This window comes from Rhinolophus ferrumequinum, chromosome 23 (genome assembly GCF_004115265.2).
Source record: "Rhinolophus ferrumequinum isolate MPI-CBG mRhiFer1 chromosome 23, mRhiFer1_v1.p, whole genome shotgun sequence".
Lineage (NCBI taxonomy): Eukaryota > Metazoa > Chordata > Mammalia > Chiroptera > Rhinolophidae > Rhinolophus > Rhinolophus ferrumequinum.
In genome coordinates, this window is record NC_046306.1 from 27937949 (window position 1) to 28082127 (window position 144179).

A 144179-nucleotide genomic window follows, 5' to 3' on the forward strand; every position below is an offset into this window, starting at 1 on the left:
TTGAAAAGGGTGGAAACTGTATTTACCTCACCACCTAAAAAAGCTCATTGTAGAAGCTTGGTCAATACCTTTAGTTTTGCTTCTCATTGACATTTTAGCTTCTGGCAAGTTATAAAATATTTGCATTTCTATTTAATCATCTGTCAAATAGAGTCATCATCCTGCCTTGGAGACCCTACAGAATAAATAATAATAATAACAACCACAACAACTCATTATGACTATTGCTTGGTAATGTCCTAATTGCTAGCCCATGTGACAGACACCCCAACACTTACTCCTAACATTACTGATAACCCATGTTTGGCTCTATTTTTTTTGTATTCCAAAGCACATACCTATTAATTATGATCGCTGTGTATTGTCTGTCTCCCCTGACTAGAACTTCCGTTCGACAAGGGCAAGTGAGGTTTTCTCAGTGGAGTATCCGAAGTACTTTGAAGGGATTTGACATATAAAGGCATTCAAATTAATATTGGGTAAATGAATGACCACCCAACAGTCCTGCAGGTCGATACACACACATCAGACACACTCTCAAACACACTCATGCAAACAGTGTGTTAATTATAAATGATTCTTATCTATCCGTTCAACTAGGTCTAGCAGAATGTGTATTTGGAATAGCTTGGTAGCCTGCTTATCGTAACTTTGTATGCTGATAACACTAAAACCACATTTCTCTTAAATTATTCCTAGATTCTGAGTTTTCATAGTCATACTGACCATCTCAGAGTTATTTCATATTAGAAAGATAATACTCTAAAAATACGTGCATAGTTAGCGAACTCATGTAAACACATATTTCAGTAGTTCTAATTGTACTACCTTTGTAGTAGAAATACAAAATAGGTTACTAACCAACCTCATCAAGAACTAAAATAAATCCCTTTATGTTAAGAGTGTGTGAGTATGTGTGCATATGAGAGTTTGTGAGAGGTGTGTGTGTGTGTGAGAGTGCGGGTTTGTGAGTATATGTTTGTGTGAGCGAGTATATGTGCATGAGAATGTGTGTGGTGAAGGCTACATGTTACCTATAGGTGGTGAAGTCACCTTGTTACTGTTGCTGATCTCTGTCAGGTCAGATTGTACATATTCTTGGGCCCTAAAACATCCCAGAACTTAATCATTGCCTCTTCTATCCTAGGGAGGATCATTCTGAAATACAGATTCACCAAGAACATGTCCAAATATTATGCAAATCTAGCCAAGAATCAAGTCCAAATCTTTGGACTTATATGAACAGCTGTGAGGGAAAGCAAATGGAGCACATGCATCTACACCAGAGAACTGCGTCATTGTAAGTAATGATGATTTTAAGTCTTTATTGTGAAGCCTTAACTTCTCCCAGTTGATCAAAAGCAAGGGGATGTGGAAGAGGTTTGCTAACCTTGGCAATGTCTTAGAGCCTAGTCTGACCTCCAGATTCTGGATTGCTTTGACAAATAGCGGAATACATAGTAATGATTAGCAAAGTTATATATATATGTTATTTTATATATAATATTATATATAATTAATTAGTTAATTAATTTCTCAGAGCCAGATAACAGAATCATCTGAAGGAGATTAAATATCAGAATAGAGCAGGGTAAAAAGAATCATGAAGGAAAATCACCTTTGACTCAAATATGGTAACATCTAACATCAAAGAGGATTCTTGCAGGGTGAAAAATTGTTTAGTCACTACAATGATTATTGTCAAAAGCAAACCATCTGCTCTTTCTCTATAGTAGTTTTTGTCTACTAGCAAATGAAAGAGGGTCCCTGGGCTCTTGGAATCATTCGAGCTATTTTATAGAACTACTCACTGCACTGTGGGCCAGAGGAAATGGGTTTGCAAACAAATGGTCATTCACAACTATCATTGAATTCCTAGTAAAGAAATCTGAATATTTTGGTTTCTTTGATGAGCTTATACTTTTGCTTTTTGCCACTTACCAACATATTTCCAGAATTTGGGGAATAAATGAGTTTGGTTTTAAAGTTTGTAAAATGTTTCGTGAACGTCAGAGGGAAAATCAATCTGGTAGAATATTGTTACAAAGTGATTTATTAGTAATATTTAACCAGAGTAAACAAATCTGTTGCCCTTGGATAAAATTTTAATTAGTGAGGTCTTAATTGAAGGCTTAATAGTGGCTGTCACTGAATTTATAGTCATGTTAAGTATATGGCAGCCTATGATATTATGCAAAAGAGAGTGTTTTGTATATTCAGGTTTTTCCATATTTCCCTCATTGAGGTTCAAAGGATTGGTACACGTGCCATGTTACTACAAAGACTGTAACTTGCTTTTGTTTTCCATTTCTTAATGGCTTCTGCTGGTTTGACTAATGGTACTTGTTAAATAGAACATGAAATACATGTGACATCTTTTCTGCGCAGTCCTTCATCTCCCTGTACTATACAATTTTAAAATGACATTTATGATTTTTTTCCACTTTCAAATAATATATGCTTTTTTGATGGAAAACATGTAAATTTATAACAAGTATAAAAAAAGTAAAACACTGAATGTATTGCTAAAAAATTAGTACTGGTAATATTTTAGTGTTTCTTTCCTCTTCTACTATTACATTTTATACAATTTATACCATTTTGTGTTTTTTTTTTTATTTCATTATGAGTTCTTCCTAAATATATTTTGTAATATTCTTTCAGAATGGATAATTAATAGCACGAATGACCAAATCTTTCTATATTTTAACAATATTATTTGTGAAAAACATACTATGGCGCCTAAAAAGTAAAGCGTCATTTGTTATTGAGCACTACTATGGAAATATTAAGTGCCCTTTAAATGCCTCTTAGCTTCATGATTCTCCAGCACTCATGTGACAGTGGTTTAGAACTATCATGTAGATATTGGGAGTAATTTTTGAAAGTTGGACTTCAGACTGGGAAGCTTACTGGAAACAAAACCATTAAGAAAAACACAAAAATCCATGGATCTCCTGGAGAAAAGTTATGCATTTTAGGTTTCCTAAATTAATGTTAGGCCTGAAGGAAGGCTTGAGAATGACAAACTCCTGCAGACTGTTTTTGGTACTACAATGTTGAATGAAATAGAAAATATTCCAAATATCTGGAACACATACTTACATCACAGTTTATGGCTTAGTAACATTTAGAAAGAAGAGATGATATTTTCTGAATTTCTCTCTGATAATCATTTGCATTTTCCTTCTGATTTAATATGCTTTGGTGGGAGGGTGGGAGAATTACTAGTAGTTTTACAGTCTGTTGAAATTTTTGAAGTAGTCTGAAAACCTTTGAGCATACAATACCCTCACCTTTCAAGATGTTATGTAACTCTTGTTTATTTTAGGGGGGAGCCCAGAAAAATAACCTTTAACCAAACAGCAACACAACATTCTTAGACCAAATTGTTCTCTTTGCTATTTCTGAATAAGTCAAAGTAACACATGGTTAGTGGGATATTTTAGCTGCTGAGGCAGCATTCTCTTTGTATCCAGGACTTGGAGATTGTTGGATTTTCTGACTCTATCCTGACCGCTCAATCCCCTAGGTTGATATCCTAGAGTCTGAAATGCACGTTTCAGTTACATGGGACAATTAAAAATGTACTGACACAGTTGAGGGGTGCATTCATTCCTCTTATTTAGGGTCATGAAAAAAGACACTAGTTATGAGTTCCTGCTTGAAAATATTAGGGTTCATATGGTGAAATTTTCAGACCTGGGAGACACTTGAGTCGTCTGTCCTGTCCAAAGCAATCTTTATTTTCCACAGGAGGGTCTTCGTTTGCTTAGGACCATAAGTTTCAGTTCGCCTAGGACAGTCCCCGTTTATGCCTCTTGTCCCTGTGTAATTACAACAGCACCTCCGGTTACTCTCAAGACTTTCTGGTTTAAATGATACATTATATAGCTGCCTTGCTAATGAGCGAATTGAACTTCAAGACTTGAAAGAGCTGCACATGTTTGTTTTTTGTTTGTTTGTTTGTTTTAACTAGACCAAGCTAAGTTTATGGCAAAGTGGAGATGAACCCTTCTCACTTCCAAACCAGGGTTCAATTTATTCTACTGATGTTATTTATGGTTTCAGATGAGTCAGTCAAGGCAAAAAAGTCCTAGATTTTTGACTAAGCAGTACGTGCTTAGTGATGCTTCGTAATGCTCTCACTCTGAGAACCTCCGACATACGCATTATTAAAGCGACTTTTTCACATTGTAAAGGTACAGACATGAGTGTGCCCCCTTCCTCAGCTGTAAATGTCCGCTTTTTCATCCCAATATATAATTCATTTTGCACATGCCAGAATTTTCTCATAGTAAAAACTAGGGAGGTGGAATGGAAAATTAATTTAAAATATGGAATTCATGAAAGAAGGTAAGGTGAAATGGGGATGTGTTGGTCATTTTTGACATGGGGGCATAGGAGCCTCCACTGTTTGAGAGCAAAACTGGAGGCTATCCATGTAGAAGGGTGACAATTGGTTCTTTATTTATGATCTAGAACCTTGCCACTCAAAGGGTATTCATGATTCATTAGCATAATCTGGAGATTGCTGGAAACCCAGAGTTAGGAGATGCCAGGGTTCCGGCGAGAGCTTCTTAACTTGCTCCTGGTTAATTTCCAATACCGACTGATTGCGGAAGAAACGGAGTCACTGAATTGGAGGCAGCATCTAAAGTTTATCTCGATGTGGAGCAAGCATAAAAAGAAAGTCTTAATTGCGAAGTTTTTTTTTCCCATTGAGATATGAGCCTCAGAAAGTCTCAGCTTTCAAACTAATATGAAGGAAGTTTAAAGTTTATGATAAATTGATCTGAACCAGTTCTGTGTTCTAAACACTGAATAAAGACCTGAGCCAGAAATCTTCTGGGTAGGGAAGACCTACTCTCTTTCATGTGGAGAAATATGTGACGAGAAACAGACGGGAAGTCAACATCAGGTAAGAAAATAGACGAAGGTTGATGACTTGAAAATCATAAGGAAAACATCATGTCAGTCAGGGAAAATTTTGTCTCAATAATTGCTTAAGCCAAAGTTAGAGGAATCTAGTTGGTAAGAATGAAGTTATGTATTGATAAGCACTATTGAAATCACATTCACCTGGAAATTCTGAAGGTGAAGTTACTAAGAATTTCTGGTAGTGTTATTTCAAGTACTTTGACTTTTCCAGGAATAACTGGATCCAAATGATAAGGCAGTGGCATTGGATTCTGATTCCCTGCTTTTCTTTAACAACAACAAAAATTGGAAAACTGTTTTCCTGTGAAATACATCTTAAAAACAGAGTCCTATGTGAGTCAAGTAAAATCACCTTTGCAACTGTAGCAATGATGAGTCACTGTTTTAAATTACTTGTCAACTCTCAAAACCCTGCGGTTGCTATGAATGACATCGCCTTTCCTGGAGCATGCCTGGAAGATAGTCAGCCCCAAAGAGCACCATTTTTTCTCTGCCTTTTAAGAGTCAGAGCATGCAAAATGCACTTTTCCTTTGTGCACCTGCAGTTTTGAGTCAACAAAAATTGCCAACCCAGGGTGATAAGCTCCATGTAAATAATTAATGACATGGAACTAATTACTCCTGCATCAGGCCACCTGCATCCTCACAGCTCAAGAGCCCCAGGTGTGAAAATTGCAGGGACAACTAATTGTGAGCGGCATTTCATCACATAAACCCTGTAGAGGAGGTCCTGGCTGTTTCCTGCTCACGGTTTTTTTTTTTTTTTTTTTAGGGTTAAGCAGGCCAAGCACTGGTGGGACTGGCTGAATTAGTAACTATCTCAGAAGGCAAACCAGACAACACAGTGACTCTAGAAAACCCAGCCTTTAGAGGCCACCAGGAGGTAACAGGGATTAGGTTTAATTAAAGGAAAATATGCCTTGAAGGATATGGTTGGAAATTGTTCCTTGAGGCATGTGAAACCTCCTGATGCAAACCCTAGATGAGAATGCTATACTTAAGGGTTGTGAGAGCTCTATTTCATTATTCAAATAGATTCAATCAGAGGACTTCAGGATCCGGACATCTTTTTTTTAAAAAACAAACAAACATTTTTTTTTTTACTAGTTTCAGCTGCACAAAACAATGTAATAGACATTTATCATTTATATCCCTCACACAGTGACAACCCCCCACCCCCCATCCACTACCCCTCTGACATCGCACACAGCCATTACATTTCCTCTGTCTCTATTCCTATAGCAAACACAGAGAGTCAGCCAGAATGGGGAAACACAGAAACATGTCCCAAATAAAAGAACAGAAGAAACCTCCAGAATTGGAACCAAATGAAACAGAGATAACCAACCTATCAGAGACAGAGTTCAGAACACTGATGATAAGAATGTTTAAGGAGCTTAGTGACAACATAAAGAAGGATAGAGAAATCGTAATGAACAACCAGTTAGAACTAAAGAACACAATAACTGAAATAAAGAACACACTTGAAGGAATTACCAGCAGGTTAGATGAAGCAGAGGATCGAATCAGCGACTTAGAAGACAAGTTAGCAGAGGTCACCCAAACGGAACAACAAAAAGAAAAAAGAATAAAAACCAATGAAGGGGGTTTAAGAGACCTCTGGGATAACATCAAGCACAACAACATGCACGTCATAGGAATACCAGAAGGTGAAGAGAGGCAGCAAGGGATCAAGAACATATTGGAAGTAATAATGACCGAAAACTTCCCTAACCTGGTGAAGGAAACCGACATACAAGCCCAGGAAGTGCAGAGAGTTCCAACCAGGATAAACCCAAACAGGTCCACACCAAGACACATTATAGTTAAACTGGGAAAGGTTAAAGACAGAGAGAATCCTAAAAGCAGCAAGAGAAAGACAGCGGGTTACATACAAGGGAACTCCTGTAAGACTATCAACTGACCTTTCTACGGACAACTGGATTAAGAATGTGTACATCTTTTAATGGGGATCTTTGTTTTGGTGCATTGGTGCCATGTGTATGTGTGTGTGTGTGTGTGTGTGTGTGTGTGTGTGTGTCTGTCTGTGTGCATGATGTAGGATTCCCAACCAAGATCTTAAAATCTTATTTAAAAGAAATTTAAAGCAAAGAACTGTATGGGGTATGCTGTCTTAAACAACAGTAGACATTCTTGGGCTGATCTGTAGAATATTCATTATTATTTTGTGTTGACTTTGGAATGATTATAAAAAGAAAAAAATGTAATTAAAGTTACTACCTCTAACAACTTCAAATTCACTGTTTGATTTGCTTGGTGCAAAGCACAGTCTGAAGATCCAGCTCCTCATTTAATGATAGTTTATTACCATTTATTATCCATCTCATGGTTTGAAGATGAGTTGAGGAAAAGAATATTTATGAAGTGATAGAATTAAGAATTCTAAAGGTACTTGGAAAAAATGACAGCTGAGTTTGTCCAACTGTATATTTTCCCTTTTACACACACACTCACACACAAACTCACACACACACACAGTTTTATATGAATTAGATCATAGAATACCTATTGTTTTCATCTTGAGCGTTTAAAATGAAGGAAAAAAACAAACTTTTTTTTGGCTTAACTCCCTCATCCATTTCTGTTACCACTTCTACCTGCAGTTGAGGTTAACAAGGTACAACTTTCTCTCTGCTCATTATTATATTAAATTTTATATTTAAATAAATATACAGTGGTCTTTAATCATTTTTTAAAATTAATAGACTTTTTTGAGCAGTTTTATATTCATGTAACATCGAGTAGAAAGTGCAGAGATCCCATAATCCCCCTCAGCTGCCCTCCTTAGTTTCCCATGTTGTCAGCATCTTGTTTTAGTGTAGTACATTTGTTACAATTGATGAACCAATATCAATACATTATTATGCATTATTGTTATGTTATTAATGAAAATCCATAGTTAGGGTCCTCCCTTGTGTTGTACATTCTATGGAGTTTGACACATATATAATGATATGTATCCACCATACCAGTATCATGCAGAAGAGTCTCACTGCCCTTAGTTTTTAATAGTTTTTTCTACAAAAATGGAATATATGTTACAGTCAATGGACTGGGTAGATCTACCCCATTCCTTTGGGGTAGTTTTCCATGGTGTGACTATGTCACAACTCAACATTTCTCACAATTCTCGCAATTCAAAATTTCTCCTTATTGAGAATTCATATTACCCCCTTGTGTATATTATACTTTCACACCTATAGGATTAACTCCTAAGAGTGTGGCTTGAAAGGTTAAAGGCTCTGTGCATTATTACATTAATAAACATTGCCATAGGGCTTTGAAGATAGCTGCATCAAGTGACATTTCCAAGAGTGATATGCAAGTCCTTTTTTTTTGCCCCAGTCGCCATGAGTAGCAGGTATTTTTCAACCCTTGGTATTTTTAAACACTTGGCATTCTTTGTTTGAGAAGGACTCTTAACACTGGTTACTTATGTGGGCTTTGAATTCTGATTGGGTTACAGTTCTATCTACCACTTTCTGCTGAGCAACCTCAGGCTGTTCACGTCATCTCACAGTGCTTCGTTTACCTCCCCTGTAAAATATGGCTGGTAACGATTTTACTACATCATAGGGTTGCTTGGGTGATTAGACAAGATAACACATACGACAGGCTTAGCTTGTGCCTGGCCTAGACTAAGCATTCATTTGATGATAGTTGTTTTATTATTAGGATGTTACAGATTGATCATCAGACCTTTGGGCAATATCCAGGAATAATGCTTCACTATATTCCTGGGATAAGATGTGGATTTCTACCAAATTTGATGTTAATTAGGTGAGAAACAAAACAATGCAAGCCTTCCCTTAATGCCAAACCACGGAATACAGTGCCCAAAATGTTCCTCTGTAAATGTGCAAAAAACCGAAATACATTAAATTAATCTAGGTTGTTATAGAACCTTGTTCAACATAAGCACAAACCTTTTGTCTAAGTTGAAGCTACCATCTTGGCTTATCAGATTTCTTTAAGTATTATTTCTGCCTTTTCCATATTTAAAAATAAAAGAGAAGTTGTTACTATTGAATTCTTAAGTAACCTATTTCTCTCAGGTTTTATTTTAAATCCTTTGTTAGGCACACTGTGCCTCAGGGCATGTCATTACATGTGCCCTGTGATTCTCTGGGGCTAAGACCATATCGCTAACTCTCACCTTTATTCCTGCTGTTTTTGCTACTCACTCATCAAAAATTATTCCTTAACAGAAGCTAGGAGCATCCTTTGGGGAGAGAGAGGGAGGGGAAAGGGATAAGGGAAGAGATGGGACTGGTGTTTGATACTTGTCTTTGAAATGGAAGCATTATCTTCTAAGACTCTCCCAGCCAATGGCAGTCAGGTGACAGGTCACGTGTTCCATACTCAACCCAGTGGAAATGGTCCCTCCCTCAGATGACAATTTTCATGATAGTTTAAGAAGTTGTGAACACCCTGATATTGTGGTGCCTGGTGTCACACTGGGCAGTGTCTAGTTATGACAGAAAGCTGGTTTTATTGGATAAAGACCTTGAAGAATCTTGAGGGTTTTTGCTTTTGTCTGGGAGCTTTTGTTTTATACTGAAGCAGGAAATATGGCTTATGAACTGGATGACCTCCTAGTAAACATGCCCCGCTACGACAGCCCTTATTTATGAACCAAAAGTCATGGCATGTTGTTTGACAAAGGAGTTTTCATGAAGTGCTGCTGTGAGTAATGCCAAACATTGAAATTTCCAAGACCTTTTCATATTTTTATGGAATTGTTGAACAGAATATTCTAATTAAAATTGGCATTGACTTGAAAAATCAATCAAGTTCATTTCTGAACAGTAAAGTTGAAAACTAGTTGTTTTCTTAAAAAGCAAATTCTAGTCAATTCTTATATGATTCCATACCAAAAAACGAATTTATGTCCTATTCATTTAAAATTATTAATTCAGTAACATCCGTTGAATGCCCATGTATATGAAAAGTGAACAACAGGAAGGCCTGATCTAACTCCCCTCTAAGGTTGCCATCCGGAATGGGAAATATAACACTTGCCAATCAATAATTTCAGTGCATATAAGGCTGTGAACAAGTAGAACTCACCCTAAGTGAGTGTGTGAAGAAGGAAATACTTCGGCTTAGGTCACTAACAGTGTCATATGGGCAGAAAAAGGGGGACTAGGCTTTGAATGACATCATCGGTGAGAGGAAGGCTTCCTAAGAAGCAGCGAGGTATAGCTGAGAGTGTGAGAGAATGAATAGTTTGGTTTGGATCCCAGATGTGTGGAGCCAGTCTTAATTTTTCAAATATTACTTTTTGTTGTCTTTTCATCCAAATAAATTTGTGAATCCATAAAGAGAAAAAACTTCTTGTCATGCCATGCATTGCCACACTGACAAGTCTGTTCACCCAAATCCAAGAAAAATGGTGGCAGTAACTCTCAAATTGTGGAGAGACTGTAATGTTGAGGGTCTTAAACAACAATTTGGAAAAAAAAAAAAATGGACTTCCTTTCTGGATCCTAGGGAATTATTAAAGGTTTTGAGTGGGCAGAGTGGTAGAATTGCCAAAGATGAGACAGTCCCTAAGAGATTCAGAGGAAAAACAAGGACTCTTACCAATTATTTATAGGGAAGGGACAATGAAATAGGAGAAACCAGAGAGAACTCTAAATTTTTGAATTGTTGAGGGTGATTGAAATGTAATATAGTAATTAATGCTTCAGCTATACAGTGCGTGGATATAGCTTGAATCTCATTTTCCTCACTTCCTAAGAGTGTAACTTTGGAAAGCTTCTTTGTCTTTTAAAATAGGAATCCTAATAGAAACCACATTATAGAGTTGCCTAAACAAATATAAAAAATTTTAGTTATATTATAATTAGGAAAATATTTCAGGCAGGAAAACCTAGACATTCTCACTGAACTGCCCAAGTCTCTTCATTTGTTAGAATCAATATAACAGAGGAAGAAATCAAATTAGCATGAAAGAGGGGGTTGGATTTGCCTTGTTTTCCCATTTGTAAATTGCCCGTGGAATGCCATGGCTGATTTCTAGAAGTTCCAGTAGTGAAGGATAGAGAGACACAATGAAAGGAAAGGAATGGTAGGGTGGGATATCCTGAACCAAGGCAGAGAACTAGTATCAGGAAAATAATGTGTCGTGGGGGAATGGGAAGTCAGCAGCAGGAAGCCTGGACCACGTGTGTACTCATTACACTGCTTATTTTGGAAAAGATGTGGAAAATTGCATTCAGAGTTCGAAAATGACGGTCCCAGCTATGATTCACTAAAGAAGTCACTCTCGGCCTCATTGACCTTGGCATTTTTCAGAGGTCATGTTTACACATAATTCATAAAGTTATAACATGCGGTTGAAAGTTTCTCTGGCATATTTAGAAATGTCAGGGAGGGCAGTTCTCACCATTTTACTCGGCCTGCTTTCAGTTTCTGCCTATGTTTTACTTCAGTGCGTATTTATTGTGCTTAGAGCAAAGAAGGGCTCTAGTTTTATGTACTATGAACCACAAACTAGAGCCCTCTGGAGATTTAGTTCCTATTGTGTCTGCTACCTGTTATTTCACCTGGCCAGTTTTAAATAATGAAGAAATAGCTATACTGAGGACTCGGAGAGCATCGTTCATCTGGCCCCTCACCCTGGTCTTCTTCGTTTTCTGGGTCATAACTGAGATGAAGGTTTTTCACATGCTTTGAAGAAAAGTCATCAGGTTGGGTGTATTGTGGAACCCCACCTGGCTGCTTCTTTGCCATTATGATTGACAGTATGAAAGGGAGGTGACTTGTGCAAATGGCCTGTCTTATTCCTAGGCAGTTCCAGTTGCTAATATGTTCTTCCATAAAATCTGCATCTATCTAATATTGGTTTGTTGCTCCTGGAGCTAAGCAGAATAAATCTATCCCATCTTTTGCATTAATAGAGATTAATTATCATGTTCCCATATCTCTCCTTGTATTTTTTCTTTTTTCTTTTACAAGGTAAATTTCCCTAGTCCCTTCAGTAATTTCTCATGGGACATGGTCAGTACTGTTTTATATTTCCTCTTTCTAATATTTGAAGTCTCTGTCCATAATTAACAGTATAGTACTATGTCTCCAGCATAACTTACCTTCATAGGTATACTAGGCTTTCACAAAGTTAAACAACTAATTTTTAAAAGTAGTTTCTCTCTGAAAAAGAACACACTGACTTGTGGAGCTCATAATGTCAATTATTTGACCATTTTGAGGGTTTGCCACCCTGCTTTCCAAAGAGGTTTCTGGTGATCAAGTCAGATTTGGACATAGTTCATATTTTTTTTAAAAAGGAGTGTCTAGCTTTGGGGTAGATAGAATTGTTTCTCATCCTATTAATTCCTTTATAGCAATATCAGAGTGAGCTCCTTCATTCATTTGTACATTAATCATTTACAGAGTGCCTGACACACATTAGGGCAGTAGACGTAAAGATGGATAACGTTCCTTGGAATTGGTCGCAGTTGGCTTTGCTCTTCCATTGATAAAGCTCATTATGCCTTTCGGAGGGTTTTCATATACACTACAGTGTTTGAACCATGGATCCTGGAATCTGGAGGAGCAGAGAAGCCAGGGGTCTCACCCTCAGCTGAGAGCTGAGGTACCTGAAACCAAAGTGGTAAAATCATTTGACCTTTGTCTCACCCTGTTCTCCAGACTCTGCAAACAAATAAATATAAGATCACCAAAGCCAACTCGGGATTGAATAACATTGTCTTTGCTTTGCAACCAAAAGTGATTGTGAGAAGGTTAAAAATTACAAATGAGTTATTTTTCATATTTTTGCGTGGAGTATGTTACTCTCCATAGATCTCAGAGATGATTTCTGGTGTTTACTGGAAAGGGACAACATCAGGGAAATGTTTAGAGGCCATTATTAAACTTCCTGATGCCTCTGAGATAATAACATATATTTATTGTGATTTAGCAACAATTTATCTGTAGGACATTTCTCTAGCCACCTCAACTATGGAAACGAAGACAAAAACCCAGAGGGAATCATAAAAATTCTTTGAGCAGCCAAACAGATGTTACAAGTTCTGTAATTGAGTTTTAACAAGAGGATTCTGCAAGTTCAAGAAATAGCTAATGTTGTTTGTACATTATCCTTAAGATGGCAGGGAAGAATTTAATAATTTTAGAAAGATGGTTAACAGATATACTTTTAATGATGGTGGAAATCTTCAGTTATGTGGAAAAATTACTAATGTGGAATGAAACTGGATGCATGAGATATTACTATGATCTGCTGAGTGAACACAAAGAAAGTTGGATTTGAAGTGGAAGACAATTTTGAAAGAGACAGCAATTAATACGGAGGGTTTTTTTTTGTGTGTGTAATATTGTTAAGTAGAAGGATATTTGAAATTAAACCTGAGACTGTTCCTCAACCCTTTGAAGCTGTGTGATTTAGGCTTGCAGCTATGTGATGTATGTCTTTTACCTCCATTTCATTACCATCTTTGGAATCCATCATTGAACACATTATTTAGCAGAATAGGACAATTTCTTTTCAAAACAAACGCCACTAAAATGCAAAAAGATTCCCAAATGTCACTAATTTTACATGACATCGCATTACAATAAAATTCCAGAACTATAAAGTAACTTGGTTAAACTTGAGAGTTTATTGTATAGGAGAATTTGGACTGTGATGAAGTTATCTTAAGTGTAATACTGTTATCCACCTGGATTGAGCCTGACTTCCCACGAGCTTTGGCACTGAGGTAGGGGGTCTTGAGTTAATTAGTCACTTTCTTGCCAGAGGCCAGGGATTAAATCATGTTTCCTAGAAACTTAGAATTATATAGATCTGTTTTCAAAGTTCTTATACCTCTCAACAGTGTCACCCATCTGCGAAGTTGCATGGTATTTTTCCACCAGCATTTGAGTATCTGGGTGTAAAAGGAGAGAAAGCATATGGTTGGATTGATCTATGATTTGGAGGTGCAGGTAAAGACAAGGCTCTAGGAATTAACAGGTAAAGGAGCAGTTGAAAGGACAAACCAGAATTGCTAGGCATCTTAGGAAAGAAAGTTGGGAGGAGGCCTCTTAGAATGGAGGAAAAGGGAAGCTGCTAGGACTAGAGGAATTAGTGAGTGGGGGAGCGAAAGTCTGAGGAGGATGGAAGAATGTCATCAGAAGGAAGGGTATTTGGAACTCAAATTTCAGAAGTGGAACACCCTGAATGCAGGATATGGCCATGGAAGTCGATTAGAAAAGGCAGTAGAAATTTTAGTCATTGGGTTTAGGCAGACAGCATCATAGGTATCTGATAATGGTACCTATGGCCTGGAAGGAAGACTGGATGTCTTCCTGAATGTTGCCAATTGGTAAGAGCTATGGTGATTTAAAAGGAGTGTGATCTAATTACCAAAATCTTCAGTGGATGGAGAGAATATTCTAGGAACAATAGGTATGACCCTATGGACAGACAGGGAGTGATGGCGTTAAGTGTCCTAAGGCTTTGTAGAGAAGGAGTTTTGCAGGAGGTTGGGAGGCAGTGGGGAGCAAGGAGAATGCTGATGTTGAACTTGGTCCGTGAGTGGTGGGAGACTGAACAGTCTTCTCCTTAGAAAAGCTGCAAAGGGGAATGGAGTGAACTTGTGGAAGGACAGGTTTTGCTTCGCAGGGGACACACATGTAATCTCCAGTTTCCTTAATTCATATGACTCTTAAGATCTGTTTTCCACAATGAGACTTTTCACCGTCATCTGTGAGAGAGTGGCCAATGCTACAACCTCCAAACGAAGAGAACCGGTGACTTGGTTTTAACACCTTGTTGTGAAAATCAGCAGTCTGAATCAGCAAGCCTCATCCTTCCCCCGTAATGTTCCACAGCTGTGTATCCTCCAGTTAATTATATGTTGGGTAATAAGGATTGCTTTTATCTGTACTAAATTTTAGTTTTAAGCTTTATTAAATGGGCTTTCATTTTGGCACTTGAGGGAAAAGGGCAGTGAAGAGGCCTATTAAATTTTCTCTTGGGTTTTTATATATCTTCCTTCCTTCCAAAAAGAACAATAAGAATTTGCTTCCTTTCTTCCCCTGTAACATCCTCTTCATGTACTTTGACCCAGATGCCCCCACGTGTGCCACTGACTAGTTCTTGAGCTTCTCTGTGCCTCAGTTTCCTCTTTTGTAAATTGGTGATAATAATATTATCTACCTAAGAGGATTGTTAGGAGGTAGAAGTGAGGTAACATTTTCGAAGCAATAAGAATAGTGTCTGGCAATAATAAGCCCAATGAAAAGTTTTTATTAAATAAAAATACTGTGTGTGTGTGTGAGTGTGGTAATCCTTTAGTAGTAAAACTTGCTAGGAACTTGGCCACAAAAAACAACAGCATAAAGCTATTGCCTAGTGTTGTCATCTTTTAAAGATGAAAGTCCTTTTTCCTGTAGCTCCCCCATTGTGGTTCTACAGACTGGTATCTCTCTAGTAGAATCTTGTGAATAGACACATCTATCCACTTGTGAAGTGTCAACTTCATAACTTCCTCTGTCTCTATCACCACGGCCACTTATCTCTCTGCTGTCTCACACTTGTTCCAGCCAAAGATTAGGAATTGCCATCAAAGTCTTAGTGGGGATTAGAAAGCCGTCTTCTGCTTTGGTGTGCTATACCAAACTCTCTGAAGGCGAGTGGTTGGGCCCCTTACGGGTCTGAGCTGAACTTAATTGTCAACCCACTTCCTAACCAACCCTCTAACTCAATTAGCACTTATTTGACTGTCTAAATCTTTGGCTTGAAGCACCCTGCCAGTTTGGGTGGGAGCTTTTGGTATTAAAGACAACCTTTTCCTGGGAACTCAGCCCGGACAAACCAATTCATTTCACACTTCTTTCCAACCGCTTCCAAATGGGAAGCGAATCTTCATCCGAGTTCAGCTATTGGGATTGCAGCCAGCAAGTTGATAGGCCCCGTCAACCCATCTCTTAGGTTACCTGGTCTTTTCCTACTTATAATAGTTTTTGAATAACACCTTTGCTCTGAATCACCATTTAATTGGGAGGCTTCCCATGCTCGCTGGCAGTGCCTTTGGGAAGAGCAACATTTTTGAAGATGATATTTGTGTTCCTCTCCATGTCATTTTATAACCTGAGTGTCAAAGATGGTTAAGCAGACAAGGACAGCCTTCGGTTTCGTACTAACATTTTATGACTGGTGAATTCAGTGACCTTCTAGTTGGGCTTTGATCTTAGTTATTTTAAATATCATAGGGTCTGATTCACAAGGCAGTAAGGGCAGGTCATTATTCCTGGCATGATTAGTCTAGGTTAGAAATTAGCTTTGATGCCCCCGGCACTATGCTCTAATACTTTCTGAAATGGAACACCTGTGTAATGGCTGCACAAATCATTGGGTTAAATCAGTCTCTAATTTAATGAGCTCTGACTTCACATTTGTGTGGTGATCTTTAAGAGTTAAATGTGTATTCATAGTTTTGAATTTGCCATGTTGTACAATTATATGCATGCTCAACTTGTATAACTTTTGCTACTGATTTGTGTAAGAAAACTTTGCATAGATAAGCATCTGTAGAATGAAAATCAGCCTTCACTTTAAAGGAACAAAATAGACATCCATAGTAATTTCTTTACACATCAATCTAATTGTCAAAATATAAAGAGCAGCAACAGAGTGTCCTCATGATTATCCTCAGAAACTTTGGATGAATTCACAAGTGAATATGAAATTTTAGTATCTATACCAGTGGTTCGAAACTCTACATGGCCAATTGCTATTTAGTAAGTTACTCTTTCCTTTTGTGGTCTCTGACCATCACATCACCCTGGAAACTTCCCACACTGCAGGGTAATTCTTTAAAAATTGACTTAAATCCATCCCTCATCGGCCCCCCCCCCATGAGACTCAGAGTAAACGCTGCTGTTATATGTAGATATGGTCTGTTCAAACATTTCAAACCAGTGAACGCTCTTAGACTCACGTGAGTTCTTCCTGGAGTGGGTGGATAGTGTCTACTTCCCTAATAATATTTTAGGACACAGTTACTTTTCACTCTCCAAATCTTTGAAACAGCTAGGGATTTTGTCACTGAGCTTCCTCACTGAAAAAGGAAAGGATTGCTACTGGCTGCCCAACTCTTCCTTGCTCAGAATTCTAGGAAATCAGGCTTGTTGGCAGGGGAAGGTGGAATGCTGAAAGAATGTTTTGGCGGGTGTGGTGCCTGGAATTAGGCAGCTGCTCAAACAACTACCTGGGTAAATCCAGAGACAGAGAGTAGACTAGTGGTTGCCAGGGCGGAGGAGGAGGACTGAGAGTGATGAAAATGTTTTTCTCTGGGAGTGATAAAATGTTCTAAAATTAGGTAGTAGTGATGGATGCACAACTCTGTGAATATACTATAAACCATTGACTTGTACTCTTAACAAACAAAATAACTACCTGGGGAAACCTTCTTATGCTCATAAAATTGCACTTCTTGCCCTTCCCTTTGCTTCCTTATCTCCTCTCCTCTTACTATATAACTTTCCTGTCTCTTATTTGTTTTTCCTTCCCTTCCTCCTTTCCCTTTCCTTCCTTCTCCTTCCTTCCTTCCTTCCTTCCTTCCTTCCTTCCTTCCCTTCTTTCTTCTTCGTCTTCTTCTTCTTCTTCTTCTTCTTCTCTTCTTCTTCTTCTTCTTCTTCTTCTTCTTCTTCCTCCTCCTCCTCCTCCTCCTCCTCTTCTTCTTCTTCGTCTTCTTCTTCTCTATTTCCTTCATGCCTTTCCCATGTTCCTTTGAGAACTGACACATGTGAATTGCTGACTGTATTCAAATGTCTTCATGTTTCTTTTCTGATTTTAAAGATATTTTGAATTATTATTGTTCATGTTTCTTTAAACATATCCCCTAGCCTTCAAAGGTCAATAATTTTTTGTAGCAACTTAATGTATCTCAAAAGAGGAAACCCATACCTCTGCTGTGAATGCTCATCTGCATTTGAGCAATGCTACTCAGTTAGTTCACCTGGAAATCCCTGTCTGTGGCTGATAACCTTTTAGGGGCTAAGTGTTTGCCATCAGATGTCATAATAAATTCATTGGCGATTTATGCAGATTTTATTTTACATAGATAGCAGCGATGACATCTTTCATGCCACATGTTCTGGAAACTTGACAATCTGTCCTGTTATTGGGAGGTGAAGTCTACATCATATCCCTGTTCCTTGAACCAGGGGGGCCATTGTATCGTCTCAATAAATAAAGTAAAATGAAAGTAAACACTATGTGACTTCTGAGGCTAGGTTATAAAAATGTGTTGCTTCGGAACTTCTGGGATGTTCATGCTGGCAAACCCAAGCAGGCCATAGTGAGGCCATATGGGGCGGAACCATGGCCACTAGCCCCAGCTGAACTCGCAGCCAGCATCCAGCAGAAACCGGGCCAGCCCCAGGAGTCAGCCATCTCAGAGATGGCTCCTTCAGCCCCCAGTTGAGTTACATGGAGGCAGAGATGAGCATTTCTGACACATTATCTCAAGTTGTGTACTCAGGAGCAAAATGAATAATCGATCGTTGTCTTAAGTTACTAAATTTTAGGGTGGCTTGTCACGCGGGAAATAGATAACTCATATATATACATATGTGTGTGTGTGTGTGTGTGTGTGTGTGTGTGTATGAAATTTATTTTGGTTTAGCCAGAGTTAGAAAACACTTAATGATCAAATAGTACGAGTACAACCCTGTCATTTTAAAACCAGGACCATCCACAAAGAATAGTCACTGTCTCAGCTTTTCTGAAGCATTTACTTTCTCCCAGGGCCATACTTTTGAATGCAAAAACTTCTAGAACTCTGCCCAGGATTATTTTAATTTTCTAATAACTTATCACATTAGGAAATGAGGCACTACTCTTCCCAGGCCTATGTCAGTCTCCTAGAAGCAACACTTCACATCAGGAATGAGTGAAGCAAGTGTGATTTCCAAGCTCAATCACAACCATCATCTGGGCAAAGATAGCTTTGCAAAGGGAGCCGGAAGTGCCTTACATCAGACCTGATGTAAAAAGGGAGTGAGTCTTCAGGGAGGGGTAAGATTGAGGCTAGCAGGATGGAAGTGCTTTTGAGAGCTGGCCCCCCGAGAACTTGGATAGCGACTAAGTCCAGAGAAATGTGGTCTGTTAAGAACCACGTCGACAGTCCTTGGTAGCCCAGGGATCCAACCTGCTGGGTTTGAGTCTAGTGTTAGGAATCTTTGGGCAAAGGCAGTGCTCAATGCCAGGCATTATAAGCAAAGTCCATCCATGGAGACGTAAGGCCCTCCCAGTGCGTGCACAATCCAGCCGTTCCTGGAGAGGAGCCAGCCGAGGTCAAGCAGCCTGTCTGAGCTGTGGTTCAGAGCAGAACTCTCAATCTGAAGGGGAACTGGATCACCAGCCAGTGAGAAAGCCAAACAGAACTGGCTTTCCCCAAGGGGGCTAATTTGTGTTATTATTGTTGGTCTGTGTATTGCGTAATATTGTTCAGAATATTTTTTCAGACTCTAAAAAGTAAAATGGAAAAATATGTCAGTCCATAACACTGTCAGCTATTTTCCAAGATGTTTGCCTTGACTGTCATTCTTTTTTACTTTTCGACTGATTTCAACACAAGCTTTCAATCACTCATTTGTTCGTTCCTGCAAATTGCATAGGACCCATCTTAATTATAGATCCACATAAACGTTAGAGAGGTCATCCCCTTAGGTAAATGGGCCCTTCTGCCAGTTTGCAGGGATAGGCTGTGTGTGTGGGGGCAGCAGGCTGGAGACAGGTTAGCAGCAAAGAGAATTACCTGGTGATTCTATGGCAGAAGTGGCACAGGAAGGGGCCAGAGAACACCAGACAAATGCTGATACAGCCGTAAGAATAATTTGGGGTTGTTTGGTCCTCCTGTCGAGGAAAATAAAAAATGAAGATAGAAGTTCATGTATGTATTTTATTTATTGCTGTATCTCCAGAAACTAGGGCAATATTCAAAAATATTTACTGGAAGAAATGAACACACACAAACCCTGCGGCTCCCCCAGCACGTCTCTGGGAAAAACCCAGGGCATTGGCCCTAAGTTTTCAATCCTTGCAAACATTTTACAAAGTTAGTTTTGCTCTTTAAAATTATTAATGGTGGATAGGGGGGCAAAAGCTCTCTCTTTGTCAGAAATTCTTGTCAGTATTAGGGAAAAAGAAATTCTTTTGCCCATCTTCTAATTAATTAATTGATCTTCCCGTTGCAGTGGGATGAAGACTATGCATTGTACGGCATAAAATCAAACAAAATGTCCCCAGCTCCCTCCCTGCCTGTCCCATAAAGCTCCTTTTATTTTCTGCTTAAAGTAATACAGGTTATAATCAGGCACTATAAGTTTGGGATCCTTAGCCTTCTGTTGGGGAGGCTTCTTCCTCTTGTTTCAAAAAGTAGAGACCTGCCCCCCCTGGGCCCCCCCCCTTAAATAAAGAAAAACAGAAGTTAATTCACCGGAGAGATCTGTGGACATGGCCAGGTTACAGCTTCCCGGGGGCAAGGAAACCTGACTCTCGCTTTAATAAGCAGATGGTTGACCTTGGTGACATCCACTTACCACTTTTCCTTTCTCATTTGAGGCCCAGGGAGGTGGGTTTCCTCTCTTCTCTAACAGATATATTATGACATTCCAAGCATACACATTTTCAGGACAGAGAACAAGGTACTACAATGAAGCAGAGCCTTCCGTGTTTCAGGTTCTTTCACATGTCATATTCACAGATCACCTTTGTGAATGAAAATGGTCCTGTTCTTGTAGTTCCATGTTCCAGGAATAAGAGTGTCTATTTGTCAAGCTCACTTGATCCCCCCAGGAAGATTCTGATGTGTGAGTTAGTCTTGTGCCCCACGCCACCTTCCCTCGGAAGACCTTGGATTTCAGCCCCATTCGATGCCGTCCTCACAAGTTGGAGCCCCACTGCCCACAGCATAAACAGTGTAAACAGTGAATTCACCTTTTAACGGGCTTTCCCTCTCTCCTGATTTTATTCTCCTGGGATCATTCCTGTGTCCGATGGGGTCACCTCTCAAATAAGCTACTCACACACCCACCCTTACCCCAGGCTGTATTTTTGGGAGAATTCAAACTAAGATGAAATATTACATGCGAGGGAGCAGACAATATTGCAACTTTCACATGAAACACACAGACAGGGGTGTGCTGGTTATCAGCTGTCCCAAAGAAAAAACCCCTGGTTGGTAGCGTTTGCTGATTTCCGTGGAGTAAAATCCTCGCACTGTGGCCAATTTCAAGCTACCCACATGGCATCACTGCACTCAGAGTGGGATGAGGTGCGCACCGTCAGCTCTGCAGATGCCAGCTGGCTTCAGCACATCATCCTCAGAGCCCAGATCGATCTAATTCACTAAACTGACCATCAAGAAATAGCACTGAGGAGAGTAGATACTGTTAATGTTTGGTTTTCTGTTAGATGCCCTAACGTTGAATTGCGTCTTGCTTTCTTTATTTTAAGCATTAAAACATGCGTATTTTACCCAAATACCCATATTCAGAATGTAAGTCACTGATATTTGGAAGTGCCTTTGTGTAATCATGTTGCATGAGAAGCAGTTGCCATCTCTCCAGAGGGTAACAGGTGACACCCTCACGTTGGAATAATTTGAGAAGAGTTTAATTTGCAAGAGCTATTTACAAAGGCACAGGCAGGGAGTAGAGAAGGCAGGATTTGTGCAGCACCCCTCGGTCTGTGTTGCTAACCCCAGGCCTGAAGGGGCAGAGGAAAAGTGTAGTTATTGGAACTGAGCACAGAGAAGGCTGTGCAGAAAGGACGAGCTGACAGGAGTTGAGAGTTTGCAAAAAACATAGCCAACCCACAATCACTGGCCAGGAGGCTGCACACATAATTATTCCAGAAGCTCTCTCCTCCTTCCTTCCCATCTCCTACTTGGGCAACCCATTAGCAAAACCACTGCTGCCCTTGAGAAGCTTGCAGTCTGGTTCTGGTAGGGTCTGTGCACTCATTTGAGCCTCAGAAGATTCATTATGTTGGCACAAGAACACATTTTCACAAAATTAATGAATCAAGGCCATAATGAATTAGATTACAATAAAGTTAGATTGCAGTATGAAATAAATACTAATATAGCACTTGGACTGTTTGAAATGATCAAGAGAAGTGGAATCAAATGCAATGCCGATCTGTTTGCTGGGGAAGTTGTACTTTAACTAATGAAAGTACCACAATCGAAGTTGGGAGAGTGGAAATTTACAAGGCAAGTATGCCAGGGAACATTCTGAAGGAAATCCAAGGGAAAGGTGTCTAGACAATATTAAGGAGTGGCTGGACAACGTCGTCAGCTGGTGACACAAATAACTATCTGTAAAGTTAGCGGCTCAAAATGGTTGCCATAGATACTCCTGGAATGGAACAATAGGGTTTCTAGCAATGCTTTCTTTCCAACGTATTAAAATGTTTGAAGGAGATCTCTTTGATTTTATTTTTTAATTCTTGACTACTGACCTGTCCATGTGGAAAGCCCCAGGTTTTAGAATATGGGCCTGGGAGCAGTATTCTGCCCTGACCTAGATTTTGACCTCATTTTCCTTTTCTATCTTTGGTCAACAGGTTTCAGAACAGAGTCTAAGACTTGGATTTAATCTTCAACATTGCTTTCCATTAGTGAGAATTTGGGGGTAGGACGAGGTGGAGTAAAGGTTGCTTTTAGTAAGATTTTTTTTGGAAAGATATTCAAAGAAATGAACTAGGGTTGGCGATTCTTAACTTGGAGTCATTGGATTTCTGGCAGCTGAAATTTCTATTTGAGCTTTGGTCAGTGTTGCTTATAGGACATAGGACATTCTGCAGCTTGAACGATGCATGTCGGTCTGTTATACTGCAGAGCCCCTCCTTGCTGGGACCACAGCTTTAGTAGCACATTTTTCTGTCAGGGCACTCGGAATGTGGTTTAAGCTCATCTTTGTAACAAAGAAGGAAGGGAGAGGATGGTGATGTGCTGAACAAAAGAGCAAGAAGAGAGTTTATTAGGATGCTTTTGATTATCATTAAGAGACGACCCAACCTTAACTGGCTTTAACCATATGGAACTGTATTGGTTTTCACATCTGGAAAGTCCATAAGCTTCGAGCCTGGTTTATTCAGGGTTCAAACGCCTCTTTGCAGTGAGTCTCTCATTTCAGCCCTCTTCCGTGTGTTGTTTTTGTACTCGTGGTATCGAAAGAGCTCTCATGGCACCACATCCACAGCCTGCATCACCCAGAGCATACGAGTCACAGTTCCAGAATCCTCAGGGAATTTCCAGAAGTCACTCGGATTAGATTGACTTAAGTCACACCCACCCCCAGGTCAATCCTGTGGTCGGAGCAATAGAGAGAGAGTGCTCTTCTCCACCCTCAGTCTGTGCCACTGGAACCACAGTCACACCAAGGGAGGCGTGGACTGGATGATACATCATCATGGCGCACCCATTGCAGAGTGAATGTGGGAGGAAGAAAAAAGAAGGGCCCAAGGAGAGTATGACAATAACAAGGCTAATTCTGCAGCTGGCTCAGGCAGTACAAAACCTATCTGAATCAGAGACAGTATCACTGAAATACGTGAAAGTGGTTGTATGAAACAATGAGAAAAATTTTAGTCCTGTCACCCACAAACAGCGTGGTTTTGGATGGGTTTGTTTATTTTCCTGTCTCAGTTTTGTCAACTGTAGTATATGGATGAAAATGACTCTTGTGCAGGGTTGTATTGTGTTTCTAAAGTCCCTACTGTGGCATCTTGCTTAAAATAGGCACATAATATATGGTAGACTTAATGGCAAAGTGATAACAATAATTTATGTCTATTATACTTAGTTCATTTTATAGACTCCCAAGGTGGCAGTAACTATATTTTAGTCTTGTTTTAATAATTATAAAAGCTAGTGTCTCAAAAGATTTGAATAAGTGGGGGAGAAAAATTAATAATAGAATTAATAATAACTATATTTTATTTAATATTATGTAACACATAATTATCTATCCATAGTAATTTATTGCTAATTTTATATTTTATATAATTCCAAGGTGCTAATTTGAAGGACAGCACGCCCTTAAATATTTACATTTAATAATGGTAGCTTATATGATTTGTCTTTTTACTACAAAACTCCATGTCATAGTCATTGCAACAGGCCAATAAATAAACAGCGCTGTGATGATGGTTGGGATTCACTATTGTTATTTGTTAGTAGTTATTACTAAAGGTTAACTTTTAGTATGTTATTTATTTGTTTATAATGCTGTATAATTTCCCCCTTTTGGTATTCAGCACCTAATGTGCACAACGATAAAATTTCAAGAAACCAAGGTACAGGTGGCCATAGCTGGATTCAGGGGTTGAGGGTCCACTGATGGCCACGTGTTGTGGGTTCTTTCAGTTACATCCTCGACGGCTTATCTTCAGCAATCTTATCTCATAAGCTGCTTTTCTAAATTCTGGTCTCAGTGAGATGAAAGCTGTACATCATGGTAGCATTTGGTGTGTTTATGTTTTGAATTGTCATGCCTTGCAACACTCAAAACTGTAACATATTTCTCACATTACACACTTCTGTATTCACTGTGGCTTGTTGATTGAGTAATCAATATCTGGTACTTTATTGTTTAATTCCTATGTCAGTCTTGTTTTTAGTTTCAATTTTTCTTTCAAAAACATTTTTTCTTAAATCATAATCAGTGGTTAATTTCAGTCTTATGATCCATGTAATTTTTTTCCTCTAATTTTTCTTAAGGATTTCTTCCACGATTTCTCTGGGTTCTCTTCCAACTTTCAACTATTTTAATACATCCGGAAACATTTAAAGCTTTGCTTAAATCTCAGAAACACATATGATTTTTGGATTGAGTAAATAAATTATTAGATACTCATAGGATTCTTAAAGAAATTTTATGTGCTATATTAAATTTCAAGTGGGAAACACAGGTTTGTTATGAGACAACATTAGAAATTCGAATTTACTTTTAAAGAGTAAGTAAATAAATATTCAGAAATGCATACAATGCTTATTAAATAGCACTACCTTTCACTTTTAAGCATTGACATTTATCAATTAACAGACTTGTTTTATCAATCACTATATGCCTGGATATCCTTTTGCTGGCATCTTCATGTGCTTCTCAGTCTTACTGAATCTTGAGCACACACGTATACATATACAGCTGTTCTTTTATGTTATAGATGAGATGAAAAACGATTTGCATTTAGAGATGCACGATTACATATATTCATTTTTTTCTTGGAATTTGATCACCAATTAAATGACACTTTGGCGCTTTTTGACACCAAGAAGTAATAAAATGGGCTATCAAAGGATAGTAAGTTCTTTGCAATGAGTACATTTTAGAGTGAGGTATGCCTTACAAAATATCAAAAATTAATTCTAAGATGAAACCATTAAAAGAAGGAAAAAAGTCCTAGTGCTGATGAGATGGTGGTTTCAGAAAGCATAAGGGCTATAAACATGACTAACCACAAATTATTTACAACCAGATACGAGGGAATAGCAGGAAAGACATTCCTTGATCATAGTCTTCTAACTCATGGAGGAGGACGAGTCTTTTCCCTAAAAAAAAAATCTGTGAAATCTCCCCAGAGACTCTACTTTGAATATCATGTATTTGATGAAGAATGCTTTTTTTACTTTCTAATTTATTTAGTAAAATTGGAACAATATAATATAAAGAGTAAATAAAATTAAAGTAATAAAATAATTGAAATAAAATTATCTTTGTATAGCATATTATAATTATTAGATGATGTATAATTTCATATACTTGAAACCAGAATTACCTTGTTTAATCAATTGGGGTACATCTTAGAATGTTTTATACTTAGAGCATATAAGTGCCATTTTATGACTCTTGGCATTTGGCATCAGACCTCATACTACTCTAGTGTTTCATGGGAAAATAAATTATGGTTTACAAGCTTGCCCTGTTGAGTACCATTTTAAGGAACGTAATGTGCCTTGGGTAACAGGATTGTATTTATTCACTCTCATCTACTGCTATCAGATGTGTGTTGGCCAATTTATAAATATTAAAAAGTTCTGTCTCTAGGGGCTTGACATAAACTACTTAAATAGTAAGTTTGTGGAAATCTTATGTTGTCTCTTCCATTTGCCAATGAATTGAATAGAAAGATTACTGAAGGGTCCTGAGTTCTTTGCTGTTCGACTGTGGACAAGTTGCTTTGCGTCTCAGAATCTCAGTCACTTCATCTGTAAAATGAGAGGGTCAAAGCAGATTGTCTTTAAAATGTCGTTCTATTTCAAATTTTAATCTCACAGGCTGAATTAACAAAGTAGAAGTTACTCATTGGTAGCTCATTAGTATGGGATAGGTAACTAACATGGGACCCGGCTGTGTACCTCTTGTCTCAATCCAATGCATGGAGTGTCGTTCACTTGGTTCGTGGGTAATTGCTGGACATGAAGCAGCACAGCTCAGGTGAACCTACATGCAATTAGAAAACAGGGAGCTCTAGGTTCTTTTTGGAGCTTTCTCCAAGTGGAATGATATTTCCCAGGTCTCTCTGTGAGCCAATAATAATAAGAACAGGAAACCCATTTAACTTTGAACTCCCCATTCTCAGAAAACCTTCACTCCTAGCACAAGAATAAGCACTTTACATATTTGACTGAAATTTTACAAATGCCCTTAGAGTGTTAGGACTTTAATGTCAACCTTAGCTTTCATATATATATATATATATATATATATATATATATATATATATATATATATATATATATATATATAAAGCGAATTAAAGATTATGATGGATACAGAATTTTCGACAATTCACAAGCTTGGTATTAACCTTACTCTCTAACTTGGCTGTTGCTTCTCTGTTATTCTTTTTCTTTAAATAGACTTTGTTGAAGTACTTTACCTAGAGTAAAATGCACAGATCTGAACTGTACTGTTTGACGCACTTTGACAAATGTGTACACACATGTAATAATCGCCCGGGTTAAGATTAGAGTATTTGCTTTACCAGAGAGTTCTCGTGTGACCCCTCCCAGTCAGCTCCCCAAACCCACCTCTAGAAGCGACCCTGATCTGATTTCTGTCACTAAAGATTAGTCTTTTTCTGTTCCTGAACTTCATATAAATGGACTCATGTAGTATATTATTTTATCAGTTTGGCTCATTTCACAAGCATAGTGTTTTTGAGATTCGTTGATAGTATTGCATATATCAATAGTTCATTCTTTTTTGTGATAAATAGAATTGTATGGGTTTATTACTGTTTATTCCCTCACTTTTGATCAACATTTGGATTGTTTCTAGGTCTTGGTTTTTATGAATAAAATCTCTATGAATATGTAAATCCAAACCTTTTTGTAGACCTATGCTTTCGTTTCTTCTGGGCAAAAACCTAGGAGGGGAGTTGCTGGATCACATGACAAGTGTTAAGTTTAACATTATAAGAAACTGCCAGTTTTTCAGTGCTATTATATTTTACATTCTGACCAGCAATATATGAGAGTTCCAGTTGCTCTACATTCTCATCAACCTTATTTTACTCATTATCATGAGTGTGAAGTGGGGTGTGAACTAGTATCTCAGAGTAGTTTCAATTTGCATTTCCTTAATGGGTGAATGGTGAATGGTGTTGATGATGTTTCCATGTGCTTATTTGATTGTTGTATCAAAAGACTCAAGTCTTTTGCCCCTTAAAAAAGCAAAAAACAAAAAACAAACAAACAAAAAAACTCAGCTGTTTGCCTTATTATTAAGTAACATGCAATTTTTATATATTCTGGATATAAGTCTATGTTAGGCAGAATGTCCCCCCCCCACACACACACAAAGGTATCTATGCCCTACTCCCTGGATTCTATGCATGTTTCATTATATCAAAAAAGGGATTTTGCAGACGGAATTAAGATTAGGGACCTAAAAATGAGAAGATTACATTATTTGGGTGGGCCCATTGTCATCAAAGGAGCCTGTAAAAGCAGAGAACTTTCTCCGCCTGGAGGCAGAAGAGATGAGGCCAAGGGAAGAGCCAGAGAGATTTGAAGCATGAGAGCATGTGACATCCCATTGCTGGCTTCAAGATCGAGGGGACAAAGTGACAAAGAGTAGAGGCAGCCTTAAGGAGCTGAAAGAGGCTCCTGGCTGACATCCAGCAAGGAAATGAGGACTTCAGTTTAAAAGTCTCAAGGAACTAAATGCTGCCAACAACCTGAATGAGTTGGAAGTAGATTTTCCCCAAGAGCCTCTAGTAAGAGCCCATGATAGCTGACACCTTGATCTTGGCCTTGTGAGACCCAGAGCAAAGGAACGAGAAGGCCCACCTGGACTTTCAACCTACAGAGCTGTGAGATAATAAATTTGTATTGTTTTAAGTCACTAAGTTTGTGGTAATTTGTTAAAGTGTCAGTAGAAAACTAATGCAAGATTCAAGTCCTTTGTCGGATAAACGCATTGTGAATATTTTCTTGCAATCCTTGGTTTGGCTTTTCATTTACTTAACTCTGTCTTTTGATGAGTAGCAGTTTTAAATTCAGGTGAAGTCCAATTTATCTTTTTTTTTTTTTTTCATCCTTGTGGTCCTTATTTTGTTCTTGGGAACTTCTCTCTTATATCAGGTCCTCTCTTCCAATGGATTTTGGACTTTTTCAAAGTTGTGAAGGTTTGTTGTACAGCTTCCAGTATTGCTCAAGAACAATTAAAATGTATCAGATCACTGGTTAACCAGGGATCCTAAATATCACACCCATATTTATGGACCAAGGTCTCCCTATATACAGAATCGCTCATCCTTATTTCATTAAGTTGATTCTGATCCATTTTTTCCCAAATCATTATCTTCCCATATAATTTTATAATAGGCTGTTTTAATTCTAACAGAAGGTAAACTATAAACTATCTTGAATACTTATTTCCTTAGCTCCCATGTACTGAGCCTTGTAATGTGGCAGGTACTCTACTAGGAACATGATGTATCACTAATCTTCATAATAACTGTGCAACGTAAGCATTATTGACACAACTTTTAAAAATAGTATTGTAGATTAGTATTTAAAGAAAAAGAAACATTCTGAAAAATCTATTGACATTTTCCATCTCTGATCCCATTAGGATGTTAACCTGTGTACCATGTTTCCCCGAAGGGAAGACCTAGCCAGAAAATCAGCTCTAATATGTCTTTTGGAGCAAAAATTAATATAAGACCCAGTACTATATTATAGTATAGTATAGTATAGTATAGTATAGTATAGTATAGTATAGTATAGTATAGTATATACCAGGTCTTATAGTAAAATAAGACCAGGTCTTATATTAATTTCTGCTCCAAAAGGCGCATTAGAGCTGATTGCCTGGCTAGGTCTTATTTTCGGGGAAACGCGGCAGGTACATAAATTTCTCTTCAGAGTAGAACATCACCAGTTTTTACTCTTTAAGTAATATAATTATGATAACATTTTTCTGGATTCTAAGATATTTCTGTTTAAATATTCTCACAAGAGCTACAGGAAAAAATTAAATGAGGCAGACGAGTATAATAACATGATCTTAAAGTTTAAAAATCAGAAGACCAGCAAATGCATTTTTGTTTCCTGGCATCTCTTTTATAAGACAAGGTATTATTCTCTTGAGCCATACATGGAAAAGGAAGGGAATTTTTACCACCTAGAAATTGTACCTCTCTTGGTAAATTCCTTATTTTGGCAGGTTTAGGAATTCATAAACTATGTACTCTGGCTGTTGCGGTTGTTGTATATCTGTGCCACCTGGATCAAAGATGGCTCAGACTCTCACCTGCATTGGGCAAACACTGCTACATGAAACTCAATCCACTGTAATTCATTCTCTTGAAATCTTTATAAAGAAGTTGCAAGGGAAATGCATGGATAATTACTGTTTATGCTCAACGACCAAATTTACCCCTTTCATTGGGTTTGCAGGAGATGGTAATAGCTTCTTTTGTGGCCCTGCCATTCATCAGAAGACGGCTCTTTCAAGCCGAAGGCTGGTTTAATTCTCTCTCACTGAATAGCATTTCAGCAAGGTTGCCAGGGGAATTTTATTTTTGTTATTTTTTCAGTAAAAGTATTACACCCAAATGTTTTTTTTAAAAAAATCAAACTATACAGAACGGCACAAAATGAAAAATAGCAATTACATCCACTCTCTGGATCCCCTAACCCATAGTCATTATTAACTATTTCTTGTGTACTTCTAGGGGAAGAGGATGCACACACATACTCATATGCATGTCCTTTAAAAATATACAAATGGTTCCTTATTCTGTCAGTACTTTATATTTTTTCCCTATAAAAATGTAATGTACTACTCTCCCTCCCCAGCCAATAATATATCTAGGACATCTTTTCTACTAGGTTGAACCATATGAAATTGATTTTTCTGGTGGTTTGACCTAATATCTCAGGATATAGATGAGGCTTATTCTTTGGACCAGTAATGTGGTGATGTTTATTGTTTTTAATTGAATTATATTTGACATACAATATTACATTAGTTTCAAGTATACAGCATAGTAATCTGATAATTTTATACATTTCATAAGTTGTCTCTTATACAACAGATATACAGAAATGTATCTAGTCAGTCCTACTTACTGGACATTCAGTTTGCCTATAATTTTTTTCCTGATTATATACAATGCTAAAGTGAACACACACCACACACACACACACACACACACACACATAAGGTCTGACAATTATGTTCGGGAACTTGTTGCAACGATGTTGCTAACCTTTTTGATATCAGAGGGATTATTCATTATGAATTTCTATCAACAGGACAAGCACTATTTGGAAGTGCTGAAAAGGCTGTGTGAAAAAGTTAGATGACCCGAAGTTTCTGCCAACAATTCGTGGCTCTGGCATCATGACAATGCACCAGTTTACACGCAGTGTCTGTTAGGGAGTTTTCAGCCAGTAAACAAATAACTGTATTGGAACACTCTCCCTACTTACCTGATCTGGCCCCCAGTGACTTCTTTCTTTACCCGAAGATAAAGGAAATATGGAAAGGCAGATATTTTGATGACATTCAAGATATCAAGGGTAATAGGATGACAGCTCTGATGGCCATTCCAGTAAAAGAGTTCCAAAATTGCTTTGAAGGGTAGACTAGGTGCTGGCGTTGGTGCATAACTTCCCAAGGGGAATACTTCGAAGGTGACCATAGTGATATTCAGCAATGAGGGGGGTAGCACTTTTTCTAGGATGAGTTCACGAACTTAATTGTCTTACATCATATGAGTATACACACACATTTCTTGGGATACCATGTTTCCCCAAAAATAAGACCTAGCCAGATAATCAGCTCTAATGTGTCTTTTGGAGCAAAAATTAATATAAGACCCGGTCTTATTTTACTATAAGACCGGGTCTAATATAATATAATATAATATAATATAATATAATATAATACCGAGTCTTATATTAATTTTTGCTCTAAAAGACGCATTAGAGTTGATTGTACAGCTAGGTCTTATTTTTGGGGAAACAGGGTACTTTTGTGACTTTATCTGTTTGATAAATTCTTAGTAGGAGAATTTCTTGGTAAGAGAAAATGTTTTAATCTCAATTTTGTCAAATTTTCCTCCAAAACTGTTGTACCACTTACATGGACCTCAGCAATGTATGATGCTGCCCGAACACTGTTGCAACTCAGGAGCTTTAATTTTTGCCAATTTTATGGGTAAAAAATTTAATTTTTATTTAATTTTTTGATTGACTTTTGTAAAATAAGTGGTTTTGAGCATATCTCAAAGCTTTATTTGCTTTTTGTATGTATTTTCTACAAAAGTTGCTTTTTAAAAATCATTGTTTGACTCGTTCCCATTGATTTGTGGGTACACTGCTGTAAGTTCAAGAAATTAGCTATTTTATCATGTGTTTTGCAAGTATGGAATGAGAGTGAAGAGCATGAGGAAAATGTTCACATGGCAAAAGTAATTTTGAGACTATGTTAGAGCTTACAGGTGTGATTTTTTTTTGCAGTGTGAATTTAATTTTTTAATTTAATAAAGTTTTTAAACTATTTTTATTTGTTTATCAGTTATAACACTTTTCTCTTCATGGCTTCTGTATTCTTTGTCTGACTTAGAAAGACCTTTCCTGTTCCAAAATTATTAAAATCCACTCCTAGTTTCTTCTGATATTTCAAGGATTTCCTTATGTATTTTGAAAGAAGCACACATGTCCCTCACATGTCTCTCTGCTTTTCCAGGAAAGTTCTGATTATAATATTTCATCTCAGGAGAAGACTGTGCCACCAGAATTAAATTTAGAAAAAAGCATAACTATCTCTAGTAACTTTAGTTACCACAACATAGCTATGTTATGGTCTGCATTAATTAAGCATTACTCAAAACTCTTTGTATCTGTTCCTCCAGCTCTTTTCTGATTCATGCTCCAAAACAACTTTCCAATCATTCCATTTTGGTTTTCTAGAAGGTAATACTCTGGAGTAGGAATATAGCTCAAATCCCACCTATAAATGAAGAATTTATATTCTGATGCAAAGCCATGTTTTCTGAAACAGGCTTTGGCCTTGACATTCCAGTCTTGCAGAGATGAGACCCAGCTCACTGTGGAAGCTGGAGGTAAGGGTGACTTAGAATTACAGGTTAAGGAAGGGGTAAGTGCCCGTTCCTAATTTAGATTCCCATTTGAAAGATGGCTCAGATACTTGTCCCACATAAGCCAGGAAAAAAAAAAAGTGTCCAGGTAACAAGACCTTTCCTGGGGCAAGGAAAATCTAAGGCAACAAAGTCAGGGGGTTTGTTGTTGGTTTAGTGCTTTTTATTTGTTTGCTGGCTTGTTTTTCTCGAGGAGTTCATTGGCCCTAGGCAGCCCAGTTTTCATTTAAGGAAAGGTTCGTGGGCGTCTTGTGGGCTGCACTCCATATGCCTCTGCAATACCTCTGACTTGCAAAAACAACCATGTGGGATACTAATTCAGTCTTTGGTTTCTTTTTGGTATCAAATACTGCCAACTTGGCCTTAAATGTGTGCCAGATGCGCTATGGTTTTATGATGTGATACCGTTAGGAAGTCTGGGTTAAGTATGGATGTGAGCTGGCTTCTGCTCCTGGAGCAGTTCCTGTCGCTGATGGCTATGGCACAAGCTTGAGAGCCCGAGAGCTTTGCTGGATACTTTGGTGAGAAGTGCCTGGCAGCAAAAGGTCACTGAGTCCCTGGTGACAACTACAGGTTCTCTGGTTTTGTTCTCTTCTCTCTGATGGCCGGATTTCTGAGTCCTTTGAAAACTTGCAGCGTGCTTGCCTGGGAGAGGGATGCAAAGCTGCACTAGAGTGCAACACACATTGTCAAGGCTTGTCACAAATATCCCAGGGTAACCTCCTAAGGTGCTGTTGCCTTTCCAATTAATATTTTTTAGGACGTCATCATTGCTGATGGGCAAAGAAACTTAAATATATTTAACTTTTGAGTAAGAATTGAAAACAAGAAGAGAGATACTTAGTGGGGGGAACGTTAATAACAAGGAAGTTTAAGAGAAAAAGATGATTCGAATTGAAATGGACTCTTTTTGAGACTGAACTATATGGACAGTCTTCCCCGTTCTGTATATACATTTTACAAGAGACATACTCCAGACACTGTAAGTGCACATTATTATTTACATTTTTTATTTTCCTTCTATTGCTTGAAATCAAGTAAAACAATGGTTACAATTTTGTGCTTTGTTTCTGATTTTGACCAAACCTGATCGCTGTCATGCCTAACTGGTCAAAGATATACTACTAAGCGGTATTAAAATATTGTACACTTAGGGAACTAATCAGTGTTATGAATCAGTGAAATTCTAACATTTTTAAATCTTGAAAATTCAGGGGAAACTTGCAGGTTCTTTCTATTGGTCACGGGTAGATGTGGATATTTCATTTCTGAAACCCGTTTGCTTTATTCTGCAAGTATGCAGGATATATTAGGTTGTACCAGAAATTTAGTTGTGCTGAAAATAGTAATCTTGGACATTATTTTCATAATAAAGTATTTATAAGATGCAGAGCAATGAAAGGGGTTTCTCCACCGAATCAAAATGAAGTACCAAAGACCAATTTGTTTTCAGGATGTGGCAGGCAGTGACTCCCATTTCCTGTAATAGGGTCATAACCTCTTGCTAACAGCCTACCTTCTCCCACACCTTGTGGCTCCAAAAAGATTTATGACCTCCTCTGTCCAGAATCGTATTTAGTAAAGAGAACTTGTAAACTTGGAGTAGACGCAAAGAAGTTAATCCATTCCCTGCATGTCCCTCTCTATTTGTTTGGACGCTTGTCTTCATGCAGGGCTGTCCACTAGACGATCTGTGATGATGGAAATGTTCTAAATCTGTGCTGTCTAATATGGTAGCCGGTGGCCACATGTGGCCATCGAGCACTTGAAAGGTGGCTGAAATGTAGACAGGCAGATGTGGCTAGTGACTGCTGCTTTAGACAGAGCAGCCCTAGACTAGAGCTTCAAAATTTTTCCCAGTCACAATTGACTTGGGAAAAACATCACCAGCTACCACTTCTTCAATAACAACACTAGTGAAAAAATTTCAAATAATTGTTTACATTTTCCAGAATTTAACTGAGACAAGATTTCATAGGACCCTAGTTCTCCCTAATGGCTTTAGGGAAAGTCATTGATTATATATGAGGGGGGAAAAAAAAGAAGAAGCTCTAATACCACTTCTTATATGTTCAAACCAAAGTGTACAATTTGATAAATAAGTCTATCATAGACCTTTGGGATTTTCTTTCTCTGTTAAGTACATTTGTGCTATTCTTGTATGACCTGAAGTCAGGGAGGATATAAATTTGGAAGCGTCTTGTGTCCCAGACTGTCTCGGTAGAAATCTTATGTGACAAGATTTAGATGGGAGGCATTTTTTTCTTTCTATATTTTGGTGTTTTGAACTTGTCTTTTAAAAATCATGAATGGGTGAGGGAAACACATGAAATTACTCTCAGAAAAATGTTCTATAATTCACTTTGCTTCACTGCTCTGGGAAGAGCAAAGCTTTTGTTTCTGTGTGATCCAAGATGACAGCATCCCAAACAGGGTATCACCCAAAGTAAGACTTTTATTCTTAAATGAGGGACTTTTAAACATGTAACCTAGTAGTCACCAAGAAGCCTGAATCTGTCATTGGTTTCCTATAAGGGACATAATATGATAAAAGATGAGAGCGAGGCATAGAGATTACGAGGTTTCAAATATCTGTGGGCAAGGGTACATGCAATAAATTTCATTTAACTTCCTGGGTACTGATTTTATTCATTAACCTACCATGTCATATGGACATGTTCTTACTTCTTTTTTGGGAAATCATTGTCCAAACACTCACTGCTTTCAATGTGTGTAGATACCAGGGGTGCCAAAAATGTGTACAGGTGGACACTTTGGTCAACGTTGCTCAAGCAGTACCTTGCTGTAATCAGAAGTGTCTGGACGCTGATGGTAACCACTTTGAGCACCTCTTGTAATTGTAGAAGTCAAACGTGACTTGTAGTCATCTTTTGTTATTGGTCTATGTTGAGTATTACAATTTTAATATAGTTTTCCTTTCTTAAAATGTGTATGCATTTTTTTTGCACCCTCTGTATATAAAAGAACACTGGACTTTGTATGCGACCACCTAGCCATGTGACAAGTTGACAAAGTCTCTTCATTCTTCAGTGAGAGCCTCTGTTTAATCATCTGATGTGGGATACACACACACACACACACACCCCATACGTATAGTGGGGAGGTGACGTAGGAAAGAAAGTGAATACAAGGCAAGGTGATGATCAGGTACCCGCTGTGGGCAACTGGAGCTCATTCCTGCTTGGACACCTGGGGAAGCGCATAGACAATGCCTCAGACTTGTCCCATCTGAGGGCAAGGAAGCTGATGTGTTTATCCACCAACTTCTGTCCATCGCTGCTTGAGCACTGCTCTCCAAGTCTGTGTATTGCCAAGTACTTCAATTAATGAGCAGAGTGGTCTTCCATGACTTTGGAAAATGCCCACCAGCAAAGAGATACAAAAATACTGGTGGTTGGAAATAAGAGGGTGTGCAATGAGTTGATAAAGCTGAGGGATATAGAGGAAGCAATAGCATCATGGTTACATGCAAGGAGAGGGGTCCAAAAAGTCCAAAAAAGAGTCTTCTTGGGCATCCAGTAAACAGCCCCTGGGGTGGACCATACTTGAGACCAGCTCTGCCATTCACTCCTGGCTTACCTTGTGTAACCTACCTGAGAATCAGATTCCTTTTTTGTAAAATTCAGCAATTGGTTATAAAGATGTTCCTTTTAACTCGAATATTGTTTGACGACTGTCATTGTTCTGTAATAGGACCTTGCTGCCTAAAGTGTGGCCCACAGGCCAGCAGCCTCAGCATCACCTGGGAACTTGTTAGAAATGCAGGGTCTCAGGCCCCACTTCAGAACTGATGGATCAGAATCTTCATTTTAGCATGATCCCTAGGAGAGTCATAGCCACATTGACCTTTGAGAAGCGGTAGGCTAGGATAGTGTTTCAGATGCTTCTTTCCTTTGGAGTGGGTAGGTGGAGAAAATTTTCGGGTGGAATGGCTAAATGGCTAGAGCTGAATCAACTGTTCTGTGAGTGGTCTGCCTACCTACCAACCTTCATCTCAGCAGCCTCAGAGAGAGGAAGCTGTCTTGATCACTCCGTTGGCTCATCCACCTGGAGGCAAGCGAGTGTGTTCTCTCCCAAGACTTTTGTTCAACTTGATTTTTCCACAGTTCTAACAGCAGAAGATAAAGGGAGCAACTGGACACGTAGAAGACATGACAGCTTGGCAGGATGCCATTTCATTTGAAACTTGATTTTTTCTTACCCCAAACTGTAGCATTTGGAAAATGCGAAATGGCAGGACGCAAAATACATCTGCATTATGAATCCAATCATGGGAGAATCATTCCTACAAGTGCACATGAAATTCAATTCGATTGTTGGGATTAGTAAAACTATGGATGAACAGTTTTATTAGTCAAGAGCTATTGTTGCATGTGCATTTACTTCATTAATTGAGATATTCTTCATTCTTTCAACAAAATCTTATTGAACAACAACCCCAGAGAAGACATAGTCCTAAGATCCGAAGCAATGGGGTAAATGGCTAAATACGTAATAGTCTGGTAAGAGAGGTACATAAAAAAGGCCAATAACTATAACACAAAGTGGTAAGTACCATCAGAGAGATATGCCCATTATGCTTCGGAAAACTATTATGATCTCTGGAATTCTCAATAAAAATATTAGGAAGTTAAACTTTTGTAGATAGTGTCTGACTTAACAGGAAAAGATTCCATCAAATTCTAGGTAGTACTTGACGTTCAAAAGCAAGTCTTGGCATCTATGGGAAACTATGGACATGCTGAGCCCATACTTTGTTTTTGTAAACAAAGTTTAATTGGAACCCAGACACATTCATTTCTGGATATGGTGTGTGACTGCTTTCATGCTGCAATGGCAAAGTTGAGTCATTGTGACTGAGGCCCTATGGCCCGAAAAGCTTAGAATATTTGCTATTTGACTCTTCATAGAAAACTTTACTGACCCCTGCACTGTAACAAACCCTTGTTAGAGACCAACTCCCCAGGAGTCATTAAGAAGAGCTCAGGAAGCAACCTCTGACCACATTTGGGAATTTTGAAGGCACTGGTGCTTCTTTTTTTTTTTTTTTTTTTTTTTTAATTTATTGGGGTGACAATTGTTGGTAAAATTACATAGGTTTCAGGTGTACAATTCTGTATTACATCATCTGTAAATCCCATTGTGTGTTCACCACCCGGAGTCAGTTCTCCTTCCATCACCATATATTTGATCCCCCTTACTGGTGCTTCTTGATTGATTGCTTGACTCTTCTTGGCATGACCTAGGTTCCTGCTCATTGCTGCTATGTACCTGATATTTTAGAATGTCACAGAAAGGGCTCTCTTCTTGTGTATATCCAGGAGTGGTGCCAGCACTCATTTACATATTAAAGAAAACACTTAGCAGAACTCCTGTTACAACTTGGAAGCTTGTAGTGTCAGGGGTCTGAGTCCCCTCCTTTGGTGCCTCTGTGCAGCTTTAGGAAGACTCAATCTACTTGCCTTTGGAATGGGGACCCCTGGTTCTAGGGCTGGTGGAGGGGGGTGATAGAGTAGGTTGTGAAAATGCCTTCCCTTGTAGATAACAGAATCTTCCAGACACTGGTGGCCCATTTCACTTTGTACCCATTTACTGTGCAGAAACTTGATATGGCCTTTCAGCCCTTTAACTGACATAAAAAGCTTCCTCCAGCCTTTTCTCTATTGACCAAAATAACAGAAATGCATTTGTTTGGCTTCAGGGAGTACTAACTAGCAGATCCCTCAAATAGACAATATATTCCTACACAATCTATGTTTCATTTGCTACAGCTTGACTTCCTCCCCAGAACAATGTTCTGCCATAATCTGTACTGACATTTTTTTCTTTGCTTCAGCAAAATGTAGAGGTTATACGCACTGAATTTCTAAAGGAAATAAGCATGGGCCAATAAGGTTCTAGAAACCGTCTTATACTTTTGACTTTTGACAATATTCAACAAAACTGTAGCCTGGGAGAGCCTGTCAAGCTGCATGGCTAACTTTCTAGTTTGGGAAAGGCTTTCATTGAGGGAAAAGCCTTTCAAAATTCTTAACTCGACTAACATTGCTGGATTTGGGCTTCTGTGAGGCCAGAGGCAGACTTGACCACCAGGGACGCCTGGAAATGAAAAGTCTGGACATGAGTGTGAACCATGGAGAGAATGAAAGGATACATAAAGGCTGTAACTTAGGGTTGTGAGTCCCTAAGTGATCAAATCAACTGTTTCATTTTCTCCCATCCTTAGCCTTTTACTCTTTAGTGATAACAGACGGGCTGTGTTTCCTCCCCCACATTATGCTGTTTCATGTCTTAATGGCTTTGATAAGGCTATTTCAATCCATCCATCCATCCGTTCATCTCATAATTCCAAAGTGATACACACTAAAGAGAGCCAATAGTTATTGATTACTTACCATGCTTTAGACATTGTGCTGTTGGCTCATGTCACTTGGAGAACACCTGTGAGAGTCACGATAGAAGTATATACATTTTTCAGATAAGGAAACCAAGACATAGAGGTTAAGAAACCTGCCCAAAGTCAAACAGCTAGTAGGTGGAGGACTAGTGGTTTTAGGTCACACTGCTAACTGTGCCTCCTCAACCTTCTTTCCCAGATATAACACGACATTCACTCTAGGCCCTAAAAAATATGAAGTGCTATATATTCTTCTTGCTTTAATAGAAGGCATATTGGGTGAAAAAGATAAACAGATACCTATGATCCAAATGTTAAGCATGACAAAGAAGACATACGGAATATGAAAGGATAATGGGGAGGTATGTGGCACTGGAGGAGATGAGAACAGAGAGCACGGATCAGGGAAAAGCTCTGGAGGAAGCAATGCCTCTGTGGAATTTCTCAGGATGGTTAAGAATTAACTAGTCAAAGGGAGGTGGGGTGAGGAGAAAGGCATTTAAGACAGAGGGGACCTCAAGAGCATAGAACAGACATAAGGAACACTCTGCAAGGACTAGGAAGTATAATATTACCAGGATGTAGAGTGCATTGCAGGGAGATGTGGGAAACCATGTCAATATCAGTAGGGATAATTTCAGGAGGGTGTCAGGGGTGTTGCTAAGATGCCTGTAGCTAATGAGGAGCCATCAAGGGCTTGCAGCAGGGGATTTGCATGTCTGATTTGCATTTCAGATAAATTACACTAGAAGCTGGGTGGGTGATGAATTTGAGGAAGGGAGACCAGTCAGGCGGCTGCTGTGGTCAGTGCAGGTGAGAAGTGATGAAGAGCTGGGTGAGTGGCAATGCAGGTGTGGTGGTGGTGATGGGAAGGAGGAGAGAACTGGAATCTATTTATTCATGAGGCAAGGACAGCAAGACTTAGGGACTGACTGGATGTGAGGTAAAATGGGAGCAAGAGAGGAGATCAAAAATAGGATTCAGTGTTCTAATTTGGGTGATTGGTGCCAACAAGTGCATCTGTGAAACGCGGAGGATACACCAGATTGAGGGAAAGATAATGAGCTTGAAGTGTCCTTGGAATATACCCTCAAGAAACCCTCCAGAAGGCTGTGAGACATGTAAATCGAGGTTAGAGAAGATGTCCCGGCAGGAAAGAGAGATTTGAGAATGACTAACATTCTGGCAAGTCACCCATGTATGGACAGTGATGGACTAGGAGCATCAACGTGTAAAAAATGTCAAAGAAGAAGGAGCCTATGGATAACAGAGAAGGAATAGTGTTGCGCCGGGGGAGAAAAGGGATGAATAAGAGAAGAGTATAGTGTCATAGAAAGGAAAGAATTCGTTTCCAGAAAGTCACCATGGTAAACACAGGGACTATTCGGTAGACGTTCTCTTACACATGATAAACATCTAGCCCCTATGTTGATAGTTCCTCCCTCTCTTTGATTCCTCTCCATGTCGTTCCCCTGCATACTCTACACATTCCTCGAAACTTAATTTAGAGGCGGCTCCCCCTTAGAGGCAGGCAAGCTTTCCTAATTTGATGCCTTATCTATCAGAGCTACAGAAGGTGCTTCTTCATTTGACCCTATTGCTCTGTTGTCCACCTCTGTCATTGCACAGATAAAACCTATATGCTTAGTTCCCTCTCTATACTGTAAAGTCATTGTGGCCCCACTGTTTCATGCTTCTCTCTATCCCCTCCCTTTGGTAGTGCCCTCCCATACTTGGATTTGACTGTGTGTCTTATTTGGGCCAATGAGACAGTAGCAAACTGGATGTAAGCAGAGGCTTGAAAAGTGCTCGTGCACTTTCACTTTCTCTCTTGGCTACGTGCCACAGGGTGACAAGGCCAGGCTAACCTTCTAGAGGAAGATAGATCACTTGGAGCAGAACCAAATCATCCTAACCAAAGCCGTCCTGTACCACCCAGCCCCTAGCTGCCCCAACAGCTGAATTCCGAAGCACTAAGTTTTGAGGTGATTTGTTACACAGCAGCAGTACCTGGTATGATTAGAAATCATGTCTTATACATCTTTTCACGCAAACGCATTAACTAAATACTTAATATACTGAGTGGTCCATAAATACATATATGTTGAACTGAAAAGCATAGAAGACATGGAACGAAAATTCCAATCTATTGCAAAGCATTTTTTCTCTTCCCTCTTTCTACCAGACATCATCACTATGCCCCAACTTTCTCACTTACATTTACCTCTGAGATCTCAGGAGCTAAGACTGGAGGCGTGGCTGTGGGAATTCCAGCATGCACAATGTGGTTTGAAGTCCACAGACAAGGGAGCATGGCTTCCTTCCTTGGCCTGCTGCCCCACGCGCGGTGAGTCGAGCAGCCAAGCCAAAGTGGCAGCCGCAGTGTGGGAGCCCAGCTCTGCTGTCATAAATTACCCAGGGGCAGGAAGGAGCAGTGAGAGTCAGCGGTTTCAACTACCTACTAGTTCATTTTTGTTCTTGTTTTTCAGTTAGCAATCTGTAAAATTTATTGCAAAATTAAGCTCCCTGCTCCAGAGTCAATAATATTCCTGGTGCCAGGTGGTGTAATAATTCACAAAAAGGGCAGGAGTTGGAGGGAATGAGACTGATTTAGGAAGTAGACTTCCAACCCCAATTTGCTGCTGCCTACTCCCTGCTGCTAAAGGTCAGGTAAGTAGAGGGCTAAGATTACAGCCTCGTAATATCCTTGGAGAGCTAGAATTTCTATTGGGTTTGAAATTTAAAACAAAAACTGTTTCTTTTGCATGATGGATTCCTTCATCCTTCCCACCTCTGTTTCCATTTTAGCATAAAAATAGAAACATTCAATTTCGTATTTTGTTTCTGGCATCACAAGGAAGAGGTGCTGCAGAAAACTTGGCAGTGTGCAAGCTTCCTATCGTGCTTTGTAAAACCCTGACCTGGGTCCTCAGAACTGGAAGGGCGGTTGGAGAGCGCTCTAGTCCAGTGTCTTCGTTTACGGATGCAAACGCCAGGTCTCTGTGTAATTAATGATTGTTTGTGTCCTTTCCAGCTACCCTGTTTCCCCGAAAATAAGACCTAGCTGGACCATCAGCTCTAATGCATCTTTTGGAGCAAAAATTAATATAAGACCGAGCCGGACTATCAGCTGTAATGCGTCTTTTGGAGCAAAGATTTATATAAGATAAGACCGGGTCTTATATTAATTTTTGCTCCAAAAAACGTATTAGAGCTGATGGTCTGGCTAGGTCTTATTTTCGGGGAAACATGGTACGTACCTGGGACTGGAACCTAGGACTGATTCCCAGGCCACACAGCAAATGCCTCACTGCACTTTCCGCTACTGAAAGGACTTTAAGTTACCACTTTAGTCTTTTTCAGTTACATATAGTATCCTAAAAAATTTGTCTCTTCATCTCCTATTCATTTTTATTTTTGCAAAATGGTCACAATAAGTCTAGTTATTGTTGTCATTGTAAGTTATTATTATTATTATTATTATTATTATTATTATTATTTTCCTATTAATTCTTGGAGTCTAAATTGTGTGACTGATTATCCAAAAGGATCAAAAAGCCACATTTTCATTCCAAGCTGCAAGGCACAAGATGTTGTCATTAATTATCTTTTAATTAATTATCTTGACAAAGTGACTTTCTGAAAGACGAGGATTCAAATGTTCTATTTGTTTATTCAGTCTCTTCCTTAAAATGCCTACAAAATCATCTTTGTAATCTAAGGTGCGAGTTTAGTGTTTTGGGGGGACACTTAGCAGTTGGGGAGTTTACCCTAAAAGTTAAGTGACTGCATTTCTTGTGCAATGTCTTTATTTGGTCTTTTAGAAAAGTTAGATGGGATTTCTTTCTTTCAAATCCTTGGTTCTTCTTTATTGGAATTGGAGCTTTAGCCACTGCTCAGGGCTGGCTATAAGGCATAGATTAGAAGGAATTGCTTTGATGTTTTTCAAAGTCAAGAAAGAATTTTACACCTCTCTGAGTATCCCTTGACTTCAGGTAAAGAATGTACCTCTCTGGAGAAGTACCAATTAGAGCTAATTGTATATGACCTGATTGATCGATGGAGCGCTTAGAGTTTCTAATTGAATTTGCTATTGTCTTCACAAAAATGAGTGTTTGGTTTAGTTGCAAGTCGTGGATTGGAGAACCTGGCTGTATTCTCTATCTGACCACAACGAGACTGTCAATATAATGACCTAAAGGGGGCTGTACAAATCTCACCCTTGTCATAGAATTCTTACTCTATTTAGTACTCTTGTAACAGGATGGTTTAGGAGAGCTGGTTCCCAGCATCTGGGAGGGAATGCCAGTTCCACCTCTCAAGAGCTGATACTTTTTCCCAGTGACTTGCCTGGTGAGTAGGGTGGGTGGAATATAGAAACTGAGTGTTGTGAAACTTTTGTAACCTGACCTAGGACTGGGGGAGAGGGGCCTGGCTGCAAGCTTCACCAAGACCTTGAAACTCAGCCCGAGCTGATTAAAACTCGCGAGTATGTGAGTCTTTTCAAGTGCACTAATTGTATTATGTTGCAGACGGAAACCATGGAAAATGGGTGTTTTGAAAGTCTCCAGCTTGGGGTGAATCTTACTTCTAAGATGATTAAACATCTGTTCCATTCCGCGATTTGGGTCAAAACCTCAAGCGAATGAACAGCGGGGAAAACAAATTAAACAGACCTAGTTACGCAGTCAGTAAAATGGATACATAAACTGATGGTTATTCTGATCTAGTTAAAGTGAAATGCCTCAAATGGGTATCACCTTTTCAATTCTACCCACCAGTGTGTTTAAGATAACTGAATCTTTTGTTGCTTTTTTTGACATGATACTTATCGGGTATTTCAAGTTGTTTCAAAACTGGGATTGTTTACACTCAAAGAAACTTTCTTCAGCTTACTTTCTGTTTGGATATGTATAGTGAGCATCCTGTGATCTTCCATGGGAAGCGATATTAAATGCGAGACTGTCTCCCCGCCTTGTAACATAGTATTTAAAATGTCATACTCAATTGCCTTCTTTATCTCACACACAGAGACAGAGACACGCTTCATTCATTCATCTAGGAAGCACCCTAGACATGAAGTGTCAGTGTCAGCCTTCCAGAAGGAATCCATGTGACACAGTGAAGAGCAAAAAGAGGAAAAGGAAGCATTTCCCCAACTAGCCACTTTCTCCTCAATGTGCATACCAACCAATTGTCTGCCATTGTTTGTACATGGCACAGATGTGCAGGCCATATATATAATGTGGTGGTGACACTGGACTACCCAAGCTAAGATTCCTGCTCTGCCACTTGGTAGGTTTATGACTGAGGGCAAGTATTTACATTGTTTGAGCCGCAGTTGGCTCACCTACAAAGTGGGATCATAATTCCCCCTCTCTCGAGGCATGCGGATAAAACAAATCAATCTACATAAAGTCCTTAAAATAGTGCCCTGGTCCTATAACATTTACATATAAATATACACATTTCGTTTATAATACCCTAAGTGTCTTAGGCATCTCGTATTTATGAATTCAAGTATCCTTGAAGTAAATTTTCTTTCAGGTATGTAAGATTTACCTAATTAAAGTGCTCCAATTGGAAGTTGTTTGGTATCCACATGCCACCCTCCCCTTGAAATCAAGGGTATTTTTTTCCCTTGCAGCTTAGAGCCCTTCTGCTTGTAAAACACACGTTGTAAAGTACCAGAGTGCCACGTTGGAGATTTTTAAATCTTTTATTTTCTGCATTTTCTCCGGCCTGTATACGTTTTATTCTTCTTATCACAATGGAGAAGAAAGGCTGATGTGTTTGACGGAATAGTTTTGTGTAGTGAGGGAATGGATGGAAATCCACTGACTAGCTGCTTCGCCCCTCTGGCATCTGCACACCCTTCACACAATCCCTGAAAATAGTAAAATGCTGTTTGTCTAGAGTCCTCATTAGGACAAGTTTTTAAAGACCCTCTTGGAAGCTCATTTGAAAGCTCACGGTACTCAGGGTGACGAGGTTTTCCTGGTGGAGGGATTTGTTTCAGGTTGTACCATAAATCAATAAATGTACTCTTTTCTCTGGTCCTCTTTATGATCATGATGGGAACTGAGTCATTATTCCTTAACCTGAAGCTTGAATAAGGTAGAAAAGAAAGGGAAGAAAGAGGAAAAAGAAAGAAAAGGATTAGAATAGAAAGGAAAGGAAAAGAGGAGAAAAAAAGAAAGAAAAACTAAGGCCTCAGATTTTAAGAAACCCATCTGCTTACCCAGGCTCTATTCCCCAGTCTCTCAAGTCAGGCCACACGGTGAATCAATTCACAGATTTTCATGTCATGGGACTTTGTATTCTTTCACAGAATGCAAAGTGGATGAATGATCTCCTAACCCATTTTTGATGTGTGAGCTTTTAAATCTTGACCTAAAACATTGTTTTTCTTCTTGTAAGAATCATGATTCCATTTATTACCTCCATTTTGAAATGTGTCCTCTGTAAATCCAGGTATAATTGTTTCTATCTTATTTCAATAGCCTTTGGTAATTTCATCCCTTTATTGGATGGCAACACCAAGAATACTTAAGTGTATTACAAAATAATTCAGCATAAGAGCCTATTAATCCTTGTTTGCTTTCTCTTCTACAGCATAAAGCTAGAAACTTCTGAAGGTGTCAAAACATTACTAGGTATGAGATAACCAGTCATTAGTAATGATAGTTCAGGAAGAGACCATTTACATGCATAAGTAGAGACAAAATAAAGTTTAAGAAGAAAGTATTTTCAGAGTTTATAATGTTTTCCCCCAACAGATGTCCACTGTAAAATTTCTATCTTCTCTATGGGTCATTTTTCCTTAGAAGCCAGAGAGAAATTTCCAATGGCCACTGACTTATTGGACAATATGCCTTTTCACTGCTTGAGTCTTGATTTCCTGAAAGCTACCCCAACCTTAAAGAGCCAAAATAATCTATGTGTGGAACACTTTTGCAGAAAGTTCTCTGGCTTTGTGCCTCGATACTGGGTGGGCCATTAGTGGAATGACTTTATAATTTATCATTGAAACCAGCGCATTTTTGAGAGCAAAAGGAAGAGCTACTAATAATTAGCCAGGGCAGTATACAGTGTGATTATCTCACACAGATTAGGATGAATCAATTAAGAAGTAACTGGGCAGTAAATAAAAACTTATTCAAAAGAAAAGGGGAAAATCAAAGTAGGAATCGTTTTCATGTGATAATGTTTAGAAACTGTGCTGCATTCTTTCTGTCTATTAACTCATCATAATAACTGTATTAGACAGATGTCATTCCCATTTTATGGATGAGAAAACTGAGGCTCCAGAAGGTACAGTCATTTGCCCAAGGCCTCAACATAGTATATGTTGGGGGTAGAATTGACTTTAAAGAGGTTAGAAATAATGAAAGGAACTGACCAAACAAATGAATAAATAAAATGATAAAAAGCCCAGCTCATCTCACTCATGAGATGAAGAGAATCCTGTGCATATTACCATCTGAGCTTTCAGTAACCTGCCAATTTGAAAAATATTCTTAGCTAATTAATACTTCCTGCACCTATTTTGCTTTTACAACATCATAAAGAAGAGAGCAAGTTCCAACAAGTAAGAAAGCTCAGGACCACTGCTGTGGATAATTTCTTCAAGTGGGAAAATACATATAGCTTCCCAGTCATATATCTGACTAACTGGAAAGAGCTCTTACACTTTTATTTAGGAATTTCACTTCTCATAATACAGAAATAGAGCTGGGCTTTTGTGCTCTTTGTATAGACCAGTTGTTGAGCATAGGCTGTCCCGGGGAGGGGTTGAGACTTTCAGCTCGAGGCTTTCTTCCGCCAAGGGCAAGCCTCAGGCAGGGACTCAGGTAGCTGTATGACTTTGAGCAAGTGACTTCATTATGTCTGGGTCTCTGCTTTCTTCTGTTACAATGGGGATTAGTAATAACCACCTTGTTTGCTATGCGTGGTTCTAGTGAGAATCAGGGAAATGCCACTGTATCTCAAAGCACCTCAAAATACAAGTCAATGAAATATGAGAGACCTTGTTGTCAGTCCCATAGCCCTGAATGAATTTGCCTTCCAGTTGGACTTCTGTAAGGACCTGATCTTCTTAAAGGAAGTCCTTCAGTGACACACTTGGCTTTGGCAAGGTTCATAAAGGCAGGCAGTGTTGAAGACATTTGTTCTCTATGTTTTTTTGAGACACTAGTACGGTAAATATGGTGGTTGGTGACTATCCATCATATACTGGGTGTGGCAAACAGATTCTAAAATGGCCCCAATCATCCCCACCTCCAGGTCTTCATGCCTATATGTAATTCCTTCTCTCTGAGTACAAGCAGGAACTGTGATTTGCTCCTAACCAATAGAATATGGCAGAGGATGGTTTGTCACTTAAGTGATTATGTTATTAGGTTGGTGCAAAAGTAATGTCAGTTTAAAAGGTGAAAAGCAATTGCAAAAACCACAATTATTTTTGTACCAACGTAATACATTGGATGGTAACTTCCAACTCGTTATTAGAGTCTCTCCCTTGACTCTCTTCCTTGCTGGCTTGATTAAGTAAGTGGTCGTGGGAGAGAAGGCCATATCGCAAGGAATTGAGGACAGACACTGTCCAAAAGCCAGCAAAAAACAGGAGCCCTCATCTGATAGCCCACGAGGAACTGACTTCTGCCAACAGTTGTGTGAGTACAGAAGCAGACATGTACGCAGTTGAACCTCAGATGAGAATTCAGCCCTACCTACCACCTTGATTGCACCCATGCAGAAGACCCAGTTAAGCCATGGATTTCTGACCACTAGAAACTGGGATAATAAATATGTGTTGTTTTAGCTGCTGAGTTTGTGAAAATAGGGTTATGAAGCAATAGATAACTAATACACTAGGTAATAGTAATAATAATAGACTTTCAAAGGCATATATCCCTGAGGTGTTTCTAGGAAATGGGCATTTTATAAGTTAAGCCAATTATGTATGCACTGCCGAGTCGTGCTCACATCTCTGACCACCAGTACAAGAGAGCTCATTCCAAGCGTTTTGGGGAAAGTTGCTATAAACTCAAATCTGGGAATGAATTCCATCTATTAACTATATAACTGAGAAAACTGCATAACCACTCTGGGCTATAGCTGTTTTATATTTACAGTGAATAATATTTACCTTGCAGGATTTTGTGAGAATTCAATATGATGTGTGTAAAGTGTCTGATATAGTGGTCCTCAGTAGATTCCAGTTTCTTTCAAATGTTGAATGGAATCTAATTGAATTGACACATACTCTATAGACAAATGGCAGGGGAAGAGTATTTATTCATGAAACTGAGAGAAGCTACCTTCAGTAGAGGATCATAATGCTTCATTTCATTGTGAATAGATTAACCATGGTAGCTGGACATTGGCTAAATTGGTTTTGTCTATTAAAGCCAAGTCCTGCGAATAAAAGTGGTAAATGGTTTGGACAGGTAAATTGGGGGCTGTTCAGGTTTCTGAAAGGACTAACAGATGCCATGTCAGTGGCTGCAATATGAACGTTGTCTAGATTAAAAAAAAATTATTCATTTAACAAATACTTATTGAGCACCAATTGTGTACCAAGCACTCTCTGTGATGTTAAAATTTTAATTTTATCTGGATACCTGGATATAAAACTCTTTATTATAGGACAATGGATTTAAATTTTCATGGACAGGGTTTCATTAGCCCACAGTATCAATAGATACTCCTCTTTTTTTTTTAAGGCAGGATAATTGAGGTATTTATGTAGAATGATAGACTACTCAGCAACAAAAGGAGCAAACCTATGATCAGCAATATATGCAATAATCTGGATGAATCTCAACATCATTATTCTGAGTGAAGAATCAGACAAAAAAGAGTACATCTTGTATAATTCCATTTATATGCAATTCTACAAAGTACAAACTCTCCAGTGGTCACCTAGAAATGGGGATGGATTGAACAAGGCTTGAAGAAATTTGGGGAAGTGGTGGAAATACTTGATGTCTTGATTGATTGTGTTGATGGCTTCACAGTTGTATAGGTATGTTAAAATTCATCAGATTGTACACTTCAGATCTATAGTTTATCATCTGTCAATAATACCTTAATACATTTTTGAAAATGTTTCTAGACCATTTGAGGGATGTGTGAAATAAGGTGCATTGAGTTAGCTGATATATAACCTTTATCTAATCTCCCCTGATACTATTTCTGTAGTGGAATTTTAGCAGGATCTAAGACAGGGAAGGAAAACACAGTATCTGGTTTTGACTGCAAATCATGTAAGAGATTTGCCCTGAAGACTGTGTAAAATCTCTGAAAGACATGAAACCCTGTTACTGGGGAACAGATGTTTCTCATGGACATTTAAAATATTTCTCTTGATTTTAGGAAATGAAAGGTCCTACCGTCAGAGTTTGGCTGGTGACTGAATGCAAAAACATATGCATGGTGATTTCATAGCATCTGTAGTAATTATAAACTAACTTTAAATCCTTTTATACTACCACAATTCCTCTGGGTATTTGTGAAAACAAAACAAAACACCTTTTTATGTCCCTTTCAGAGAAAGTCTTCTTTCTCTGAACATAATTTGAGTTTACAGTTGGCATTAAATATGTATATGAACATCTGAGTGGAATGATAGACATAATAACATAGCAAAAGCAAAGAGTGGGCATTAAAAATTTAAATATTCTTCATTCAAATATTTTAGAATGTATTTCTATTTCTTCTTTTGCATTATTTGATTAGATTGAAGATATGTACTACTTTATTTTTTTTATCAGTTTCAGGTGTACAAAGCAACATAATAGACATTTAAATCCCTCATAAAGTGATATCCCACCCTCAAGCTACTACCCCTGTAACGTCTTATATAGCTATTGCAATACCATCGACTATCTTTCCTATGATATATTCTACATCCCGTGACTATACATACCTACATATTTAGTTATAATTGGCATTCAATATTATTCTACTTCAGCTTCAGGTGTATAGCACGTCGGTCAGGCATCTACATAGTCTATGAAGTGATGCCCCTGATAAGTCCAGTGCCCATCTGGCACCTTACATGATCTTTATAATATTATTGATTATATTCCCCATACTGTATTAACTGCCAATTTGTATTTCTTAATGCCTTCATCTATTTCACCCTGCCCCCAACCTCATTCCCATCTATCACCCTCATAGATCTAGTACCCATCTGGCACCATACCTAGTTATCACAATATCATTGACTATATTCCTTATGCTATACCCTACATCCCCATGATTGCTGTGTAACAACCAATTTGTACTTCTTAATCCCTTCCCCTTTCACCCATTCCTATCCATCCTCCTATCTTAAAGAAGTCCCTCTAAGATTCCTTGAAATACTGGTTTGGTGGTGATGAACTCCTTCAGCTTTTTCTTGTCTGGGAAGCTCCTTATATGTCCTTCAATTCTAAACGACAGCCTTGTTGGGTAGAGCAATCTTGGTTGTATGTTGTTGCTTTTCATCACTCAGAATATTTCCTGCCACTCCCTTCTTGCCTGCAAAGTTTCTGCTGAGAAATCAGCTGACAGTCTTATGGGGGCTCCCTTGTAGGTAACTAACTGCTTTTCTGTTGCTGCTTTTAGGATTCTCTCTTTGTCTTTAACCTTTGGCATTTTAATCATGATGTGTCTTGGTGTGGGCCTCTTTGGGTTTATCTTGTTTGGGACTCTCTGTGTTTCCAAGGTTTGTACGTCTATTTCCTTCACCAGGTTAGGAAAGTTTTCTGTCATTATTTCTTCAAATAGGTTTTCAATTCCTTGCTCTCTCTCTTCCCCTTCTGGCACCCCTATAATGTGAATGTTGGTACACTTGATATTGTCCCGGAGGCCCCTTGAACTCTTCTCAATTTTTTGGATTCTTTTTTCTTTTTACTGTTCTGGTTGGGTGTTTTCTGCTACCTTATCTTCTAAATCACTAGTTGGATCCTCTGCTTCATCTAATCTACTGTTGATTCCCTGTAATATATTCTTCATTTACATTATTGTATCCTTTATTTCTGACTGGTTTTTTCTTATGATTTTCATCTCTGTTGAAGTTCTCCCTGAGATCATTGAACAACCTTATAACTAGTGTTTGGAGCTCTGCATCTAATAGATTGCTTGTCTCCATTTCACTTAGTGTTTTTTGTTTTTTTCCTGGAGCTTTGCTCTGTTCTTTTATTTGGGACATGTTTCTTTGTCTCCCCATTTGGGCTGCCTCCCTGTGTTTGTTTCTATGTATTAGGTAGGGCTGTTATGTCTTCCAGTCTTAGTAGAGTGGCCTTATGTAGTAGGTGTGCTGTGGGGCTCAGTGGCACAGTCTTTCTGGTCACTGAGCCATGTACTCCAGGTGTGTCCCTTATGTGGGTTGTATGTGCCCTTCTCTTGTAGCTGAGCCTTGGTTCCTTGGTTGATAATTGCACATCAATATGAGGGACTGACCCTTGGGCTCACTGGTTGTGAGGATTGGCCTTGACTACAGTGGAAGAGTTGTTGTGCAGGGGCTGACCCCATGGAGCAGGATTGGTGTGGGGACAGAGCCAGGAGTGCAGTTTCCAGGCTCTCAGCCTCACATGGAAAGGTGCTGGCTCAGGTAGTAAATGGCCATAAATTGTGATTGGATGGCCATCAGCTGTGGCTAGTTGGCCGTCAGCTGTAACCAGTGAGCCACTGGCCACTAATATAACTGCTAATATAACTGCTGTGGCAATGCTAGCAGCAAAAATCGGGTCTAGCAAAAAGATGTTGGCTGAGCTAGCAAGAGCGGATTGCAGTTAGCACGGCGGATTGCAGCTAGCAAGTGAGATTGGATGGCAGAGAGAGGTGGACAGCAGGTTGCGGATTGTGTGGCTTCTGCTTCCTGTGTCTTCAGCTCATCCGCCAGCAAGAATACAGTGGTACGACTTCCCTATCTATGGCTCCATGGGTGTTCCTTTTTGGCCTCACCATATTCTACGTTCTTATGTGGGGAGTGGGACCAGAGACCCTGCCTGACACCCTGCATGACAATCTGCCTCAGCAGGACTCTGGTTCCTGCCCAATCCACCCCTTGGGTGCATTGTACTTGGGAGGTGGCTGGGTGATGCTCCAGCGTGGTTTGAAGCTGGCCACTGGAGGCGCCAGCCCCGGGACCACCTTGGAGGGGATCCGCTGTAGGTCTACTTCAGCCACAGTCTGTGCTCCACCCAGGGCTACCTAGCGGGAGCTAGAAAGAAATCCGCAAATGTCTGCTGCCTCAGCTGTTCTTAGAAGCACCTGAGAGGCCAAGCTGCGAACCTAGGCTGGCTGTCACTTGTGCTGGCTTAGGGCTGCTTAGCCAGAGGTACAAGACACACTCAAGCCAGATACTGCTTTTCTGGGTTCCGCAAACCCTTGAGAGACCCTAGGAAAGTCTGCAGCTTGAGCTAGAGCAGGCAGCCTGCATGAGAAAGCCACTGAAAGCAGCCTGGGTGTGCCTGAAAGTTAGGCAGGGCAAGGTTTCACATCGCCTTGGCGGAGTGTGAATGGCAGAAACTCAGAAATGGTCGCCACCGGTGTTCGCACGCTAGGAAGGGTGAGGCTCAACAACGAAACAGTGGCCTCTGCCAGTTCCTCAGTTCAGGAGAAAGCTGCCTCTCCAGCCCCCATCCCAAGCCAGACAACTCAATTCCCCACCTTTTGTCCCTGCCGCCTTTCCAGCTGCTGCCGCAGTGCAGGAGCTCAGAATGCATGATTCCGCGATTGGTAGGTCCGCGTGGTCCCTTTAAGCGGAGTGCCTGTGAGTGCAGCCGCTCTCTGTCTCACCCGATCACAGTATCTGCTGGTTTTCACAACCACACTTTATGGGGACTTCTCTCCCGAGCACTAGACCCCTGGGCTGGGGTGGGGCTGGGATCTCTCGCTTTTGTAGGGGGTGAGGGGGTTCCCCAACAGCCGAAATAGCCCTCCCGATCTTTAAAGGTCCCATGTGGGTGTGGGACGAGCCTGTTCTGCATCTGTGACCTTCCTACCAGTCTAGAGGTAGGTGTCTTCTGCACGTCCTTAGTTGAAAGGCTGCAGTTCAGCTTGATTTTAGGCGATTCTCAATAATGGTGGTTTTGTAGATTCGTTGTAATTTTGATGTAGGTAAACACAGTGTTTACGTACTGCGCCATCATGGTTGTCCTGTGCTACTTTATAGAAATCTTTTTCCAGTAGAGAAAATAACCCATCTGATGGGGTTACCTGACTTTAGAAAAGTAACTAAGTAACTTAAAAATACTTATTGTTCAGTATGTATGCCATTAATTCAGAATGACTTGTTTTTTTCTCCCTTTACCTTTTTTTTTCTTCATGATTTCATTTTCTTTATCCTTCTCTTTACGTTATGAGATAATATCTCAGGATTATCTTTTAATTCAGCTCATTGATTTTCCGCAATATCCAACCTGATCTTTACTGTTTCCAGGGATTTTTGATTAGACAATTTGATTTCTCATTTGTAAGAACCCTCCATTATCTTCAGAGTGATACTTTTTCATGACTACTGGTTCTTGTCTTATGTATCTATTATTCTTAGAGACACAATTAGTTACAGATTCAAGACTTTCAAGATTTTCTCCCTTTCCTGTACTATGTTTTATAAAGTGATAATTATTCTACTTTCTCAGGTTGATCCTCTTCCTTCTAGGTGTGATTCATAGTCTCAGTCTGTTCTATGAATACATCACAATTTATTTCTCCATTCTACTTTTGGTGGACCTTTGAGTTTCTTCTAGCTTGGAGCTATTACGTTACTCCTATTATGGCTATTTTCAAAATGTTTCTTCTGGTTTACATAAGCTAGCTTATCTTGGTTATATAAAAGGGAATATAATGATGGGGTCATATACATGCACACCTTCAACTAGATAATGTACTAGATAATGCCCAGCTGTTGTTCCAAAGCAGTTGTACCATTTTATGGTCACACTGGTAATGTATGTCCTCAATTGTCAGACTCTGTAGCAGACTTTATTGGTGCCCCTCCCCCCATATACTCTGGCACTCACCATTTTCATGCATGACCAAATCAAAGGCTTTGAACTGCAAACACCTGCAACTTTTGCCTGAGGCTTTCTTTTACTGCTGGAGCCCACTTAGCTCACAAGTGGAGCAGTGTGGAAATGCCCAGGAGTTAACCTTTTCCCCACCTACCCCTAGGAGCTTCCCTGAACAAATCACTAACCAAAATGGTGTGCAACAACTCCAGCTCCTTCTTCCCTCTAGTGGGATAACTGTGAGATGTATTTACCACCTCCTGGGTGTGTTTCAGAGGATCAAGCTCTATTTGTTCACAGTGATTAACTTGCTTAATAATAATACTATTTTGGCTTTCTCTTCTTCCCTATCTCCACGTCCATATTAATGATTCTTAGGATCATCTTCCGAATAAACTATTTGCACTTAAATCCTTTTCTGACAGTTCTTGACATTTATGGAAGAAACCTCCCTCCTGTCTTCCCATAGCCCTGTGGCCTTACTCTAAACACTTCTCACACTGCATCGTCTTCCATGAGGAGCATAAGTTCAGTGAGAGAAGGGACTTGGTTTGTTTTCTTCACAGCTCTAGCACTAATATCTTGCAAAGTTTCTGTTATGTAGAATGTACTCAATATTTTCTAGAGAAATGACTGACTTCAACAGCATCAGGAGGATAAAGGAGCCATGATGAAAAATAAGGCCGCGGAAGGAGACAGTGAGTAAAAGGATGTGGGAATGTTGGAGTATTTTAGAGAATAACTCTGAGGAGAAGCATTTAACCTCAGTAAAGTGTAGGAGCAAACTGTGTAGACATCTAGGGGGAGTGCATTCCAGAAGATGGGTAGAGCGTGTGCAAAGGCTCTGAAATAGCAACATAATTGACTCATTTGTGGATAAGCTTTTAGGCTTGTTTAACTGAGTATAACAAGGAGAAAGTGACCGGAATTGAGGCAGAAGTAGCCAGTGATAAATAAAGTGATAAATGAATGAATAAATAAATTTATGGGATAAATATATGAATGGATATATGTGTGTGAATCATCAAGGTACAGTGAAAAGATCGTAAATTTGAGTTAGAAAGACTTAGATCTTCTTAAGAATAAACATCCTAATTTGTAATGTGGTAATATTAATGTTTAACGTAGGGAGTTGAGGATTGAAAGAGAAGCACTGAACAAACTGCCTAGTCAGAGTAGGCTCTCAATGAGAACTTAACTGTTATTAGTAGTAGTAGCAATAGTAGACGTAGTAGTAGTCTTTTCAGTGCAGAAGTACTAGTAAAGTACTCTGGTAATTGTGGGAATAGTTTTCCTAGACAAAAAGAGGGCCAAGGACAGCTACTGAAAGACCCTAGTATTTGAGCTCAGTCATAAAGAATACAGAGAAATTACAAAAATGTATCAGCCAAAAAAGAAGAATGACATTTTAGAGATTAAATTTTGCCCATTGCTAATAACTAAAATCGTTTCTGTTTTCCTAATTGGATACTGACTGAATCACTTTGATTCCATGAGCAAACCTTGGATGTGTCAAATATATTTCTCTAAGTTAAAGTTGGAGTGTTACTTGCAGCAGAATAACCTAGTTAACACATCGGGTTTATGATAGAAGCTCAAGAGTATAAATCCATAAAGTACACATAGTAGGCCCTATTGAAAAATATCAGAAAAATGTAAAAAAGAAAAAAAAAAAGGAAAAAAGTTTGATAACATTGGTCCCAAATGTTTCATGTAAATTGCTCAGAAAATTAGGGATCTCTTTCTGTCCTACTCATCTTTTCTCCTGTCTACTTCCCACTACAAGTATGTCCACTCCAACTCTTACATTTTATAAATATCTCACTCAAAGCATTATCTTTGTATTGCACACATTATTAATGTTGTTAGGATGAGATGGGTGTTAGCTGCTAGTTGTGAATGCTGACCTATGGTTGAGGGCTCTTTGCTGACTGAAAGTACATTGAAAAAGAATGTTGAATCAAAACCACTTGCGACTTAAGTAGAAAGACAGGTTGATGAATTATGTATAGTTAATACTTCAGGAATACATATATCATAAAACCTATGGCATTTTGAAGACCCATTACTCTAAAAGTTTAAAGAATCCTGGATCCATCATCACCCATTACTTACAGAATCCAAATTAACATATCAGTGAATAAACTAGTTAAACAGGTGATGAAAGAGCCAAGAAGCCAAACATTGGATATTGAGATAGCCCAGACAATAGCAACAACAGGAAGCCATTACCACCCCAATGTCTGGAAGGAAAAAAAGAGAGTGGGTGGTGTTATCAGAATCCAGAGACCACAGTTATTCACGCAGTAGAAGCTAGAACCGTGCATGGTTGGCTTGCCTGATAGGGCTGGAGTGATGGAGGAGACATAGCCACTGCCAGAGACGTCACCCGAGTCAGGAGGAGTGAGCATGATAAGGAAGAGATACCCTGGTTTCTTATCACACCCACCTCCATTGTCCCCCAGTACCTCCCATTGGCTGAACACAGAAGGAAAAGTGCTGATATGGAAGTTTAGGAAATAAAGTCTGTAGAGGTCAGCCTCATCATGATGCAGCACAGAACAGAACAGAGAAAGAGCAGAAAAAGAGCAAGGAATGGATCTGAAGACAAGTCCAAAACCCATGCACCAAGGGATAGTTAAACAACCCAAGTTCAAGGACCTTAGAGAAAGGGAGCTTCTTTTAAGAACTTTTCCTATGAATCACTTTCAGCCCCAAATTCTAAGTCATTGTGCCTCATGAGTCTGATTTTCAAGTCTTCACCCTGATCCAATCCCTCATGGTCAAAGAGAAGGATCAGCTCATACAAATGTGGCAGACTGGCACTTAACCCCTGTGGGTTCCGTTTCTGAGAAAGGGGTGGCTCGAGGGCTGGGCATACATCCCACTTGCCTGGCTGTGGTAGATTGCAGTTAGCTCTTACCTTTTGTAGGGTTTTAAAATCTGTATTCTTAGGTGAGATTGGCCTATTCTGGTTTATATTTGTCAGATTTGGATATAAGTCTTATGCCAACAATATGATATTAATTGGAAAGCTTTGCATATTTTGGGGTTAGAGGATATAGGGTAGGAAATATCTTTTCCTATAGTGGTTTAATGAAACTCAACAGTAAAATAACTAATCAGAACCCTGTTTTAGAAGCATCTATAGTAACTCCTCAATTTTACTCTTATTATTGGTCCTTCATTTGCCAACATTTTTACCTTCCCCAAATTTATTTATAATGTAAACATTTTCAAATTTTACACATTGCTGTGTATATTCTCATTTAAATTAAAAATGTTCTCAGTTATATCTATGTTTTCATTTATTCACGGTTTAACATATATTGAGTACTTAGAGTTAAAAAGAAGTCAGTTCTACATTTTTTTCTACTTTCTAGCTCACTAAAATTTGTTCCCTAAGTTTTTCTTTTCCTGCTTAAGTATTTGTTTGACTTTTTTGTTTATTTTGAAATTCAAAAATTTGCCTGGCCGTGTTTATGTATCAGTCTCTCTTTACTGAACTTGGTGAACTGTTTCAATTTTCTTGCTTATTTTTCCCCTAAACCTGCACATTTTAAAATGCTTTTTGTGATTACTTATGTTTTATTTTTTGCCAATTTTCCTATTGAGAATGCACTTAGGTTGTTGATGGGATCATTATTCCTTCATTTTTCATTTCTTTTTCTTCTTGCCCTCCACACGGAGGAAAACTGAGGGTTTGTCCTCCATTTGGGTGACCAGTTGTCCCAGTTTGCCCTGGATGGACAGGTTGCTGAGACAAGGAACTTTCAGTGCTGAACCTGGGACGTCCTAGGCAAGCTGAGACGTTTGGGTTACTCTGCCTGTCCATCACTGAGTTGGTCTTTCATCGCATCCTATCAGCGCTTAACTCCTTCCAACTTCTCAATATGCGTTTTAATTATCTTATTAAAATAATTTCCTCCTGCTGTTCCTTACCTCTATGTTCTCCCTTTGCCTCATATCCTATAGTCTTTGGCTTCAGTCTGTCAAATTCTTTTTGTTGTCTGCTCACTTTTTAACGATCTTTTCTTCCATCTGGTAGAGATACCACTAGTTTTGTTTAAATGCATTTTTAGTTTCTGTAGTATGTAATTTTCAAAGGTACCATCTTTTGAAATCCCAGCCCATTGTGCCTTTTCTATAAGTGTGAGTCATGCAAGTATATCATTTTTAAGATTAAAAAATGGTCAAATATCCAAATTTCCATTTTATCAACACAAAAATTATAATGTAGTAATTTTTTAGACCCTGTTTATTCCTTGTATTCACCCTTGACAGGTATAATTAATGTTTGCTTTCACCAAAAATAAAAAAAAAACAACGTGTATTTCCCTTGACTTGACCCACCGCCTATTTGGGTGCTAACCATTCTCAGATCCAAAGGTAGAGAACAAATATATGTGTACATTGTCTAGGCCGAGCTATTCTTCTTCCTCTTCCCACGGTCTAGGCTCTGCCATACTGCTCTGCCTCTTTTATGACTACAAAAGAAAGTGAAATGCCAGCATATGGTCCTACTGCCTCTAATAACTTTCTTGTATGAACTACCTTTCTGCTTTCCTTCTTTGTCTTCCCCTTCTATTCACTCCTTTATGATGACTTCTGCTTTATTGTTTTCTGAGAACCAGGAACAAGTGGAAAAACGTAAAGGTTGTAGTAAACTTAGTGTAGCTTCTTCAAGCAGCAGCTACAATATAACCACAGCAATAATGATAATAGTGGCATTCATTAGCTCTTGCTATATGTTAGGCATTGTGGTCAAAGCCTTAGATAGGCTATCACCTTATCCTCTGAGTAGTCTGACTTTCTTGTTGGTAAACCTCATGTACCTCTAAACTAGGGACGCATAGTAAAGCAGGGTCAAATTTATTCCTACCTTTCATTCAGGTAAGTAGATGACTTGTCCTCTCCTCTAACCAACTCCAGTAACATTCTACTTGGTTACAATTCCTTCTACATTCTAGCACCAGGTTACTCATAAATTTTATTATCAGTGTTTTTGAGAGTTGTAATATTTTCGATTATCTTTTTAAATATTTTGATGGGAAATTTTAAAATTATTCATTAATATTTGTAATTGTATGACTTTATTTTGTTTATAAATTGGGATCCTAGGAGTCTTTAACAGAGAGAAATACTATGGTATTTTCAATTACAAGTAGTAGAAGGTATAATTTATAAATAATAAAACAGGTTTCATATCATTGAAACCTTTCACAAGGTCAAACGTATCATTTGACCTTTTCAATGATATGACAAAGATAAGGGTAACACACCACACAGTCATGTAAAGAGTCATATCATTGAAAAGGTCAAAGTTAGGATGGATGTCAGGTGAAGTTTAACCATGGTTACATTTCTTTGTGATTCTCTTGGCTTTTCCCTCACCTATAGTTATTCTTTGTTCTCAGACTTGCTTCTCTAATACTGGTAAATTCGTGTATAAATTCAGAACATTCAGTCATGAAGACGAAAAAAAGCGTTGTTCTGTCAAATCCTTGAAAAAATGTCCAAAGCTGTGTCCTACTTTTGCAATCCCTGAATTGCTCTTTGTTTCTGGGATAGATCACTGAGGTTTACCCTGGGACTAATTGCAGTCCATAGTTCCCAAATCTCTAGACTGCTACCTATGCAAGGCAGGGACGGTCCCCAGGAATTCAAGTTCATGGTTACAGGTCCATTCACATTTTTTCAAAAGGAGGAAGCACCCCAGAGTGGCCAAGGCCAGGTGTCCTCTCTGAAACAAATATCCAGTAACAAATATCAAGTTTACACCTGAAAACTTGTATTAAAATGTTGCGGGGGTGAGAATATATTGTTTTTTGATTTGGAAAACTCTTCTGATCCTTTGACTTTGAGCATTCAATTTTTCCTTACCTGGGAGGTCTTACCTCTTCAAAGGCCCTTTCTTGGTCTCACCAAATCATATAATGAAATAAATCATATTACTCTCATTTTCTGTATTTCTTATTTTTACATTTACTGTATATTTCTTTGTACTGTTATTAGATGCACAATGTTGTCAACAATAAAGCTTTACATGACTGTGTGGTGTGTTAGCCTTTTCTTTTCTATTAAATTAAAAGTACATAGTGAGTAAGAAGTGAGTCTGATAGATTCTTGCCCTCATCCCTCCGTACCTTTTGCATTGTGCATACAGCGTATGCTAAATAAAACCCCACTAAATTAAAGGAATAAAAATATCCCCCTGGAGTGGAAAAATTTGCTCTAACACAATCACTACTTACATAAGAGTTTCCTATCTACTCTCTCATCTCCATCCAAATTACATACTCAGCCTTATCTCTTCCCTCTAATTACACCCCCTCTTGACCTGTAAATGATGGGAATACCTCGCTGACCTTTGCTGAACTGGTTTCAAATTTCTCTCCTGTTTGAAAATCTAATGCATTGAGTTTATTTTTCTCTGTAAGTTCTTGGAGGGCTGTGTCAAAGTCTATATCCTTTGAGTTATAATATACCTAGCATGATATTAAGCTCAATTTGGTTCATAAAAATTGGTTTATGATTATATGGTTATTTATTATTTATATGGTGTGATTATATAGTGTGGCTCTGAACAAAGTCATATAAAGTGGAAGTACATAATATCAAGGAATGCACCTTAAAAAAACTGCATTAATTTAAACCTTATGTAAAAGAACAGGAATAGAGGGTACTAAAATAGGAGACTTTAAATGCACTTCAATATTTTGAAAGGAAAAACAAATTCTCTTTCTTTTTATGCATTGTATATGTACACATCTATACCATTATTGAATGAACACAAGCAAAGATCACATTCTGACATGAATATTCTTTTCATGCTTAGAAAAAGTTAGCTGACTCTTAAATCTCATTCCTGAAACTAGTCTTCCATTTCAAATTGGAAAGATCTATGTGCTTTTATTGAAGTTTTTAAATACTTCAGAATAATCAATAGCATTTTTGGAGATTGATTGAATCTTTCGACTTTTACCCTGATAACAACAAGGCTGTTAATTTGCAATAGTCATCACTTTTCTCCCGTTCCCCAACAGACCTCCTGTAAATTATTCTTGTGTATTTTAGAAAGATGGACTATAAAGTGAAGTGTGCTCACTGTCTCCTCTTCCATTCCGCTTAAGGGCAAAATGCAGTGGAAAAAAAAAAAGAAAAAGAAATTAAATTACATAAAGGAGTTAAACTACAACTAACTAGAAACTTCTTGTATTTATCTAAATATTAAGATGAATTAGAAACGCCAACGTTTAAAGCAGTGCAAAGGAAAAGTTAACATTCTGAAGTTAAGAGAATTGAATGCTCTTAAATTCTGACATGCTAATAATCAAATGTTAACTTAAGCCAGAGAGGCTGTTTAAATAGAAGCTGGATAATTCTCAACTCTGGCATCGTCTCTATATGATGGATGGGAATTAAATGATGATTTTTTTTTTAACTTCAGATTCTATCAATGTGGGTTTTGAAAACAATCCACTAATTTCTATAAAAACCCCATGAGAATGAAACTGAATTGATTAATTAGTAGTACAGATAGTTCACATTCAAATAAGACTGACAAGCTATCCAGTTGCAAGGACAGTGCTTATACTCTGATCGTGGCAAGCTGATGCTTAGAGTCGAGGAATGAAGTAAGAGATCATGGAAATAACATTTCTTGCAGATCTGCCCTTTTAACAAAACTGAAAAAATCCTGAGTTCAACTTAATTCCTTATACCCTCTGAAATGATATTAATTAGACAAAGTCTGGGACGTAGTCCATGTACAGTGTGGCAGTTACTTTCCCTTTATTCTCAGACCACAGAATGAGTTCCTAAACTTGGTTTTTGCAAATGTTAATTTGAAACAATGAAGCGTGCGAATCTATCACTATTGGTTTTCCCTTGAAACCTAAAGTCTATGATATGGATCAATAGGGTTCATATGGGTTTAACAGTTTAAGTACTATCTTATGTGATTACCTATCAGTCAGCTGATGCCCTGTGGTGGTAGTGGGGCTGTGTATGTGGGAAGCACAGAATATGTACTGTTGTCTAAAGAATGTCCTTTATCAGTTGCTGAGGTCCCTTTCTCAATTTCATAAGTTGTTTTGGGAGAAAAATAGGCACAGGTTTGCGAGAGGAAAGGACGTCTGTTACCAGTGTGAAAACACTGAACAGCATTTATCCAGCATTTACTTGCTGTAAGCACTATGCTTTTGTCCTCACGAGTTGTCCTCATGGCCATGTGGCTGAGGAACAGTAGGTGCCCCTGGAGGAGGAAACTGGCTCAGAGATTATTCAAGTCTACAGACGTGCTGCCTGGCATAGCCTGTCTAACTCCAGAGCCTTTTCGTTTTATACCGGTTGGTGATCCAGTAACACCTGCTTTATTTCCAAGGAATGGAATATACACTAACTTACACAAGGGCAGAAAGCCCAGCTGGGTTCATTGGAAAGTAAAATAGGAAAGCTAGTAGGAGCCAAAACCTCTTTCATTGCATCAGGTATGTCTTCCCAGCTCTGTCTTCTTCCTTACTTCCTTCGGTTGGTTTTCTCTGCTTTCAAATTTCCACATGGTCCAGCATTAGAGAACAGCAGTCTATGTGTTTTTATATTTATATTCTCAAAAGATACAACCATACTTTATTCAGCTCCTATGTTGTTGGATAGACAGTGACTTGTCTTTTTAAGATGTACGGTCTCGATCCATAAATGAGAAAGGGCAGGAGACACGTAGACTAGATTAGAGCAGCCATGGACCAGATTAAGGACAGAGACACTGTAGGCATACAGCCATCTTTTCCTCCAGCCATTTCCCATTGGCCTTCAGTCAACTCCTGATGCCTTGGTTTTCTGAAGCTTGGGGGTTGCCATCACCAACTATACAAGAACCAGAGCCAAAGAAGGAGCTACCTAAGCCCCCAATTCACTTCTCTATGTATGATAGGGGCTCATTAAATGTTATACTGCCTGGAACTACAGTCACTTTTATTTAGTGAGTCTTGGCAAGAGAGAAGTCATATTCCCATTATGTGGTTCTTTAAATTTGGGTGAGGAAGCTGGGCCTAGAAGGTGAGTGGGGAGTAGAAAGAATAGCTCTTAAACCTCTCAGTGAGAAGAAATTTCTCTCTGCGTTCACACCTGAGGATTCCAAAGGATCCAAGTATTGCAATGAGATTTCTTCCCCTCTCCATCCCTGCATCTTCTTTGGAGGCCTCTACTCACCTTCATACCAAGGCAATACCCCCACAGAAGGATCCTTCAGGGGGACTCATACTTCTCCCTTTGTCTTCGTCCTTCTTCAGAGAAGCCTATTCCAATGACCAAGAGTTCTCTGCTATTCTAGAACCACCACTGCCTCAAAGGTGTAAGTGTAAAAACTACTGTTCACTTTTCCTACCGTGTTTCCCTGAAAATAAGACCTAAACGGATAATAAGCCTTAGTATGATTTTTCAGGATGACATCCCCTGAACATAAGACCTAATGCATCTTTTGGAGCAAAAGTTAATATAAGACCCGGTCTTATTTTCGGGGAAACACGGTAGCATCATGATGAAATCATTCCTATGTAGTCCAGATTCCCCCAAGTACAATATTATTGTATATTGGCTCTGAAAATTAACCTCTATGTCCTCATTCTGGTATATGTGGCCTTGCTGGCAGAAAAATACTGTGACATTATAGATCCTTAGCATTCTTTATACATAGTTGAGGAAATTATGGAGTAACTTCTTTGTCACCTTTGGTTAGTTTTCTTAAGTTGGCTTAAAAATGTGTTGGTTTGGCCTCTGAAGAATGAAGAGATGGGAAAGTTTAACCTCGCCTACAATTAACTTTCTCATTGCAGGGAGTTTAAAGCCAGACCCCTGCTTCTCACTGCATTCCCTTTGGCTGGCTCACGGACCAATGGAAGCACCAGTTTTTGCCAGTAAAAGCCAACTCTTGACATAGCAAGGTCAGAGCTAGGATCCTAGGAAGCAAGTTTGGCTGCACACAGTCCCTCTAATTTCAAAGCAAAGCAGTGTAAGGAGACAGCTTGGTAGTTGTTTTATTTTCTCTAGAGTGGACTCATGTTGTCAGTGGCAGAAAGCCATGAACCACAAAGATAAAATAATGCTAACCAGAGTGCTAAATAAAGAAAACAAAGATGGCTCCACAATTAGTAGCGTTATATATGTTAGTGCTAAGTAACAACAGATGTGTCTACAGGGAGTGAAGCATTCCTCGCGATCCATCAGAAACCAAAGACCTCGGATACCACAAGCCATTATGGTTATCTTGGGCTTGGAGGAATGACGGCTGAGTCCATTGGGTTGGCAAAGTGGGGTTGCTGTTGAGGGTGTTCCCCTCTACCTGTGTCATCCTTACCGCGCTGCACACTTGTGCTGAGTTAACAGGGCTATGTGTGCTATAAAATCCGGTTCTGTAAAGACATGCACTAGCCATGAGTCATTAGCAGGCATGCGGAGCTAATTGGCAAAATACTCATAAAAGATTTTGAAGGTGGGTTAATTACGATTCATTACCCCGTAAACTGTCCCCAGGCTATTGTTAAAAAATGCAGGAGTTTCAGGGCCCATTATTTTATGATTCATTTTGCCATGTTGTGAAAAACAGACTCTAAATCAAACTACATTTATTATAGGTCAGACCACAAAATCTTTATTGGTTTTTCCAACATTCCACCCTCGTTATATGAATTCATATGGACTGCACATTTCTGTCAATTGGCAAGAAAGCATGAAATAAAATTTATGATATTTTCTTACCTTATCCTCAGTACAGCCTTAAAAATCACAAGATCTAATTGCTTCCCCTATTTCCCCAAGTTCATGAGAAAAATAAGTATTTCAAAATCAACCCTAAAGTTCTGATGATTGGAAACAACTAAAGGATAATGAAGTCTGTCTTCTGAAGGAAGCATTTTAAGGAATAAACTAAGATGCATCATCCTGTCGAAATTTATTAAAGCTGTTTTTTCCCCCCACCTAGTCAAAACTGACTAGAATGCACTTTTCCTTTGGGGGTTAATTTGAAGTCCATTGGCTTCCTATGCGTTACTCTTGTTCTCCTCATCCTCACTTTCAAAAGTATCTTTTTTTTTTTAAAAACAAATAAGAAAAAAGACACCATTTATTTCTCAAAAAACAAAAGAAACAAACAAGCAAACAAAAAACTGTGATACAATTACCTTTACAATTGCTATTACCACAGACAGACTTTATCAGAATCATGTAAGGTCTCCTAAGTAGTCATTCTGTACCATTATATGTAATTGTTTGTTGATCAATGCTTTCAACTATGTCGATTTTGACTGTGACCCAAACTACCTTGACAGCGACAGCCGGCATACTCACTACTTGAGATGAGCAAAGAACAAAATGCTAGGTTCACGTCCAGCCCTCAAGAGTTCAGCAGCTCCTTTGAACCTTATCTGAACTATCAAAAGTTTTGACTCTGCAGAAACCCATGTTTGAGGAAGGGGAGGAAACTGTGTGGCTCGAGGAAAGCTTGGGGGTAGAGTGGGGGGGTTGTTGTTGGAAATTGTGCAAGAATGAGTTTCCTTGTGAGCGATCCGGTACTTCCTGATTCTGGCTGGGCTAGAAATACCACAAAAGTCTTTCTTGAAATTTCCAAAATCTTTGGAAGGCCTTCCTCCAAGCAGTTTGCCACTTCTACATGCCGGGGTTTTGGCCAGGTTTGGAGACAGAAGTATGTGCAAGGGGAAACAGTTTAATAGAAAGTTACCTAGATGCTTGAGAATTGTCAAAAGAGGTTTACCTCTAATGGAATAAAACCTGAATGGTTTGGCCAGGGTCGGTGATCTTAACCACTCCCATCCCTTACAGAAAGATAGGCCTGGAAGGAAACATTAGAAATTACTAGGGCAACCCACTTATTTTATAGAGGAGCCTCAGGATATCCAGAGGAGTCATGTGATCGAACCTGTACAGAAGAGGACCACAGTGAAGTGAGAGACCGGTGGGAGGAGTAAGAGGGAAGAAGCAGTGATCCAAGCAGATTTCCCAAGTCTTGACTTCTGTCTTTAACTCAGCCATTAATTAGTGGTATGACCTTGGGCTAGTCATTTCACTTCTCTGACCCTCTATGGATCATTTCAACCACAAAATACTAAATTAAACATTTCTGTGGGATGAGAGTTCTAAAAGGGGATGTTTTAAAAGCAAGACTCAGCTGGATGAGAAGAGTGTCAAATACAGAAGAGTAAGAATGGTGCCCAGGAAGGGCTGGTAAATAAAGAGAAAACTTTGAATGAAAGCATGAGGAGCCTGATGAGGTATTTATTTTGCATTGGATCACAGGCAGATCATTTTTTTAAGAAAGCTTGGAGAGGAAGTAAAATTGTGTGATGTCATTTTTAAAAGTCATAATGACCTACAGTTTTGTGAAATAAAACAATATAAAGAGAGAGGCATAAAAGGAAGAAGTGCCCGAAAGAGGGAGACACGAGGATAAATTTGTTTCCTAAGCTGTGCTTCTTGGGACTTAAGGCAAACACCATGGAGTACCCTACTACTTCCGCAACCAGAATGATCGCCAGTTTATCTCTTGAGAGTAAGTTTTTGTTTAAGGAAAGTTTTCTGAGGCTAAAAAAGCTTGCTAATTGCTGACCTTGCGAGAAGTCAAGAAAACTAGTGGTACTTTTATGAGTTCATTTACTGTGACTCTTTTAAAAGATAAAATTCCAGGACCTTGAGTGGATGACGTTTTAAAGGGGCTATCCTGGGAAAATACAAATAGACTATGCGTGGCCCTTCTGATTGGCAGGTAATTTTGGCATTGGAAATCTCTGAGCTGAGGTCTCCAAGGGAGGAAGGACTAGCTCCCTTACAGGGACTGATGCTCCAGTTTGGCTCATGTTCTCTTGACCACGGGCGATCATTGTGTGAGGGGGGAAGTCGAAGGCCAGGATCCACTGCCTTCCCACAAGCTCTGCAGTACATTCGCATCCAGAAGAATCCGATTACAGTGGCTGAATTGGGGAAAGGCAACGACGATCATCCTTAACTCAAGAGTATAAATATTGAGAAGGATGACTCTCCAGGAAAACAGAAACAACTCACAAGCATAACGGCATGACAGAGCATCATGGACACTGATCCAGGCAAAATTGATGGACTGGTAGGGGGCAGTGTTGATCCTGGAATCTGGCGGACAAGCCTTCCCAGGTTCACCTAGTAAGTGCATGATGGGAGCAAGAGCAAGCCGGGCTCATAGCACCACTAATACGAAGATGCTTGTCTTTGCCAGGCATGGAGATCACTGCTTTAGAAGTATGAAGTGACGAGCTTGTCTTCTTTTCTTTCTCTTCTGCCCAAAGGACCTTCCCAGTTCCAGCTGCAATTGCTTCCTCAATAAGTTCTTACTCTGAGGCATGGAGGCTTTAGCCAGTACACCTCAACGTGCTCCCTGCTGGGATTGCCTCAGCTAAATAGAGCACAGAGGGATAGCGATTTCAGAGCCAAGTGCAGAAAGCAGCTGGCTCCCAACCTGTTGTCCAAGGGAGCCAAGCAAAGCAGAGCCGACAATTGCCCTGGCCGGTGAGAGTAAGAGCCAGATACCTATCAAATGCTGCCTTGCGATTTTCCTGCGCCCTGCGCCCCAGGACGCCTGCTGTGACAATGGCAGCTCACAACACCATCTTCTCCCTCTCCAAAAAGCCAGCTACCTGCCAGCATCCCCCTAACTTCCTTCTCCAGAAAATATTTTGATCCCTAAGCAAGTCTTTCTCTCTCTGTTTCTCTCGCTCTCGCTCTCGTTCTCTCTCTCCCTCCCCTGATCTGTGTCTGTCTGCAGGAAAAAAATAATGCCCAATAGGGAAAATGATTATGATAGTTCTTAAATGAGGTATGCCCATTCTTTTGCTTTGGGGAGAGAACGCACGTGGTATTGACTGTGTTTGTGAAGTGTGGTGAGGGAAGGGGTTTGAATGTGTGTATTTATCTGTTATCTGGGTCTTGAGAAACTTGAAATCTGCATCCAGAAGGACTGGCCCTCTCCTCCCCTCAGTCCTGAGTTAAAATGTTAGTAAATGCTATGTAGACTGTTTCATTTCTGGCTGTGCTGGGTCCAGGCTGACCCCACTGAGAGGGCATTGAAAAATGGAGCTGAAGCTCTGAGCGTGAATTGAAGTGGGCATTTCATAGGTCCAGGATGAAAAGCCTTATCAGCAGGTCTGGTCTGCCTTGCCTCAGAAAACATTGCCCCACTGGACTGGCCCTTTGGCTTGGGACATAGACACTGGCTTGGGAATCCTAGAAGAATTAAGTTCAAGACCAACTCTGTTGCTAATCGCATGGGCCTCCAGCAAGCTTTTTCCTTTGCAGGGTTTCAGTGCCCTCGTTTGTAAAATGAGAGAGTTAGACATCACCTCCAAAATGCTATGCTTTTCATGAATTTGGCCACACTTGCTTTGTGGAGCCAATCGCCTTAACCTGAAGCCTATGAACCAAGTAAATTTGTTGCAAATTAGTGTCTTTCTTCACACACACACACACACACACACACACACAAAAAAAAAAAAAAAAAAAAAGAGAGAGAGAAGGAGAAGGAGAACACAGTGTTGCAAAGAGCCCAGGGAATAAGTCTTGCTTTTAGAAGAGAACCTTGAGCCTGCATGTTGGGCACATTCCTCTTCCATAACCACAAAGAGCCTGAATATATTTGTTATTGTTTTTAATTACAAACTTTTCGAACAATCTCCCCTTTGGAAATGATTGCCCCTCTCTGAGGATCAGATCACAGCATAGCCAGTTCTCAGAGAAAATTAACTGAAGAATGCTGAGCCTGGAATCTATGATTAGGATGCCTGGCTAAGTAAAGATGATCCTGTACTTCCCCAAATGGGTCAGCCGTGGCCCCAGAGATCTATGACAGGGTGGCAAATGATTCACGCTGGCTTGGTAGCCTCTTTAATGCTGGATTTACAGGTGGATTTAGGGCCGAAAGTTGGGGGTAAATCTTAAGGAGCAGAAAGGGGCTAGGGAGGGAGTTGGGAGTCAAGGGAATTTCCATCAAGGCTTTTCAGAAGCAGGAATCCACTCTACCTTTGTCAATGGCTGTGGTTTGCTAGGATCAAGATCAAAGGCATCACCGTGGGCAGAGCCATGACAAATGCAAGGCTCAGTCTGGTGAAACCTAGCATTAGCCCCTCTCTTAGGCTGCCGTCTAGACTGGAAGTGGGTGCTTGTGCCAGACCAGGCTGAATGTGTAGTCAGTGTGCTCCTTCATGACGGGGCAAAGGGGGTGTAACCCTCTTCTTCATCCCCACAGGGAAGAGCACATCCAGGGCCTGTCCAGCCAGGCACTGTATGGCCATCGCTCCAACCAAAGGAGAACGTTTGTGGGAAGGTGGGGGACATAGAGCGAAATGGTTCACACAGATGCAGAACTCTTTGTTAGTAAAATCCAACTGCCTCGAGTTGTGCATCTTTCCTCTTTCCCCCTTGATGGCTTTGGGAGGCTGCTCCAAAACTACCAAAAAATTCTTCATCTGCAGGCCCGACACACTTACAGACATTTGAACTGGCCTTCACCAAGGACAGCTGTTGGGAGGTTTTCCTTTTTCTTTCTTTTTTTATTTTTATTTTTGATGGGCCACGTGGTTTCTCAGAGCTTCAGCTAATTCCAAGACAACCCAAGTGCCTGCCTGATGAGGGGATCTCTGGACTCTGAATGGTCAATGCCACTTTCCACATTGTCTGCTACATCGCACATCAGCACTAACCACTGCTTAAACCTTTAGCTGCCTTTTGAGAACACAAGCATAGGAAAATAAAATCGATACCTATGACACTATTCAAGTTTTAGTACAGGCATTACCTTGTGTGACGTTAATATTGACCTGGCGAAGTGGGCAGGGGATATCCTACTGCACATTTGAAGAATGGAGCTAAGAGAACTAGAACAGTCAGGAATCAAGATTTCAATTTTGCTTCTGGCAATAGTTCCAGTGTCATTCAAGGCAAATTTCACCTTCCTTTTCTATGACCTGGTCTTTAAATTGGAAGTGTGGAGTGGGGTGGGAGTAACTGTGCACTCACTCCCAAAACAACCATGCCTACCATGGTCACCAGACAGAGCAAGTGGTAGCCTTGAAAAATGACGGTTATAGATCTAATACAAAAACCATCGTAATACAATCCTATGTAATATGCCAAACACAAGATTGTTTGCATCCTGAGTTTACAGCTTTGTAAAAGGATGTATGGGGAAAAGGCGGACAGGAAACAATGCAAATTGTAGCTAAGGTTACAGTGGAATAACTTTTCATGTATTTTCATATTTTCTATACTATGATTAGCTGTATCATTTCTTACATATTTAGATTTAAATGAATTTGTGAATTGAAAAGGAGAGACTTCCCCCACCAACAACCCGCAGCCCTACAAGGGGATTTGACACTAAAGTCTAGAGCAAGTTATCAACTCTGAGCTTCAGTTTCCTTAACTATGAGAGGACGATAAAGATCTTAACTTATAAGCATTAAGTCCTTACTTTGTGCCAGACAATTGTCCTGAGTATTTTCACTTGTACTAACACATTTAATCCTCATTATAACTCCAGAAGTAGGTCTTATTAATACCCACACTTTACAGATCAGGAAACTGAGGCAAAGAGAGATTAACTTAGGTCAGCCAGGAGAATCTCAGTGCAAATCAAGACAGAATACTTCTGGAGCCCATGCATGACCATTGAGCCACATGACTTCAAGGGAGAATTACAAAATTAAATCTTATTTTTTGGGAAATCTCAATTGCAGAGCTGGCACATTAGAGGTGCTAAATTGATCTTGTTCTTTCTTAGATTTATTCATTTCTAAGGCTCACATGTACAACTGTTAAGTTACAAAGCTGATGACTCACCATCTGGGTCTAAGAAAATTGCTGTGAATTTGTCATTTGGTTGCTAACTTCATTGGGGTCAGTCAACTGGGGTTAGTGATCACAAAGAAGTATTTTTGGGAATCGCGTAGCTAAATTTAGAAATCTGTGTTTCTGTCTAAAACTAATTCATCATGAACATGCTTTGATACTATGTAATACTTACTTACTTTTTTCACAAACATTTAGGGTTCAAAGAAAACCTGACCTCACCATGCCCAGAAAATCTTTTTCAGTCTTTTTCTTGCCCAATAATCTCTCCTGGCAGGACCAGGTATGGTAGGGGACAGGGAGGTAGCATTATAGAAACTGGAATCCACAAAGTTCTAATTTCTTTCCTTGCAAAACATTTGATGCCCATAGAATCTTAAGAGCTGTTTTACATGAGTTTTATAGGCCCACTCAATGACTTAGACAGTTAATACTTAGAAGCTGCATGTTGCCATGCTAACGCTTAACACCAAAGGTTTAACTTCAAGTGAAATCTCCAAATTAGGAATGTGTACCAGCTACTGAGTTTCCTTACATGGACACTCATGTAGCAAAAAGAGCAGGCACCGCCTTCCACTGAATTAGGCATCTTGATATTTAAGTGTTGTATGAGGACCATTTCTAAAAGATCTCATATCCCTCTGGAAATGGAATGGATTCTATTGATTAAACACCAAACTCCCTCCCAGAGAAAATCCTAAGATTAGGTTAAATTATTCTCATTCAAATTAAAAGTTTATTACTACTGACCATTTAAAAGTACTACTGTGTTGTATATCCCTCATTTAAAAGGAAGCCAGAAACTTAACAGCAAAGTCGGAGGTGGGCTGGTTGTTCACTAGCGTGTGTCCCATGGTCCAAGTCCACGGATTCCTAATTCCTGCTTCTGGCGCTACCCTACACTCTCTTTGACGGGTTTTAAACTGAGAACAAGAATTTAGGTGTGCAACTACATAATACGTGTGTGTTGGAATACTATATGGATGGAGTCCCAGCTCCTCGGCAGGAAGGGTCAAAAGTGGAAACCATACCGGGTACAAGTCTTGTTAACTAGACATTGCCCTATTAGATTCCTTTAATTATTTGAGAAATCTTCTTCCTCCTCGCTCTAGCTTCCCTTCCTTTAGGTGGAACCTCCCGTATGTTTTACGACTCATCCAGTTCATTTTCAATCTAAATGATTAAAGCGTGGGTTTGCGCCCTCCCAGGACCTGCCTGCTAAGTGTTCATTTATTCATCGTAATTTAAGGCTTCCTTTGCCAGGAGTAATAACCCTCCTCCCTCAAACCATTCTGGCTGCAGAACCTCCATGCCAGCCTGGGGCAAGGGAAGGAAAGGGTAGAGGGGAATATAATTGCTTGTAGACTTTTTAATATTTTTCTGTGGAGGATTCCAACACTTGGAAAAGGTGCACTGACCTTCAGACCACTTTTTAGGGAAGGTAATCCTGGGGAAAAAAAAGGATTTGTGGTTTTGAAGTATATCTGCTTTAAGAAATAGAGGAAAAGTTCAAAAAAAAAACCTAATCAGTACCAGCAGTAGGTTGAAGAACAGACCTAGCCAAAACAGTGTATCAGGAAAGAGGAGAAAGGAGTTGTTCTTCTGTCATTCTACCCTTTTCCTCTCCTTTCCCTTTATTATCAATCTTAATTGAATAAATGAATATGCGGATAAAGAAGTAGTGAATGAATACATTTTTGGGCATGAATAAATGAATGAATGAATCACAGATCAGTGTGTCTTAAATCTGACTCACCTTCAGAATCAACCAGAAGCCCTTTTTATCATACAAATCCTTGAGCTATACCCCCGGGAATTCTAATTCATTAGGTCACAAATGGAGCCTGGGAGTCTGTATTTTCCAATTTCTTCTCAACTGATTCCAGTGGTCAGCCAGGTTTGAGAACCCAAGGCCTAGAGCACAGCTAGAATCTAGCTTTGATTCCTCTTCATTCCCACTCTGAATGAGAGCAACACACTGATTGGCCCCATACTGAATTCAGTTGCAGATTAATTAATCAGTCGTTAATTTCTCCTTGATCAAACAAGCTTATTTATTCCCTTGCCTACCATTCTTGTCTGTTACCAGTGATCCTTGGCGATATTTTGTGAGAATTTGTCTTGGAAGCTTTTATATTAAGATAATCAGAAGATTTCCCCATCCTATTCTATCTCAACTTTTCTGGAATTTTCCATTCACAAACAAACCAAGAGTTCACTTGCTTAATTGACTTGTTTGTGTTTTGTTAGAAATGAGAATGCTTCTGAAATCTGTGTGTTTTAGAAATGCCTGAACTCATCTCTCTCCTTGCTTAATCTTTATATTTATTCAATAAATCTGTATTAAACATCTTTAGTTTGCTAAGAACACTGGGGATACAGAGATGAAAAATATCATCCTTTTCCTTATGGGATTTATAGACTACTGGGTAAGTTGGATAAGAATATGACTCTACAATCCAGATATGGTAAAAGTATGCATAGGTTAGGAAAGTTGGAGTATATGTTGGGTCACAGGGATGGTAAGTCTCGAAGAAGGCGAAAACCAAAATTTAAGTGAAAGAAAACTAAAACATTGTGTCTACAGCCATAAAGGTGATGCCCTTAAAACCGTGGAGAGCTAAAAGCAGAGCTGTGTGCTGTGTGTGTGTGTGTGTGTATGTGTGTGTGTGTGTGTGTGTGTGTGTATGTGTTGGAGGGGGTGGTGGTGTATGATGTACTTAAATGTCTTGCTAGAATTTTGGATTTTAGACTGAAAAATGGGAATCCCATAAGGGAATTGAGCATGCGATGGGTACGGACTGATATCTATGTTTCAATAAATGTTCTCTCATCAGTGTGGGGGTTTGTCTGACTGGAAATTTGCCAGATTGGAGGCTTCAAGACCACAGAGGAAGTGACAAGGACCTGAAGAAATCACCACCAGGAGACTTAAAAAGAAGGGACAGAGGGAAAAAGAATGAAGCCGTAGAAATAATTGATACAGCTTGGTGATACATAGGTGTGTTTTTATGTGGTGGGGTAGCAGTGACAAAGTAGGGGGACATTAGAATGATTCTCATGCTTTTAAACCATTACCACCTAGAGGATGGTGGCGTGATTCATGGAAGCAATTGTTTGGCTGATTTCTATTAGTTTTCCTGTGGTATCCAAAGAAAATGAGGACAGCATCACTGTGTGTGGACCCAAATCCAAGCACTTGAGCAAGTAGCTTTTTTTTTTTCTGAGTTCTTATCAAGGCTGAAAAATCTTCTAAGCACACATGAAAGAAACAGCAGGGCCACGACGACTTTGAACTTACTGCACATGATTCCTTTCATATAAGATGTGCTTGACAAACATTAATTAAGTTCTCCCAGCACCTCTTTGAAGTAATGCAGGAAATATGTACAGGTGGGTAAACTGAGGCCCCAGGAACTGGAAGGAGAGCCTGAGGACATACTAAGGCAGGTGCAGCATTTGAAAAGACCCTCATATGAGGCCTCACTTCTCTGATGAGGCCAGATGTATGAGATTGTGTGTAAGCAAAGGTCTTCCAGCAAGTTATCTACACCAGGCAGGATGAGGCAGGCTGGTTATTTACTCCAGTGGCCACATTCTCTGACCTCAGACCTGGCAGCTTTGGGTCGTACAGCATACCTTGTCTACTCATAATCCAGACCCACCAACTCCTTCCTGAAATTTACAGCTGCGTTGTATCCTTTCTGGCGCTTGCTTTGTCTTTTCAACTGGTTGGTGGTCATGAGAGTCAGAAGGTGAGGGTGCTTGACTTCATGGCCAAAAGAATCTGAGTCATTTTTGTGCCTGAGTTCCTGCTTTTTAGCTTTTTCATTTTTTGCAGATTGGCTTCTTTGGTTTAGTGTGCAGGATGTTTATTACAGAGTAGGAGTGGGTACATGAAAGCGTGGAGCTAGATGTAGGCCCATCAGTGGCTTTGGCCAATCTTATGGGAGGCTCTGGAGCTAAACTGGCCCTTCTGAGTTGTTCAGGTTGGTTATGATAGCTGGGCCTTTGTACTTCCACAGTGATCAGTCATTGGACAGGGCTAGGGCTGCAGCTGAGCCAACTCCTGAGGAAGATGGTACGGAAGGCTGTGCACAGTACACATTAAAAACCTCATCTTCAACAAAGACCAGAGGGATGGTTGGCAGAGGGGAGGGACCGGAGGATGGGTAAAAAAGGTGAAGGGGAATATAGTCAGTAATATCGTGATAAGTTTGCACAATGACAGATGACTACTAGAATTACTGGCGTGATCACATTGTAAGGTATAAAAATGTCGAATCACTATATTGTACACCTGAGACTAATATAACTAATATAATATCGTGTGCCAACTATACTCCAAAAAACTAAGAAGATAAAAACCTCATCTTCTGCTCGCTAAATGGATGTATCCAAAAAGATGGGCCTTGATCAGTTGCTGCCTAACTCCTGATTCATTCTACTCAATGAGTTATTTTATCTATCACACCTGTAGCGTGTGTGATGCTGGAAATGATACAAGGTTCTATAATGATAACAGATTAAGTCTCTGTGCTCAGGAAGCTCTCAGTCTAGTGAGGGAAACACAAAATAAATACACAAACATAGAAGCAAAGTCAGCTCAGAAATAGCCAAATGCTCAGGAAATAAAAGACTCAGATAGGGAGGAAATACAAAAATAAGCATACGCACATATGCTGTCGAAGAGAAAAAGATGCGAAGGACTTTTGCTGTCATCCAATGGGATAAAAGGTCTTCTTCATGATAAATCAACAAGTTATGCAGATCACCAGCAAGTTAGGAGTTTACAAAGTTAAGAGCCATGTTTAAAACTTATGGTAAGTAATTGAAAACTTATTTTTATAATGCAATTGGCCTTCTTCTCTGGAAAGGGAATGAATTAAAAATAATTACTCAGAGAAAAGAGCACATTTTTAAAAAGGGAGCTTTGGAGTTAGTGGGATTGTAAGCAATGAGATTTCTGCATAACACATCAGTAACATCAAGTGTGATTATTTTTGCCCTTCTTCACTGACTCTCTCTTTATTTCTGATATATTCTTCTGAGTCCGTTGTCCTTTTTTTTTTTATTAGGAGTTTTAAATTTTTTTCTAGAAGCATTTCTCAAAGAAATCTTTGACTACAAACATATTCAGTTGCCTTACCAAATGTAACGGCCTCTTGAAAATCCTGTTCCTGTTAAAATTTCTAAGGAATCCATTCAGAGATGAGAGGCATCTAGACATTTTATTCATTAGTTTGGTTAACCATTGGGTTTCCATTTTATTTACTACATTTTCCTTTTTCTCCATGATTTAGCTCTCTAAAACATTTGGGCGGTTTGCATGAAAGGGGCTATATCATAAATGCTTTTAAGGTCTATATGATTTATACATACAGCACTCGTGATTCATGTCTCAAATGGCCATGTTGGTGATTTTTTTTTTATTAAATTCTTGATTTATGTGAAATAGATAAATACACGGATCATTCAGAACAAGGGTGTCTGTGTCTGGGGGTGGAGAGGGGAAGGACGGGAGGGATTTGTATGCATGAATAACTCCCTATTGGCGCTAATGGGATTTGCACCAGGGAGACTCCTGTATTCCAAGATACAATCTTTCTTCATCCTAACATGTGGTTAGGTATATGTTATTGATATCATAACTTTAATTTCCGAGCCATGTTAAATCGATACGTGTTTCAGATGTTCCCCTTAAGGAATGAGACATAAAAGAATATGCCTTTTTTCTTCTCCATCTCCCCGTGTTGTATTTGGCAAATTACCTTGACAGTCTAAAATGTCTTATCTACCTCTGATTTTAAACTGCTTGAGGGCTGCACATTGGTCTTTCTCTGTGTTATATACAATCCTTTATGTTTAATCAGTGTTTACCATCATAATAGCAGAAAATTGAGCCAAGAATGTTTCTTAACAATGGGAGCATTTCATAAAAGACGATACTTAAATCAGGTTTCCTGTAATAGTAATAAAACATTTTCAAGCTCACTCTCAGCTGAAGAAAGGAACTTTCACCCTTCTCAAAGCTGGAGTTGTGTGAGAAAGTGTGCATATGCATGTTTCAAATAACCAAACCAATAAGTCCTATTTCTCTTCTTATTATAATCAAGGGAACAACCATTCTAATAAAATTGTGTTCAACAGTTCCTCTATAAACTCCCACCCTCATCCTAGCTCCACCTGGTATAATATAAAATGTAATATACTTTGGAGGCATTTTTAATAAAACTCTTTCAGATGACTCTATGTGGCAACACAATTCATTTATAGTTTCCTATTAGTTCACCTTTATAGAGGTTTTAGTCTTTCCTATCTCATGGGGTAAAAAAGTCACTATTTTTTTCATAACCAACATGTATTTTTCTGTTGATTTAATCGTCTCCATTTCTTAGTGTTTCGCATATAAGAACAAGGTTGGGGCATGGGGAGAGAGACATAGCTTGCTCATACTCCTATGATATTATGATTGATCTAATATATGACTCTTACCTTGTCCTATGAGATATGATTTTTTTTTATTATAAGGCCTTGTATTAACTTTATTAGTTATGAGGGTAGAGAAAATGGAAGGAGGAGCCAATTCATGATTTGTTCTTAATAAAATAACTACACGCTTATTCTGTTATCCTTAGGGTCAAAATAGTGTTATTCATTCAAAACAACTTCTTATATAGGTAAGATGACTCAAGGATGGTGAGAATTTGGAATGACTTTATGGAAAAAAACAAAAACAAAAAAAATGTGTGTGAAGCATGATGTAAACATGGGGAAAGGAGTATCCAACTTAAAAAGCGTTGCTTTCAGCAATTGGCTGAAACCCAGCCATAGACATTTTGAGGTTCACCCACTTCTGTTCTTAGTCCAAGAGAGGAGAAAAATGAGATCTCGAGGTAGGCTCGTTGCTTCTTAGACTTTCCAACAATTCCTCTGCTTTTAGTCTCATCCTTAACACAGTCAGTGGGGGTGGATTTGCATGGAGGCACTATTGGATCTGTTTAACTCATGACCATGCTTCAGTTCTCATCTTAATTTTCTGTGTCTTGGGCTTGTGGACACTTGTAGGTGATAGTCAGTGGAGTAGAAAGCTGAGAAGTGACTCAATGCACATTGAATAATCCCCTCAAAGCTAAGGACACATTAGATATCTCCACAGGATGGCTATCTATAGAGCTCAGTGCAAAATGCAAGAGCAGGACCTTCGGTTAAAAAGTAGTAGGATTTAAAGATGATGACAATAGAGCCTTAAACCAAGCCCAGGGACCTTCTAAGTGTGGGTCCTTCTATGTCTGCACAGGTTGCAACACCCAGGAAGCTGGCCCTGCCTTCAGATACCTCCAGATATGAGAGCAAAAGTAAAAAGCTAAAAATAGAAAATTTGGCAAAACATCTATTTAAGGAGAAGTTAGACTACAGATTTCCATTTCTACTCTACACAATTGGGCCGCTGTCCCTCTCCCTCCCTCGCTCAGGCTGAGGTTGAGCATTCAGGATGATGGGCTTTTATAGCCTGCTAATTTGTTGCGTGTAATTGAATCAGTAAATTATTTCTCTAAACTCCAGATTCCTCATTTCCAAAATGATAGTTTAAAGTCGATTTCCGAGATACCTAAAAACTAAGTTAAATATTCATTAAAATCATTCAAAACCATGACGGAAATTTTCAACAGAATTCATTGTTAGTGTTTGAGGTAGCCTCTTGGAAAATTTTGGGCAAGAAGCGGTTCTTGGAATAACTGATCTTTAACATCTTTCTCTAATGGCGTTATGATTCCCCTTAAAAGGTAGCAGTGTATTGAAATAAAGTGTGGCAGTTTGCAACACTCTGCGATTGAGGCAGATCTGAGGTGAATACAGGGTCTGTCTCCTATTAGCTCAGTGATCTTGGGCAAGCAACTTACTTCACTGGATCTCCTGTAAGATGTAATCATAACAGTACTTACATCAGAGGGTCGTTGATGGGTTCAATAAGATCATACATGAATGGTACTTCTCAGCATGCCTGGCACACAGTAAGCATTCAGTAAACGTAATTGGATGTGGACGAAGAAGAAGAGAAAGATGATCATTTTGGTGGTGCTGGTGATAAAAGCCATAGTTGTTAAAAGAGGTGGGAGCTGAATTCAAACCAATCTGTGTTGGAGTCTTCTCACTACCACTACTTATGAGAATGTGAGCAAGTAACTTAACCTCTTAGTGCTGTATCAGTCAGCTATCACTGAGTAACAAACCAAGCAAAAACTCAGTGATTTAAAATAACTATCATTTATTCTTGCTCATGTGATCAGGAATCAGGTATGCTTCAAATTGAAGATTTAGCTGGCCTAGATTACTTGCAGGCAGTTGGGCTCAGGTCTGCTTTCCATGTCTGTTATCCCCCACGGAACAGTATGCTTTTTGTGACAACGGTAGAAGCATATGAGAAAATGCTCCCTGTGCAAATCCATTTCAAGACTTTCCTTACTTATGTCTATGAACATCCCATTGGTCAAAGCAAGCCACATGGCTGAGCCTAAAGATAGTAGGCCAGGAAACTTACTTCACTCCTCTAGTGGGAAGAACTCATGTGGCCAAGGGTGTGGATCCTGAGAGGGAAAAGATCTGGGGCCAATAATTCAATTTCCTTATATGAAATGTGGGGTTGATAAAATGACCTCACTCATAGCCTTGTTTTGAGGATTAAATGAGATAATCCATGTAAAGCTTTTAGCACTTAATTAGCACATAATAAAAGTTAGCTGTGTTTGTACTGATGGCTCTGATCACTCTATGACCCAAATCTAATGAAAGATTGTAGATGAGAAAGGCAGGTGTGGGCAGGGGTAGTTGGAAAAGATTTAGTGGCGAAGTTTTTAGCTAGACCGTAGAAGATGGGAAGAATGTGCAAGGAGAGAAGGGGGGAGGGTGTTTCGGGATGAGGGAAGAACAAAAGCAAAAAGCCTACAGGCCAAATAATGTGACTCTACAATGTTGCTTGTGTTTAACGTGGTAGGTGAATTCACGCCCTTCATTTCCATCACTTTTCTTTAAAATCCTTGAGGTGAATTGTCATTCCCCATCCTGCTGTTTGTTTGGAAAGAGAACAGAGCGTGTGTGTGTATAATAAACCAGCTGTGAACCTGTGTTCTCTGCTTGGAACTTCCTTGAGCATTTCCCTTCCCTGGGCAGGTGCTGCTTCCCATGGGTCTGCTTCTACGCTGAATGGAAGGCTTGTCCACAGGAGTCTAGGATGCCAGAAATTCTGAAATAGTCCTTGAGGGCTGAGTCTCACATTGTAGCCTTTGAATATGGCTGTTGCTTATGTGTGAGGCTCTGGGGAGAGCCCTGACTCTGTGCATTCTCTTGTTCTCCTCGAGCAGGGGGGATTTGAGGCAGAAGACCCCGTGAGCAGTGAATATTGTCATCTCTCTTAGTCAAGCTTCCTGCATATGCCATGCCCAGTTCTCCCAACCTCACCATCCTGCTGCCTGGATTTCACCGTGATATATTCACAAACTAACAGGGGCAGAGAGCGTGCTGCTAACACAGCCCAACTTGTCCAGGCCTGTTAGCATCCCCCTCAATAGCCACAGCCTGAAGAAAGAGGAGGGCTTTTCCTCCCCTCCTCGGTAACATATGTGCACTCGGAGGGTGTTCTTTTGAAGACAAACCTTTAGAAAAACCATACGTAGAATAAAGTCAAGCATGGAGCTGGATCTTGGAACTCTTCCAGGTGTGACATTGTCTTCATGTCTGTTTTCTTGTGTCACCCCGCCCTACCCTAAGAAGCATGATTCTAAAACCTCTCTTTCTTTGCCTGGTGACTTTTAACTCTTGCCTGGCAAATCAATTTTGAGAAATCACTTTGCCAAAAGCCTTTTATCCCATTGTCCCAGTTGGTATTGGTGCCCTCTAGAGTTGTGCCCTCACAATGCTTAAGAGATGCAAATTAAAGGAGATGGTGGTGGCAACCAGCAGTTATTTAACAAATACTCAGTGCAGTGGATAATGTGGTGTGCTGCCTGGACTCCCCCTGCGGGACGAAGGCACTTGTTCCCCCAATTGCTGGCACTGTTGGCAGCTAACATCTCTCAGCTGCTTATCTCTCTTTTTGTTTTTGCCCTTGGCTGGGGAGAGGCCTCACACCCAAGATCATGTCCCCTTTCTGATGGCAGCCCCTGTCTGTGACTGGTGGATATCAGTGTATAAAGGACAGCTCCTTTGCCTCAAAGTGAGACAACTCAGGAGGGCTGTTCCAGCTTCAAAGCTGCGCTTGGGGTTGGCTGAGGCTTTTGTTGCGACTTATCCCTCTGTTCAGCCTTGATTCTCTCACTCTCACACGTGTCAGTCCTGAGTACACGCTGTGATATCTTCTTCACACAGATCTCTGTCTTAGAGTGCATTTCCTCAGAAATCTGACCTGTGACATCTGCAATGTGCCACACACGGCTCTTGGCACTTTTCACACCTCGGCTCATTTAATTTCCACAACCAACATCCTTAGCAGTTGAGGAAACCGAGGTTGCACAGGCTAAGTTGCCAACGATTCTTCTCTCCGTAAGTGACAAAAATGTCTACCTTTCTCTAAATTCCATAACCTGTATGATGCCTCATAGTTAAGAAGAGCACAGGAAGCTTAAAGTATACAAAAATGTGGAACATTTGTGGGATGACTAGATGAATGAGATGTGAAAGCAGACAGAAAAGAGGGTGGTCAAATGTATTTAGTGAAATGATCTGTCTGTAGCAGTGTCAGGGTGTGTCTGCTGAGCAGATAGGTCTGCAACCGTGGGTGAAGCTGGTACCCCATGTGGGAGCTACACACTTACATCCATCAGGGTGAGGGCAGGAGGAGAAAGAGACAGCACATTCACATGGGGGGGATTTGAGGAGAGTTTAGGGAAGGGGCTATTCACAAAAGTGTGCGCACATTTAAACAAAGATGAAGCTCGTTGAGTCTAGCAAAAGCAGGGAGCCATTGCCCCCTATAAGACTGAATAACTAAGGTGGAAGGGCTGCTGACGGGAAGAGTGGCTGAAGTGGTGGGAGAGGGCTGCCTGACAGGAACCTTTAGGGTTCAAGCCACAGACTGACAGAGAAGAACGACAAGAACTACTCTCCTCTCCTGCCCTTCCGTATCCCATTGACCAAGGAGTACAAGCCAGAGGGTATGGGAGCCAGTTTCTGCAATCCATACATGCTGACTTCTTGGGGCACAAAGCAGGGTGGGCTGTGGAAAGTCTGGTGGAAGATTCTGGAACAGCACTAAAATGGGGGTGCTGGTTTCTAGAGACACTGAGATAAGGGCACCAAGAAACACTTATTTGATGGTTCGATGCCAAAGCATGGCTCAGCGTTGTGGAGGGGGCATCCTCTCCACTGTGAATAAGAATGTGGCCTGAAAGTGGATGCCAGAGATGGAGCCTTGCCGTAGCCCCTGAGGGCTGGTGAGTTAGGCAGCACTGGGAAGTATTGTCCTTGGTATGAACATCAGCCTGGGCAGAACATGCAAATCATGATCCTTGAGTAGTTTCTGAAGCCTCGTTTATCAGCAAGGAGGGGCCAGAAAGAAAGAAGAGGGTAGGACTATTTCTGAGTTCACATGAAACAAATTTGGGAGCTCTCAGAAATGACTGAGGAAAACTTAAGATGGAGTCTGCAATATACTGGATTGCACTGGCGCATGGAAAGTAGCCAGTACAATGAGACGTTGCCGTGAGTGTAAAGCCTTTGTACCCACAAGCTGGTGAAAGGTGGGGAACAATTTAAACATAAAACCAGGGACATGTCGAGAAAGAGGAGTCTGAAGTCCAGGCCGGAAGCTCATTCACTTAGCAAACAGAAATAGAAGGAGCTCCTTCAGCAAATATGTTTAAACACCTTCTATCAGCCAGGCACTTGCGGCTAGGACTCCTTAACCTGGCGTCCACCAAACCTCAGGGGGTCCATGGATATAACTCATGGTGTCCTGGGCTGAGAAGGAAAAATGTCCATGTGTTTATCTCTGCCTGAGACTTACCACCATTTTTTTTTCAACTATAAACTTAGGCAACAAAACAAGGTAGGAGTAATACTTGGATATATTCTAATATCAATTATGATTCTTAATATTATTGTTTATGCTTATCATTAATTGAAAAATGGTCCTTTGTTCATGTGTTAACAAAGAAGCATATATATTGCTACATCACAATTTTTGGAAAATATTTTAATAATTATATTTCAATAATTATATTTCAGTATAATTTGTTTCCTTTGCAATCCCATGCATTTTATTTTATGCACTTAAAACATCATTTGGAGAAGGGATGCAAGCCTTCACCAGATTGCTAAAGGGGTTCATGGCACAAAAATTAATTAGAACCCCTATCCAAGGTACTGGAGAGACGGTGTCTACCTTTAAGGGGCTTTCTTCGTTGTGAGGGGAATAGAATTATGCACATAGCAGATTTGGGGCATAATGCATGTTAGGATTAACTTACCTAAGAGGTGGGGACTTTGTAGAGGATATCTAAACTGAGTTTTAGAAGATAAGCACGTGTCCACCAGGTGGGCAAAGGGGTGGCTTAGGGGCAGGAGCGGGCCAGGGAGGGAGGAGCAAAGATGGGGTGGGGGGTTCTTGGTGTAAGGTATTGAAGAATGAAAGAGCATCCTGTGGGGTAGAGGGGTGACATGAGCTACAGAGAGAGATGTGCCGAAACCAGACAAAAGAGTTTGAAGTAGTTCCGGGTCCTTGAAGAGCCTTTAAAGGGCTCCATGCTATGCAGGACATGATCACATCCACATGTCACGTTCAGAGCCAACACTTGGGCTGCTGTGTGGAAGATGAATGGGAAATGCAAGGATGGGAAGTAGTGAGGCACGTTAGGACGCTCTGGCCAGTAGAGACCTGATGTCATGAGGGCCTGAGGAAAGGGTATATATAGCAGACCAGCACGCTTGGCTTACTTGGAAGTTACTGCATCAAGTTCCAGAACACACCAAACAGTTCATGTCACTCTCTTCTAAAAGCATTCTCTCGCAGAAAGAGGATGCTTGGCCAGTGTGCAGACTCTGAAGGCTCTAAGAGAGAGAATGTCCCAGGAGCCACCATCAACAATGAAGGATGGGAGTTGGTGGAAAATTCTCCAGCTGCCTCACAGGCAGACTCCTCTGAGGTGTGTTCAGCACAGCCGCTCAGAGTTCACCAGACAGTGGGCTCCAGCTGCCACGGGGAACTTCCTGTTCTCCTTCCCACCTTCTCACTGTTCTCTGTGTGATCACCTCTCAAATAAACCACCTGTATCTAAAGCGGGTCTCAGGGTCTGCTTTCAGAGAAACCCAAACTAAGACAGGAATTTTCACTGAGTCTGAGGGATGAGAACATAGAATAAAGAAAAAGCCATGAATGAGGGGAGATTACAGAACCCAGTCATTCATTAAACATAAAAATGAAAACAATAGGAGGTATCAAGGATGATGTTAGTTTTCCTTTCTGCCTTGTATGGCTAACGGAAAGATCTGCAGTGCTCTAAGATGGAGATGACAGGAGAAGGAACAAATGGGGGAGGAGAGCATAATGAATTCCGTATGGACATGATGACTTGGACATACTCATTGGATGGAAGTTTCTAGTAGGCAGTTGGAAATGCAGAGGTAGAGTTTATGGATTGAGAATTGGGCTGGAGGGCCTTACTTGGAGCCATCAAATATTTTTTTTTGGATGAGATTTTTCTAGAAAAAGATTAGGGAACTTGAACATAGACCTTTTGAATAGGGCATCTTCTGTGGAAGCTGCTGTCTTTCAAGTTGGCCTTCTTCCTCCTGTTTCTGATTCTGCCACCTAAGCACTGCTTGTTCTGACATTGTGGAAAGCAGTTTCCTGCCTAAAATCCCTTCCAGTAATAGAAAGTCAAAATTTAAAAAAGAAAAAAAAATGTTTTTTCTAGGAGGTGATCAACTGTTGATGTGTTGACAAGAATGTGTGCCTTCCTATTCCTTGTTTAATTTTCCACAAAGTCCGGTCTTAGTTTTAGGGTGATCACATTACTTATCTTCCAAATCAAGACACTTTTTAGAGTAAAAGGAAGAACTGTTTATCCTTATGCCTGGGCAGTTGGCATACACTGGAATTTTCTTAGGCAAATGAAGACATATGGCTGCGCTAATGTCTGGTTAAAGATGTAGATCACCTCGAATGTTTCTAGAAGTGTGTGGATGTAGAAATGAGAGCTAAAGCAAGAAACAAAGCAGAGAGATGGAGAGAGAGAGAGAGAAAGAGAGAGAGAGAGAGAGAGAGAGAGAGAGAGGAAAAAAGAGGGGAAGAGGAGGGAAGGAGTGATAGAGAATGAGGATAAGTTATGAATCTATTTTGAGAGTCCTTTGTGACACACCTCTACCGGGAATACTCCTTTTTTCCCTTTCTGCCTGTTTCTTTTGTATTCATGGAGAGTTTATGTTTTATCTTATTCAGCTTTTTATCTCCAGCCTATAACCCAGTGCCAAGTACACACCAGACGGTAAGTAAATGATTTTTAAATACGTGAATGAGTACATTTCTTTTTAACAATACTCCTAAAAATTCCATTTCTCAACCACTTGGGCCACATGTAATTTTTCCCCACTGAAGCCGTATGTCAGCTCTAGTTTTAATTGCTCAATTAAATATTTGATGAAACACTTTCCTGTTCTGTTGATCAGCTTAGGCACAGAAATTTGACCTCTACTGCTCTATTATACCGATCCTATTCAAATGTTCTGACTTTGGTATTTTCTTCTGTAAAATGGGGATAATTATAGTGTCCACCTCATGAGATTATTGTGAGGATTAAATAAACCTGGCCCATCGTAGGGACTCATTTCATGTTAATTATTATTGGTTTTGCTTTTATTATCTCTTTGAGGACAGAAATGAGGCCATTGTACTTATTATTACTGTTTGGGCAGAAAATAGGGACTCCTTTATTGAATGACTTAATACATGTCAACCCATATTTGTTAAAATGGTTTCACTGAATTAACTCAATTTTTCAGATCTAGTACACTCTCATGAGTGGCATTCAATGAGCAGGGATACCGCATTTTAAAACTTTGTTTTCCCCCTAAAACACTGTAATTTTAATTTTGAAGCTATGCTTCTGGGGTATTCAATGATCTCTTCCCCTTAATATGAGAGCACACTGGCTGGCATTTAACTTAAAAACAAAAATCTCATCCAAATAGATCTTCCCTCAGTTTTCTGAGAAAGAGAAAAACTCCTTTTACCAACCACTGTTATTCATGTTCTTTTCTGGATTTCATAGCATAAGGGTTAAAATTAAAATGCACCCTTTATCAGGTAGTAGTCACAGAATTTCTAACATATCTAGAAATATGAAGCTTAGCTGATCTCAGGCAAGTATGTCAAAAAGACACTTATTATAGTGTGGATTATCTCCGTGCTTGAAGAAACTCTCACCCTCTCATGTGAGAGGTTGAATTTAAAGACCTTGCATTCCTTGGTCCCTAGTTCAAAGTTCCTCAATCCAACTTCCTGCCCTTTCACCTTTGAACACATTCTGAAACACATTTATCACTTGCCCCAGTCCTCTCATCCGTAATGGAGGCAAACGCCACATTCCGTCTTGTTTCTGATCTTTGCCATCCTCTCTTCTCCTTCCTGACTTCCTCACCTGGAATGGGAGCAGTGTGTTAACACTTGGAACATGCTTCACTTTTGGTTCACTTAATCCTGGCTTCTCATTGACGTAGGCCTAGTGCTGCTCAAATAAAACTGTTCTACAATGATTAAAATGTTCTATGTCTGCAGTGTCCAAAATGGTAGCCACTTGGCACATGAGCTACTGAGTATGTGAAATGTGATTAGTACAACTGAAAAGCTGAATTTTTAATTTTACTTTAATGTAATTAACACTAAATAGACGTAGGTGGTTAGTGTGATTACCATATTGGACAGTAAATTTGGACTATCTTTTCCTTCAAAGATTTCATCCAAATTATAGTTCCCTGAGAAAACAAAAATAAATACTTTTTCTAGTCATAATCACTGTTTAAACCGCGTGTCTACATAACCTCAAAGTGAAATTCCCTGAAATTGTGAGGTACCCTGGGACTTTGGCTAAGTCAGAATTTTCCCGGACTTGGATGACGCTGCTTATCTCTTGCTTTTCCTTCCACTTCTGTCATCTCTCCGTAAGTAAATATTGCTAAGTCTTTCAATGTTGGTAGGACTCACACATGAGTCAAAGACTCTCTCCTTTATTAACTCCATATTTTGTTTCTAGGTTATCTTATCCATGCCTAGATCTTTAGTAATCTCTACGTCAGTGATTCCCAAATTTATATTGCCAATGCATGCCTCTCTTTGAGACTTTCTCAAATGTAGCTTGTTCAGAAATGCAAGTGGGACACCTTTCACAGTGCAGTTATTCTTTACATCATCGAACATCACCAATCTAATTGGGTAAGCCAGAAATCCAAAAAACATCCTTGACACCCTCATCTCCTTCCATTAATTCCCACATATAAGCCATTTCCAGTGTAACTGACTTAACTTGGAAAATAGCTTTCAAATCTACTCACCTCCCTTCATCTTCACTGTTGCCACCATGATCCAAGTTACCACGAACTTTTGCCTGGATCTGCTGCTAGAGGTTGTTACATGGCCATAGTCACACAGATCTTCTTTTGAGTTTTATAAATGTGGCATGTTCCCTTTAGTCATGGAGACATTACAATGTCTCTAGAATTAACACAGCCTGGAATACTCCCCAGCTTCACCCCGGCCACCCTGTTCTGCTTAACACCTGGTTGATCTCCCTGAGGTTTTGTTCAGACCTTAGCTCAGATGTCACCTTAAGAATACCTTTTCTGGTTCTCCAGACCATATCTGGAACCAATTATACATTGTCATATCACCTGATACTTCCCTGTTTCAGCATTTATCGCTATTTTAATTAACTGTCTTTAATGTCTTTGCTGCTAAAATAAAAGAAAAGAAAAAAGAAAGAAAAAACTTTTTTGAGGGCAGGAAGCTGTTTGTTTTATTCATCACTCTGTTGTTGGTGCTTGACTCAGTACATGCACTTAGTAGGTGCTCAATCAAGACATGCTGATTCCTTCTTCATTAATTAATGAGAAGTTAAATGTACATTCTTGTTGCCTGGGGTTAGTAAGCTGAACTGTCACTCAATATCTGAATCAGGAAATTGGTGGGGAAATGAGTTTGGTAACTTGTCATTTGCATGTGATCTCAATTCTCAAAACAGTGAGTTTCTCTGTGAAGAAAACAATAAGTTACTGAATCTTGGGGTTTTCAAAACAAACTCTTGATGTAAACCTTTACACTTTTGTTATTGCAGCTGCAAACTTTCCAGCTGTTCTGTAATATTTTAAATGTGTTTTATATTATTCATTTACTATTTTGAGTAGTTTTTCCTGGATGCATTCTTTTTAAAATTTCAGTTAACTTACTAATACTACTCTAATTGTTATTATTTTGTAGAACAATATTCTTCCAAGAGTTCTTGTCAAAGACTCTCACCAATGTCATTAACTGACCACGGTTACTGATTCCTAAAGAATCAAGTGTCTTTGAAATCAAGTGTCTTTATCTGGCGTGACAGCAATCTACTAACTATATTATTTAAAAGTGGTACCTTTTCTGTTTCCTTTGTTATTGTACCCAAGCATGGACTTGACAGTTTCTGTGCAGGAAGGGAAAATGAACACTTCTGGACTTGTATGAGACTTTTTTGTCTTTGCCTATTAATTGCTCAACTGACCTTGTAACTAGCTTCCTCTCTTTGATCTGATACTTTCTTATTTCGCGCTTGCAGATGTTTTAAAACGTTCCAATATTTTCCCCCCTGGGTAAACTGGATGCTTTGTGGTAGCTGCTGACGTAGTTTGCCTGGCCACCATGGATTAATTTGATAACTTTTCCTACCAAGTAGGACATTTAGGTTGAGGATGAGAAGGATTACCAGAGCACTCTAACCTCCATTGGAGATATTCTTCACCATTGGATTGCCTGATTAGAGCGTTAAATGGTTTTGGTTTTGTTTTTGGCAGAAAGAGATTGCTGTGTATATCCTGCAAAATTCCTGCTTTTACAAGTTCACAATAAATATTTGTACCAATTAAAGCTGTTTAAACACAAATTATTTAAAGGAACTGTAGGATTTTAAAGATTCAGAAAATCAATTTAAAAAATTTAAATGTCTGCTTTTTTCAGAACATGTGAGACAAATCACATCAAAGTTTGAAAAGTTAACTATGTAGTAAACATCAAATAAATGACTGAAGTATATTAATTTTATTAAATTCTAATAATTACAATTATACAAAGGTCGTGAAATAGTTACACTCCTCAATGATCAATAACTATTTGGAATAATCATTTCCTAAGGCCCTAGAAAGTCATAGTTCTCTTTAGTTAACTAATTAATTTAACTTAACTCTTGTTTTTAGAAATCATTTTTTATTTCCTAAATTATTTCAAAGTATTATAATTCGATCAAGATTCAGACTTTACCTGTCACCATTGAGCAACGATTGAGAAATTTAATAAAACGATTTTTTGAATCGAGGAACAGCTATTTACGGATGATAAAAACAGTAACAAGATAATAGTCATACATATCTTCAGCTAGAAGGAAAAATATGAAAATAAAACCAACTTATATCTAAAGCAAAAGTATAGGTTGTACAAATACATGTGAAATGAAGAACTTCCCAGATGGTAACCCAAATGCACACGAAAGTCATATTCAAACTAACGGAATATTCTGGTGTGAAGGTTGGAGGGCAGAGGACTCTACATGGCACAACCACTCCAGAGCCCTCTCTGGAGCTGGGGGTTAGGTATTAAACCGTACACCCCAAAAGAATACTTACTAAATTCATGACATTGATAGAGCCGTTTGCAAATTCTATGCCATTATAACTTCAGCTGTTGTAAATTTTTGAATGGCTATAAAAAAAATGGTTCTAATTTCTTTTTCTATACCTGATCAGTGTCTCTCGGAAAACCTTGTCCCCATTCTGCATACCTGTGTTCTACCTGTCATAAGGCCTGCTATCCAGCATGAGGATAGAGAACTCGGCTCCGTTCCAAATGACATCCTGGCCTTGTTACCTTGGGTATATCACTTAACCTCTCTCAAGTTTAGTTTCACCTCTGTAAACTATAAGGATAATAGTTTATCCCCAATTCCTGTGTGGATTAAATGAGATAATACATTCAAGTGCACCGTGAGTGTTCAATAAATGTTAACTTTTATTAGTACTGTTATTCCTTCAATGGACTTTGAGTCAGCTTTCTTGGTTAGGCCTTGGAGCTTTTATATCTTTTATTGCAATATTATTATCAGAAAAGGGTGTAGTGTTAGCTTCAATAAGTCTGCATTTGCTCCTGTGAGGGTCCTGTGAGCACCTGGATTTCTCAGAAGAAACATCAGTAGAACCAGATTTGCTGCTTCTGCCAACAGAAGCAACCCACTTTAACTTCATTAGCACAGCGCTGCAAATAGCTTTTCAAGTGGTCAGGACAGTAAAAGTTCTATTCAGCTTGGGGCTAGGGACACTTTCTCCCTGGAGAGGCCACCTGCATCTTATAACTTGAGAGGGTCTCTCTGTTAAGTCCTCACATAGATGCTGAAGGCAGACACACATTCTTCGAATTTGGCATCACAAAGGGAGCTCAAAGACAGGGAAGCGCCTTGCTGTCATTTTGTCAACCTCTTGCCTGTTTTTCCTCAGGCTTCCCCAAAAATGTTCATTAGGTCTCAAGCTGGAACCAGGAAGCACAACATAATCAGAATATGCAAGTAGTCTTTTAAAACAAATAAACTTTTTTTTGTAGGGTACCAGATGGGCACTGGGCTTATCAGGGGGATCACTTCATGGACTGTATGGATACCTGAGCACTGCACTGTACACATGAAACTGAAATTGAATAGTACTGAGTGTCAACTATAATTAAATATATATACAGAGGGTGCCAAAAAAATGTATACACATTTTAAGAAAGGAAAATTGTATTAAAATTGGAATACTCAATATATACCGATAACAAAAGATGAATACAGGTCACATTTGACTTCTGCAATTATAAGAGGTGCTCAAAGTGGTTACCACCAGCGTCCCGACACTTCTGATTACGGCGAACTACTGCTTGAGCAACGTTGACCAAAATGTCCACTTGTACATTTTTTTGGCACCCTTGGTTGTGTGTGTGTGTGTGTGTGTGTGTGTGTATTTAAACTTAGGAATGTAGGGATATATATACATATATATATATATATATATACACACACACACACATATACATATATACATATACATATATATATAATCAAGGGATGTGGAGTAGAGCATAGGGAATATAGTCAATGGTATTATAACAGCTATATAGAATGTCAGAGGGGTAGTAGATTGGGGAGATTATCACTTCATGAGGGGTGTAAGTGTCTAACTGTTACATTGCTTTGTACGCCTGAAACTAATAAAAAAATTAAACTTTTTATCTGAGGTAATTGTAGAGTGACAGGCAGGTGTAACAGAAAATGTAGAGAAATCCCGTGCATTTCTCCAGTGGTAACACCTTGAGAAACTAAAGCACAATATCTGGAATATGGACATGGACACAGTGAAGATACAGAACGGTTCTATTACCACAAGGATTCCTCTTTCTGACCTTTTATACTGTCTCCCTTCCCTTTTCACCCCATCCCCTGGCTACCACAGCTCTGTTTTCCATTTCTATAATTGTGTCATGTCAAGATTGTTATAAAATGAAATCATATAGTGTGGAACCTCTGGCAGTCAGCATAACGGCTTGGAGAGTCACCCAAGATGTTGTGTATATCAGTAGTGTGCTCCTTTTTATTGCAGAGTACTATTCCATGCTTTGGGTGCATCATGGTTTGTTTTGCCATTCACCCACTGAAGGACATTTGGGTAGTTTCCAATTTTAAGCTAATAAACCTGCTCTGAGTAGCTACACAGGTGTTTATGTGACCCTAACTTTTCCTTTCTCTGCAGTAAATGTCCAAGAGTGCCGTTGTGGCATTGGATTGTAGTTGCATGCTTAGTTTTATAAGAAACTGCCAAACTTTTTCAGAGTCACTATATCATGAGTGACATTACCAGAGTGACATCCTACCAACAATATATAAAGGATCCAGTTTATACGCATACTCTCCAGCATTTGGTGCTGTCATTTTTTTTTTTTATTTTAGCTATTCTGACCTATATGATAGCTCATTGTGGTTTTACTTGGTTTTACTTTGCATTTCCTCAGTGGCTAATGATTGAACATTTTCTGCGATACCCTTTTACAGATGGTATAATTTAAGAGCTGGAAAGGATTGGATGATTGAGCTTATTTCAATGACTGAGCCCCAAATTCACTTATTTGGATGAGAGTCAGTCCCACTGAGAGAAAGAGTGAGAGAGAGCACTTGACTCTGCACTCAGTCTCCTAAATCCCAGTCCAGTGATGGTTACACCAGATTCTACCTCTTGTGCATCAAGAATGATATGCTTGCTCTGAATTGGATGGTAAGGCTGATTACAAATGTGCACAATTCAGCGATTTTTCCTGTTTAGTGTTTAGCATAGAAGGTCAGACAATTAAGTTCACGAACTCATCCTAGAAAAAGTGCTATGTACACCATTGCTGAATATCACTACCGTCACCTTCGAAGTACTACTCTTGGAAAATTATGCACCAATGCCAGCACCACCCTTCAAAGCAATTTTGGAACTCTTTTTCTGGAATGGCCATCAGAGCTGTCGTCATATTACCCTTGATGTCCTGAATGTCATCAAAATGTCTTCCTTTCAATATTTCCTTTATCTTTGGGTAAAGACAGAAGTCATTGGGGGCCAGATCAGGGTGAGTGGGGAGGGTCTTTCAATACAGTTATTTGTTTACTGGCTAAAAACTCTCTCACAGACAGTGCCGTGCATTGCACCTCTGCCAGCCGTGAATGGTGCATTGTCGTGATACAAGAGCCATGAACTGGCGAAAAGTTCAGGTTGTCTTTTTCACGTAAACTTTTCAGCACTTCCAAATAGTAAACTTAGTTAACTGTCCAACTGGTACAAATTCATAATGAATAACCCCTCTGATATCAAAAAAATTAGCAACATCATTTTGACTCTTGATTTGGACTGACAGAACTTTCTTATTTGTGGAGAATTGGCTGACTTCCATTGTGCACTTTGACGGTTTGTTTCAGGGTCCTATTGGTACACCCATTGTTTCGTCACCAGTGGCCCAAAACATCGTCTGGCCTCTCCAAAAGGTCTTGGCAAACTCTGACACTCCTTTGCTTTTTTGTTCATCAGTGAGCTCATTTGGAACAATTTTTATACACACCTTTCTCGTGCCAAGATTTTCAGTTAAGATTTTTCTGTCTCTCTATTGATGTTGACTTGGTCTGCTATGCTTTTCACAGTCAGCTGAGGAGTTTGATGCTCAATTTGATGAATTTTTGCAATGTTTTCATCAGTTCTGCTCATTACTGGCTGCCCTGACCTCTCTTCATTAGTGACACATTCTTTCTCCTCCGAAAAACATTTAATCCATTTGTATACTGCCGTTTTCTTCATGGCATTATCCCCATAAACTTAGACTAGCATGTTCCTGATTTCACTTCCACTCTTGCCAAGTTTAACAAGTAATTTAAGGTTTGTTCATTGCTCTAATTTAAGCTCAGACATTTTCACGACGGCACACAAAAACATGCAACAACGAATGCCACTCAGCAAGACATGACCACATGTCAACACGAACACAGCTGTGAGACACTGATACACTAAGGTTATGAAACCTTACCAAGCTGTTTGTACAGTACTGCCAATGTAAGCGCACGGTGGCAAGTTTGTGGACTTAATTGTCAGAACTCGTATATCTGGCATCTATTAGGAACTCAATAAATAATTGAATATTTTTGCATTGATTAAAGGAATCCCTTTCTCTGTCTCTCTCTCTCTCTCTCTCTCTATATATATATATATATATATATATATATATATGTATATATGAATATATATGGGTATATATGTATATGTGTGTGTGTGCGTGTGTGTGTATGAAATAGAGATACAGATATATAGTCACATTCTCCCAGGAGCTAATATTTTTTCCTTTCTTTAACATAAGCGTGTTAGAAGTTTGTCTCAATATTTCAGAGCAGGGAATAAGCAGATAAAGAAAATAGTCTTTTTAAGTCATTTCAAATATTGTCAAAAAAAGAAAAAGAAAAATCATGTCTGTTCAATCCACGTCATAGGTTTCCTTATATATTACTAGGGTTAGTAAAGGAAGAGGCATTGTGGATGAGGGAGTTCACCCTCCTGATTTGCAGATAAGGAAACAAGCTCAGAGAAATAAAGGTCCCTCTTACCCTGTTTCCCTGAAAATCAGACCTAACTGGACCATCAGCTCGAATGCGTCTTTTGGAGCAAAAATAAATATAAGAATGGTCTTATTTTACTATAAGACAGGGTATAATATAATATAATATAATAATATAATATAATACTGGGTCTTATATTAATTTTTGCTCCAAAAGACGCATTAGAATTGATGGTCCGGCTAGGTCTGATTTTTGGGGAAACACAGTAGATGCTGCTCAGGAGAGTATTGGGGAGCTGGGCCTGACAGTGTTTTCTGAGGGAGCCCCGTAGCCCTGATTGATCTCCTGCCAGGCTCACACTCAGGACGGGCCCTGGCTCTGTTCCTAATGAGGGCCTCCATGGGGGTGGGAGGAGAGATGAGGTGAACAGTTGTTCTCAGTGGTCACAATTTGCATGTGTAGCTTGACTCCTCATTCTAGCTCAAGGGATGTCACGACTTCTTTGACTTTGCTGAGAAACCAGCTCTTTCCATTTGGACATAAAAAAAAGGTCAGCACTCTAATAACCACTTCCACAGCCAACTGCCATCCTGCCCCTGGCTATGCAGCCCCAGATGGTAGATGGAATAAAAGGAATCTAAAAATGTGTTTAAGACAGAAAGAAAGGGGTATGCAATGTATGTATCTAATGCAGGAGGAAGGTATTTCAAAGTTAGCGGGGTGACTTGGCCAGTAAAATCCACAGTGGCAAGATGGAATAGATACTAAGTAAAATGTACATGAAGAGATGTAATCCTAAGGGGGACAGGATGTTTATAGCTTTGAGACTCTGAGGGCAGCTAACTTTTACAAGCCTTATAAATTGTAAGACGACACTGGTGGTTCCTGCCGCGTGCAGACCACCCTTAGTACATGCTTCTGTACCACAGGCTGGTAGGCACCCAATAAATGGCCTTGGAGGTCCTTGAGGTGCTGACCGGAGAGCAGGGCCACTGTGCTGAATGTGATGGCTAACACAGTTTATTTAGCATTTCGCTGTTTCAATAGAACTTTTATAGGCTTTCTCATTTCCCTTTCACACAAGCCGCCTCCTCCTCCCAGACAGAATATATGGAGATAGGCAGGGCTCAAAACCCATCTCTAGATTTGCCAGTGCTCTTTCTAGCCCTAGATGAAGGCCAAACTTCCAGAGATCTCCATACACATCTACTGGCTTTACAAAGAGAGGGCAGAGGCCAACAAGTGGGACCCTAGAACAGAAAGAGCAAGTGTGTTGCCACCACTGGAATACAGGATCCTATAGACACTGGTGTCACATGGCCATGAGAGACGTTTTCAAGCTAAATATTGGGAGGAGTAAATAATGTTCCACTTTTAATCATTCAACAAATAGTGATGGAACATCTGCTATGTGCCAGGTGCAGTGCTAGGCAGTGGGGATACAACCTGACTAATACCGAGATGAATCTTGCATTCCTAGTGTTTATAAACTGGAGAAGGACATAGATAACAAGTATCCATGTGGCCTGTGTTATAAAAGAGATGCCCAGGGTGCCATGAGGTGGAAAAATGGGTCTAGCCTTGACCGGGGATCCGGTGGGGGTGTGAACAGAGTGAAAGCTTTTCAGGTACAGATAATAGCAAAATAAAGTGTGCAGTTATGTGAGGTGAAAGAAGGATGCAAGTGGCTGAACCATCATACAGATATTGATGTTAGGGACCTCTGAAACCTCCGTCTCCCTACCAACTACATACACACACAGCACACATACACACACACACACACACATATACACACGCACACACACATACACTACACACACAGCACACATACACACACGCACACACACATACGCGCCACACACAGATGCACACACATACACCACAACACACACACACCACACACACATGCACATTTCCCAGAAATCCCAGTAAAAGGATTCTTGCACAATTATTCCCCAAACAAGTGTTGAAAAGAACATTTCTGTCAAATTCTTAGCAGAGAAAAGTGCTCAAACTAATTAAAACTGGAGTTTCAAGCAATAGTGCCAGGGATTGGTATTGTTTAAAGCTTCCCAGGTGATTCTAAAGTACAGTCAAGTTTGAAACCCATTGATTTCGAGGCACTTGAAACCCCTTCTTGACAATTCACACTGCTTACAACAGGAAAGAAGCAGGCTTTGGCACTGGGAAGGGTGTGGGAAATGCTGAGGAGATAAGGCTCCAGCCTCTGAAGGCTTGTGAAATGTTCCAGAAGCAGCAACAAACCAAGTGAAGTGGGAATTCCCAGAGGGCTGAGGGAAATGTCCTTGTTTCAGGTTCTTGAAAGGTTTAATTTTGAGCATCTGTGTCTGACTGTGAAAGAGTCACGAACTCAGCATCCAGGAGGCCCGTGTGCTGACTTTCTCAGGGCTGTTGCTAGAGGAGGAAGAGGGGAGTGGATGGTCTGAACCGTGGGGAATCAGTGTCCATCGCCATCTTCCCAGAGAAAGCACCGTGGCTAAGCTGTTATTCCGCATAATTCCTTCCTTGATAACAATTGTGTTTGTTACTTCATGGCCTGAAGCGAAACTAGCAGATGCAATAGCTGTTGAAAAAAAATTAACTGGTAGATGACTGATTTATAGCTTCGTCATAACATAAATTATACCAGGAGACGGAGGGAGTGGCTTTTTGGAAGCACTGCTTTTCTGCAAAAGTGCAAAGCCCTTGCTGCTTTTCCAGCTATTGTTAAATTTGCTAAAAATAAGGTCTCTGAAATATGTAAACATCACACACACACCTCCCCCCTAACCCCCACTGAAAACTGAATTATTCAGATACAAGAGGAGAGAAAGAGGCAGATGCTGGCCTAAGGCCTTAAGTTCATGTCTATGACAGGTTCGGAGCTTGTCAAAACTGCTCTTCAATCACCTTCCTAATAGTATGGTGTGCTTCAGTTACTGAACCGATCACGTAATTAGAAGCATACTCCTCTGGCTGGGAAGAAATCTGCTGGTACACTCTAAATTAAAGAAAACCAACTAGTTGTGCCAGCTTATATAATTTAATGAAAAAAACTGTAGAAGGAGCCCTTTTCAAAAGTGTGATGGTGCATTCGTTTTTGGTATAATATTAGGCACTCCAGCAGAACATTTCTCTTTTAACTCGCAGCCAAAGTTCATCACTGTTGTATAAATGAATAAAATGCTGCCACAGGCCCCATCTGGTTGACAGGACAGAGTCCTTTGCAACCTGAATGCGTGGGGTCTATTTACACTTCCCTTGTCACATCTCCAGGAACCAGCACTGTCCAACACGGGAGGTGAGCGGTTCTGCTTTCATTCTTGTAACAAGCCCGATTTTTCTCTTTTAACTAACCTCTTCTCTATTTGTTCTTTCAACAACAACAAAAATCTGGTGGTAGACCGGTGTGACCTCATTGAGTCCAAAACAGGCATCTCAGTCTCCTTGTTCTTTCTCTCTGGCCGCTCCTTTATTTTTCTTCTTCTCTTTTTTCTCTTTCATCTGGCTTCTCCACCCAAAAAGCCAAGGGAAGTGAGGTAACAATAACTTTGTTGCATTTTACCTGGCCCACCCAGAGAAAAGCTATTTCTAGGCAAATGCGGAAAACCCAAACCTTGTGGAACGCAACAGGCCCTTTAATCTAACACCCTCTGTGTGCTGCACAGCCTAATGTTTAACTTGAAAAACATTCTTAAAATAGCATAAAAGGAAACGTGGAATTTGCATAGCTATATATATGTTTAAGATAGTCATAGTCCTTTTTGAAAATACTGTGTTTGAGAGCTGACCCTTTACTTGACATGGCCCGAATTTCATGGACTCCTTCAAGATAAGGAGTGTAATTTTCACTTGAGTGATGGTTGCTTTTCTGAACAGTCCTCTTCGTATTAAGGAGACAGATGTCAAACCCTGTCACTCTGGAAAACCGAATGCTGATATTTGGAGCCGTTTGACTGAGGAAAGCTAAAATAACAATGACAATGAAAATATGGCTTTTTCGAATAACTGTTGGCTTGTCACACTTTTAAGATCTTATTAAAATCTGTTTTTCTTTCATTATATTTCTCCCTTCTCTTTCTATGTTACTTTGCCATTTTCTTGGCCTTTTTTTTTCTTTTTCTTTTTTCTTTACAAATATTTTTCTGTGTCTTCTCTCTTTTACACGTTTAAATTGCACTGAAACCTTACTTTTTGCAGGCAAAGCCTTGGTTTGGTTTATTCTGGTTGCTTACAGATGGACTTTTTTTTCACCATCAACTCCTTTGGAGGCTGACTTCTATTTCCAAAGCACTAAATTTAATAGCTGGAGAAGACTAACAAAAATCTGTATCATTTCAGTTTTCCTAGAGGTTCCATCATATCCAACGGGCCTTTTAAAACAATCTTACCGGCAAGTGCTAGAAACCCAGATAGAAGCCTAAGCTGCATGGCAGAGAGGATGTGGAACTCATGATAGAAAAAAAAAAAATAAGGAAGATTTATAACCAGTATGTAGACTTTTAGAAAAAGGATTATCTTGGGATCCACCAAAGGATCCATGAATAGAAGGCAGGGTGTGCATGAACTTAGATAGGAAAACACTTCTCTATATTTCCTACACTTTAGTTGAAATGTAGCTTTTCATTAATTATAAATATGGACACAAACCCATTGTAATAGGAGGACTCTGTCACATACCACATTGTACTGGTTGCAGATACCTCAAAATGTCCTTTATCTCATCACAACTTTGAAACTGTGGTAAATATTAGTCCTATCACTAGACCTATTTAAAGCTTTAATAAAAGAGCACATATGTTATTTTAATACAGAATGTCATATCTATTTCAATGTAATTATTTCCTTTAATAATCCTATACATTTTATGAAATGCACTTAAAATTATTATTCTGAGAAGCTGTCAGTGGGCTTCACTGGATTGTCAAATGAGTTCATGGAACAATACAGGTTAAGAATCCTGGTTCAGAGACTAAATGATTCTTCCAACTAGATATTTTTTGGTCCTTGATTTTGGGGAAGGGGAGGGGTGTAGAAAAAGAGGAGAGAGAGGAGCATGGAGTTTGTCTTGGGCCTAGCTTCTGTTGGATCCGTGTCTAGAGCTATACATCTAAATAGCCCTCACAAAATACAGCAAGAAAGGGAAAAGCCCACGTTAGACAGTAACATGTAGGGAAAGTAACAAACAAAGCAAAACAAAATTTTAAAAATCCGCTGAAAGTCCTGTAGCACAAAGGGTTTCTTACCAATTCCTTCTGCTTTTTGTACGTTTTTCCCCCAAACTTCTGTTTTGACAAGCAGTTTTAGATTCTCAAACATACTCATCCCCTTCGATGTTACTTTTCTGGCAAAGCTGCTGTGCCATCCACCGAGCCCTTTTCCAGGACTCTCAACACTCACAGGTTGTCCTGCCCGACCCTTTACTAATAGTGGCTGTGAGAAAAGGCTAGCTTACTATGAGATCAGTATTATCTGTGAGGGAAGTTGGTTTCTTTGCAAGACCTACATCAGAAAGGCGGAGGGATGTAGGTGGATAGCCCTTGTATATGCTAAATAAAGTGAGTCTTATGAGACATATTTTCTCAGAGTTTCTGTTGAGATAGTCTCATCAGAATAATCTTGAGAGGAGGAGGCCTTGTCAGCAAAAAGCTATTGTTTTGCTTCTATGATACCTTCTGATTTTGCAAGGTGGTGGCAAGAAGAAAGGAAGGAAGGAGGAAAGTGGGCAGCAAATGTGGGCAGTGAAGTTTATGGCGACTGGGGATAGGAACAGATTTTGCGGTCAAACTGAGCTGGATTCAAATCCCAGCTCTTAACTTTTCTGGCTGTGTGATCTTGGGCATGTGGCTTAATTTTCTGAGCTTCAGTTCTATGTCTGTACAATAGACACAATTATAGCACGAATGTATAGTTATTGTGAGAATTCAATGACATGTGACATGCAAGGCCATGGCACTGTGCCTGGAACCATGTAATAAGAACTTACTAGGCGATAGCTCCCGCAGGGGTGGTGCCAAGACTAGGTGAGTGTGTCAGCAGGAAGAAGAGACAAGCATATGAGTAGCTGCTGTCTTGATCCATCTGCTGCGTTTATCTCTGTGATCAACCGGCCAATCCTGTTCCACTAGGAAGGGGGTGTCCTCTACACTGAGCTGGCAACAGCCTGGCTTACTTCCTTTACTCTGAATCGTCTTGGTTGCTTTATTGAATAACTGGCTTGTCTCAGTTTTTCTAGCTAAAAAATTAGGTTCTTAATGATAGCTGATATCTATCTCGCAAGCCTGATTAACTTGTGTGTATGTGAAGTCATGGTATTTCTCAAAGTCGGGACAGTGGCTCCACTACTCCTGTAATGAGGGTGTGAGCACTGAGGTAAATGTATATAGAGATGTGTATCTGTACCGGGGTTTTTTTCGATGCACTGCTTCCTAGTTAATGCTTTAAATTGGATAATCATTTAACTGATTAAAAAGATAATTCATGTGAAAATCTTTGTAAACAGCAAAGCAGTATTAAAAAACTTAAGGCTTTGTTATCATTGCGGTTGCTGTTGTTCAAAATAAAAATAATTTGGTCACTGGGAAATCACCTTAGCCCACTATCAAGGAAGAAGTTAAGTCCCTCAGAGGGTATGAGGTCTCTAAAACTTTAACCCTGGCTTGATCACTAAGAAACCAGGAATGTTCCGGAATCACTTAGAATCTCATCTTGCTTTTCTGTGCAATAAGAATAACCTGGGCTTGACCCGTGGTCAGCCTTCTTAACAGTCATTCTTGGAGAATGACCCTAAAACATGGTTGATAAAGAGTATGGCAGACGAAATTTGGGATGGTCTACAAACACCCCTTGCTTCTTTCAATAATTGATGACATAAAGCTCATCTATAAAAATAACACATTTCTTAAACCTTTTTTTTTGGCTTTATTTTTACTTAGTAAGGACTTTATAAAAAGTTCAGAGAGGGATTAGAAAGCTCCATAATGGTTTCTAGCCTCCTACAATGGCACTGTTGGGATTTCGACTAAATTGAAAATTTAGCCTGCCTTGCCCGTGATTATCTGTGTGTAATAAATATATTTTACACGTTATTATTTCATAGCTTACATTGAACTGTTCTTTATTCATTAAAAGAGTTCAACAAAAAAGAGTATAGCCCATCAACTCTTGGACTGAGACATTCGTCTGGTTTGATTGTGGAGATAGAAACCTACACGTGTGCCGTGTCATTGTGTGCAATATTGACTGGGTTAGGTCCTGGAAGGAAAACAAAGGGAATTAAGAGGGAATTCTGCCTTTAGGAATAAAATGATCAACCATTGTCTAAAAGTCTATGAGTGTCTCCTCAGTCTAGTGGGAAGAAACCAACTGGCTTCTGAATGTGTGGTTTTTCACTTGCCTGTGTCAGTACTGGCATCTGAAGTGGCAACAGGGCACAAGTATCCATTCCTGCCGGATAATTCACCCAGAACGAGTTGCATGATGGTCATTGTTAATAGACGAGGCTAGTTTGCATTGACGACTCCTGATTCAAAGTGATATTGTGCCTGTTTTAAAAATAGTTCAGAGTGATAACTTATTGGCAGAGTAACTCTTGAGAAATCACCAAGGCAGAACTCTTTACCAACATGGTGGCCAATATCCAGGCTTGGTTTGAAAACTGTGCTTTGAGAGAGCCTCGTTTCTTGTGCATGGCCAGAACAGCTCAGAGATGCTGAATTGTAATTTGCTGCTTTTAAATACAAGATTTGGCTATACATTTAGGTTAGTTTATGCAAAACTGGCAGAAGTTGATTTCTAGCAGCTTTAGTGTCCAGGTTTGATCATTTCCCTCTGGTTAGAGTGGAGAGAACTAAAGCCTTCTGTTCTGACCAAACAACCACAACCCAAATAGGCCAAGACACTAGGAAAATACCAGGGCAAGTGAAATGAGGAGTGCCATTTAGAGCAGCCAAGCTGAGGCGTAGAGCTTATAACCAATGCTAGTGCATGCTGGAGAGATTTCTTAAGGGGCCTTATGGCTCTCTTCTTACATGAAGCTCTAAAGTGAAGCTGATTACATTAAGTCAGGAAAAAAAATCAAATACTGTATAATTCTGTCTGTTATGTTCTTCTGTTATTTTTGCCTCTGTGTACTATTTTGGTGTCTTAATTTAACAGTGTCTTAATTTCTCTCTGGGGACCCATTCCTTCCTTGCTTTCAGTCCCCGAGGTTGGGACGGGACTGACTCATTCTCTCCCTACCTCCACCAGCTCCAGCAATGGTCACATAGCCCATCCCTGACCAATCATGATCTCACATCCATTCAAAGAGAATTAGTCTCAGGAATTTTTATAGACAGATTAGAAATGGGGTGCGGCCATTCTTCTAGGGTAGATATACTGGTAAAAAGAAAACCTAATACTTCTAGAGACCTGTTAGTCACCACATAGAGGGAGCTTGTTGGGGAAAGAAGCCAACACAGAGGAAGCAGAGCTGAGAGATGATGAGGGCTATACTGAAGACAATGCTTGAATCATATTAAATGAGGATCTAAGTCTAGCGTTGCCTGAAACCACAGGTGTAATTACTTGTTTTTATTCTACATAGGCCAGTTTGAGTTAGATTTCTATTACTTGCGATGAAAAGCACTCTGAACAACATACCGTCTTTTACAGAGCTTGTGTATCAGCCAGCTATTGTCACAGTAATGCTGCATAACAAAATACTAAAAATTCCAGAGGCCTCCAACAATAGTTATTTCTGTCTTTCTTATGTATTTGTGAATTAGCTGTGATTGAGTTAGTCTAAGCTGGGTTTCACTGGGCTTGGTTTCAAGCTTTAGGTTAGGTCAATTTCAAGCTTCAGGTTGTTCCAATTTATCCATTATCCTCTTTGGACCAGTGACTATTTGGGGCCCACTGCTTTTTTCATGGTGCTGTCAGGAATGCTAGATAGCAATCCCAACCACAAGACTTCACTTATGTCATGTTCACTAACATTGCATCAGCCGAAAGAACTTGGTCCAGTCCAACATCAAAGTGGTGGGGAAAGGCATCTTCCATGGAGGTGGAGACAAGGGAGTGAATACTTGGTGATCAATAATCTAATGTACAGAAGTCCAAATTTAAACCAAAAGAAATAAGGACTATTTATTATAAAGTCATGTAATTCTAAATCTACAGGGCTATAAATATAGTGATAACTAAACCATGTAAAATATTTTAAACTAGTTAATGTAACAAATGACAACTAAATTTTGAGCAATGAGAACTGTGTATTCCTGTAAGATTCAAGGTTCTGATTTGTTTCTGATATGAATGACGTCAAGTTGAGTTTTGAAATAAATAGAACGTCACATAGATACCTCCTTCTGACTAAGGAATTGTTTCAGTCATATATGGTTCATGTAATTCTTAGTGGATGCAGGCATTCAATGAGAATTTATTCAATTTGAGTTTGAAATTATAACACATAGTGCAAATACCAAGAACACCGCACAATATAGAATTAAAGGAGAATATATGAATGCATAGTAATAATGGCTGTCACTGTTTTAAGTGTCTCAAATGTTTCAGGTATTGTGCTAAATGAGACCTAGTGATATTAACTAATGTGGCTGTGGGGACAGAGCCAGGAGTGCAGTTTCCAGGCCCTCGGCCTCACATAGAAAGGTGCTGGCTCAGGTAGTAGATGGCCATCAGCTGTGACTAGTTGGCCATCGGCTGTTACCGGTTAGCCATTAGCCACTGATATAACTGCCGTGGCTAAGCTAGCAAAAGTTTGGGTGTGGCTTGGCGTGGTGGTGTGGCGTCCTGGCGTGGCGGATTGCAGAGAGGCAGATTGCAGAAAGGCGGATTGTAGCTAGTAAGTGAGGTTGGTTGGCAGAGACAAGTGGACGGTGGGTTGCAGATCTTGTGGCTCCTGCCTCCTGTGTCTCCAGCCCAGCCGCCAGTGAGACGATAGTGGTATGACTCCCCTATCTATGGCTCCGTGGGTGTTCCTTTGTGGCCTCACCATATCCTGCGTTCTTATGTGGGGTGTGGGACCAGAGACCCTGCATGACACCCCGCATGACAGTGGCCAAATTTCCAACTTTCAGTAAGGGGCAGAAAAAGTAAATCAACCTGATTCTGTTTTGTGTCACAACTCAAGCCATCATTTCACTACATTACAGGCAGTTTAGGTTAGTAAACGAGGATGAGTTGGCAGCTTACTAATGGCGATCATGCATCTTCACTTCTAGAAAATGCTACTGCGTTGATAAACAAAACCATTCCTGCAGTCCTACTTTAAAGCAGGACGTTGGATTATGTGAAGAGAGGTTTGGTTAGAGAAGACAACTGGGGGAGGTAGCTTCGTACAATGGGAAAGGTTATAGGGGAAGATTCTCTCTTGTGAGATTCACCTGGGGTCCATTTTCTATCATGTACAATGGGGAAGACACTTGCCCTGACCCATGGATTCTCTGTGAGGAGTTAATGCAATACTGGGTGAAAAGATCTTTACGTAACCTGTGGCTAAATTAACACATTTGTTGTAAACTTCAATTAAAAATAAATAAATAAGAAAGAAAAAATCTGACTCGTTCTCAATTCTGATGATTCTGTACGTTACCTGTTTGAAACAGAGGCTGAATCTGGTAATCTCTCGAAATCACTTTTGACCATTAGCATTTGTTTAGATTTCAGGATGTTTCTAATCATTTGGGGGAAAAGCAATTTTAAAGGTTAGCACTGTCCTTGGTTCTGTGTGAGTTCCGCCAGTTGCTATCTAGGCTGCCTAAGTGAACACAACTAAACAGAAAAAGTTTCTGAGATAGCAGAAATATTAAGTTTCACATTCCACTTGAATTCACATATTTGGATGCAAGGTTTTATAGTTAAAATCTTTGGATGGAAAACAGGATTTTTTTTTTACCTTTGCTCAGAATCAAAGTAACCTTTGACTGAAGGATGAGTGTAAAGTAGCTGCAGGCAGTAATGTAGTCTACTCCCACTCAAGAAAATGAAGAGTGAAAAATGTCGTCTCAGAATTTGTCATGTTGCTGTTCTACTTTGTAACAGTTTATGAGTGATAATGTGGATGGTGGCCATGATAACATCTATAATAGTTAATACATGAATATGATTCTGTTAATAAGGCACTTTTCAAACCAGGTAAGCACAACTTGAAATAATTACATGGGAGGCATGCTTCCAGACACGCGGAGGCACGATTCTTGATTCTAATTTGTGTGTGGAGACAATTAGATTCAAAGCATATGCCCACTTTTCCGGGCTGTGAAGGGATGGAAATCTTGATATACTTTTTCGTAAATCTCTTTCTCCTCTTCTATTTTTAGGGTGGGAAGGTTGTTTCACCTCTGGGTGAAGATACTGAGCAAACACACAGGGTTGGAAACAATAAAAAGCCCAGAAAACTGAGTCAGGCACCTCCCTCTGGCAAAATCCTGAATGCATAGGATGGGAGCCCTGAGTGGCAGCAAGCAGGTGAGCTGTCAGAACACGAAATGAGAGGAACTCTGAAGTTATGGCCTTACCCACAGAATATTCTGCCTCCCACTTCTAAAGATTAATTCTGAGGACCCAGAAGGAAAGCATTGCCTTACTCCTGGGAAATCTGCTGAAAAAGAGTGAAAGCTGGTTCAGAACCTCAACTATTTTGAGTTTCATAGGCAGTGACATGACTCAGCCAGGCTATTATTTTTATGACTCAAGCAACTCATTTAACTCTTCTTTCTCTCCATTTTTTTTTTTCATTTGAAGAAACACAGGTGATAGGTCACATCAGTAGTTTTTCCATTGTGAGTCTTGGAGCTCTTAGTCCTTGGAAACCTCAGAAGATCTCAATGGCCCCCACAGATCTGACGGACACGTGGGGGGCAAGAAAGAAGGATTCTGTCCCTTTCACCTGCTTCACTTAGAACTCCTTCACATTTTGGGTTTCGGTGTGTGACTCTGAACAACAACTTCTGACTTGACCTTTTTGAAAGCCAGTGTACTAAGTGGCCTTTAAACTCCCCTGCAGCTCTGCTGTCCTCGGTGATCCTGAACGCCAGTACCAGGCTCAGAATTTATTCATTCTCAGAAGAAACAGCCCAGTGTTATGAGTATCACATTAGGATCTAGGAATAAAGGAACAAAAAGATATGATCCCTGCCCTCAAGGATTTTATGGTCGAATGAAGAGAAAGACGGGCAAACCCATCATTGTGTTACAACAAGGCTATTGATTAAATGGAGGCCTCCGCCAAGAAGAGATAGAACATAAGGGGTGGATTGCTTAAGTCTAGCTGAGAGAGTAAAGGAAGCTTCAAAGAGAAGGAGCCTCTGAGTTGGGGCTTGGCAGCTCAAGGAGGAGTTGTGCAGCAGGTGTCATGATTTAAAAGGATAATTGAGATCTGTCGGTCCTCTGCTTGAAATACTCCCAAGTGATTCCCATTGTATTTAGAATAAAATCCGAACTCTTAAGTATGGATACAAGACCCTTATGATGTGGCCTCTGCCTTTCCCAGACTCCTCCTCCTCTCTCCCCCAGGCTCATTATCCTCTCATCTTCATTCCTCAGGACTCCTCGGTCATTCTCACCTGGGGCTTTTACCTTTGCTGTCCTCTCTGGCTGAAATGCTTTTCCCTCAGAATCTTCAGTAATGACCCTTCCTTATCCGTCGCTCTGGTGTCAGAATAAATGAAGCAGCCACTTGTCAATATGTCTAGTTTTCCTTCTGATTGCAAGGGATTGATCATAACTCATTGGCCCCTTGAGGTTAGAGAACACTAGTGTACTTGCTTTCATGCATGCAGTGGAAGTGGAAGTGACACATGAGACTTCCAGGCAGGAGCACTTACTTTCTAGTGTGAAACTCTGTCATGTTTTCTTCTTTTCCCATCAGGACACTGGAAGTCTGTACTGATATGGAGGAGCCGTGCTGAGCCGTCACATAGCAGACAAGTGACTAGATGCCCCCAGATCCATAGGAGACTGTCTAAATGAGAAATAAATGTTTATTGATTTTAGACATTGAAACTTTAGGATTTGTTTATTATTGCAGTGTAAGCCAGCCTTTCCTGACCGATACAGATCCTTCCTAACTACTGGTTTTGAAGTTGCCACCACCCGCCCCTTGAATACAAGTTACTTTCTGTCTATATTTACTTTTTTCATTGCACTTACCTGAAGTTATGCTGCTTATACATTTATTTGTTATCTATCTTTCTTTGTGAAAATATAAATTTCATGAAAACAGGTGTTTTATCTGTCTTGTTCTATATCCGCAGCCATTAGATGAGTCTTTGGTGTAAAGTAGGCACTCAGGAAATGTTAGACAAATGGAGAATACAGGTGTATCTGTGTCACGTGGGATATGTAGCTAGCCTCCAGAGAAAGGAAACATACTTAGAAAGGCATGCATGAGAAAATTGGAATCAATGCCCCCCGCAAATTAGGAAAACAAGTATAAGGAATATAAGTTATTTATATAGTCTTTCTCAATCACAGTTTTCTAAGTCTTAGCCTCCAAAATAAAACAAATATGAAAGAATACAGGGTTTACCCTAAAATCTTATTATTTATTGGTAAATAAGTTAGATGTAAATTTTGTGCTGAGTTTACAATGTAGGATTCCAGTATTTAGTCAACTTTAGTGCTTTTTGTTGTCTGTTTTGAAAGTAAACTTTATTAAAGTTTACTACTCTAGGTATTGTGGCAAAAAAACTATGATGGTGCCAGGGTTTTATGTGATTTTTTTTTTTAGGTTCTGAAAACTAAATCTTTGTTTTATTCATGCTGGCATTGTTTACCTCCAATACGTTTTTTTTTTTTTTTTAATGAATTGCATATAAGAATACATAATTAGAAGAGCTGAGAAGTTCAGGTGGGTAAAATATTCATTATAAATAAATTCAAAACTAATTGAGTAACTTGTAAGTGTGGGAGAAAAGTGTTAAGAAGTGTTAAGTTGTCTGTATGACACAGGAATTAAAATTATTTTGAAATCAAGTATTTTGTTCAAATAGTATTAAATTGCTAACTTTTCTGAAATGACAATGGCACTGTGAAGCCTATGGAGTCCGTTAAGTTTGGTAGAACTTCTAATGCCACACATAATGGTTCCAAAAGAAAACTCTGGCTTATTTCTCAACAGTAAGTTTTAGATGAAAATTTTAAAGATGACTTTCCTCTCTTGAGAAGGTATACTGGAGTTGTTAGCTTTGGACTTAACCTAGGTTCACAAGTTGAGCTCCTTTTAGAGTTAGCTCATTGTCTATTTGGGGGATTACAACATAAGGTACTACCTGTTTGCACCTGTTAAGAAATTTTGAGATGACTAAAACTTTATGGAATCAATGAAAGTGAGTCGTTTACATCGTTGCCCATAGTAAGATCAATACAGGCATATGTATGCTCAGTGATATTGCGGGTTCAGTTCCAAACCACCGCAATAAAGCCAGTTGCACAATTTTTTTGTTTGTTTCCCAGTAAATATAAAAGTTATGTTTACACTATATTGTAGTCTACTGTAAAGTGCAATAGCATTATGTCTAAAAAAACAATTTACATGCCTTGATTAAAAATACTTTATTGTAAAAAAATGCTAACCATCATCTGAGCTTTCAACGAGTTGTAATCTTTCTGCTGGTGGAGGGACTTTCCTCGATGTTGATGGCTGCTGACTGATCAGGGCGGTGGTCGCTGAAGGTTGTAGTTGTTTTGACAATTTCTTAAAAGGAGAGAACAATGAAGTTTGCCTCATCCATTGACTCTTCCTTTCATGAACAATTTCTCTGTAACACGCGGTGCTGTTTGATAGCATTTTTACCCACAACAGAAAGTCTTGCAAAATCAGAGTCAATCCTCTCAAACACTGCTGCTGCTTTACCAACTAATCTTATGTGATACTCTTAAATTCTTTGTTGTCATTTGAGCAATCTTTACAGCATCTTCATCAGGAGTAGTTCCCATCTCAAGAAACCACTTTCTTTGCTCATCCATAAGAAGCAACTCCTCATCCAATAAAGTTTTATCATGAGGCTGTAGCAATTCAGTCACATCTTAAGGCTCTAGTTCTAATTCTAGTTCTTTTGTTATTTTTACCACATCTGCAGTTACTTCCTGCGCTGAAGTCTTGAACCCTTTAAAGTCATCTATGAGGGTTGGAATGAACTTCTGTGAAACTCCTGTTAATGTGGCTATTTCGACCTCTATCCATTAATTATGAATGTGCTTAATGACATCTAGAATAGTGAATCCTTTCCAGAAGGTTTTCAGTTTATGTTGCCCAGATCCATCAGAGGAATCACTATCTGTGGCAGCTAGAGCCTTATGAAATGTATTTCTTAATAAGACTTGAAAGTCAAAATGACTCCTTGATCCATGGGCTGCAGAATGGACGTTATATAAGCAGGTATGAAAAATAACATTAATCTCATTGTACATCTCCACAGAGCTCCTGGGGGATCAAGTGCATTGTAGATAAGCAGTTGTATTTCAAAAAGAATCTTTTTTTTTCTTTTTTTTCTGAGCAATCAGTCTCAACAGTGGGCTCAAAATATTCAGTAAACCATGTCGTAAACAGATGTGCTGTTATCCAGGCTTTGTTGTTCCATCTATAGAGCACAGGCAGAGTAGATTTAACATAATTCTTAAGGGCCCTAGGATTTTCATAATGGATTTTCAGCGTTGGCTTCGACCTTAAGTTACCAGCTGCATAGCACCTATCAAAAGAGTCAGCCTGTCTTTTGAAGCTCCAAAGCCAGGCATTGACTTCTCTCTAGCTATGAAAGTCCTAGATTGCATCTTTTCCCAATAGAAGGCTGTTTTGTCTATTTTGAAAATCTGTTGTTTAGTGTAGACACCTTCATTAATTAAGTAGGTCTTCTGGATAACTTGCTGCAGCTTCTACACCAGCACTTGCTGCTTCACCTTGCACTTTTACGTTATAGAGATGGCTTCTTTCCTTAAACCTCATGAAGCTTTCCTTAAATCTCTGCTAGCTTTAGACTTTTCTTATTCAGTTTCATCATATTCCTCAGCCTTCATAGAATTAGAGTTAGGGCCTAGCTCTGGATTAGTCTTTGGCTTATGGGAATGTTGTGGCTGGTTTGATCTTCTACCTAAATCCATACAGTGAAAAGAAGAGAGCCGACCAATCAGCCAGACAGACTGCCTGATATCCTTCTAGCATTTGGATTCTGTGAGATTCGTATCAGTTTCTTGCTATCTGAATATCTCTGACTGATAAAAAGGTCAACAGTCAACTATGGGGGAAGATTCAATGTCAAGAAAAGGCGTTTGGAAGAAAAAGCCAGTATGCTATTCCTATGTTGAATGCAAGGAGTATACAAAACACCAATGCCAAGAGCTTAATAGGGAAGGTCAAAGGATCTGAACAAATTGGTTCAGGAGGTAAGAAATTAAACTGCGATAGGAAAAAAGATGACACAGCTATAAACTTGGGGTATGATAGTGGAGAAAAAGGCTAAAAGCTTTGAAAAGTGGCACTAATTGGTATTCTCAGAGGCTAAGTTGAAAGTAGACTAAAAAGACAAGTGAAAACCCTCATGCCACATGGAATTTTATATTGGATATCTTTCCAATCCCTGCTTTTCAGTTTCTACAAGGGGTGGGCTTGTGCAGGGTTCTGAGTTTTGTGTTTTTATTTGTTTTTTTTTTTTTTTTAAATAGATACTCATACTCTCAGCCTAATGAGAAGGGATATTAAGAAGATGGAGACAGGATAGGCTTGAGAGGGGCCAACCATTGTTCATCTAGCCTGGCATGGGAGCAGTTCTGAGTGCTAAATGGAAATCATCATTTGATGAGTTTCCAGAATGATTGTGAAGAAATGATGATTGGAGCCTCTAGATTATGGCTTTTTCAAGATCAGCTATAGGAGGAGAGTTAGGGGCACACTTGTCACTACAAGGGGATTCCCCTGAAGCTAAGCAGTACTGGAATTAAATAAAAAATGAAGGACATCAGGGAAAGGAAAAGAAAAGGACAGCGGTGTGAAAATAACAAAGAAAAATCAAAGATGGAGAACCTCCTTGGTAAAGTTCTTTCTCTAATAGAAAGTTCTAAAAACCAGCTGATTGTGACAGATTTTTCTATTTGTCATCTCTTATGCTTTTGCCTATCCCATTCCCCTCTCCAACACCCCCATCATATTGGAATTTAAATTTTTTTCCAAAAAAAATTTTCCAAGAACAACATTTTATAGATTTTTTTTTCTTTAGAATACACAAATCGATTAAAACACTTTTGAAAGGAACTAAATTAAGGCGTCCTGGTTTGTTACCAGAGAAGGTTAGAGAGAGCAAAAGAGTGACAAGGGCACTTTTGGTATCTGATGTCAATTAGCCAATGCCACAGCTAACTTTATAATGTTTTAAGAAGAGGAGGAAACTATTCTCTTCTTTTGTCTTAGGTTTTAATCTTGAAATAAGTATAGAGTTGACCCTTGAACAACATGGGTTTGAACTGCACAGGTCAAACAAAGATTTTTTTTTCAATAAATACATACAATACTGTAAATGTATTTTGTCTTATGATTTTATAATGGTTTCCTTTTCTCTAGATTATTTTATTGTAAGAATACAGTATATAATACGTATAAAATACAAAAAAAATGTGTTAATCAGTTGTTTATCAGTAAGGTTTCTGGTCATCAGTAGGCTATTAGTAGTTGAGTATTTTGGGGAGTCAAAAATTAAACAGAGATTTTCGACTGTGGGGGTCGATGCCTCTGACCCCTGTGTTGTTCGAGGGTCAATTGCATATTTACAGAAAGCTGCAAGGAAATGTACCAGAGGGGTCCTATTCACGCTTTACCCAGCCTTTCCTAATGTTAGCGTCTTGCATAAAAATAATAAATATCAAAACCAAGAAATTGAGATTTCCCCAGTTATTCATGCACTCCTTTGTGTGTGTTTGCATGTAGTTCTATGCAGTTATATCACAGGTGTAGCTTGTAACCACCACCACAATCGAGATACACAAGTCTCCCCTGTGCTACCCCCTTTATAGCCACTCTCCCCTACCCTGTACCAAACTCCTGGCAACCGCTAATTTGTTCTTTATTTCTATCACTTTATTATTTCAAGAATGTTATATAAATGGAGCCATATAGTAATTCAGCTTTTTGTGATTGGTTGTTTTCACTCAGTATAATTTCCTGAGGTTCATCCAAGTTGTTGGTTGGATCAGTATCATGGCTTCCTTTTTTTATTGCTAAGTAGTATTTGAAAGAATACTAACAAATTAAACTATCTGTTTAACCATTACCCATTGAAAAATATCTAGGTTGTTTTCAGTTTTTAGCGATTATAAATAAAGTTGCTATGAACTTTCATGGACCAGTTTCTGCATGAACATAATTTTTCATTTCTCTGGGATGAATACTCAAGATTTCAATTGCTTAGGTATATAGTAAGACTTTTTAGTTCCATAAGAAACTGCCAAACTCTTTTCCAGGGTAGCTGTACCATTTTATACTCCCCTGGGAATGTATTCCCCACATTTGGTGGTGTTGCTAGTTTTTATTCTAGCCATTCTAATTACGTACTTATTGATATCTCATTATACTTTTATTTTGTATTTATCTAATGGCTAGTGATGTTGAACACTCTTTTCATGTGCATATTTGCTTTCTGTATATTCTTTTATATCAAACATCTGTTCATGTCTTCTGGCCCTTTTCTAATTGTATTGTTTGGTTTTGAATATTTTACTTTTCAAAAGTATTACTTATTATTTCACCATTCTTTGTGTCCATTTCCCCCACCTTTATTCTAAGTTCAACCACCCTGTTAAATGAGTGTTTCTGTCTTTATTTTAAAAATAGAGAGATTGAGCCCCAGTTAACCTTTTTTTTGTATCTAAGAATTATAATCTAATAAAAAAGTTAAAACAGGATTTGTGTTGTATATTGAATTCATTCAAAATCTAGTGTTTCACTAAGCATGGAGTGTCTGGAATTAAGTGGATGTGCCAGATCGAAAAATAAATGACCAAGAATAACAGTAAAGTTGATGAAAACAAGCAATGCCTTTGGGGGTATCTTTTATAAAAAACTTATAGATATATGTAAAAAATACATCTGAAATATTTGTCCTTTGACAGGGATGTATAATCCAGTTTTATTTATAGTGATTGCTGTTATGTCTGGATTAACTTCTACCAGCTGATGTTACATTTTCTGTTTACAATGCATATTCTTTATTATTTTCTTTTTCTATCAGAATGAGATTTTTTCATTTATTTCTAATCCATTTCTTAATTTTATTTTGTCTTCATTTAGTTGAATGTTGTATATTATGTTTTAAAATTTTGCTATGGTTGCCCTTGTATTTTAAACATGTTTTATTCATGTGACAAATCTAGAGTTAATCCGTATCTCAGCATTCCTCCAAAACAATACAAAGAACTAAAAGTGATGCTGATAAACTCACCTCCCATTCTTCCTGATTTTGTTGTTTAGTTTCTCCTTGATTTCAAGTACACTTAAATTAGTAAGTATAGAATTATTGTTGTTTGCGTTGATGTATGTTTATCAATTTATATCTTGTCTCCAACTTTTTATCTGAGTTCATATTCCTTTTTTTCCTAGTTTCCATTTAGTGCTTCTTAAAGTATACCTGTTCTTTATTCATAGACTCTCTTTTTAAAATATATTTTCTATTCCTACTTTTAGCTCTTTAAACATTTTGAACACATTTATTTTGTACATTTTAGATTGTTTTGTAATTTCTCATTTTTAGGATGCTTATTGTCCTGCTTGTGAATTGCAGTGACTTGCCTAAATAATGGTGAATTTCCTCTTAAGATTTGTAAATTTTAACAGTGATTTCATCTTTGAGAGAGACTGTGAGTCGGAGATGTGTTCCTGTGTCAGTCAAGGGATCACCAGTTTCTTCATTTGGTCCGATACAGTGGATTGGAATTCTCCCAATTTGCCCGAGATATAAATTCAAATCTCACATTTACACATGTCCTGGACTTGTGGTTCTAATATTCCTTTGAGCCTTGATTTCCCCCAAGAACTCAAGATAGACCAAAAACTTTTGTTACCATTTTTCTAAGTCATGAGACAGAATCTTTCTAGTGTTCTTTTCATTTAAAAAAATGATTAATGAATGTCACTCATGTTGTGCTTAAGAAAACAGATATGGAAACAAGTGACAGACCGTTTGATTAATACCTTGTATTTATATAACAGTTATTTAATAGGCTGAAAGCTCCCCAAGGTCAGAGACAAAACTCTTAAATTCTTCGTGTAGAAATAATTATTTTGTTTCAGATGTTATTCTGGGCACATTAAATATACTGATGTTCATCTTTTTATCAGATACTCATGGGGGTTATTGTTCTCCCCATTTCACAGATAAAAATTAAAAACTCAGAAGCACATGTACCATGCCTATGTTCACATACTTTGCTCACTTCTCACAGAAAAAAGACTGAGCAAGTTAATTAATAGAAGTAACATATTGTAGTATTTTAAGTAACACTTCATCATGTTATTTTAGTTGGTATTATCCAACTAAATTTCTATAGAATAAGAATTCTGTAAGATGTTATATCAAAAAAAAATTTCTGTGTTCAAAAAAGTATGGGAAGGCTGAAACTCCCAGTATTTCTTAGATCTTCTGAATTCTGATCCCTCCTTTGTAGATTTCAAATCTACTCCAGTCCATTAAGTGCACCAAACCAAAATTTACTTTTTATTTTCTTTTTTAAATGTAACACCTGTAACATTAAAACTAGCACTTTGAAGAACTCATTTTGGGAAATGCTATGTTTTTTCCATTCTCCCCTTTCTCAGCACTTCCCTGTGATACTGAAAAGGCAAGCTGATATTTGGTAGAAAAATTGTAAAAATAAGGGTGATAGATATAAGATAAAACAGTGATAGTTCTCGAATGAATATCCAGGACTCCAGACAGCTAACTCAGTGTTAGCCTCCACTACCTAGTACTTATCAACATTATTTATTGAGTATATGACACAAAAATATTAGCTTATTTTAAAATGTCAACTATGTATTCCTTACATAGTGGGAGGATTTAGGTGAGTAGTGGGGAATCACAAATTAAAGTTTAAAGAGATTGTGATTGATTGTGTTTCTTTTTTTTTTCTTTTTTTCTAATTAAAGTTTATTGGGGTGACAATTGTCAGTAAAGTTACATAGATTTCAGGTGTACAATTCTGTATCACATCATCTATAAATCCCATTGTGTGTTCACCACCCCGAGTCAGTTCTCCTTCCATCACCATATATTTGATCCCCTTTACCCGTATCTCCCACCCACCTCCCCCCTTACCCTCTGGTAACCACTAAACTAGTGTCTGTGTCTATGAGTTTTTGTTTCTCATTTGTTTGTCTTGTTCTTTTGTTGTTTTTGGTTTATATACCACATATCAGTGGAATCATATGGTTCTCTGCTTTTTCAGTCTGACTTATTTATCTTAGCATTATAATCTCAAGATCTATCCATGTTGTCACAAACGGTCGTATTTCATCTTTTCTTACCGCTGAATAGTATTCCATTGTGTATATATACCACAACTTCTTTATCCATTCATCTATCAAAGGATATTTTGGTTGTTTCCATGTCTTGGCCACCGTAAATAAAGCTGCAATGAACATTGGAGCACACTTGTCTTTATGTATAAATGTTTTCAGATTTTTGGGGTAGATACCCAGGAGAGGGATTGCTGGGTCATATGGTAATTCTATTTGTAATTTTTTGAAAAACCTCCACACTGCCTTCTGTAGTGGCTGCACCAGTCTGCATTCCCACCAACAGTGTGTTAGGGTTCCTTTTACTCCGCAGCCTCTCCAACACTTGTTACTATTTGTCTTGTTGATGATAGCCATTCTGACTGGGGTGAGGTGATATCTCATTGTGGTTTTTATTTGCATTTCTCTGATGTTTAGTGATGTTGAGCATTTTTTCATATGTGTATTTGCCATTTGTATGTCCTCTTTGGAGAAATGTCACTTCAGGTCCTCTCCCTATTTTTCAATTGGGTTGTTTGTTTTTTTGTTATTGAGTTGTATGAGTTCCTTGTATATTTTGTATTTCTAAATATGACCACCATTGTATCTCCCGTCCCATATGCTATTCTTATAATGTGACTTTGATACTCTTCCCATAGATAGTTGGGGTCTGTTTCCTCTCTCCTTGAATCTATTAGCATGTGACAATGGCAGAAGTGATGATCTGAGATCCTAAAATATGATATAGTGCATCCTCCTGGTTCTAATGGGAAGCTTATACTTGGATCCCAGCTGCCATGCTATAAGGAAGCCTAGGCCACAGGGAGAGGCCATGTGTAGATTTCTGGCCATTAACGTCCAGCTGACAACTAGTATCAACTGCCAGACACGTAAGTGAAGGATCCTTGGGGACGATACCAGCCTTAGCTACCCTCTGACTGCCACAGCATGAGAATCCCTGAGCAAGCACTGTCTACTGAGAACAGGCCACCCCCGGAAACGTGAGAGAATCAGAAGATGATTTTTGTCGTCTTCTGCTAGTAGGTTTGGGATAATTTCTTACATAGCAATAGTTAACTGATAGATCAAATGAACTGATAGATAGTTAACTGAAGGTCAAAATCTTCAGTATAGAGGGTTGAATAGATCAACTGAGAAACTGCTCTAATAAGACCATCATACTGTTTAGGACCTTGAGAAATAGGGAGCATATAAATAAATTATAGAACTAAATGAGACACATTTTTAAACTCTTCCCCCTTCATGTTCAGCACAGAAGGCATGAAACACTCAGGAATGTACTCGAAGAAATAGTTTTTAATTTAAATTTAGACAATGTAGATATCGGTTTGTATTGTGATTTCCTCACTTATTATTTCTCTGGCCTTCAATAATTTCCTACATTAACATTTTTAATCATTCTTTATGTTTATGTCAGTCCTATAATGGCAATGTTATGCTTAATATTCTTGTTTTATAGATTTATTCTTTTGGCAAACATTTTCTGAGCCCTGTCTCTTGTATAGGTGATAGTATGGACAGAAGGCACATTGGAGTGAATGGGGTCCTGGCCATCATGGACGTGTTAGCTATTGGGAGGAGTAGGGCAATGCACACTCAAACAAACCCAGAAATATGCAATTACCATGGGCAGAAATCCTGTGAACTGAGTGCACTGCATGCTGAACTGGATACTTCAGGGGGAAGGCGTAAGATGACATAAAGCCGAGATTTACAGGATGAGAAGGAATAGCTATACAAAGTGATGGGGCAGAGCATTGGAGGAAGTGGTATTTGGAATTGTGAAAAGTCTAAAACTGGCCAGGTATGTGGATGGAAGTTACAGCAAAGAGTAACTAAGAGAAGGAGGGAGGAGAAGTCAGCAGGGGCTTGTGGAATAGTTCAGTTAACATACCCCCTCCAGCTGGACGTCCAGGTTGTTTCTCGTTAGTCATTATTATAAACAGTGCTGCAAGAAACGTGATACATATATTATGTATCTATTTTCTACCAATTTTTATTTCTTCGCGTGAGCCGAAGAGTTTGCCTTTGTATGACTTTGACACACAGGTTCCTCCAGAACTTTTACCCAAATTTAACTTTAGCTTTTTTCCCCTCCTTTCCTCTTTCCCTTCTTCCTTTCCTTTATTACTTCTCTCATATCTCTTTCTTCTTCTCCTCCTTCTCTTCTTTCTCTTCTTTTTTAAATTAAATTTATTGGGGTGACAAAACCTACAAAATTATATAGGTTCCATGTGTGCAATTCTATATTACATCATCTGTATATTGCATTGTGTGTTCACCATCCAAAGTCAAATCTTCTGTCACCATATATTTGATCCCCTTTACCCTCTTCTACTTTCCCTCCTTTCCCTATACCCTCTGGTAACCACTAAACTGTTGTCTGTGTCTATGAGTTTTTTGTTGTTTATTTGCCTTGGTTTGATTGTTATTTTCAGTTTTATATCCCACATATGAGTAAAGTCATGTGGTTCTTGACTTTTTCTGTCTGACTTATTTCATTTAGTGTGATAATCTCAAGATCCATCCATGTTGTTGCAAATTGCAGTATTTCATCTTTTCTTATGCCTAAGTAATATTCCATTGCGTATGTGTAACAATCATCTATTGAAGGGCACTTTGGTTGTTTCCATGTCTTGGCCACCGTTAATAAAGCTGCAGTGAACATAGGGGTACGTATATCTTTACGGATAAATATTTTCAGATTTTTGGAGGGTAGAACCCAGAAGATGGATTGCTGGGTCATATGGTAATTGTATTCTTCTTTTTTTGAGGAACCTCCATACTGATTTCCATAGTGCTGTACCACTTTTCATTCCCACCAGCAGTGTATGAAGGTTCCTTTTTCTCCATAACCTTTTTAACACTTGCTATTGTCTTGTTGATAATCGCAATTCTAACAGATGTGAGGTGGTATCTCATGGTGGTTTTGATTTGTGAAGTTGAGCATCTTTTCATAAATCTGTTGGCCGTTTGTATGTCTTCTTCTTTGTCTTTTTATTTATTTATTTATTATTTTTTGGTTTAGTTTTCATTAGAAGGAATAATAATAAAAGGTTAAATTTTATAATAACTTGAACAGATAAATTTAATAGGAAGAAATGAGCTTTGAAATTTCTATCACAACAGTATTAACGTCTTTTGGCTTTCCTTCTTCAAAGTACTAGCCTGTATTTAATATACCATGTTTCCCCGAAAATAAGACCTAACTGGAAAATAAGCCCTAGCATGATATTTCAGGATGACATCCCCTGAACATAATACTTGATGCGTCTTTTGGAGCAAACCTTAATACAAGACTTGGTCTTATTTTCGGGGAAACATGGTATATATTAGGTTGGTGCAAAAGTAATTGCGGTTTAAAAAGTTAAAAATAATTGCAAAAACCGCAATTACTTTTGCACCAACCTAATAAAACTTACTGATAGCCATGGCCCTTTCTCCTACTTTTTTGGTCTTTGTCTGTAGTTTTTTTTTTTTTTTTTCTCCTGATTTATTTCCTGTTGAAAATGACATGTGGGTGCCTTGAATACAAATATCTTGGGGATCTTGGAGACTGTAGGTTCTCAGTGCCACAGACATCGTCTTAGGTTGTGCTTTTTCATCGGATCCCTCGAGTTTAGTGATGTTCTTGGCCACACACGTATTTTTGGAGAATTGCTGGACAATCCTGCCTGTGCCTAAGATATATAAATGCATCTTAGAGACTCCACAAGAATATTTGCTAAAACGTCAGGCAGAAACATTTCAAGGAGACCGGGGGTAGAGACCAGGAGGCTTTTGCGTCACAATCGATCTGTGGGCATGTTTGCAAAATTGTCTGCTATCTCGCTAAGCTTCTTCTCAAACAAATAATTGCTTCTCCACAATGAATGTGATAAACATTTTCACATTGCAAATGTTTGCAGGTGAAACAAACAGTCCTTGGAAGGGAATAGACAAACTTAGGGACTGTTTGCTGAATGTTGGGGAAGCATTTGCCAGTGTAGGCAAATTTAGCCTCTGACCTGTGTTGTTGATTCTTGTGAGCAAATAAGGGAGGAGGAGACGTTTTTATATTAAGTCAAATAAATAAAAAGGGGAGATATGTCGTCTGTTGAATATTGTACACATATAATCCTTCAAAATCAATTACTTCATTCTTATTTTTTAAAATAAATGCAGGAGTTGTATGTCAATGTGAAAACTGATTTTTCCTATGATTATGTAGTTGGCTTTATTAATGGTTTTCATTTGCACAAGAAATAATAATTCTTAATATAGGAGTTGAAAATCTTAAAGTACAGCATGGCCTATGTTTAAAATTAAGTCCAGTGAGAAATCTATGGGCCATCAGTGCCCTAGGCTAAATATATTAATTAGAAATTGGGGCACTTTCCTCAAGATGCGTTACTGCCATCTACCGGAAAATTATCAAAGTAAAGGTATAAACCAATGATGACTATGCTATGGATGGCGCCCCCTATGGTTGTGCAAAACCTAATTTGCACAATCATACACAGTGGGCCTGTAGGGGATATTATCGGGATTAATTAAATCATTTAGTAAAGGCTGACATTCAAGAAATAGTCAGCAATGGTAATACTGTCTGTTGATTTGAATTTTGAACTGAGAGGGTTGGATTTCTGCCCTCATCCAGGCTGTAGGTAACTTCATTCCATTTTTTTTGGGTGCTAATGATTTGAGATGAATTGCTCACGGTTTTTCCATATTCAAATATTGACTTATATAAAAATTACTGTGGGAAAGAGAAAAGGATTATTGGGGGTCGGGGAGGGGTCGTCTTTGTCAACACCCTTGCAGAAGCCTTGGGTTATGCTCGCCAACATCTGTACTAATAATATATAAACTCTAGTGTTGGCAGCAAGATGGGAAGTCTCCAGGAAGACAGCCTCTGCTAACCATTTTTTTTTCTTTACCCAGTGCTGGGCTGTAGGTAAATGTGTAGGTCTGAAAATGGAGCCTGGTTTAATTGGGCAGAACTTTCAGGAAGCCAAGTAACAAATGACAACTTAATTAAACATAATTAAAACATTTTAGACCTTCTTGAGGCCTCTTTCAACAGGGCTGTGATTGCAGGATGGGGGAAGGCCATGAGGGAAAGAGAGGCAAGGTGCTTTCATTTTCCTTTTTCTTACTTTTTGGTCTCAGCTACTTTTTTCTCTTCACTATTAGAAATGCAGCTGGATCCTATTTATAATCCATTTTCACATTTGTTTGAATTAAAATCCCAGATTGTTGTGCTTTCAAGGTTGAATGTGCACGGCAGCCAACATTTATCCAGCCATTTCGGGAGTTACTGGGTAACTGGGCTCCAGGAAGGGAAACTACGCCACGCGTTTGAGCCACAGGGAGGAGAGAGAGAAAACAGACCCAAACCAAAAACCTCTGACATCACTGTTGTTTGGAGAGAGATTGTTCTGCTCAGAACATGTGCTGCCTACTTAAGACTCTAATTATTCTAAATTACTTAAATTGGCTTTAATACCTGTGTTTTATTATTTGATATTAAGGAACAAACCATTTTAAAAAAGAAATTCATAATGCAATCAAAATATTGGCAACACATTCTCTCAGCAGAAAGCTTGGGTTTGGAAATACCTATGCTCACTACTCTGCCACCTGAATTCTAATCTGAGAGCCGCCGTGTGCTCTCCCCAAGGCTTTTCCAGTATCCTGTTTATGTCTAAATCCAATAGTCCAGCCATGCCAGCTTGTTACCACATGGAAAACTCCATTGCTCAGAGAAAGTTATGAATCCCTATATTCTTTATGCTTTCAGATCCACCATGACATCTCCACGTAATTGCCAGGTAAACCTACCAGATGGTTTTTGGGGGATGAGGACTAGACTAATAATTTCCATTAGCATAATATTGTTATTCTAAAGATTTAACGACCTCACCGATGCGGTGTCCTGTCCTGGTGGAAAGTTTATGAGCCAGAAATAAAATAATACTTATGGGGACCCGTGAGGCCATTTGAGAGACGTACTAAAGAGCTTAATGAGATCTCAGATCTCTTCAGCTCCTAACAGAAATGTTCTTATTTGAGCTGAGCTAAGTGATTTGGGAAGGGACATGGTAGATGCAAGGCCCACCGAACAGGGAGAGAGAGTTCATTTCCAGTCCCAGCTCTGCTGCTACATTTCAAATTAGAATGAGGCCTCTGATCTGCTTTCAGACTGCCTGGGTTTCAGTTCTGGCTCCCTTCTTCACTGGCTGGAGGACCTTGGGCCTGTTACTTAAGCTCTCTGTGCTCCAGTTTTTTCATCTGCAAAATGGATATAATAGCACCTCAATCAGTGGCTGTAATGAGGGATGAGGTAATCCTCACAAAAGTGCTTAGAACAACGTCAGAGACATAGCAAACACTCAGCAAATATTAACCATTATTATTTTTATTATTAGAATTATTGGGTTTTAAGCAAGTCACTTGGCTGTCCTGGACCTCAGTTTCCTTACCAGTCAAATGAAAGAGGTTGACCTAACTCTGGAATAAGAGACTATTTTGCAAATGGAGTTTAGCTCCATCCATTCCACCAGCATACGAGTAAAGGTTTGAAGCTGAAAATTTTCCTCAAATGGATGCCCTACTGCAAAGCACAAGAGCATGCATGTTCTTCACCAGGTTCCACAGATAACAGGGCAGAGGACCTGTGTACTGAAGTCACACAGGAGGCAAAGGGGCACTTTCTCTTCCTTAAGGGAACAAAGAACAAATGCTTTGTGGGTAGAAGGCTCCTCTAATCAATAGCCTAATGGATTGTTTAATTGTATCTCCAGAGTAAAATCAACTACATTGACTGACTCTGGTCAGACAACTAGAAACCAAAATAATCCTTGTAAAAACAAGGGGCATTACTTGCACTACAAGTGTGTTACTTGCACTACAAGACAAAGACAAATGGCAGAGCTCAAAAGACAGTTCTCCAGCTCAGGAGTGGCAGCCATCTCACTCATCTCTCTGTATTTCCAAAAAGCCTCCCCCTTTTCTGTAGTCCTTGTACCTGATGAATAAAGATGATCAACCTATGCCAGCTGGCAGGGAGTGGAGAGGGAAAAGGTGAAAAAGGTGAACGAATTAAAAAGAAGTACAAATTGCCAATTATGAAAATAGTCACAGAGATGTAAAGTATAGCATAGGGACTATAGTCTAATAGTGTAATAACTATATGAGGTGTCAGATGGCTACTAAACTTACAGGAGTGATCAATTTGTAAGTTATATAAATGTCTAATCACTGTGTTGTATACCTGAAACTAATATATTGCATTTCAACTGTAATTGAAAAATAACAAACATATATTAAAAAAATAATATGACTAACCTAAACAATCCATTTTTAAGCCTCTGTGAGAGCAAATCAGTTCTTCTCCTCTCCATGACCCCCAGACAAGGAGTCCTAACAACCTCCCAAGCAGATTAGTACAAGGAAAAGAGACCCACCATCCCTTTTGTCCTCGATCTAGGATCCTCTTCCTCTCAACGACACTTCTTCTCAACTCTCGTTCTAATGGTTGACACCTGTTGTACAATACACATTGTCCACAAAGTCTGGTGATAGATCTCAAAGGACAAAATTCATGCTCAAATTTCAAATGAAGTATTTTTTTATTGTTATATTATTATATCAGGATTCTAGCTAAGAGAATCACAGAATTCCAGAGTTAGGTCAACCTCTTTCATTTGACTGGTAAGGAAACTGAGGTCCAGGATAGCCAAGTGACTTGCTTAAAACCCTATAATTCTAATAATAAAAATAATAATTGTTAATATTTGCTGAGTGTTTGCTATGTCTCTGACATTGTTCTAAACACTTTTGTGAGGATTACCTCATCCCTCTTTACAGCCACTGATTGAGGTGCTATTATATCCATTTTGCAGATGAAAAAACTGGAGCACAGAGAGCTTAAGTAACAGGCCCAGGGTCCTCCAGCCAGTGATGAAGGGAGCCAGAACTGAAACCCAGGCAGTGTGAAAACAGATCAGAGACCTCATTCTAACTTGAAATGTAGCAGCAGAGCTGGGACTGGAAATGAACTCTCTCTCCCTGTTCGGTGGGCCTTGCATCTACCATGTCCCTTCCCAAATCACTTAGCTCAGCTCAAATAAGAACATTTCTGTTAGGGGCTGAAGAGACCTAAGATCCCACTAACTTGTTTAGTACTTCTCTCAAAAAACACAGTTAATATCACTCTTTTCTGTCTGAAATGCCCTCTTGCCCTGTGGCCTGAGTCTGCAAAGACAAGGCGTGTCCACAGCCAACATAGAGGGAACTTCCCTCCAAAATCCAAATTCCCAGGAAAGCAGCACGTTAATAACTGAAGGTAAAGGTCATTAAAAAGTTTATTTTAAGCATAGTGCCTGATTTCCTTATGGGGAAATGTTGATTTTTTTTTCTTATTTTATTTATAAGCCATGTGTAATTTGTGTGCATAACTTATATATCTTTAAGCCAGCTGACTTGGTATCAATAGTATGTCTTTAGCTACAAGTGCAGGATTCAAGAATCTCCTCTTTTAAGTCACCATCAGCATTTCAGTATTTGCAGTTAGTCTGTGTGGTTCCATGTAGGTTAAGGATTCAGCCCCATGAAACTGAAGCAATTTATTTCCTATTCAAACTAGCTAAGTACAAGAGACAAAATGAAGATAAAGTCCTCAATGGACCAAGATAAGCTGGTTGGGGAAGGGGAAAGATAATTTGTCAGTCTTAAGCCAGCTCTGATTCTTCTAGGTTTTACCTTTGCAGGTCTCGGTGATGGACCCTCCATCTCTGAAGTTGAGAGATTTCTAGCTTTTTCTTTCTATACCTGGAACATTTCAGTAACTCGGTAGATGGTAGCTGCAAATGCCTCCCCTTTCCCGTCACAATAATCTTTTCATTGTGTGCATGCCCCTGGCTATGTTGGGAGGCAGGGCAAGATTTATAGAAACTATGGCCTTCATGTGAAGTAGGGTAGGGGTTCGCTTTGTGAGAAACACTAACAACATGGTTGGGTCTGTTGAGAGCGCCTGTGAAAGACAGTCACCACCTTTTCAGTCTATTCCTGAAAGGCAAAGGTACATTAACCCCTCGACAGGGCCCTACGTCCCTGCATGGTACTTGTGATGTGAGTGGGGGACAAAGTCCCGGCACACAGGTTCAGATAGAATGAGTAACACAGCTTTATCTGGGAACCAGTGTCCCTGCAGAGGCCAACGCTCTGGTCAGCACAGAGGGTTAGACGGGATAGAATTTAAGAACGAACCAAGTCCCAGAGTCAATTGAGGTGGTGAAGGTTCCTGGTCCAGGAGAGATGAGGGGGCCCACGTGGGGTTTGAGGCGAGCTGGTCCTGCAAGGAGAACTTTGGAGAGTCCGGTATTGCGGCTTGCACCTCGCAGAGGGCTCTGTCAGATACTGTCTCATCCAGAGGCTCGCGGAGGGTCTTAGCCGAGTGCCCAGTCACGCTTCTCACAGTGTTGCTCTGGAGTTGTGCTTTTATTCTCTTTTCCTCGGACTTGTTTACTTCTTAGGTGATAACCAGAAGTTGTTTGCCAGGAGTTTTTTACCTCTTAGATGATAACCAGAAGTTGCTTGGTCAATGTGTTTATCACTCAATTTTGTTACGCTCAGTTTCACACAAAAACATGTTTTTCACTTTACTCTTAATCAGTCTCACACATGTGTGGCCATGGTCCTGTCTCTACTAGTAAACAAGTTGTTTTGCAAACCTCAAGCCAACATATATAATACATTTTATATGCTCTATACAGGCTCTTACTGAAATGCTTATTGGGAAGCAGACTTAAAACTGATGCTCTCCAGTGTTTCATGTGAGGGGATTGGTACGCAGGTTTTGGAGGACAGCAGTAGATCAGTCCTTTTTTTTCAAATATATAAATGTAAATCCAAAGCCAGAGTGAAGGTTTTATATTCACTTCTGCTTCATTTATCTCCCAGGATTTTTATTCCATTTCTAGTATAAGAATTGTATTCTAAAATACTATTCTTATCCTCATAATAACCAGCAACATGCCACTCTTTGGTCTACACGCCTCTCTGAATGGTCGCCTCACTCCTTGTTAATCACACTGCTTGTGGACCAGCAGCATTCAACATCACGTCCTGGGAGCTTGTTAGAAATGACCTCCGGCCCCACCCCAGACCTCCTCAATCAGAGTCTGTATTTTACAAGATCCCCACAAGATCTGTCTGCACATTAAAGTTTCATTCTCCTTGAATCATCATTGGAGCATGTTTTCAGTACTTGACATTTGATAGTCCTCAGACCCTTGGTTTAAAATTCTGGCATTGAAGAAACAGTAGCCTATGATAAGTAGCTGAGTATAGCAAAAATATACTGCATGTAGATTTGGGAAAGGTGACTTCTGTTCCCCTCTCTGTCTCCAATCAGCTGACTGCTCCAAATGGCCAGTCACTTCACCTCCCCAGATATTAGGGAATTGGTATTGATGTCTTCAAATGATTCGGGCCATAACACTTGATGATTGTATGAACACAGGACTTGTATTTATGGAGCAAGAAAAGTTCACTTTAGAACTTGTTGCACATCATACACTTGGATCAAAAATAAACCTATGGATAAAGACTCTTCCTGTCAATAAATTTCAATTTCACGACTTTTTCATGTTGCACAACCAAATCTTCAAGGGCAGAGGGGCCACTTAGCTCACTTGCAAAAATGGTGCAAATGATTGCAGGAATAGAAACTGCAGCCAGAGTGTGTAGTCTCCTCAGAGAGTGACTCAAGACCAGGAAATCAAAAATGTTTTTGTTTCCAGAAGGGCTGTTGAAATGTGCGGGTGAACACAGTAAAAACATGACTGAAATTTGAAATACTTAGGGCTGGATAATCAAATGCTTTCCAGAACCGGAGGCCTGAGGCTTCCAGTTGAATCTCTCATATATTTTCTCTAGTATAAATAGTGATAAGGCATAAAGTCCTATGTTTCCAGATGTGGAAAGATAAGCAAGTTTTATATATTTATACAGTTATAGTTACACACACACATAATCACATTTTTTTTCAAATTCCAAACGCTTTTATCATTTGTGATCTTCAGAAGAAGTCCTCTTTTGCTTGTTAAAATGTGTGTTATTTTACAACCCAACTAAATGATATTCATCTATGACAACATCCCCAGACCTATTGAGAAGTAGTCTCTGTTTCGCCTCTAATAAAGCATTCCTCATAGTCTGATTAGCATTAAAACGAGTCACATTTCTCAGATATCTTGTTCATAGGGTTGTAAATTCTTCAAGTGCAGGAAATGTCTTTTAATCTTTGCATTACTAGTATCTGGTGTAGTCCCTGAAACACTAGAAGTAAATATTTGTTAAATTAAATGGAGCTAGTATTATATAATCTCTGGCTCTTGTCATTTTAATTAATTTTTGAATGTTCCCATATTTTCATTGATGAAACTAAGATGAAACTACATTTTAGAATAATAGAAATGGGATAGAATAATAGAAATGGAGACGACTCAGACGTAGCACAAAGCTCTGAAAATATTCTGCATGCACGGAAGAAAATGTCAGGCAATGTGCATCCTCTATGAAATCTAAGAAGACATGCTTCCATGAAAGGCAACTGTTACAAGGAAATGGAGATATGGTAGGATAGGATTATACATCAAAACAAAGGAAAGCTCTTCAACATCAGAAACAAATTTTAATGTGTGCAATGCAAGTGGTGCTAAGAAATATTTCTGCATTAGCAAATGAAAAAATTTGAGAAGCTCCTTCAGAAAAAAGCACAAAATCAAAATGATGAGAAAACAAGCGGTCAATAAGGAGAAGAGTGGAAGAAAGATGACTTCTGAGAATACGAGGTCCTGAATGAGCCATTGCAGGTCATGAATCAGAAGCAATTATCAAAGGGATATGAGTTGAGGATGGGGATTTGCAAAATTATAGACATCATCATTTTTCCTTCTCATGAATAATTATCATGTTCTGGGCAAAATCGGTGCAAAAGAGTGCCCCCACACCTAGTCTCATCCTGGCAAATGTGGGAGGACTTCAAAGAATTCTGCAAACATCCAGACATAGAAAAGGTAGAAAAGGAAAACTGGAAAAAAAAAATGAAATTAAAGGTGGGCTCAGGCATCTTCTAGATACACTAAATGCCAGAAGATAATTGTGGGCGGTGGATAACTTATAAGAAAAGAAAGCCAAATTATGAAAATAGATGTATCATTACTTTATAATAATCAAAGAACTTAAAAATAAAATAAGGAAATTATGGTACAATCATATGAAAACTGTCATATAGCATGGAAGAGAGGAAAACAATGTTCAGATTTTTAAAAAGCTTGTTGCAGTATAAAAGCCACTTATGTAAAAATTGAAAACATAAAGTAATAAAAATATGGTTTTGAATTATAAACACGAGATAAAAATAGAAAAACATACACCAAATACACACTAATTTACAACACTTCTTGCACTTGGAAAAGAGGAAGGGGAGGAAAAGATTGAGGAGGGGAGTAAGAAGGACTTCCTTTTTTGTTGGGGAATGTTGGGGAACAGTGTGTTTCTCCAGGGCCCATCAGCTCTAAGTCATTGTCCTTCAATCTAGCTGTGGAGGGCACAGCTCAGCTCCAAGTCCAGTCCCCATTTTCAAACCAGCAACCTTGTTGTTGAGAGCCCACTCTCTAACCAACTGAGCCATCCGGCTGCCCCTCCAGAAACTCAGCGGCAGCTTGGTGTCTTCAGTTTAGTTATGGAGGGCATAGCTCATTGGCCCATCTGGCAATCGAACCAGCAACCCTGTTGTTCAGAACTGACACTCTTCATTTTTGACTGCAATGTTTTATTTAAAAAATATCTAAAGCACATCTGACCCAATTTTGTTCATTTGGGGATGGCAGAAAAAAAGCATTTCTTATGTTATCTTTTGTAATTTTCTACATTTGTTCTTAATTTTGAAAGGAATTATAACAAAATTGAGATATCATTTACCACATTATAAGCTAACAGTATGTGTGTACATAAATATGTGTAACGTGTATATACACATATACTGTGTGTATATGATACTATATATATTGCTGTATATATTATATGTGTGTGTGTGTGTGTGTGTGTATACACACACATATATATATGCATATACAGAGGGTGCCAAAAAAGTGTATACACATTTTAAGGAAGGAAAAAGCTATTAAAATTATAATACTCTCTATATATTGATAACAATAGATGAATACAAGCCATATGCATACATTTTTTGGCATCCCTGGTAAATGCATATATATATATATGTATATGTGTGTGTGTGTGTGTGTGTGTACATAGTTGTACATATATGTAGTAGCACACAATACACATACACACATGTGGAGATGACATATGAGGTCTGACAAATAAGTTTACGAACTCATCCTAGAAAAAGTGCTACACACCTCATTGCTGAATATCACTACGGTCACCTTCGAAGTACTCCCCCCCTTGGGAAGCTATGCACCGACGCCAGTGCCTAGTCCACCCTTCAAAGCAATTTTGGAATTCTTTTTCTGGAATGGCCATCAGAGCTGTTGTTGTATTACCCTGGATGTCCTGAATGTCATCAAAATATATTCCTTTCAATATTTCCTTTATCTTTGGGTAAAGAAAGAAGTCATTGGGGGCCAGATCAGGTGAGTAGGGAGGGTGTTCCAATACAGTTATTTGTTTACTGGCTCAGAACTCCCTCACAGACAGTGTTGTGTGAGCTGGTGCACTGTTGTGATGCAAGAGCCATGAATTGTTGGTGAAAAGTTCAGGTCGCCTGAATTTTTCATTCAGCCTTTTGAGCACTTCCAAATAGTAAACTTGGTTAACTGTTTGTCCAGTTTGTACAAATTCATAATGAATAATACCTTTGGTATCAAAAAAGGTTAGCGACATCATTGCAAAAAGTTCACGAAGTTCTTTGTTAGACCTCGTGCATCCAATGTTGGTTAGAGTTAGCTTACAAAAACTATGGTCCCCTACACTTTAAAAGAGTGTCTGTCTTGGCAGAGGAAATATCAAAAGCCTTTATTCCCATGCCTTTAGGACTTTATCCTAAGGAAATAATAAATATTTAGCAGAAACAACTTCTAATTATCTTTATTTAATACTTTTTACCCATTCAGCAAATGTTTATTGAGCATCTACTATACTCACAGAACTGTCTAGATATGCAGAGTCCCAGCTCTCAGAATGTATTATGTTCGTAGCAAGGGAAAATTCAAATGAGAAATCCTGAAAATAGTGAACAATAGTTGGTTGCTTTATTACATTGTATACTATATATGGAAAACATTTTTGCCATTTAAACTACATTTATAAATATAAATTTTAAAAAATATTTATAATGACTTTTCTAGTGAATTACACAAAATAGTTTACATATTGTGACCGATCTGGTAAAATTAGTATGTCTACTAATATGTTTACTAGTATATTTGTTAAGTATTTGTTAAAAAAAGCTGTCATTGGTGGTTATTTGATGGGATATGTAAAATTTCTGGGGGTTTTTTATATCTATATTTTGTAGTTTCTTCAATAGTAAGCATAAATGTTACAATAATAAATACAATGTTTTCAAAATTAAGTACAGAAATATTATAGAACATGATTTTTAAGTAGGAAAATATCTGTAATTAATAATAACCAAATTTCATATTTAAATAATAAATTTAAGCCTTGGGAATCAATTTCCAGAAAAATACTCAATTTAATAGTTGTCATACAAATTGTATATTTAATCAGTTTATTTTATATTTTGGCAATAAGTATACAATTTTTGAATTGCATACGTCCTTTGACCCAGCAATTTACCCAGCAGATACACTTGCATGTGCACACAAATAATCTTCATTTCAGCATTGTTTATTTTCCAAGTTAGGCCCTATTTTTACTGATACAAATTGTACAAAATAAAATAGGAGTTTTCTATTTCTAGATTTCTTAAGTACAAGAGATACAGCTTTATTTATTTTAATTTTCTTTCTTAAAAATGTATACACTTAAGATGTACACCGTGATGATTTTATATATATAAATCTATATGATATAATGAGTGAGAGAGATATGTATATGTATATCAATCACAATTTCTTTATCCATTCATCCATCGATGGACACTAGGATTGTTTCCATAGTTGGCTATTGTGACTAATATTTCAACATTATTTGAAAGAACAAAAACTGAAAACAATATAAATATCCATTCGGTAAAGGATTAATTAAATATAGTCCACATAGTGGAATATTTTTCAGCAATACAGTGAATGAAGCAGCTCCATATAAACTAATGGGGAGGTTAAAAAAGCAAGATACAGAAGTATGTTTTCATGATGAATATTTTATTAATTTATTTGTGCTTATGTATGTATGCCTGAAAGGATTCATAAGAATCTGTGTTTGTGGTGAGAGTGAGGTAAAGAGATTTTATACTTTTCATTTTATATTATATGATATAGTATTTTTAATTTAGTTTTTATTTTCCTAGTTTATTATTAAAAGCTTTTAAAATATATTTGAAAAATAATCTGAAATAACAAATACTGTTATTCTTTCTCTTTCCATGTATTGATGGCTTAAGATACATATACATTTCATTTTTAGTTATAAATAATATTAAACCTCCATTCAAAGTTTTTTTTGCAGTTAACCACTTTCACATTGTATAATCAACATTTTGGGACAGCAATAGGACAAAAATGATATGGATAACGTTTTTCTTTTCCTTCTGAAATACAAGGATAAGAACTGTCTATTTGCATACGATCAGTGGACATTCTTTATTCCCTTTGTTCATCATTGAAATAAGTGTATGTACCTTTTGAAAAACTGATTTCTTCAACAATTTGGGGCAAAATTAATTAGAAAATTCTGTTTATATCACTCCTTAGCAACTTCTTGTGCATAGTAGAATGTGCAAACTAGAAATCTTTGGGTCATATGTAGCTTACATACAGCTTAATTTTTTTGTCTCAGCACAGTGCTTAACACTAAAACAAACAACAACAAATTAACATTTTAAAATTGGAAGATTTCTAATAAAAATCTGGTGTCTTATCTCACCTTGAAAAATTAGAAGATCTTACTCGTAATATTGGACCTACATTCCCACTGGAAAACAGTTGGCTAGAGCAGAAGAGCAGTTATTTTCCTTAGTTTGGATATGCAGCAAGTTCTCCTATTTTCCATAGTCTCCAACCACTCCCTATTACCTAAACGCTATCAGCATCCCTCACTTGTGCTGCCTTCTCGGCCCTATATTCACCCCAATTTTACAGTCCATAGAGTAAAAGAAGAATCTGGACACAAGGAGGAAGTAGTCCTACCAGGAGTTAAAAACTTTTATAAAGCTTATAAAATTAAAACAATATGGTACTGAAACATGGAGAGACAAACAGTGGAATAGAATATTAAGCATGAAATAGCCCCAAGTACATAAGGAAAGTTAGTACATGATGAAAGTAGCATCTCAAACTACTAAGGCAAAAATCAACTTTTTGATATATGGTGCCAAGTACAACTCGTCAGTCATTTGAAAAAAGAAAAGTTATATTTAAACCTCATACCATACACAAGAATAAACTCGAAATTCTAGATATCTAAACACAAAATAAGGAGTTAGATATCTAAACACAAAATAAGGAGACCACACACGTATGGATGGATTTCTTCTTACCTCCGCCTAGAGAAAGTCTTTCTAACCAAGATTCAAAATCCAAATGTAATAATAATAATAATAATAATAATAATACTGATAAATTTGACTATATAAAATGTAAATAAAACATCATGAACTAGTGAAAAGATAAGTGAAAAACTGGAAGAAAACACTTGCGATATATATGCCACAAAAAGTTAATAACCCTAGTATACAGAGAACTTTTAAAAATTGAAGGACAGAGAGCTAAAAACCCGATAGAAAAATGCGAAATAGATTTAAACAGAAATTTCACAAAAAGTGAAAATAAATGGCTCTTAAGTATTAAAAACATGTTCATACTCGCTCACAATTAGAAAAGTAAAAATTAAAACAATACCTTTTCTCATCTATTGAACTGACGAAAATTTAAAATTCGGAGAACATATTGTGCTGGATGGAGGGTGGGAGAGCAAGAAAAGACTAGAATAATAAGTTCTCAAGTTGAAAACGGATAAACAATAGGTGTAAATGTGACCAATTTGAAGGATTCATTTTGAAAGATAAAATTCAGCTGGGCTGAAGGAATTGGTGTCTGTATTTTCCAAAACGCTGTCTTGTCGTCTCTCTTATTGAAGTGGACGTAAAGCTAAAGAAAAATAAAGACCAGTGTTAGGCTGGTAAAATTCCAAAACAGCTGCGAGATCCCAGAAACCACATGGTATTTTAAAGATGTCAGAGTTTGGCCTTCATGCATGGCAGTCGGCAGTGAATGTTCACCTTTAACTCTAGGGCTGTAATTAGATCACGAAGTTCATTTTTATTGTTGAAATTTCTTTCATTCCTCTGTTGCTGTCCAATTGTGTGAGTGAAGCAGGTTTTTATCACACTTTGCAAGTTCATCACTTTTAATTCTATTCCTACCACGCTAGATTAAATTTAAGGGTCACTAAAGTCAGGAGCCCCTGACCTTTGCCCTCTTAATGGTTCTCACCATTAATACTTGACCCTAAAAGCTATGTATACAATAAACCATATTTATAGGTGTGGAGGGAAGAGAAAAGCAGAAACAAAGTGGGTCGAGTGATTATTTATGTTGTCATGCTCTTCAGAGATTCAGGAATGTTCACATAGTCTACACGTCAGCTGATGAACTTGGACTGGCTGCCTTTTACGGTGTCAGAAGCGACTGTTAGGATGGAATTACATGTGAGGGTAATACTCGAAATGACACCCGAGCTTGTCGTAATCACTCAGGGATTGCTGATACTTCACCTTCATTATGCTCTAACTTGGGTTCTCTCTTTCCGGTTTTCTTTGCTTGTAAACGAAGGAAAATAAAGGACATATATTACATTTAAGATGATCCTTCCCAGGAAGAACAAAATATTCACACAGTTTATTTTCGAAGATTAGAATTGTGAAAAATCTGAAAAAAATTACTTAGGAATTTTGTGAAATGTCTGTCATTAATCCATCTAATGAATGGATAAGAACAAAAAGAAAAGTTATGAGTTGAAATCGCCTGCATGCTCTTCCCATTAACTTTGGATGTTTTTCTCCACTCAGTTTCTAGAGTTAGTTTTCCTTTCCTTACAATTTGGGCAAATACAGTGGTTTTTGTTCTTTTGCTTTCTTTTCTTTCTTCTTAACATATCTAGTTTCCAAGACATTTTGTTATTTGCATGATTGATTAAAAGCTGCTCACTTTTTTATTGGTGAGCACAACATCTGGGCTGAGCAAGGGGATTCATTTCTCGGGAACAGAACTTTCAGGGCATCTGGGCTACCCATCAATTCTTAGATTTATGGAAAATTTGGCTTTCAGTGGCCCGTATATGTATGCATCTGTGTGCACACATGTACACATGAAACAGTGCATTATAAAGGGTTGCTTAAAAATACACATGCAATATTGCAAAAGAGGACAAAGTTCATTATTAATTTATGCACCAGAGCATTCTAATTCCCAACCATTGTAACTTTTTGGGGAGTGACTAGACAAAATCTTTCCTTAAGCCCAGGATAATTATTTTGGCAATATACGAGCTATCCGAAAGAATGTATGGTGATTAAGGCAAAGAATTTCTCTTGGTCACAGATTGACGGAGAGTCCTGGGCTTATAAAATACTCCATTTCCTCCATTAATTGTGTCCGTGTGGAGTTGTAACCAAGTAGCTGAAACAAATAAAACTTAAGTAATATTGTTTCCTTTTAAAATATTTCACTTAATTTGTGGAAGAGGTTTGAACTCATTAAACATGCACAGTCCCCCTCGCATCTCCAGAGAGTTCCTCCACCCCGTTCCAACCCTGTCCTCCTTCTGAAACATTCCAGCAATGCCCACAGCAACACCACCCCGTCGGCTTCCCAGTGAGGGAGGCTCCTTTAGCCATCCTCTAATCTGGGAGCGTAGGTGGAAAGGAAATCAGAAAGTGCAGTTAGCCTGGGGCCCTGCAAACGTCTCTTCTCTTCATTTACCTGGAACTGAAGCTAATAGTTGATTCTTTCTAACTGTAGTCTCTGCGATAATTCTAATTTTTATATGCCTCTGGGTACCTTGGCAAAAATTCCTAATGCTTTGAATTTAAGGAGGATACTTCTCCTCAAAGGTGGTTTTATGAGAGAGTACGTTTTTCCTACACACTAAAGCAAGCGATCAATGGATTAGTACAGAAAAGCTTCAGCACAGGCAGCAAGGAAAAACTGGAGAGGGAGGGAGGAAGGGCGGAGAGAGAGAGACAGAGAGACACACAGAGAGAGACACAGAGTGAATGTGCTTGCCTGTGAGTAGAAGGTTGGGACATCGCCTTGTGCTAGTTTATTGCCTCTTCCATTCCCTAGAGTGGAAAGGAAGCCAGAGTTAACACAGAGAAACCTTCTTTGAAAAAATCGCCTCCAATCGCATGCACACAGAGCAAAGCTTTTTATCTACTTCCCTCTTTTTCTTTTCCATTTTGTGAGAGAAGCCACCAAAGTAATTACTGTTCTCCATACTGTGGACACAAAAGCATACTAGGAGATGAATCAGTACTTGGACTAGTTTTAGCAAATTATTTGCTCCCACTGTTGTCCAAATTGTGCAGCTAAACTAAGTCAAGAACTGTGCAGTTATTTAGGGCCTTTGGACAGTGTTATTTAGACAGCAAGCTAATAAACCTTTGGGTGGAATTACCTTGGGGTCTTACAAATTCTAGCTGGACATTAAGAGTATTATTCTTAAATATCAATATGCGTATTTTCAGCTCCTCAAAATATCAGTGTAGTGATGGATTCATTCATCTTTTTCTTTCATTGCATGGTGGGTGTTGGAGGTTATTCCTCATTTATTCTTCTCTTCTAGGGATCAACATATCAAGACTTTGCCCCCAAACTCCTTCTGCAACAGTCAGGCCTTTGAGTTTAATGAGTCAGGCTTTTCCTGTTAGGCTGAGTCAAATTTTATTTTTGTCTGTCACCACTACCAAGTGTAGAGCTATGATACAGTCCTTTGGGTTTAGCTCTTCAAATTTAAGAATACATGGAAAATAAGAAAGGCTATTAACTTTCAGTGTGATTCATTTCTAATTTTGTTCAATATTTCTCTCTCTTTTCCTCTTTTCAATGTACTGTAAATGGAAAATGCAACTATAAATATATTATATACAGTGCATACTGACTGAATCTATTTTTAGGGTGTAATTTTCTGTCTTCGTGGTACCATTATAATTTAAATGTACAGAGAACAAGCAAGTAGACAGTGTGAAGTAAATCAAGATTTACTCAGTGGAGTTATTCAGTGAAGAGCTGAACTTCTCAAGTGGAAGTATATGGCCAGGATTTAAGAAAATAACAAGATTATGAATTACTTGTTTTGATTGTTTCAAAAGGAATGTTTGAAAAAATATTCAGCATTGATTCTTTTAAAATTTTTATTGTGACAATATATACATTATAGAAAATTTACTAATTTTAACCATTTTTAAAGTACATTCACAATGTTGTGCCACCGTCACCACTACCCATTTCCAGAACTTTTTCATCATTTCCAAATGGAAATTCTGTACGTATCGAACAACAACTCCTTATACTCCCCTTTCCCCAGCCCCTGGCAACCAACATTTTACTTTCTCTCTCTATGAATTTTCCCTTTCTAGATACCTCCTATAAGTGAAATTATATTTGTCGTTTTCGTATGTCTGGCTTTTTTCACTTGTCATAATATTTTCAAGGTGCATCCATGTTGCACCATGTATTAGAACTTCGTTTCTTTTTATGGCTAAATAATATTCCATGGCATATATATAACACATATTTTAATCCACTTGTCTATCGATGGACGTTTGGGTTGTTTTTACCTTTGGGCTATTGTGGGTAATGCTGATATGAACACTGACGTGCAGGTATCTGAGCCCCTACTTTCAGTTCTTTTGGATAATACCTAAAAGTGAAATTGCTGTATCATACGGTGATTCTATGTTAACTTTTTAAAGAACCACCAAACTGGTTTCCACCATAGCTACACCAATTTACATTCCCACCAACAGTGCACAAGGGTTCTATTTCTTCACATCTCTGCCAACACATACTGTTTTCTGTTCTTGCTTTTATAACAATGATCCTAATGTGTGTGAAGTGGTATCTCATTGTGGTTTTGATTTGCATTTCCCTAATGACTAGAAATGTTGAGCATCTTTTCATGTGCTATTGACCATTTGTGTATCATCTTTGGAGAAAAGTCCATTCATTTTTAAATTGGGTTGTTTGTTTGTTTTTGAGGTGTAGGAGTTCTTTATATATTCTGACCAATAATTGGTTTTAGTCAGAAGTTCCCATGCTACATATAAATGAGTTTACTTAATGAAATTTTGCTATGTTATTAGATTATTTGATATATATATGTATGCATATATGTATATAAATATTTTGTATATATGCATGCATATGTAAAAGTATACATACATACATATCACATTCATATATATGATATATAAAATTACAAAAATTTATTGCAGTTTTAAGCTTGAATAATACCAAACTTAATCAAAAACATTATTTGGATGTTTAGTTATTTAAATTTTTAAATACTTGTTTATTGTCATGAATTTTAGAAAATTAATTTTAAGTTTGTTTATTTTTTTGTTTCATCTTACCATCCCCAATTAGAGGGACTAAAACAAAAGTACATAAAACACAAAAAGAAAATTGCCCTTTTCTTGGGTTATTTAATTCTTGTTAATTCCCAATATGTTCCAAAGTGAAAAGAGCAGTAATTTGTATTAGCATTAATGCAAATGGAGTCGGTAATTATTCTCTTGGTCTCTGAAAGTGAACTGCCTGGGTTGGAATGACACTGCCACTTACTGACTGTATGTGATTTTAGCTTGTTTATCCTCTCAAAACCTCACCTTCCTTATCTGATAATTGGGATAATAATAGATAATAATAGGCTATTGTGAGGCTTGAACTAATAAACCTAGAGAAGTGATCTGTACATTTCTTAGCCTCCTAAGAACCCAACTGGTATTAGAGAATGAGCTGATTAGCTCAGGAAGTTCACAAATAACCCTCAAGGGTAATTTCCTCGATTTGAAGATGGAAGACATAGCTTGGATTTTACCAGTGTATTGCTGGGTGATCATCAGAACCCTCAGAGATCAAGAAAAGTGGAAGCAACTTCCATGTTTTGAGACCCCTGGTACATTTAAAAATGAGGCAGTGCTAGTTCAGGGTCACGGGAATTATGGGATGTTTAAGTATTTGTGTTTAACAAATTAACGTTCAACACACATATGCATGGGCATACACAAACACAATGGCTACGTATAACTTCACTTGGTGATAACATCAAAGTGTAAATGTATAGTCTTTCATGAATGGGAGGTCTAGGCCGGGGACCCTCCTGAAATCTCTTGCCTACTACCACCATCCCATGGTAAGCCCTGGTAATCATATAAAATAAAAGATCGTGAGCATTTAAGACTCAAAGTAACATGATTATTAGTTAGTTCAGTGAATTTTATACTCTGATACCCAAATTAGAAAACAGATAAAAGTGTAATTTCTATGGTTAAGGTAAGCGGGGGGTTGTTGAGACTGCCTGGCCCACGGGACTCATCTTTTGGAGGCCTTGAAGACCCAAGAATAATGCATGGCTTCAAGAACAAGTTTAGAAACCATTATTTTAATCTGATCGTATTTTATAGATGTCCTCTTCCATCCCACACTCTAGGAAGTGGTGATTGGGAGGGAGTGGTGCAAAAAATGGAGGAAGTGTGAATTAATGACAATATACAGGTAGCTCTAGAGAATAAATTGGAATTAACATTAAAACCCTAATCATGGAGAGTGACCAGTTCTATTGCCTTATGTAAATCAGTTGTAAAGCATGTCTGAAATCAAACAAGTCTGAGAGAATTAGCACAGATATACTCAAACCGGCCTATATTATACAATTAGTTTAAATAGTTTTCAATTATTCTTTCCCATTTCCTTCTCCTTATCCTCGTAGTCCCTCTTTTCCCCTCCTCCCCTTCTTTCTTCTTTTCCTCTTCCTCCTCTTTCTTTAAATATTCTTTTACAAACTATACAGGTCAGCTCAGATTTTATTACCTTTAGATGAAGGTGGTTGTAAGAATAAGGAGCAAAGAGCAAATACACTTATCTTCCTGCTGTGTAACAGCAAATGTAAATATACAGCACATCATAAGAAATTCTACAGATGGAGCTATCATAACAGTGAAAAACTACACAGGTTACGCTCTCCTTAGGCATTTATTCATTTTTGTATGATGAATGGAGGTGAGAAATCATCATTAGAGAACATAATGGTTTCTGATGATGTATTTATGACATGGAACGATGTCATGTGATGAAGTGTTTACAACATGTAATGAGGTTGTGTAACAATCTTTTTACAGCCCGCAATTACATTGACTAATTCCTTATAAAAATACTCAACAATATGCTTTCCCTGTGCACATGCTTGATATCACAGCGGTTTAGTAACTGATGCTTCTAAACTGCAAAATCAAGCAGCTTGGATGACTCAATACTCTGTTTCCTATCCAAGGCATATAAAATATCCTGGGTGTTTAGTTAGTACACTCCACGAATTGTCTCTTATTGGAGGTGACTGAGATAACTAATATAATGTATGGGTGTCAAATATCTTTCTGGGTTGGAGAACTTGAGAGGCAGTTTCACACCTGAAATAACCATTCTATATTCTATATTCATGTATACAAGTGGACACGTTGGTCAGTATTGCTCAAGCAGTAGTTCGCCATAATCAGAAGTGTCTGACCGGCTGATGGTAACCACTTTGAGCACCTCTTGTAATTGCAGAAGTCAAACGTGACTTGTATTCATCTTTTATTATTGGTATGTATTGAGTATTATAATTTTAATACAGTTTTTCTTTCTTAAAATGTGTATACATTTCTTTTGGTTCTTTCTCTCTTTCTCTACATATACACACACACCCTTTCATTGTAGCAAAGGGAGAAGTATGCATACTGTTCTCTGACATCCAGGGATCCAGGGCAATGTTTGTACCTGACCCTCACCTTCAGTCCTTTAATTATCTAGAGCTGATCTCTTGACTTATTTCACTAATTAGTGAAGAATATGACTCAAATGAGGTCCCCCAAATGTAAAATATGAGACAGAAAACACCTTCCATATGAAATCATGAATAATTTAAATTATATGTGACTGTAAAGATGGATTAGGCAGCTGGGGAGTAGGAACTGTTAAGAGGCTAAGAGGTTGAGGTGCAGAACTTGAAATAAGACCCTAACCCTCTTGCCAGGAAATGAGTTTCAAGATGTAAGTGAGAAAATGCTGAATCTATCCTGCAGATGTGTGAGAGTATGCGGGAAAATGAGGAAGTAGGATGATAAATAGATAAAGAGAAATATGATGTAGAAATATCGTGTAGTGAACTTTCATCAGAATATGAATGAGCAGTTGTAAGGGGTTCTAATCTGAGGAAGACGAATGGACGAGGAGAAATATTAGTGTAGGTACATTGAATGGAAAGGCAAAATAGGGTTGAAGTATTTAACTTGTAAATATTCAAAAATGTGTGTTGTAGAGATTGATTTAAGACTGAGTAAACTATACAAAATTAGCTAAAATATGTCAGAAAGGGTTTGCTTCTATGAGATAGTGAAGTCTAACGGGATTTTAGCATCTCATAAAATATGGCTAATCCCTTGTAATAAGACTAATATAATATTGACAGGAAGTGAATATGACCAGGTCATATAATCATGTCTTATGTTTACATAAATCTTTATAATTTCCAAAACACTTTATATAACTCAATCAAGCTTTTGAACAGTGTAGAACCTGGGCTGGAGGAATTGTGTTCCCTGACTATTTTTCAAAGTCAGAAACTAAGACCCTGAGAAGTTAAATGACCATTGTTTCAAGGTCTTGGAATGAATTAATGGGGAGGTCACACACTCTTTTTTCTTATCCAGAGCTATTCCTGAGAAAAATGTTGGCCTCGGGTATGGCGACCTTGGGTATGGTGGAGGTACCAAGTGGTCTGTGGCCAACCTAACATACCAACTGGAGACAGTTAACTACACACTCACACACGCACACACCACTACGTGGAGTGTGATAGCTCTTGTTTTTCTCAACTTGTTCTGTGGCCAAAACAGTTAGTGTGGAAGCAAAACAACAGAACTGAACACTGAACTGAAAGAGAAGAGCTGCGTGCCAGAGTCAAGAGCCTGCTAGCTATGCATAGTTTCACGGAACAGAAACATCTTATTATCATTATCACTTGACATAAGGTTTCTTGTCTTCGCCAGGAAGGAAAGAATTTATTTCAACAATGCAATGCCAGAGATGTAATTGGTTATTAAGAGAATGATTATCCTACTCCTCTGTGTCCTGCTGGTTTCCTCTGGTCCCAGACCTCCAAAGAACTTCAAAAGGAACTCTGCATAAAGAGGAGCAACTGGATTTGAACAGATAAATTGGATTTGAAGACTAACAAGTTTCTGTCAGTGAAACATTAGGGCAATTTAGTTGAAATACTCTGGCTATTGTTTTGTCTGTTGTTGCCATGAAGGTTCTGTTAAGTCAGTTTACTTTGGTTCGTTCCAAGAAATGAGCAATAGGATTCACACAGCGGGGACCATAGAGTGATTGCTGGTGACTTCGTCACCGAGTTGCCACGATATATTTTACTCCAGTTTTCATGCTATTCATTTCTGGGTTATATAAAATAATAATGAGTGGACAGATTTTGATGGCATCTTATGATAAAGTGGGAGAATGTGTGAGTTAGGGAAGGAAGGGATGGTGGTGCTCCAGACTTAGATTTGCATTCTTGGTGTTCCGGTCACAAGACCAGGATCAGCCATTAGTTTGCTGAGATGTAACAAGAATTTTTGATTAGTTTGTTTTTCCTTCTGTCAACAAACGATGAAGAGCAGTGAGATTTGCTGCAGTGACCAATTATCCAAGCAGCAGGGTAAATGTAGTCAGGACATCGTAAGAGGAAGAGACATAGACAATTCAAATAGCATTAACACTACCTTGGTTATCAAGGCAATTGAGGGAAAAGATAGGTACGCTGACAAAGCCACATTCTAGAAAATAATTTCTTTGCTGCAAAGACTCAAGCAGGATTTTCCTGATTTTAAATGTCATTTGAAACTTGTGTTTTATTTTCCATATGAATCTCAAAGAAAATTAATGGAATTTTTCTTTTTCCATTTATGTTGGAGTATAAGGAATTAAAATGATATGTTTGGCATTATCTTATATTATACTCGTGTGTTATTATCCACTTCTCATGGATGAGTAAACTGAGGTTCAAAAAACCTAAGTAACTTTCTTTAAGGTTTACTATTTATACTTTTAGACTTTCTGCTACACTTCATTGCATGCATATATTACAAACATACTCCACCCCTTACATTCTGCTTCAGCTTGCTTTCACTTCTTATTATTCACCTTATTGAAAAAGGCATCTTTTAAAAATAGGTAAAAGCAATGTTGTCTTGGTAGAACATTTCAGGTACTGAAGCAGTAATATCAAATTCAGTTATCTTAATTATATTTTGAATTGATGACCTGTACTATAAATATATTTTTTCTTGCAAGAGGTTTCAATATTTAAAAACTTTAGTTTTTGACCTTCCGCATCTAGGTCTCTAGAATAGTTAGGAGGGTATTCTTGCTTGCTTTTTTTTGTCATAGCGTCAATAAAATTGACTTCCATTGTGTTTTCTGTTATTCTACAAAATATCAGAGGGAAAAAAGTAAATTATTTGTATTTCAAAGATGAATAAGAACTTGGATCTTAGAGCAGATTAAACCTCCAACACTGGTGAAGGAAAAGGGGTCCCTTCACCTCTGGTGGACCTTGTTTGTCAGCCTTATTTCCCAGCCTCAGGGCACAGCTTCTTGACGTGACCTGCTAACGATGAGGGGTAGAGGGACTAGGAGAGAGACAGGCCAGAGGGCAGAGAAATCACACACCAGCCAGTCTCAGGACGTGAGGTGAAATGAACCTTCTAAGTCCAGGGCCTCACTTTTTACAGGTCACTGAGCCCAGGGCAATTGCCACAAAGAGAATACAATTTACATCATGTACAACGTAAGCATTTTTAATCAAAGAAAGAAAAGCAAAATAGAAAAGAGGACAGAATCTAGAGTTCTAAGTAGTGGCAAGTGTGTAATTTGATTTTTTTAACTTGTAATGTTCGTGCACTGTATTTTAAGTTTAATGCTTATTTGAATGAGTACTTAAAAGTGTTATCATATTTAGTGTCCATCGGCCCACAAAAAATAGCTAATATTTTATCAAGATTTTTTTGAGACAATTGAGGCAAATTTAATTTGGAATGACTCCCTGATTTATTTATTACTTTTGAGTAACAAAATTCTAATCAGGCAGGTATTACCTTAATAGAACGAAATACATACCACTGGAGCATGAAAAGGATACTACTTTTTTTTTTTTTTTTTTTTTTTTTGGTTTGGTTTTCCCAGGCTTTATTGCAACAATTAGATTTACCATAATCAATAAAATATGTGAGCCAAGTTTATTGAAGTGCCAATATCCCATTGCATAATTTCCCCTGGGAACCTTAATTTTTAATTCAAAAAGAAAAGTGGAAGATTTGTCATACAGATGCCAGTGATTGTGTGAGGTTAAGGAAAACACAGGACTCCTTCCAGAAATCAAAGTGGGGCTTAGAACAATTCCCTTACCACTCCTTCCTACATCCCTTGGCTCGCCATTAATTTTCCAGGAAAATGTGAATTTGTAATGGCCCATATATAGATCTCTTTGCCTAGATTGCAGAAAGATGTATTGGACAGTAAGACTCAGTAACTTTGACTTTATCATCTCCAACAGTCAAGAGCACTCAGGGGTATTATGATTGACTTACGAAGTTTGAACAGGAAAAGGAAGTGAGTCCGTGAGTTCAGCTACGGGCATACTTTACAACTATACATACCAGTATTTGGAATGGAATGTGAGCCCTTATGGACTTAGAAAATGAGGTTGGAAGCCCTACTAATGAAGATGAAGACACTTTTTGGCAGCATGCAGATTTTTTTGTAATGGTTAAATGATGCTCTAGTTAGATTGATTGCAAAAATATCCCTGGTTGTCCACTCTGCCCTATATCCAAGCCCTTTGCAATATGTACTTGTAGCTGCACTCATCAAGCGAGAGTCTGTTTTCCCACCCCATGGGTCTAGATTAACTTTGTGACTTAATTTTGGCCAAAAGAATGCACTGGCAGTGATGTGTTAGAATTCCAAGCCTA